This window comes from Miniopterus schreibersii (genome assembly GCF_964146895.1).
Source record: "Miniopterus schreibersii genome assembly, chromosome: 6".
Taxonomy (NCBI): Eukaryota; Metazoa; Chordata; class Mammalia; order Chiroptera; family Miniopteridae; genus Miniopterus; species Miniopterus schreibersii.
Genome location: NC_138107.1, coordinates 21,314,484 through 21,458,662, shown reverse-complemented (window position 1 = coordinate 21,458,662; position 144,179 = coordinate 21,314,484). Strand labels below are relative to the sequence as shown.

At 40.7% G+C, this 144,179-nt stretch overlaps 1 protein-coding gene across 4 annotated transcripts; it reads left to right on the top strand.

Moving 5' to 3' along the window:
- The first annotated feature begins 53,769 nt into the window (after positions 1-53,769).
- GCLC (glutamate-cysteine ligase catalytic subunit) lies at positions 53,770-98,080 on the top strand. Of its 4 annotated transcripts, none has more exons than XM_081140538.1 (16): positions 53,770-54,403; positions 75,929-76,041; positions 76,847-77,029; positions 80,644-80,757; positions 82,479-82,537; positions 82,636-82,769; positions 87,044-87,118; positions 88,057-88,173; positions 89,263-89,401; positions 89,845-89,957; positions 91,177-91,269; positions 91,547-91,651; positions 95,090-95,171; positions 95,250-95,350; positions 95,424-95,544; positions 96,553-98,080. In XM_081140538.1, the coding sequence occupies exons 1-16, from the start codon at positions 54,254-54,256 to the stop codon at positions 96,762-96,764; spliced, it is 1,911 nt and encodes a 636-aa protein (XP_080996664.1). In that variant the 5' UTR covers positions 53,770-54,253; the 3' UTR covers positions 96,765-98,080. The 4 variants fall into 4 exon arrangements, with proteins under 4 accessions (XP_080996664.1, XP_080996663.1, XP_080996666.1 ...); XM_081140537.1 differs by having other exon boundaries at positions 95,247-95,350; positions 96,553-98,074; XM_081140540.1 differs by lacking the exon at positions 87,044-87,118 and having other exon boundaries at positions 96,553-98,074.
- The last annotated feature ends 46,099 nt before the right edge of the window (positions 98,081-144,179 follow it).

Sequence of the window (144,179 nt, the reverse complement as noted above, 5' to 3'; positions counted from 1 at the left end):
AGGTGCATGTGTGTATGCAGGGTGTTCCTCGCCTCACACAAGTTCTATAGAATACTATATATACCGTGTTTCAGACCTTGCATTACACACACACACACACACACACACACACACACACACACACACACACAAGGATATTACGGATATCGTTTCCTATTCAAGACTTTCCCTATTTTTACTCTGTTGCCAAGTATTGCATTACTGAACCAGTCCCCTATTGATAAACATTTAGGTTCTTTTTCTTTGTTATGATAAACCTTTTAGATATGTTATTCCCCACATGGAAGTAGATTTATGAGGGGAAAAAATCTTAAAACTGGTGCCAGGTCGAAGGACATAGACATTTGCAATTTTTATAGATTTACAAAATTATTCCAGTGATGTTTCCACTTAAATTCCAACATAAACTCCGCGGGCATGTTTTCTCACACCTTTGCCAACCCAGGATGTTATTAAACTTTTGGGCCTTTGTCAATCTGATAAGGAAAAATGGTTTCTCCGATTAGATCTAAGTCACATGTCTTTCTCTCTCTTTTTTTTTTTAATCTTTATTGATTTCAGAGAGAGGAAGAGAGAGAGAAACCTCAATGATGACAGAGTCATTGATCAGCTGCGTCCTGCACGCCCCCGACTGGGGATCGAGCCCCCAATCCAGGCCTGTGCCCTGACGGGGAATCGAACCCCAATCTCCTGGGTCCTAGGTCCGAGCTCAACCGCTGAGCCACTCCCGCTGGGCTGCGTGTCTCTTATTGTGAGTGAGGTTGAGCATATTTTCATGGGTCTAAGAGCCATTTGTATTTCCTTTTCTGTGTTCTGTCTTTTCATACGTTTTGTTCATTTTCTTATTTGAGTGTTGGTTTATTACTTTGAAAACGCTTCTTACATATTAGTAAATATAGGCTTTAATTGTGAAATGTCTTGCAAGCATTTTCCCCAGTTTATTGTTTATCTTTTTGTCCTTCCTTATGGTGGCATTTGCCATAAAGATTTTTATTGTGTAGCTTCTGACCTTTCCACTCAAAGATTATAAAAGAAGATTCTCCCATGGATTCTTTTGGTGTCGTATTAGTTTGTTTTTCCCCTTTATGTTTAAATGTCTGATTTATCTGGAATTTATCTGGGTAAAAGGTATATGGTATGAATACAACTATCTTTTACCAGATGACCATTCAAGTTTACAAATGCCATTTAGTAAACAACTGCCTTTTCCCTCTTGACTTGAAATGTCATATTCGTCATATTCTAAATTCTATTTGTGTTGGGTCTGTTTCTAGAGTTTCTGTCTCCCATTATTGATCTAGAGTTTCTATCTTCCAGAAGTTTCCAGTACAAAACTTTTAATTATTAACTTTTAATATCTGATAGAGCTAGCTGCCTTTACTCTGCACCCTTACCCATTGTCTTTTTTTTTTCCAGAACTTTTGTGGTTATTTTTGCTAGTTGACTTTTCCATATAAACTTTGGAATCAGCTTGTCTAGTTGGTATCTTTATTTGGATCTCATTAAATTTGTAGATTAATATAGTATTCATGTTATCTGTTGTTATCTAACAAACTACCACAAAACTCAGTGGCTTACAAATTTATTATTTTTTCTCATAATTGTATTGATTAACCAGGCCCCTCAGGAAAATTCTCACTCGGGATGTCTCAGGGGCCTGAAGTTAGACGAAGACTTCTTCTCTCATATGTCTGGTGTCTGAGCTGAGACAGCTGGAACAGCTGGGAGCTAACCAAACATCTCTCTCCACAGAGCCTCTCTACATGATAGCTTGGGCTTCCTCACAAAATCGCAGGATTATGGTAATCAGATTTCCTACATGGTTGCTAAGACTTCCTCCAAATCAAGCATTTCAAGAAACACAGGCAAAAGCTTCAAGGCTTCTCATGACCTAGCCTCAGAAGTCACACAGTGTCATAACTTCTGCCATAATCCATGTATCAAAATAAGTTATGGGGATCCAAATGGAGGGCACCACACAAAAGTGTGAATAAGGGGCCATTTTTAAAGACGAGCTTCCATATTTAGGAAGAATGACAATGTAAATGTTTTGAAAGGAAGTGTCTGAAGCTTTTATTTGGCTCATGCTCTTAAGTAACTGCTAGGCAAAGAGAATTTTTCACTTTAAACTCAAGACAAACCTTCATTCACAAGTATTAAGAAATAACTTCTGAGCTACATAAAAGAAAATAAGTAAAGTGAAAGTGTTAACACTATGCACAAAATGATACTAACATTTTAATGACACTTGGTAGTTCCCCAAATGCTTTCCTCCCCCATTCATTCTCAGTAGGTTTTCATTTCCACACCAGGCAGTTTTATTGTCCTGGTGTCACAGATGATTACATTGAGGCTCAGGAAGTTTCTAACTTGCCCAGGGCCCCTCAAGTTACTCTGACTCTATAGCCTGCCTTTCCTGCAGCAGAAAAACTCAAGTGTCCATGGGAGCCAGGCTTATAATAAAAATGAGTTAACTGACCCAGTCGTGTTCTCTCTAGAGACACATTTTGTCTGACTGTTATGTGCATAAGATATTCTTTATTTCCTATCATCACATTTTCTATTGTGCCTTGTTAAACATACTATTGTCTTCATCTACCTTTGGTCTCTCATTATGCATAAATACAGGGTTGCAAGAAATAGTTCATTTTCTTCTGAAGTCTACAAAAAAAATAATAACACCCTCGCAAACATGGTGATAAATGACAAAGGAGGGCTTTGGCGCCGGGAGTCAAAAAGAGAGTAGAGAGACTTGCAAACTGGAAGGGGCAGCTGAGTCTATAGGAGCTGCCCCTTCTCTCCAGGTTGTCATAGAGGACTACGGGCTCAGTGTTCAAGGCCTTTTGATTTTCAAAAGCTGTTAGAAGTCCATATCTCAAGTAAAGTAGTCTGAGGTCGAAATATTGCCAATAAATTCTTTTTTTTTTTTTAAAGACTGAGTGGGCTAACACTGGGTTAAACACACAAAATGTATCTGAGAGCTGAATAGCCTGTGGACTGCTAGCTTGCAAACTCTAATTTGGATTTCTTATCCTTTATCATTGCTCAGGTGGGCACTCAAATTCTTCCAATATCTCTCTCTCCACAGTATGAAAGCCTCAAACCAAGAGAAAAGGTAAAAATGTATGCAGAAACAGTGAACACCATGGAACCTAGCTTAGTCTGATCAGGCTGCTACGACAGAATACCATAGGCTGGGTGGCTTTAAAAGAACAGAAATTTATTTCTCACAGTTATGGAGTCTGGGAAGTCCAAGATAAGGTGCCAGCACATTCAATGGCTGGCGAGAGCCCTCTCCCTGGTTCATAGACGGCTCCCTATATACTTTACATGATGGAGTCTTTTTTATAAGGCACTAATCCCTTTAATGAGGACTCCACCCTTATGATCTAATCACCCCAAAGGCACCATCTCCAAATACTATCACATTAGGGATTAAGATTTCAACATGTGAATTTTAGGGGGACACAAACATTCAGTGTGTAGCAGAATTCCAGCTAACGCAGCGAGAAACCAACCTGTGGAGGTTCTTTTAAATAGAGGTCACGATTACCTCTGGAGATATGCTCACAGGAAGTGAAAGGCCGAAGAGAAAGTCAGCAGACACACAGATAGGAGGAATCACACTCAATGAACTCTACATAATAGAACAACCTGAAAGGAACTTTGAAATATTCCAAATGTCAAAGAGATAGAGGAAGAGCATCTGCAAGGCAAGAACAGAACATTTTGAGAAAAGAACAGGCATATTTGAAGGGAAGTCAAATGGAATGGACTGAATTATAATGTACTGACTTGACCTGACTTGAATACTAAACTGACCAATTATTAACTAGTTTTGTTGTTAATATTGTCTAAGAATAGAAAAAAAAATTAAGAAAACAAATATGGATTTGCCAATTTAATTTTTTAGTCCGAAGTTATTTAGAAAAAATTTTTAAATAATTCTAAACTTTTGTCTCAACTTCTAGTTATTTGTTTGACTGTGATTTATATTAGAAGAAAGGGGGCATCATTTTACTTGAGTAAACATATGTTTAAGATCAGAGGGGCACACAAGATGAGAGAAGAAGCATTGTGTGGTAATTCTTCATAGATTAAAGGTAACCTTGAAAACTAACACAAATTAAAGGTGTTTCTAATTGGTAAGGTAAGTAATAATGGTATGGACATAGTACTGAGCTATAATTATCATTCCTAGGAGTGCATGTGGGTAGAGTAAATTTTTTTATATAAGAATAAATGAGAGAAAACAGGCAGTGACATTGTGTAGCTTTTAGGAATGTGTTTAGCTACAAAAACAGAAACTCAAAAACAGTAGGTTAAATAATAAGCTTGCCCTGTGTACTGGAATTCTGGGGCAGTCCAAGGCTGCTAAGGAGGCTCGACAGGCCTTTTCTGTTTTCTACTTCCACCATCCTGAGGGAGGCTTTTGTCTTCACTCTTGTCACCTCTTTGTCGCAAAATTGTTGCCGCACTTCCAGGTATTACACTTGAATCCCAGGCGGGAGAGTAAGGAAAAGGAGGGTGGGAAAGGGCTGAATCTGTGATAGGAAAACAAAGGCTTTCACAGAAAGCCTCTGCTTATATCTCATGGGACACTACGGGGAAGCCTGGTCCCTCAGGCTGCCTGACAGTCTGGTGAAGCAAATATTTTTAGTTTGGCACATTGGCTAAAATTCGGCTCTTTTAGAAAGTGGTGATGAGAACTGGCATCAGCAGATATAGGGTGAGGCTCAGCCTCACATATTATGACTATGTTAATTATTAAATATTGAGAAAGTTATGGACTAACTAGATTGAGAAATCTTAGTTTTGAATAAACACCTACTCACATTAATTTTTGCTAAATCATTCCTGCTTGCAGGGAAAAGGTGCACTAGAGCTTTCCAAAATTTTCTTTTCCTTTTGTTATTATTAACGGGTTTACCTTTTTTAGCCACAATTGCAAAATGTAAAAACATGACAAACAAAAACTATGAAAACAAAAACATTTTTGTAACCAAGGCAAAAAAATAAATTGTAATCAAGGCAAAAACTTGACCTGACTGGAAAAGAGGCTATTTAGAGTCTTTATTTATATGATTTAATGGGAATGTTTATTTTATATGTTACAGAAATATTAATGTTTGGTTAAGGGGTGCTGCCCCAGGCCCTACTCAGAATATTACATAATAAATAGTCTCTTTTAAATGGAAGGCTTCTGAGCTGCTAAAGAAGGCTAGGTCCAGGGGTTTGAATGGGAGATTGTGGAACTATACTTACAAAGGTCACCTCAATGTAAATATACGGTTTGGCAAAAAATGAAGGGTAATCACATAATAACTTTAAATTAAGGATGCAGGAAAAAAAATTAAATTATAAAGTGCTGGAATAAGATCAGTTGAATATGTTGCTTAAATATGAGTAATTTAAGCTATTTATGTAAATCAGTCACTTAGGAAGAAGGCACCAAGAATTATTTTTAAATTTTAAACATTACACACATTTGAATGCTAAACTGGTTCCAAGACTAGTCCCAGAAATATCACTGTCCAGTATGACTTAATATTAATATTTGCCCCCCCATGTCACCTTAGGATGCCACAGGGGTAAGGGTACAACAATTGTGCAAGAATTCTTGGCTATTGTTTGTTACTCTGAGATGATTCTCTACCTAAAAATATTTAAGCACATACTTCTCAGCATTGGAATACAAATGATATCTACTAGTCCCCTTTGAATACTTTATATGCTTATCAAAGTTCTGCCAAAACACATTTATTTACATGGTAAATGTTAGCCAAAATATTCAATGTATTATCAGTAGCCATATTATACTGTACAAACACTGTATTATACAAGTATTGTATAAATAGTACTGTAAGGTACAAAAATATAGCAAATTAACTTAAGCTCCTTACAGGGCTGTGGTGGCAGAGCTGAAGGCCAGGTAAGTGATTAGGTCAGACGGCAATTACAGCAGAGCTTCTCTCAATTTAGTGTGCACTCGATCGGGGGCACGGGGGATGCTAAAATATGCATTCTGACTCAGTAGGCCTGGAGTGGGGCCCAAGATTCTGCATTCCTCCCAGACTCCCAAGCTGACTGATGGGCTGCAGTTTGAATAGCAAAGCCCTAAAGCTTCTTCCAACCCTGAGTTATCATAATCCTCTGTAAAAGGGTTCACATAGTCTATCTGTGAAATGGACTATGAAAACAAACAGTAATAACAGTTTACCACCGTTAGTCACTTAGGAGGAAAACATCTCTGGGAATATATAAAGTCTAAGGAGAACTCCATGTGACTGAGAAACCCAGCCAGCTTGGATAATGAAAAACACAACTGAGATGTGCACAAAAACCTCCAAAGACTAGAAGCCTTTGCTCTGACATGCACCCAGAATATGGCTGTCCCCACTGCCAAGACTTTACGAAAACGTAATTAAGCCCAACCTTGAGTAAACATGTGTTCTAAAGAGTCTCTTGAATGCAGCCTCAGTGGAGTTAGGCAATTCTCGAGGACCCAGTTAACATCTCAGGTCTCTTGCTTGCAAGGAACATTTAGACCTCATAAACAAACAAGATGTTAGCTAGATAACAGCCCATTAAAAAAGCAGAGCAAAGTTGAGAACACAAAAATCAAGGACAAAAAGCAAGTCAGAGTGAACGATTTCTGCCAGGGATATCATACTAGGTTTAAACCAGTGTCCTTGTCTCTAGAATCTTTTTATATAAATTTATGTTTCTTACCATAGTTGTAGAAGTGCCTTTACTACAGTTGATCTTGATGCCCCGTAGAATTCTTAAAACAGGCGTAATAACGTTCCATCTGTTCATTGAACTCACACAAAAAATGTATACATGCTATGTATGAAATGATACTAAAAACTTCATATTTCAATTCACAGAGGCACAGTTTTGCATATTAAATTAAGATTATGAGCTGAGTACTGCAGAAATTTGGCACCATCAATTTGGGGAGGAAATAATGGCTTATACACCCTTGTATACCCAGCCATGTTTGCTCCAATATCATGGAGCTCCTGGCCATGAGCATTTTTATGTTAATATCATCTTTCAATTTATTAATAATTTTACAAGCTAGACCACATCAAGTTTTTTTTTTCATTTCAATAAAGTCAACATAACTTTCCTTTACTGATGACATTACTCTTTTATTTATTTTTATTTTTTAAATTAAATTTATTGGGATAACATTGGTTAATAACATTATATACATTTCAGGTGTACAATTCCATGATACATCATGTGTATATTGCATTGTGAGCTCACCACCCAACGTCTAGTCTCCTGTCACCATATATTTGACTTTCTTTACCTTCTCTATCTGCCCCCACCCCCTTCCCCTCCGATAACCACCACACTATTGTCTGTGTCTGAGTTTGTTTGCTTATTTTGTTTGTTCATTTGTTGCTTGCTGTTGTATGTCCCACATATGAGTGAAATCATATGGTTCTTGTTAGGACATTATTCTTTTTTTAATTTATTTTATTGTTGAAAGTATTATAGATGTCCCCCATTTCCTCCCCTTTACCCCCCTTCCCAGTGCTTCCCCTGTCTATTGTCTGTGTCCATGGGCTGTGCATATATGCTTATAAGTTCTATCTGACTCTCCTGTCCACAATGTCTGTGGGCTTCTACATCTGGTGTAAAATCAAAATAAAGCATTTTGCTTCTTTTATTCTCAATAGTATCCCAGTTTTACTATGATTTCCTAGTAGCATTACTAATTTGTTTTGAATTTCATTATACAAATAAGTCATGGATCCCTTTTTATGATTAGCTCTATGGCCAGCTCTATTGACAATGACTTGTAAGTTCCATTAAGTTTAAAAACAATCTAACATCTGGACTTTCAATAATTTCTTATCATTCTCTAAGAAGTAAATTATTTTTGCACCAAGCATAACAACATCTAAAAGCACTTACATAATATTCCACTGTCTTTGTTTCTCTATTTTTATTTCCTTCTGCAAAGCATCAACTATTTTTGTAAAAATCTGTTTTTATTGATTTCAGACTGAGAAAGGGAGAGGGCAAGAGAGAGAGAACCATCAGTGAGAGAAACACTGACCCGGGTGTGTGCCCTGACCTGGGATTGAAAGGCAGCCTCCTGGTGCGTGGGATCATGCTCAGCCAACTGAGCCACACCAGCCAGGCAGCATCATCTATTAAACTATCAGTTTGAATACTTCCACGTTAGAAAAGCATCATGATGAAACATGAAATTTTTATGGCCAAAAAAAAGTTAAAATTCTTCTAATCTTCAAAACCATTTTGGAGTTGCAAATATTTATTTTTATTTTATTACTACTAAAAAAAACTTTTTGGAGTTGCAAATATTTAATTTTATTGTATTATTACTAAAAAGTATGCATGGAAAACAAAATTAAGACAAAGAATCTTAAGAATAAATGAGCTGGTCACAATGAACCTACTTGCCTTTAGAACATAGATAAACAGCCAGACATTCCTTTGAAACCTTCAGCCATTATTTGAAATAGATTCTCTGCCATCTATGTCTTATCCTTATGCTAAGTTTGATCTATGTTCTATTAAAATCATTTTTTCTTTTATTGGAAATTGGTAGCCACAATGGAACAACATCAAAACGTACTACAAATGGCATTTTCTTAACTTTCTTACACTGTTGTTTACTAGTTACTGAAACATATAACATTTTCTTTTCTTCAGTTTTTTCTTCACAATTCTCAAAACAATTCTTTAGTTAACTCTAAATTTGATTACTGTTCTATTTTAATAATGTGAACTACTAACGTCTCAGTTATTTTCAATGGTTGAAATACTGTGTTTTCTAGCCAACTTTGTAACTGTCCCATATAATTGTGATCCATTTCTGCATGCATTTTTTTTTTACCATTTTAACTATTTTTATTATACAGTTCAGTAGTATTAAATACGTTCACATAAACTCTTTTCATCTAGGAAAACTGAAACTCTGTACCCATCAAATAACAACTCTCCAGTCCCCTCTCCCTCAACCCTTAGTAACCACCATTCTATTCTCTGTCCCTAATGATTTTTTTTTTGAATGGATAAAGTTAGGTTTATTTTTGGATTCTGCATGCATTCTTTCTTTTCCTGTACATTGTATCACTTAGTTTTTAGATGACATATTTCTGAAACTTAATTGTTAGCATAGATTTATAGTATATTTATTTTTAATTAATAGAAGGTTTAATTCAAATAAATATAACAGATGTGAATTAGAATTAATTTATGAGTTAGCTTAATTCATATAAATTATAATGTTTAACAATCAAATAGATGTACTGTTGGTAAAAAATCGTGCAGCTGCTATAGAAAACAGTACGGAAGTTCCTCAAAAAATCAAAAATAGAATGACCACATGATCCAGCAATTCCACTTCTGGGCATATACCCTCCAAAATTGAAAACAGAGTCTCAAAGAGAAATGTGTACAGTCATAGTCGTAGCAGGATTATTCACACTTGCTAGAGGTGGCAACAGCCCAAGTGCCCATCAGTGGATGAATAGATAAACAAAATGTAGTACATACATACAATAGGTATAAGTCAGCCTTAGGAAGGAAGGAAATTCTCACACCTGCTACAACGTGGATAAACCTTGATGACATTATGCTAAATGAAATAAGCTAGTCACAAAAGGATATAGCATAAGATTTCTCTTATTTGTGGTATCTCGAGTAGTAGAATTCATAGGGACAGAGAAGAGAATGGTGGTTGCAGGGCAGGAGGAAGGGGAAATGAGGAATTATTGTTCAATTGTTAGAGAGTTTCAGTTTTGCAAGACAAAAGATTCTGGAGAATGGTTGCACAACAGTGGGAATACCCTTAACATTAATGAACTATACACTTAAAAGTGGTCATGATGGTAAATATGTTATGGGTATTTTACCACAATTTAAATTTTTTTTTAATTTATTAAAACTACAATATATATCAACAATTGCAAATAGCAGAAAATTGCACATCAGGTTTCCAGACAAACTGGTGAAAGAAAAACTAGTGAAAAATACTTTTTATATAAAGATATGCAAAAACAGTGAACTACTTTATTTTAAGTAAATAAAGTGTAAAAATTTCCCTGATAAGTTTATTTTTCTGGTTAAAAAATATTTTTCATAAAATGTCTGATTTTGATCAAGTTTTATTTCTGAAAAGGAAGAAATATTAATATGTAAAATGTATACAACTTACCTAAGTGCTCTTGATATTTTTAGAATCACACAGACATGTATTAGTAATAAAACTTTTCCTTTTACCCTGCAGCACTGTGGACTACAGTTCTAAGGAAAGAACCTGTCAACTTCCATCACATGGGAACAATGACCAGGAGTGCCAGAAGAAAACGAAAACGAGACATTTTTTACTTCCTTGCCCCTGCATCCCCTTGCATAACTCTCAGGGTCATGTAAGTGCAGGGCCAGAGTCTGCTTTAAATTTTTATATTTTGTTCATCATGGATTTTTGTATTGATTTTTTTTTAAAAAATATATTTTTAAGTATTGCATTAGTATTATTTATCTTGATTACCAAATGCTTGTTTCTCCTAAATCCTGCGCCTGACATGACTATCTCACTTGCCTCACCATAGTCCTGGGCCTGTTTCATTGAATGGATGTACCACAGTTGATTTGTTCATCTGAAGGTGAAATTTGTGTTGTTCCAAGTTTGGGGCAATTATGCATACAGCTGCTATAAACATTCAAGTAGAGATTTTTTGTGAGAAGTATGTTTTCATTTCACTTGAGTAAATATCTTGGCATAGAATTTCCTTGTTGAATATAAAGTGTACATGTAATTTTATAAGAGGCTGTCAACTGCTTTCCGGACTGGCTATAACATTTTGCATTCCCACCAACAAATTATGAGAGTTCTAAGTGCTCTAAATCCTTGTCAGCACTTGGTATTGTCAAGTTCTTTTAAATTTATCTGAGTCATTCTGGTAGGTGTACAGTGATAGCACATTGTGCTTTTAATTTGCATTTCTTTAATGATTAGGGTTTAACCATGTAGTATTTTATACCATGGGCCAATTGAGAATATGGTATTTGTACATGTGCTGAAAAAGATGTAAGTTTCAAAAGCAAGTTGGAGAACATCACGTAGTATGATCTTTTTTGTATAAATAAATATATGTACACACAATTGAAAGTTTTTACAAGAGTACATAAGAAATGTTAACTGTGTTTCCTTTAGGGGAAAAAGAGAAGGATTTTACTTAACATCTTTTGGATACTTGGGATTATTTTATAAGCATGTGTTACTTTAATGGCTAAAAAACTGTTAAATAGATTAAGTCCATGCCTCTTACGGGAAAATTATATAAAAACCCATCCAAAAAAAAACAACTCAGCAATTTCCTCATCTCCAGATTTGAAATCAATCACATTCCTAACATGAAATCTTGGGCATGCAGGGGCACCAGCAAGGATACAATGGGATCTAAAGAAATCCTCTTGTTGGCTGAGGGTAGCTTAGCAGTTCCTGAAGCTGCAGCCAGCAGAGAAGCAACTCCTTGCTGATGTGCCAAAGTAACATCGCCTGTGCTGAGATAGGAAAGGGCCCTGACAACTAAACCTGCCCCTTTTTATCTAGAAAAGTCTGTTATTTCACCACATTCATCAAGAGGACTTCTGTATGTAGCTCTTCGCTAACAAAAGCTATGTGGCCACCCCTGCTGTCCAGGGCAACTGAACACTAGGAGGTGTAGCTGGCTATTGGGTCAGCCAACCAACAGCATCTGCACACTGGGAGGTACACATTACACATACTCAAAACACTGGGTTTTTAAATGCTGCTCAAGACTATCTCGAATATGGCTCCTTGAATGTCTATTTACAAATAACTAAAATCAGTAAGAAAAGAAGTGAGTGTGCCTACGAAACAGAGCAAAGGAAACATCTTTTCAGGAAGATCAGTACAATTGTCCTTATCAGAAATGTTTGGAGAAAATAACATTTTTATTCACAGGAGTATTGTAAATTGGTTGCTATCCCACATCTCGCCCTCTTCCTTCCCCTCTACTCTGTGAGAGTGTGAAAACAGTAGTATCTGGCTACCTGAAAATAAGAACGTTGTCATTCCTGGATGTGAGCAAAGCCTGCTGTGTTCACACTGCACTGGGCACTGCGGTCACAGGTGAGTTCTGAGTTTTTCTGATAGAGCCTGTTTCCCCTTCTCTTTCTTTTCCTCATTTATTTCTCGTTAATCATTTGCTATAATTCAGGCCAAAAGAGTGACATTTTAAACATCCTTCTGGCACCAGCTTCCCTACAAGAACAGAAAACCAAGCTGTGTACTCTTCCAGTCACTCTTCCAGGCAGAGGGGGAAAAGCCTTCTGCTGTCTTATCCTTTATTCTTTTGGAATCAGGCCTTCCAAGGAGAATAGTATCTCTTTAAATCAGAGGCTGGCCAAAAAGTTTTGTCTAGGATTTAAAGAACGGGTGTGCACCAATGAATAGTTTTCAAGTAATTTCTCCCAGAGAGGTGTGCCTACTTTGGCCCGGGAGAGTCACTTGAGTGACATTTTTAGGCAAACACAGAACAAGAAAGCAGGCATTGTCCTGGGATTAGGGTGGAACCCAAACTTTTGTGTTTCAGTCAAGTGTGACATGCTTGTTATATAAAACTGAACACTGGGGCCCTGGCCGGTGTGGCTCACTTGGCTGAGCATTGTCCCATGCACCAAAGGGTCGATTCCTGGTCAGGGCACATACCCAGGTGGAACGGGTTATGAACTTCAGGTCAAGGGACCCAGAGTCATAGGGAAGAAATGCATTAAACATACATCCTGCTGATGCTAGAATGCCCCCTGGCCAGCCACTAGGACATGGCGCCTGTGAGCCAAGACTCAGAGCTGAGCATGGGATTGTGAAAGGAACAATGACGCACCTTTATCAAAGCTCAGATGTGAGGGATGGGATCTCCCACCCACGATCAATGAACTGAGGTCCCAGGAGTTGACCAGGAGGCACCATTTCAGAGTGGACCATCATCATCTGTAGGTTGGGGAGGATTTGGTTTTCTGTAACAGTGTGTGCATGGTGGGGCTGGGAGAGGTGAATAATGAGTGGTGACAGCCGCTGTATCACTTAGGAAAGTTAGACAAAGTCCTCGTCAGTAGTACCACGATGTTAAAGGGCTTTATTTCAACAATTCATAGAAAGGAACCTGAAAAGGGACTATTAGACTTCCTGTTAATCTGGCAACTGAGTTCTCCAGCTGTCTTAAACTCAATATGAAAATCTAAAAGAATGTGATTAATTCTACTTAAATTCATAAAGCAGGTAAAGCCAGTTACACATATAGCATAACCCTTATCTGAAACAATATTTGAAGAAGCATCAGCAGCATTATAATTTAGTGGTTAAAGGCATACACTTTGAATACAGACAGGCTGAGACCAAGTTCTAGTTCTGTCACTTATTTGGAGGCAATCCCTGGAAACATCAGAAAGGGAGTAAGAAAATTAAACCGGAAAGGGGAGGAAGCTAATAAAGCTTCAAGTCAGTTATCTCAGGGGGCAACTGGAGCACAGTCCTGCTGAGAACCCAGGGAGACGGGACAGAGCACAGCTTAGAGTCATCCCAACCAAGGGCCAGGAAGCTGGGTAGTTTATTCTCCAACCTCTGTTCACCACTGCTTCGGGGCTCTTCCTGGGGGCATTAACTCTCTGGCACTCTGACTTGTCCCACATGCCATTGAGCACCTAACCAGGACCAGAACAAAGGTCTCAGGTGAACACTCTCAGGTATTCATAGTGAGCTGGCTTGAGCATGTAGATGAGAATGTCAAGGGACATCATAGTGGCACTGACTACATGAACCACACAGGGTGACAAGGCTCACCCTTGAGTAATTCAGAAAGCACTTTCAGAGATGTTACCATGTTTTACTTTCACTACAAACCTGAAAGGTAGGTTTTTGTTATCCCTGTCTTGTAAGGAATGAAACTGAGAATACAAGTCATTAAATGTCTTGCCAAAGTCACCTTTAACTGGCACAACAAGAACCTGAGCTCAGATTTTTATTTCCAAACACCATTAAAAAAAAAAAAAAAAAATCAACTACAGCAAGTCTTTGTACAAGTTGAGCTTAAAAGGATGGAAAACTATTTGCCCATGAGAATAACCAAGCCCCCCCCCCACCCAGGTGGAGGAAACTCTCCTTGGGGGGCTGCTAAAGAAGTAGAGTCCACATTAGAACAAGAATGCAAAGAAACTACTTAGAGTCTCATACTGTAAGCATATTTTCAGATAATGAATTATGAATTCCAGAGGAAATGTAGAAGGGTTTTAGAAGTTGGGGGTGGGGTATACTTTCCTGCCACCTCCCCTCTCTCACTCCACCTCCACCATACTGACCTTCTTGCTGCCTCTTGACCCCTCTAGAGGTGCTTCCTGCCCAGTGCATTTTCAACGGATGTTTGCTTTGCCTGGAATGCTCTTCCTCCACTCAGACACTTGTCTGTTTTGCTCCCTTCCTTCAAGTCCTAGCTCTCATCCCTCCTTCTCAAGGAGGCCAAACTACCCTGGCCACCCTATCCAGGCCTTATCATGTCCTGACCATGCATTAAAAGTCACACTCTTGATTTCCTGTTCTAATTTTTCTTAATTTTCCCTAACACTTATCCCCTTCTACTTCCTATAGAATCACTCATTTACTGTGTGCATCGTGTGTTTCTCCTTGCTAAAATGTAAGCTCCACAAGGGCAGGACTCTTTGTTCTTGTTTTTCTTTTTCTCACCGATGTATCCCAAGCACCTGGAGCAGTACCTAGCCAGTGGTCAGTGATCAATGAACATTTGTCAAAGAAGAATGAAGGAATGAATGAAAGAATGAATGCCAACATTTATAAAAGCCCGCAAAGTGTTGGGGACAGAGATGTTGATCAGGCTCTGTTGACTGTGATTATGAAAGGGGAGGAGGGTGCCTAATAGGAATAGGATCATAGTTTAATGATTATTCACCTTACTAACTATAGATAACAGGATTTCTTACAGACCCTGGGAAACTGGAGTATGTGCTGCAAGAAGAAAAACAGAGCTGTAAAAAGATAAAAGACACCTTGGGGCCTGGATGGGACCATTGCTCAGAAAAGAAAGTGCATTTTGAAAACAGACAAAGGACAAGATGCACTTTGATTTGGTTGCTGTGCCTGGAGCCTGACCCCGCTCCGAGAGTTTGCCTGGGGAATGCTGAACCATTCTCAGGTTCATGGATCTGGGAGAGCTGGATTTTAACACCATTGAAAATTAACTACCTTGTTACAGGACTTCAAGATCCTGGGAGGAGACACACACCACAGATCCTGCAGCCATTCCCTGCCCTGCCCCCCACCCTGCTTCCCCCTTGCATGCAGCCTTTCTTCCTCATCTCCATATAATCAGCCAGCTAGTAAGGGGAAGATAGAGCAGATTTTATGTGGACAAATCCTGCTGCTCTCCCATGCTGTCAGCATTATTGGAATAAACGCTTATATACAATTCAACCTTGTCTCTGATTAACTAGTTCAAGTTGTTACAGGCAGCCCAGGCCCATTGTGTACGGTTTCAAAATGAACAATCAGTGGGACATTCCACACATCCACCATAATTTAAGGCCCCATGCTTCCAAAGAGAAAGATTAGGCTTCATTTTCCCCCTTTCCTGTACTCCACTTCTTACACGTTCCCCACTCTCTCAGCCCCAGTCTCTTTTCCCTGTTTGGTCTAACAACCAGAACCTGGGAGAACAGGTATTTTCTCCTCAGTTGACTTTCAGACGTTAGTGCTTTTGTTTGCCTTGTGAAGCAGATGGTAACAGTTTTATGTAATAACTGGACCATCTCCTTTTTCCTTTTTGGACCCCATGGATGCCATGAAGCTTTTTTTGCTCTGGGTTGTATGTTTCAAAGAGGAGGTAGGATCTGCTGTGTGGTCAGCATTAGGTCCGGACACTGCCCTTACTTGTCAACACTATGTTTACTTTGATATAGTTACAGTGTCTGAAAACATTTGCTCCAGTTCCAACAGTCAAGGTTAAAAGATAAGGATCTGAATGAGAGAACAGGATGGAAAGCTGCCTGTGTGTCAAATGTCAGGGAAAGGACAGAGCTACTGGCTAGAGAGTAACAGAATCTTACTCTAGAATAAAATCACTAATAAAATAAAAAACCAAGGCATTTAAATAGTTCTAATGTGTAAGCTGAAAACTAAAAATTGTATTTAAATTTGTGGAACAGCACTTAAAATTCTGATGCACCCTGCTGTGGGTTGTAGTGTTGAGTTTAGGATTTAATTAACTAAAAAATAACTACCTCCATTTCCTGACACAATTAAGTATGTGAAGAACGTAGACAATACACAATAAAGAAAAATCTTCAATAGCATGCACTTTTAGTCTTTTTTTTAATCATTTACTACATTTTTTTTTTCACATTTTTTTATTGAGGTACAATTGACATAACATTATATTAGTTTCAGGTATACAACAATGATTCAATATTTTTACATATTGCAAAATGATCACCACAATTCTAGTTAACATCTGTCACCATATGTAGTTAAAAAAAATGTTTTGTGGTGAGAACTTTTAAAATCCCTCTTAGCTACTTTAAAATATATAAAACAGTACTATTAACTATAGTCACCATGCTGCACATAACATCCCATGAGTTATTTATTTTATAACTTCAAGTTTGTACCTTTTGACCTCCTTTACCAGCTTCATCCCCCACCCCCGCCTCTGGCATCCACTAATCTGTGCTCTGTATTTATGAGCTTGTGTTTTTTCCTCCTTCACATACAAGTGAGATCATATAATATTTGTCTTTCCCTTCCTGATTTTTTCACTTAGCACAATGCCCTCAAGGTCCATCCATGTTGTTGCACTTTCAGTCTTAAAGATAATAATCTGATGAAGAGAGAACAGAGGCTGAGAGAACTCCACAGGACACCGAAAAGTCACTGGCAGAACTGTGTCCACTGGTTAAAATATGAGCGGATCACACAGCTAACCAAAGAGTTTATCATGTTTTGTCCTTCAGGTCAAATAACACATAAGGATAGAACAGTTCAACATTAAACATTCAGTCCCCCCATCTATTCATTCATCCATCTATCCCAACACTTTGGGTGCTTACTAAAGGACCAGGCAAATGAGCTTAAAGTTATTGAAAAAGAAAAAAGAAAAAAGCAGCCCTGGGCACAAGGAGTTACAGCAGAGGAGAAACAGTTAGAGAGTTTCAGGAAAATGGAGCCAGGGCTGAGAATCTCTGGTCTGTTTGCAGTGCCTGTGTCAAAGTGCATGGGCGAACACTGACACTTGTGCAGCATTCTTGTTTCATCACATCTATTTACTTACAGACATTCATATTTACGTATTTTTTAAATCAGATTACTTATTCTTTGACTAGTTTATAAAGGTGCCATTGGCAGAATAAAAGAGGGTAATTTTTTTGTTGTTCTTTATATTTTCTTTTCTTTAATCCCCTCCAAGGAGCAATTAGGATTTTCAACCTTGGCTCTGAGTTGTAACATTGCTGAAATAGTCAAGAAAAAAATCCATTAATTAAATGCCTGCTTTATAGATGAGAAAAATTACATCCAGAAGTTTACTCAATGTCACCCACTAACAACTATGGAAAGATTTTTTTTTTTTTTTTTTACCTTTTTACTTCTACTTAATCTAGAAAAGGTTATGGGATTAAAGGTTATGGGATAATAATGCTGCATTATTCTAGGAATGAGTGCCATTAAAAATGCCTCAGTCTGACCCTGCTCATAGGGAACATAATCATCTCCAGCAAGAAACTTGTGGGCACATGTGAATGAAATCAAGTGACAAGTGCAGCATTTGATAGAAAAGTCTAGTTATGCAAGAAAGTAGGTAGACAGCATTTGACCTGGTTCATTTCCACTATACACTGTGAAAGCAGGCAAGAAAGGGTTATTACAATGCTTCATCTAAGACTTCCCCCTTATTTGGAGTTAGTCCATCTGCAAAATGGGAACTTAATTATATCACTATTTTGCGATGGATGAATAAGCAAACTCATTGAGGACTTGCAACAAAATCTAAATCCTTATTATGACAGACTCTATGGCCCGCACTGCACAATCAGCTCCTCCTTGGCCCCACCTCACTGACTAGACTCTAGCTCTGCTGCCTTTTTTTCCCCGTTTCTGGGCTGCATTAAATACTAGCCCACCTAACCCCATCCCCACCCCCAACCCCAGCCACTCCCATCTAGCTGTGGCAATCAAAATATCTCTAGACATTGCCAAGTGTTCCTCAGGGGCAAAATCACCCCAGCTGAACATCGTTGTTCTAGCTGTGTCATCAAATTTTTTTTTAATTTTTTAAATATCTTTATTGATTTCAGAGAGAGGAAAGGAGAGGGAAAGAGAGATAGAAACACCAATGATGAAAGAGTTATTGGGGATCAAGCCCTCAACCCGGGCATGTGTTCTTATTGGGAATCAAACCTTGATCTCCAGGATCCTAGGTCGACACTCAACCAGTGAGGCACGCCCAGCCGGGCAAATATTTTTCTTAATAATAATATCAATAGTAACTTAATCTTATCAAATCCTAGTCCTCACCAGCCCAACCACACTCACTATTGCCATTTAGCCTCCAACAGACAAGCTCAGTCCCATCAATTAAGTCAAGGTTATTAGAGACCCTGCAAATGGGGAGGGTCTAAGGTTCATTTTTCTGACCCTATCCTGAGTCTTGAGTTCAACAAATGGCAATCTGTCTCTCTCCACAGCCATCTTTGTCCAGTCTGTGTAATTTGGCTTTTGCACACATTTCCTGGCTTGCATGCTAGCTCCCTTTCCAGGACAAACTTTCCCCTGAGATCCACCCATTTTATTAGGGTTCAAACTCTCTCCTCGTTCTTTCTAGCCCCCTCTCTATGTCAATAATCACAGTCAATTCAACAACACAGACCAACCCAATCCACAGTGACAATTCTAACATCAGCACTCCCTAGAAACTCCTAAGCTGCCCCTTATCCAGTAATCAGACCAAATTCTGATCTGATTGGCCCGATCTGGGCCCGAATTCCCCTCTGGAGAGTGGGATATTGACTGCTGAAGCACACTGTGAGCTGGGGAAAAGACACGTGAATTATTTAGAGAGAGAAGCTGGGATTGGAAATTGCTGAATCACAGCCTCACACGTCCATTCCCAGCTTTCTCCCTCCCTTCGTTGGCTGGCTGCAAAGGTGCCAGGGGATCCCCAAGCCAGTAGGTGATTAAAATATCTGTGGCAAAGTCTTCAACACACACCCATGGCCTTGAAAATAGTTAAACATAGCCATCACTATTCCTATGCTTCTAAAAAATTGAGTTCATGTCAAGATTGAGGTCACAGCCTCTGAGTGTCCTGACAGTGGTGCTGGCGGTGTTTCAGCAAACCCTTCCTTGTATTTAATTTCACTAGGTGCAGCTGACATGAGCTAGTAAAAATTTAAACCCTTTTCTGATTGAGCAACATGTTAATGCCAGGCAAAGAGAACCTGTTGACACATCTGGCTGACTAGGCTAGAGAGCAAAGAGAAGGAGTGATTATCCTTGGCTTCTAGTTAACTTTCCTTCCTCCAGCTCCACGGTCAGTAAACTTTTTCTGCAAGGGCGAGATAGTAAATATTTTAAACTTTACAGTCTACATATAATCTCTGTTCCTTTTCCCTCTTCTTTACTTCTTTTGTTTTGTGTTAAATCCTTTAAAAATATAAAAACCATTCTTCGCTCCTGGCCCACACAGAAATAGGCAGTGCTGTCCCACCACAGGCCATAGTTTGTCGATCCTGCTCTAAACCAGCAACCCGCAGATATCTCGCTAATTGAATGTTACTCAGTAATTGCAGTAATCTGAGCCAAACCCACTTATCATATTTGGGATAGTGTGCTCATTGGTAAAATTTCCATTTTCCCTGAATAAGCTTCTTAACATTTATGAAAGTTCATGTTATAGGTAATTCATTGAGCTTATACTTAAGATTTGTTCATTATACTATATGAAAGTTATATTTTAGAGTTTTAAAATATTACTAGTGTGTATCTATTGGCTTAATCTCTCTCTGTGTCAGTCTTGCTTAGCTTTTTATTTCCAGAGTCATGCCCATCTTAAAGCAGGCACTCACTTGTTGTGTGTTGTGCAGAAAAGGGGAGACCGGAGGGTGGATGGTGGCGGAGGGGAGGCGAGAGGAAGAACATTACTGAACACAGTACGCCAGGGCTGTGAACTAAGATGGCTCATAACTGAATGAGATTTCTTGAAAAACACCTGTTACAGAGGCAAAATGAGGCACCTGGGGATGCCCGGTGCCAACAAACAAATACTACTGTTCTGTGAGAATCACAGAATTGCTGTGTCTGTGGTTACTGGGGCTCTTGCCAGTCAATGTGCAGCAAAAGGCAGGAATCCTGCCGGGTTTGTCATGAATGTGACTTTGGAAGTTGTGACCAACTAGTCTATAAAGCCATGAGAAATCTCCAAAATTCAATTTGATATCATTTTAATACGCACAATAGCTCTAAGAGGCTCCATAAAAATTAAAACTGCTACAGAGTTGTATGTAAAAGACATTTATCAACAAAGCTTAAGAGTCAAGGAGAGAGAGGTGGCAGACTTCCTTGAGGAGAGAGTGATGCATCTGGGGGCTGAGTGACCACCTGGCTCTGGAAATCACAGTCAATGATAAAGCTGCAGGAATCAGGTGTAGTGTGTCCCATGTGTCCCATCAAAGTCCTCAAAAAGAATCCATAGACCTCCTGGCTGAGATTTCCAGTCATGATGTGACTGCAGGCAAGCCGAGGCAGTAATGCCCACCTTGCGTGGGACGATGAAATCGCTTCCATCGTGGAAAAGCACCTTTCCGACTCCAGGAAGATTCTGAATCGAGCACAGAAATGTTTAAGATAATCCACGCCGTATGTTTCTTTATTGAGGCTAGGATATGTGTACAAATTTAGTGTTTTCTGCATTGAGAATATTTAGGAGAATTAAGTCTATCGAGTCTCAACCTTCTAATTAGAATTTAAATGTGCAATTGCATACTCAATACAGACTTGTGATTTTTGGTTAAAATCTTTTAAATTTGGGAAATAGCCCTGGAACATTTAAGAGAACTTTAAGTTTGTTACCTTTATAAGTTTAATGTATTGGATTTATAAAAATTATTTAAGCACTGGGGAAGGTTTATTCATCAAACAAGTTTTTAAAGATAAAGAAATGAAATAAGTTAAATAAAGAAGTGCAGTGTAAAATATTTGAAGATGTTTAATTAACAAGTCCATAAATAGAACTGAATATTAGTCAAAGACCATTGCAAGTGATTGCAGAACCTTGCTTAGTTTATAAATAAAATAAGATTTATAAGCTGATTTTTATTTTATTTTTTTATCTTTATTTTTTTTTTTTTAGTATTATCATCTAAAGCCATTTATTGAAAGGGCATGTTTGACTACATATTACATAGTTTGGATTTCCATGTATGATGTAGTTTGTGCTAAAAATCAGCGTCTCCAAATACTCTATGTATACAACATTCTAAGAGTGTACATAAACTTTGATAGAGGTTTAAACAGTGCAAAACAAAACTAATTTGAACACTAAAAATAGACTTTTCTCAAAAGACTTTGCGCCCCGCCGGGCGTGGCTCAGCGGTTGAGCGTCGACCTAGGGTCCAGGCGATCGGGGTTCGATTCCCGGTCCGGGCACATGCCCGGGTTGCGGGCTCAATCAATGACTCTCTCATCATTGATGTTTCTATCTCTCTCTTTCCCTCTCCTTTCCTCTCTCTGAAATAAACAAAGATATATCTAAAAAAAAAAAAAAAAGAGTTTGCAAGTAGCATGTACAATTGTATTGATTTATAAGATGATTTTTTTTTAAAGCTTAAGGAAAAATGATTATTTTTAATATGCAACTATAAAATTTAGTATTAACTTCTAAAGCTTAGACAAGTCTCTGAATAGTCTGTGCTGCACTTTAAACAGCCCTTAAGTACACTGGAAAATTTACCCTTAACACCTTCATCACTAGCCCAACTCCTCCTGTAGTTCCTCTTATGACGTGATTTAGACATATCTCAGAATTTCAGTTATCTCTTCCTGAGAGTAATTTATCACTGTGCCTATGGGCATTTATTGCAAAAATTCAAATTTGTACTTATCAATTTGACATCCAAGAGGTGCTTAGTAATTTAAAATCAAACATTGACTTAAAATCAAGTCATTTCAAACCAAAATATTCTGGTGCAATAACTTAAGTTTGAAAATTGAGATAAAATGTAAAATAACTAAAATTTTGAGAAAACAGCCCAAATTAATCTGCTAATGTAGAGCTCTCTGAGCCATAGAAATATAGCCATGAAAGTTGGAAATTTGACCAGTGAATATAACACATTGTCTTCCATAAACATGTCCTGCCTCCAATTCCTTGAAGTTTAAATTTAAGGAACCATTAGCAGAAACACTCCACCTAGCATAATCTGACAGGACGAGGCAGCAATAAAATAAAAACTAAATACATATGATATCTACAGACAGTTTTTAGATCATTTTTTCCAATTCTAAAAAATACATTGTTTAGCATAGGAAAATAGTGCTATTAGCGTTGTTATTTTTCTAGTAGTGGTAATTTTAAAAGGATAAAATAAGTGCATAATGTTGTGATGGATGTGAACATTTCCTATGCCTGTAGAAGAGCATGGCAGTCATAAATTTCCTCCCCCCCAAAAAATAGAGTTAAAGTATATGAATGGAAGATGTCTTCAATTTTGAAGTAAAAGAAAAGAGGGTTAACCCATTTAGCAAAAAAAGAAAAGGAGATGTTGGGTAGATTTAATTAAAGTCTTTACACTATTTCATCATGAATATGCTTTTCCTTACTCTAATTCGGGGTTTCTTCGCTATCTAGTCATAATTATGTAAATTAAATTTAAAAATAAAAAAGAAATAAACTTCTTTTAGCCCCCTGACTTCATTTATCAATTCAAGTTGACTTGTTAATACATGTCCTAAGCCAACCATCTCCCTTGTGTATGCTAATTCTATGACTGATAGACAAGACAGAAAGCCTTGACATACATTTCTTCTCACCTGGGTGAAATAAGGTGCCTCCTTTAGCCCCTCATTCAGCAAAGCCCCTCTTGCTTTGTTCTCACTGGATACTCCAGAAGAAATATATTCTTTGACAGTAGAGTTGACAAAAGAAGGGAGGTCATTAAATCAAAATTGTCACTGTTCTCACAGCTCCGATACTAATAAGAAATCAGAACATTTGAATATGTGCTGGAAGACTCTATGTTGAATGGTATTCCATGAGTAGAAATATACAGGTAAAGGCACATGGCATGTTTATAGTGCCTTGACTAAAAAGGCTTTGACAATCCAGGATAATACACCATAGTAAGATTCAGAGCAAAGTATTGGTATGACTTTTTTAAAAACTGAAGAGAACAGTAACAGAGTAATGAGAAGCTAGGAAAATTCCTAAGCAAGTGGAATAGAAAAACTGAGGCAAAAAATTTTTTAATAAGGCCAAACAATTTGGGCAGCTTCTGACTAGTTTATAAATAGCAAGCCCTTATCTTCCCCAACCAAAGACCCTTGAGAACAAACGGTAATGTCTCTCCTCTTTAACCAGAGAGTACATAGCTTAAATCACCCTGGAATTGCTAAGACAGGAGAGGGAAAGGGGGAAAGAAGAAAGAGATTTATCTCACCCACTAAACAAAGAAGTCAGCCTTTTTGTGGAAGAAAGAAGGTGAGTTTTTATCTCAGCCCTTAAACAGAGAAAACAGCAATCTTGGGACTTGCCAAGATAAAATTGCCAGATATTCTCATAAATTCTTGGAAAGCCACAACAAAGTAAAAGGGGGACCTTGAAATCTAGTTTATACCAAGATATCTGGCAGAGGAATTTTAAAACATGTACAGAGAGAAGTATAAAATGCTAAATCTCACCTGGGCAACACTCTTCAGATTAACTGAGAGCCCATCTGTGCATTAAGCCAAATTTATTTATTTGCCTTGCTTCTTTAATAAATTCACTTTACCACCACACTGCTGTCTGTCACTTGTTTAAATTCTTTCTCAGGAGCATGACAAGAACCAAGGAGGAGACAGCCCTCTCCTTTCAACTCAGCACTGTCCTATAACATCTTTTCTGGCGTTTTTGGTGCCTATACGGAACAAATGAGAAAATAAGAAAGGAGGAAACACTAATATTGATTATCTTGATCTTGTTGTATGCTCAGTTGACCCCAATGCAGAGAGGAGAGACTCATAGACTTTTAGAGAAGGTAAGTGGTGTCACATTTTATAGGAGTGGAAGCTGAAGCCAAGAGAAATTAAATGACTATCCAAGGTTACACAGCCAGTGGCAGAAATGGGCATAGACCTGAACACCCAGTCTTCATTTCACAGAACCATACCAAAAGTGTGACAGTGAAGTCAATGATGTAATAATCTTGTGCTATGAAAAGCAGGTAGGATGTGAGGGCGATCTGGCTGTGACATCTGTCACCTCATTGATTGCCAGGGCTGATTCAGCTGATGAGCTGGCTAGGTGGGTGTCTCCTTCTCCCCTCACCAATCCATGTGCATCCCTCCCAAAGCTGCACTCTGAGTCAAAGAGGACGACCTTCCCCCCAGAGGAGGGGACTGGTCTTCCGTCAAGAGTATACAAGTAGTTACTCTCCCCTGCAAGAACCTCCAAACAAGCTCTCAAGGTCCGTTTGAAGGAGAACATAAGGTAGTCAAGCTTCCAAGACCCCAGGCACATCCAAATGAGGTGCTGCACATGGCAGTCTGCCTTTCTTAAGAAACAAAACAGATAATCACAGTTTTCTGTAACACTAACTTGACTCCAGTGATGAAATATTTAACATCAAAGGAAGAAGCAAAGATATTTTAATGAATGAAAATAATCTGTATTGGAATGTAGAAAGAAAAGAGATTCTTTTTAGTGTTTCCTCTCATCAGTGAATGGCAGGCCATTTCCGAAACCAACAATAAAATAAAAGTTTAATATAGCAATTAACTCATTACAGATCCTTTTTGTTGTCACAGAGTAGTACTTATAGAAATGAGAGAGAAGAGGTTCCAGTGAGGGTGGAATACTGAGTGGTGAGCAGATCGAAGCTTCTCTCACCTGATTGGTACTATCAGGCTTTAAAAAATTTCAAAGACTCATTTATAACGAGTGGTGCTTAAAATGGGATGTAGGTAGGCAGACCAAACCACACAGACCAAGGGGATAGAGTTGGCATAAGCTCCTGGAAAGGTGGGGCCATAATGGAGCCCAGATCTGGCAGACTGAGCTTAACAATCCTGCTGCCTGGATAAACATTAAAAGATAAATTAGAAGAGAGTTCTATTAGCAACTCAATCAAAAAACACCCCTTGCTTGTAAACATGAGTCCAGAAATCTGTATACATAATTTTTTTACAAAGGCAAATATTCATTTATATGGCAATGAATGTGAGGTTTGAAAACAGAAATAAAAATGATTTAAGTGTATTTAGTGGTTTACACTTTAAATAAGTATTTTTATTTCCATTTTACAAAGAGGACACTAAAACTCAGAAATGTGAGGTAGTTTGTAAGTTATATAAATGTATAACTGTTATGCTGTATACCTGAAACTAATATAACATTGAATGTCAATGTAATTAAAAATTTTTTTAAGGTTTAAAAAATAAATGTGAAGTGGTTATGTAGCATGTAAAGCTCCCAGGACAAATGAACCTTTTTAAGGGACTCTGAAGCAGGTTGTGGTCAGGAGTTATTGTCAGAACTGCTGCATCTAGGTGTACGAGCATGTTTTATGGTGGGTCCCCCAAAGCAGAGCTTCAGACAATCAGTCCCTCTCTCCTGGGGGACTCTTTGACAATTCTCATGAACTATGTCTCAGAATTGTCCATGGAAGTTTGTGGAGTGAGCAGAGCACTTATCCACTAACCTGTTTTCCCCCATTGGTTAAGGGTTGCCTCATGGAACATTATTAACTCCCCTCTCCTATCCCCTCTCACTCACCCTGCTCCCTTCCCCAGCTCCAAACTTTAATCTTGCATATGTGTCAGTTCCAAGTAGCTTTCTGTGGGCTTTGTCATGAAAGGAATGTCCAAATCCCAAAACAGGGAGTGAGAGGCCTGGGGTGGTAGGTGAGGCACTGTTCAGCGGCACCTGTGCGAAACCAGTTGACACCTGCACACAACTGATCACTGTAGCTGTGGCTGGAATAAGAGATTTGAAGTGGTGCATAAGTGTCCATTATCTAGGAACGTTCAGTCAAGGGGAGAGAGGAACTGAAATTCATCCTGTGCAGGCTGCACCTCTCTGGAGGAAGTGGCTCACTTCTCTCATTTATACAAAGGTGCCATATGGGGTAGCATGATCTCATATGTCATGATCTCATAAGTGGAAAACCCTAAACACTCCACACACACACCCACACACACACCCACACACATTGTTACAACTAATAAAAGATTTTAGCAAAGTTGCAAAATAAAAATATTTACACATAAAAATCAATTGCATTTCTATACTCTAGTAGAGACCAATCTGAAAAGGAAATTAAGAATATATTCCCAATAGCATCAAAAAGGGTAAAATACCTAGGAATAAACTTCACCAAGGAGATAAAAGACTCAGACACTGAAAGCTACAAAACTGCTTGGGGGGAAAAAAAATCAAAGAAGAGTCCTAGCAGGTTTGGCTCAGTGGACAGAGCATCGGCCCGTGGAATGAAGGGTCCAGGGTTTGATTCCCACCAAGTGCATGTACCTTGGTTGCAGTCTCGATCCCCTGCCCTGGTTGGGGCACATGCGGGAGGCAACCAATTGATGTGTCTCTCTCACATCGATGTTTCTCTCTCTCCCCCCTTCCATTCTCTCTCAAAAAGCAATGTACAAATATCCTCAGGGTTGAAGATTAAAAAAAAAAAAGTCAAAAAAGGAAAGGTATCCCTTGCCCATGGATTGGAAGTAATCGAGATGATGTGGTACTGGCATGAAGACAGACATATAGACCAGCAGAAGAGAATCGAAAGCCCAGAAGTAAACCCTTGCATATATGGCCAAATAATTTTCAACACCACTACACGGGGGAAAGAGTAGAGCCTTCAACAAATGATTTTGGGAAAACTGGATATCTACATTCAAAAGAATGAAATTGAACCCATACTTTATACCAAATGCAAAAAAATAAATTAATTAATGTTTTAAAGACATAAATGTAAGACCTAAAACGATAAAACTCCTAGAAGAAAACATAGGGGACTGGCATACCTCAGAATTTCAGGGGAGAGGGTGATGCGTAATTTCCTTTGCCTTCCTTTGGCTGCCGATATATGGGAAAAGCTTCAGGACATTACATTTGGCGATGGTTTCTTGGATATGACACCAAAAGCACAGGCAGCAAAAGCAAACTTAAAAACTGTGCATCAAAGGAAACAATCAAAAGAATGAAAAGGCAATCTACTGAATGGGAGAAAATAATCTTAAATCATATATCTAACATAAAAGTTGGTGTCCAGAAAATATAAGGAACTTCTACAACTCAACAACAAAAAATAACCTGATTTTAAAACTAGGGAAAGAACTTGAATAGATTGTTTTCCAAAAAAGATATACGAATGGCCAAGAAGCATATGAAAAGATGCTCAACGTCAGTAATCATTAGCCAAACACAAATCAAAACCTCAGAAATATCACCTCATACTCACTAGGATGGCTGCTGTTAAAGGAACAGAAAATAAAAAGTGTTGACGACGATGCAGAGAAATCGAAACACATGTGCACTATTGGTAGGAATGTAAAATGGTACAACCATTATGGAAAAGAGTATTGGAATCTCCTCAAAAAAGTTAAAAGTAGAACTACCATATGACCCAGCAATTCTACTCCTGCATATATATCCAGAAGCACTCAAAGCAGGATTTCAAGGAGATATCTGGACACCAGTGTTTATGGCACAATTACTCACAACAAGCCAAGAGGTGGAAAGCAACCCAAAGGTACTTAAAGAGATGAATGGAAAAAGACAATGTGGAACATACATACAATGGAATATTATTCAGCTTTTTAAAAGAGCAAAATCCTGTCACATGCTACACTACGGATGAAACTTGAGGACATTATGCTAAGCAAAATAAGCCAGTCACAAGAGGACAAACACTGTATGTTTCCATTCATATGAAGTATCTAAAGTAGTCAAAATCAGAAACAGAAAGTAGACAGGTGGTTGCTAAGGGCTTGGAGGGAGGAAGATTTAGTGTTTAGTGGGTATAGAATTTCAGTGTTCAAGATGAGAAAGTTTAGAGATCTGTTGCACAACAATGTAAATAAATTTAAAGAGTACTGAACTGTACACTTTAAAATGGTCAAGATGCAACATTTGTTCTTATATGTTCTTTCCACAATAAAAAGGGCCAGAAAAAAAAAATTTAAAAACACCTAAAATTGTTAATTCAGGATACTTAAAGAACTTAAACAATTCATGAGAATCACTAAAATGACACCTTATAATGAGATTTACATACAGTTCACATTCCGCAAACATGTACAACAAATTCTAAAGAACACAGAGCATGTTTGATACGTCTGGCTCCTCTTCTTAAAATTCTTAGTGGAGCAAAGAGACTGGTTAGAGTTCAGTCTGGTTTCTCTACATGACTCACAATATGCTCATGCCATCCAATCGAGTCGATATCTGCTTCTTGCTTTGGCAACCTTAAGAGTGATTTCAGGCACTTAGCACTGCTTCTCAGGTATTTTACAGAAATTCTGTTAAGACTGAGTTTTTATCAGCTGATTACCACGAAGGGCTTTGTCCATCCCTAGCCGCAGAATCCTGGCTTGAGTTGCTGAGCTGTCACTGCATCTGTGGGATCTGAAGTCACAGTGTCCTTTCTGCAGGCCATCATTTTGCATGATGTGACTAAGTGTGTGTGTGGCTTTAGTCGTTAAGAATCACTTCCTACTTAGAGTGAGAGCTGGAGGTAAATTCCCTGTTGACTGTGTTACTATTAAACAGTCTTCTCCCCTTCTTGCTGCTCCCTTCCAGCCAACAGTTGCTTAGGAGTTAAAACAAGCCTATTTCCTTAACCGGTGTTGTGTGAGTCACCACAAATTGTTCAAAGTGATACAGACAGTAATCATTGGGACCAGAATCTAGGTTTTTCTGATTACACATAGGAAACTCTTTCAACTATATTGACATGGCTATAGCTACTGGTTATTGTTAGTAATTCCAATTTTCCAAGAGTTTTAAGTTTAAAAGGTTATTTTCTTTAAATTATTGTAGAAGTCTAATAGTAAAAACGCTAACCAAAGAATAACACTTATTATCATAAGTTTATAACTGTAGGAACAGAAAGCATTTACTATTTGATAGACCTGTACATACTTTATCTCATTTAATCCTCACTGAGCTGGAGGGTAATTATTATTAGGTAGGAATTTTTCTCTATACTTTATGGAGCAGGAGACTGAGGCTGAAGGAAGTAAAGTAATTAAAGTATATTTATTTACATTAAATCCTTGCTCTCATCCCTCATGGGTCAAAGATTGTCCCAGGAAGTGCTATTCTCTTGCACTTTAGGTTTATGTATCTGTCATAGTGTCTCAGTGAGTTCCTGAAGACATCCACACTGCAAGAAGAGAGAAATAACAGGCCAGCAAGACACACAGTACAACTCAGGCAGGGCATTGCTAGGTTACACCTTTGCAACTGGTTGCTAATGTCAGATGGGGCACAAGAAGTGTCCCATACACCCATCAAATACAAACACATCCATATAGTCTACACACTTGATTCTATCCCTCATATAACTGTACCACCATCTTTTATAGCCCTATTGACTGCCACCTAGTACCTCATAAACATTTAAAAACATACGAAAATAAGAAGAATCTTTGGACAAGGTACTCTCATAATCCATCTTTTTTTCTGAGTTCCAAAATATTAGTGATATCTACACATGGAGATTTTCAAAAGTGGTCCTCTTGATTTTAATTACCTTTTTGAGAAGAAAAAAAAAGGAGAAGAAATAGTAAAAACAAGCACTATTCAGAGTAAAAAACAAAACTGTGAGCAACGAGGAGTCAGTCACCATATAGCTGAAAGTATGAGCTTCAATTTTAGAAAGTTATAATTTTGCTGTATACACTAGACAGTTTGGGGGTGAAAATGCCAAGCTAATGTGGGGATGAAAAATTCCAGAAGACTGGAAAAATATCTTTCATGCATATGTGAGAAATTAGAAGACAAACATTTGAGTTTCAACAGTCAATTCAAAGCTCAAATTACTCAGAGGGAAAAAAGCAATCTGTGTTATTTACATGATTGTTATCAGCTATAAATTTAAAATAAATGGAGAAACATTTAAGTTGTAGAAATTACTATAGATGCAGCTCGATAGCCTTTTTAAATAACAGAGGTTCACCTGTATGTGAACTCATAGTTCCATGCCCTCTGGCCTTTTCAGATAAAGTCAGCCAGGGCATTTTTTTTTAGAGCTTCAGGGCAGGTCACATTTGGCAAAATGAAAATAACAATGGAGTCAAGTGTTTGGCATTTCAGTTTCGAGAGGGAGGGCCTTGGCTGGTTTAGAGACAGGTGATTTGGGATGGATGGAGAGAGAGAAAGCTAAGAGTACTGGATGCACTTAAGAACTATTGAGCCTGGCCAGGCGTGGCTCAGCGGTTGAGCATCGACCTAGGATCCCGAGAGTTTGATTCCCGGTCAGGGCACATGCCCGGGTTGTGGGCCCGATCCCCAGTCCAGGACATGCAGGAGGCAGCCGATCAATGACCATCTCATCATTGATGTTTCCACTCTCTCCCTTCCAGTCTCTGAAATCAATAAAGATGTATTTAAAAAAAAAAAAAAAAAAAAAGAACTACTGAGAACTGACAGGATGGGTTAATTAATTGAGGACTGTGAGAGACGAGAGGGGGAAGTCAAGGATGATTGCTGGCATTCTCTCTTGAGTTGCCAGATATATAGCAGCAGCATCCTTAATAGCAGTTGGGACCTTAATAGGAGTTGAGGAATGGAGGGAGAAAAAAGCAGTATGGGTCGCAGGGAAAGGAAGAAGAACTCAGCCTTAGGGCTCTGTGTGGTTTTTTTTTTCAATTGCACTTAACATTCAATATTATTCTGTATTAGTTTCGGGTGTACAGCATAATGGTTAGACAATCATATACTTTACAAAGTGTTCCCCCCGGTATTTCCAGTAGCCACCTGGCCTCACACATAGTTATTGAAATATTTTTGACTATATTCCCTATGCTGTAATTTAATTCCCTGTGACTATTCTGTAACTACCAATTTGTACTTTAACCTTCAGTTTTGAACATGTTGAGATTGGCATGCCTGAGACACATCAAAGAGAAGCTGCTCGGGAGATGGCTTGATTTTTGATGCTCAGGAAAGAGATTTCAACTGTAGGCATTAATCTGAAAGAGATTAATACATAGAAGATAATAATCTATGTAAGTGTTGAGATTGCCCAGGAAGAGAGTATAAAATAAGAACAGAAGGTGACCTAGGGCATAACCTGAAGGAACCCAATATTTAAAGGATGGAGAGATCATAAAAAAAAAGAGAGAGAGAGCCCTCAAAGGAAACTTGCAGTGTGTTTCGAGCAGTAGGAAGAAAACAAGAAGACAGTGGAGTAATAGAAGTCACAAGAGGAACATCCTTCAAAAAGGGATTAGGGGTTGGTCAACAGTGTCATATGCTGCTAAGAGGTTAAAATAGAAATTGAAAATCGTCCATTGGATTTGGCAATACAGAGTTCGTTGTGACCTTGATGCGAAGCATTTTGTTGGCATGGTAGAGGAGGAACCCAATTAAAGTAGACTGAGGAGTAACAGGCGAGAAAGACAGCACAGAGAATAGAGCAACTGCTGCATCCACTGGGCTGCCAGCCCAGCACTGGAATGTATCCCTTGGAGCCGCTGCACAGAGGAAATGAGTAGCTGAGTGATGAGTGGTTGGTGGTAATAACTCACCGTGGTAATTTTTATATTTAAAACATATTGACTTAAAGGCAATAAATATTGATCACTCATTAAGCAAACATTGACTCATAGTGTGTTAGGCATAGCCATAGTAAAAGCTGTTCTACTCATCTATTAACTGGAAATCTTACCCCTAATCAACTTTAATTTCAGATCTTGTGCTAGAAATAATAAAATCATATATACAGCTTTTTTATATGTCAACCATACCTAAATAAAGTGTTTTTTAAAAAGATCTCTACCAATTATTTAATTTAATTCCTTGGATAAAAATTTCAATAGATTTGACAGGCAGTCTTAAGACTTTATTTTTGTAAGACTTTATTTTTACTTTTAGAGCTCATCCCGTAGTTGCATCAGGTTAAATTACATTTTAATAAGTTTTAAAAGATTAAAAATACTGCTGTATCAGTTAGCTTTTAGTGCATAACAGCACCCCAAGATATAATGGCTTAAAACAACAAACATTTATTCCTCAATTTGGTGGGTTGGGAAGGATCTGGGCCTGCTCAGCTATATCTATAGTTAGTTAGCGATTCAGCTGTAGTTACAGGGTCTAGGATAACCTCAGTCTTATCTCTGGTGGTTGGCATATGTTAGCTGGAATGACATGGTCCTGACTATGTGTCTCTCTTTATCAAGCAGATAGCTCAAGCTCATTCATGGTTGTCTCAGGATTCCATGTGCAGCAAGACCACGAGCCCTAATGCACAAGTACTATTCAAGTTTCTATTTGTAATACACTTGTTAATGTCCTCTTGGCCAAGTCGTCTTGGCCAAGCCCAGATTTACTGGGTTTGAGAACTAGAATTTACCTCTTGCTGGAAAGACCATAAATTCACATTTCATACAGGGATGAAATACTTGTGGCTATTTTTGCAATCTACCACAGCTATGTTTTGTTTAATCTACAAATACTTACTCAAGAAACTTCCTCTTAAGTTTAAAGGAATCATAAATATAATGAGTCATGTGTGTTCCATATATTCAAAACAGAAGTATTTTGCCTTTTCTTCTTTTTTTTTAGAGGTGGTACTAAAGCCTAAGGGAGAAAGGGCATTCTAGGAGCTTTAAGCTCCAAAAGGGTTGGGTCTATGTCTGCCTGTTATCTGTATCTGCAACAGTATGGTAATTTTAGTTGAATTAATGGTTTGTTACCAAAATCTACTAACATCAAAGCAGCAAGGAAAAAAGGCATAATAAGGGTGGTTGATTTTCACAGATTTTGAATTTCGTGATATTCTAAGAATAGAAAAGAAAGAATTACATAAAATTAGAATATACAATAATACACCGAGGCATATGTTTCAGTTTAATTTTATTGGTTTCTAGATATTGAACTTCTTCTGTGTTGTTTATAAATATAATAGAAAAAGAGAATTGAAAAAACAAGCTAGTGCATTTTATTTTAAGGTTCTACATATCAAACAGATATTTACTTGCAAAGCACATTCATTATATGCTGATACATGTCAGCCCTTCACTGAAAGAGCTAAAGGAAATGGAAATGGGGAAGGCAGAAACCTGACCTTCACAGAATGCATTCCATTCAGGCTTAATCCGATTCAGGCCCCACTCAGAATCTTCTTTCACTATGGTAGTTCTTCTTTTGTATCACCTGCAGGCTATCAAATAACAGAATGCTTGTAAGTGATCCTTAGTCATCACATATGCAACTTTGGTATCAGTTGGTTTAGTATAATGGCCCAGGAGGGAGGAGACAAAGGAGAAAATAAAATAAATCTAACTTTGTTGAAATATTGATTTTCCTGGTGATCTCTGGCTATTAGGTTTTATCACAAGAAACAGTTTCTAAGAAAAAACATTGGGAATGGACTCCTTCCAAAGAAAAAGAAAACACACCTCCAAAAATGGTGTAGAAGGAAGTATGTTCATGTATTCAGCAATGGGCCATAAAAGCGTTCTCTCTGGTCAAAATCATCCTAGGCCTGAGTAGAAATCAATGGACCAGAGAAACTCAAGCCCATAGGTGATGGCTTTCAGAGGTGAACTCTGATCTGACTCTTCCTTCTGTTCTCTTTTGTGTCAGTTGTCTAAGGTGTGGAAGAAACTTGGGAAGGGAAAGAGAGAATTCTCAGTGAACATACAAAAGAGTTGATGCAGACCACAGTGGCAATTTGATTTACTGTGTTCAGATTGTCCCGTCATTCTTTCTGCATCACACTCCCTTCCAGGTTCCTGTAGCCCCAGATTTACCTCTGACGCTAATAAGAAGTGAGCTCCATCCTTAATCTTCTGACTTCTTTAACCTCCATCTCATAACCACCTGGGTCACATCAGTTCTTTCCCTCTAATCCTGCTCAGCTTTCCCCAACCCAGCAAGGGGCATCCCTTAGCAGTTCTGAGAAGCACAGGCTGGCATTCGAACCCCAGGCACAGCCTTCCAGCTCACACCCACAACTCCTAGACTGTACTGAACTGTCATCCCAGGCCCTCCCGTCCTCTCTTCCTCCTCTGTGGACTGCAGTGGGGATAGCAGAAGAGTGATTACAGCCATCCAAAAGGACACGGAGGGATGAGCTGCAGAGGACAGTGAGAATGTGGTCTCTGGCTGGAACCTGAATGCTGGTGAAGGCTTTAGGCTCACAGAAGGCAGGAAAGGAGGAGAGAGGCCGAACACTGTGCCACTGATGGCCCCACTGCCCACCTCAATGCTTTTCTCCCTCGGAGGGCTTCTGCTGAATTTACTTGATTTTTCTGGCATGTGGACAATGCTAACTTGGATTTTCCCATTCATATACTTATTTGATCCTTTTGATGGGAATTTGGGAGATGGGGAACCAACAATGATGTCTTGCTGGGAGGAACCAACACTCTTGGCAGAAGACAGATGTGCTGTTTCCACTTTTTCAATAGCCCATAATCTTAGCATTTGCCATTACATCTATGTGACTTCATTTAGCCCTTTTTCAAGCTCCCTGCCACGTTGGACACACTGACCATATATGCTTTATTTATTTACTTATTTATTTAGCAAATGTTTATGGAGTGTCTTAGGAGATATGTTCTTTAGGAGGAACATTCATATCCCTTGTCAAAAATGAGATTATGATTGAGAGTTTTTGGCTTGAAGGGCTAAAAGGACCATAAACTTAGCAGATTGTGAGACTCACATCACCAATGAGATATCTAGAGATTGGGATACTCCAGACAATTAACGTTGTCATGTGCGCCATGTTAAAACTTGCTAGCCTTTTTTTTTTTTAAAAAAGTAAAATGTAAAAGATTATTCTTGGTAGGTATAGTAGAATATCTAAACCATTCCTACATCCAACTTTTTAAGATTTTAAAAAGCAGAAAATCATTATTATAAAAGAAAAGGGCTTATAAAAGGGCTCAGTGTTTTTATTTAGATAGTAAAATATTTGATGTTGTTTGTATAGTATATTTTCAAAATCTGAAGTATTTCTTAACTCAGTAAATTTCTGATATTTTTATTCATTTTCACTCAATCATTTTGCATTTCAAAGATTACAATTTACCCCAACCATTTTTAAAATTTGCGATGTATTATTACTAACATATCAACTTTACAGATTTCTTAAGTCGGTTTAGCTTAATAGCCCTGTTGAAGCTCAGGGGAGCACCATACCTCATCCTACAAGAACACCTTGTCTTTGTTCTCTGGCACCTTACTATTGTCAAAGCACTTTCACACACATCAAAAGATTTCATCCTCACAATGACCCTGTGAGGAAAGTAAAACAGACACTCTCATCCCCATTTTACAGGTAAGGAAACTGAGGTTCATACAAATTAAGTAATTGCCCCAAATCACATCTCTAGTCAGTCGAAAAATTCTCACTCTGAGTTTTTTGACTTCTAGTCTTTTGCTCTTTCCACTCTCCCACTGTCTCTCCTACTTTTCTGTGCACCCAGTTTCTGTACAGTGGGCCAGAACATGCCTGTCTCTATAAAAAATAATTATTAGCTGTAGCTTAAACTTACCAGTCATGCTACTTTCATTTCCCATAAATGCCAGCCAAACTGTTCCCAAGCTTTATGAATGCTTAAAAAGTGTGAAAACAAAACGCTATAAGCCAGTGACACAGAGATACTGAAAAAAGAAAAATGGCCCAAAGTGTGTTCCTAGTTAAATTTATCAACCTCTCCTCCCAACATCCTTAGACCTGTTCCCAATGGGAACTCCACTGTGGGGAGAACTGAATTTAGGGTCACTGTGCATTTGTTCTGTGCCTAACGGAAACAAGGGAAGACATTTCCCTTTCCACACATGACTTAATGAAGTTGTAAAAAGATGGAAGGGACTGTCATGGGTCCCTGCCTTCCCATCCTATGTTCCCTCTGCCCATCAAAATGTCAAAGGGTATAAATATTTTTAAGATTCTTGATTTATGTTGCAGAATCATGTTGTCAGTCATGCTTGGATAGGAAGCTGATTTCTCGAGGAAGGCACATAACCTATCCTGAAGGCATCTGAAGCTTGTTCACAGTAAAATGTAAATATCTGGGAGCCGGGTGCTCAAACTTTAGGGAATAAATGAAGAGATGAGGAAGTTGGTGGGCAACGACAATGCAAGGGGAAAGAGGCAGCCTAGCCAGACAGCGCTAACCTCAAAGGTGCAGGGACTTCACGTAAGGGTTGAAGGGTAAGTGCCTGGAAGCTTCAGGGAGATGCGGAGAGGGTTGCAAACTGGCTCCGGATTCCAACACCAGGGGATGTGGGGAACTTGCAGCCTGCATTCAAAAGGGCTGCAGGGAAGCACTGCCCTCAGAGGCGAGCCAGGCTTCACTCAGGTAGGGCAGAGATGAAGGGAGGGAAGGGGGGAAGGCTGAGAGTATAGACGGGATGGTAGTAGCCGCTCCCCAGGGAATTCTAAGGGAAGCAGCTGGGAGACGAGAGAAGGTGACGAATAGGAAAGAAAAGGGAGGAGAGACTGGGTCAGAAGCGAGAAATCGTGGGAACAACTAGAGGAAGGAAGGAATAGTTAATGACACATTTTGGTGGTGACCAAGACCAATGGGCATACCGAAGTAAATAAAAATGTCATGCTCATACCTTCACGTCGAAGGCTCGAATGGAAGTGGAACAGCAACTACCTGAGTCCCTCTGGATGACGCGTAGGGAATGAACACATGGCAGTGGTTTCAACCTTCAGGGCACCGTAGAGTCTCCTGAAGAGTTTTAGGAAATACAGATAGCCAGGCCCCGCTCCTAACCAATTAGAATCACTGGGAGTAGACCTGAACACTGGGAGTTTGGGGCAATGTGTGCTTTTTAAGGTCCCCAGGTACAGCCAGGGTCTAGAACCAGTGGTTCTTAAACTTGGGCCTGGACTCTCAGTGTCACCTGGGAACTTGGTAGAAATGCAAATTCTCAGGCATCACCCACAGACTTACTGGATCGGAAATCTGAGAGTGGGGCCCAGCAATCTGTGTTTTAACAAGCTCCCTGGGTGACTCTGATGGATGCTGAGGTTTAAGAAGCAGAGGTGTAAGGGATGTGCTGGGGGTAGGGCTCACCTGCGACACAGAGGCTGCTATAGCTGTGTCTGTCATGGTCAGCAGAAGTTTCCATCAGCATTTTATGGGATTCTTACTGCCAAAATCTTTTTACATGTAATTTTTGGCAGCTTGATAGGCAAGAAAAAAATTGTTTGTCTTACTTAAGACTGAACATTTTTCATATGTTTATAGTTAACATAAATCTTGCATGTTACAGTTCAAACTGATTTTTAATTTTATTTTAGTCTAAAATAAAAATAGACCCCAGCCAGTCGCTATTGAGTAGAAGGGCAAACACTCTGCAAGGGCGTCAAAAACGCTCCATCTAGCCTGCTCTGTGAAGAATCACAAGATAAAGATAGTGTTTTAGTTACCAACTAAATTATGAACATATAAAAACCATTTGTTCATGGTTCTTATTTTTATAAAAAGGGAAAGGGAACTGCTCTCCAAAGAAAAACTGAGGGAAAGAAAACTAAGAAGAGGAAATTCCTCAAACTAAACAAGTGTAAATATCAGCGGTATATGGGATAAAACACATGTAGAAATGTGGTGTATATTTCCTGAAAATGTTAGTTGTTAAATGGAAGGAATCGTGTTTCTGTATTTCTTAAATAGAGCTTGGAGAATTCAGGGTGGTCCATAAGTTTTAAATAATAACATTTTGCTCTCCAATCTGGCCTCACTTAGCTTCCTTTTTCACATTCACTTTCTGCCAGTGCTTAGTTTGCAATTCATTTAAAAAAAAAAAGCTAAGAGTAAACATATTTAGGGAAAAAATAGAAAATAAAACAGCAGCTTCTTCAAGGTTGGGCTCAACTAACAAATAAATCATTTATACAGAAGTCCAATCTTCTCACTTGAACATACAAACTATTAGTTAAGATCTTCATTACTGGTTCCCTAGACTAGTACCTGTGTGTCCTTCCTCTTTGTATTGCACTGTTGCAAAGTTAATTTTCTCACAGCATAACTCAAAGGCTCCCCCATGAAGTACAGACAAGATGTTTACCAGGCACAAGCCACAGGGAATCAGCTCTGGGGAAACTAGAAGGAAGAATGCATTTATCTTAAAAACTGAGAAATTCCTGAAGAGACTGAAGGTCATTGTAAACTTTGGGTGGAGAGGCATGCAGAGGTGGAATAACAAGTAGACAGTGTTGTTAGGTTCTGCTCTGCGTCTTTCAGATTTCCTTTGGATCATTGCCTGCCCATTACCACCGTGAGTCAGAAGGCAACAACGGCAGCCCTCATGATGTGCTGGAGGTTGACCAGTTGCCCTGAGCACTCACCCTTCCCACCCTCCTCACCAAGCCTACATAAGGGATGGCGAATCACACATGAGATAACTGCCTTCTCTTTTTAAAACTTTACCCTCGTCAGAGGAATGCCTAGTGGAGGGGTAACAGATGAGTGGTTGACTGCAGTTCTGTTGTCTAGGACTCTCTGCCTGGGGACTCACCTTCTAACCTCTTCTTAAAATCACAAGGAAGCCATAAACTAGGTCCTGAGCCTTGGTATCTCATCCTGGTACCTGAGAACTCCAAAGGAACATTAGTTCACAGCCTAAAGCACCTGAGGTCAGAACCACTCTAGTTATCAAGCAGAAATATTGGAACGAACAGATTAAGAATTTAAAATAAACACAATTTATGATGTCAAAAGATATTGGTCATATAAAGCAAGACAAATTTTTTTTTTTAAATATATCTTTATTGATTTCAGAGAGAGGAAAGGAGAGGGAGAGAGAGAGATAGAAACATCAGTGATGAGAGAGTCATTGATCGGCTGCAGCCTGCAACCCGGGCATGTGCCCTGGCCGGGAATCGAACCCTGATTGCCTGGATCCTAGGTCAATGCTTAACCACTGAGCCACGCCCGGCCGGGAAAGACAAAATTTTTGAAAAGAGACAAATGGAAGATTAAGTATAAAAAATATAATAATACTTGGAAGAAAGTAGATGGGATAAATAGCAACCTGAATAAAGCCAAAGAAGAAATTGCAGAATTAAAAGAGCAAACTGAGACAATCTCCTGGAAGGCAGAAAAAAAAGGTTAAAGAGATAAATATAGAAATAAAAAGTTAAGTGGCACGGAAGATGAAAGTGGACATATTAACATATCAAAAATAGGAACCTAAAAGGAGAGAAAAATTTAAAAAGGGGAAAATACTTAAGGAAATAATAAAAATAAATATTCCTGATTAAAAAAAGATGAAATAATTTAGATGGAAAGAATTGTGTGCCAAATAAGAGATTAAGAACTTAGATACAGTATTGGGAAATTTAAGCACATCAAAGAGAGGGAGAAAATTATAAGAGCTTCTTACAAAAGTACAAGAATCAATTGGCATCAAATTTCTTAACAGCAACAATGGATCCAAATATTTGGAGTCTTTCCTGATATCCTGCTATTGATTTCTAATTTAATTCCATGCAGTCTAAAAATATACTTTGTATGACTAAATCCTTTTAAATTTATTGAGCTTTGTGGCCCAAAATATGGTCTTTCTGGAGCAGACGCTTCACCAAATAAGCTATATAGATGGCAAATAAGCACAGGAGGTGATGCTCAACACAATTAGTCGTTAGGGAAATGCAAATTAAACCACAATGAAATACCTCCACACCCCAACCAAACCAAGTGTTCCCAAGGATATAGAGGAACTGGAACTCTCATTACCGCTGATTGGAGTGTGAAGTGGTTCAACAGCTTTGAAGAACAGTTTAGCAGTTTCTTAAAAAGTTAAACACACACTACCATATGACCTATTTATTCCACGCCAAAGTATCATTTAAGGAAAAAGAAAGTATATGTTCATACAAAGACTTACACATGAATATTTATAGCAAATTTGCTGGTAATAACCCCAAATGGAAGCAATCCAAATGTCCATTAACAAGTGAGTGGATAAACAAATTGCAGTCCATTCATATAACGGAATACTCAGAGGTCTCAATCCAGCTCTACAGGGTTCCTCCTCCAAATTTATAGATTTTAATAATTTCAATCTCTTCTAATATCCTGCAGAAATGCTGGGGAAATAGGACCAACACTTATTTTAGAAATAATCAAGGAATTTTCACTATTTTTAAAGTAAGATAATAGCCTTAAAGTTATGTTCCCTTCTAAAAGCTCTTATCTTTAAAAGACTGACACTGAAATATTTACAGAAGAAATAATATGTCTGATTTGCTTCAAAATCATCAGCAGTCCCTCAGGGGAGGGACTGCTAAAGTAGGTTGAGCTATAGATAAAACAAGATTACGCATACATTTACAGTGATTACAGATGGATGGTACATAGTTCATTATAATATTATATTCTACTTTTGACGTTTGAAATTTTCCACAAAGGGTATTTTCAAAAGCATGCACACAGTAGTATTTATATAATAAAAATGCTTACAAAAAAGTATACATATCAAGTGCACTAGAATGGTTGCCATTGGTAGGAGTGGGGATGGGGTCAGAAGTGGCAATAAGAAGAAGTTAAAGTGAATGAGTGACTAAATGAATGAAACAGAGGGATCTAGCACAGACCCCTCTGTGCTATGTCATAACCCCTGCAAAGTATTCACTGACTACTGCAGTTAGGAGAACATGACTGAGAATTGGAAAATGATGGGATGTAACTAGACTGAGAGCTGCCCTCTCCATGTTGATGCCACCACCAAGAGAGGTAAGGAGGAGCACCGACACTCTCTGGAAATGCTATAGGAAATAGGGAAAGGGTGGGGAAAGAAAGGTCCCTGACCTCAACGTCACCAGAGCCAACAGCTAGCTGACTTTGCAGGAGAGCCCTGGGCCCAGTGCCTTTGTTCCCCTATGGAGCTGCGGAAGAGCCGATGGCAGAGGGATGTCTGGAAAAGCAAGGTGGTGAACACCTGCATTTGAATTTGGATTCTGCCATTTACTAGATATAACTTTAAAAGATATGCTTAGCCTGTCCGGCGTGGCTCAGTGGTTGAGCATCGACCTATGATCCAGATTGTGGTTCGATTCCGATCAGGGCACGTGCCGGGTTGTGGGCTTGATCCCCAGTGGGGGCATGCACTGTCGTCATTGATGTTTCTCTCTTTCCCTCTCCCTTCCTCTCTGAAATCAATAAAGATATATTTTAAAAATAAATTTTTAAAAAGATATGCTTAAATTCTCTAAAGGTTGCTTTTTCTCAACTGCTAAATGGAGATATTGCCCACCTCATATGGATGTTTGAGAACTGGAAGAGAGGATGCGTAAGGGTTTGAACACAATGACAGACACACACTATGGCTTCAGCCAATGGAACTCAGTCTTTGTAATTATTTGATCCTGGTCTTGAATTAGGTGAATCAGCCTCCTTGATCTTTTCCTGTCTTGTAGAATGCATCATCTACCCAATTTCTTTCCAAACAATGAGATAGCATATCTTAAGTAAACAAAACTATAGCTTTTTAAAATTTTACCATTAGCACTAATCAGAGTTATTGTTGTGCTCCTACTGTTGTGCTCAACTTGAGTACTGAGACACTCCGCAAGCTTTCTCACTAGATAAGGGATGTTCATCCTTACTCTGTGCTACCGGGCCTGAGCCCCACGTGGAGGCCACTTGAAATACCTCAGATATGGTTTTAGAAATAAGATAGGAAATGGGCCTATGTCTTTGATTGATGGTATCTAGAGAGAATTTTCTTCTGTAGAGAATTTTTTCAAAGCACTCTCATATATGTCATGTTGTTTATCCCTCACAATAACTGTGAGACAGGGCTGGAATTATTATCATTTCCAGGGGTTTTTTTGTTACTTTTTTCTTACTCTCCATGCCCCATTCCCCATCCCAGAACCCAGGCTAAGAGGTTAATTTATTGGCCCAAAGTCATATCACTAGCACAGTATATTTGAAGGAATGAATGAGTGAGTTAAGAGCTAGTAAGGCGAGAATCTAAGACACTAATCCATGCTGTCTCGATTTTCTTGCCTTCCTTTCCCTTTTCTCCATGTCTTCTTTTGTTTTACCCCCCAAAATTCTTTCTTTCTCTCTGCCTCTTTCTGGTAACTTCTCATAATCCACACCAGTTTTTATCTCCTTCCTCTGGGACTCTGGAATGCAATAGTAATGCGATTACTAAACTACAACCCTCAGAGAAAACAAAACCTAATAGCCATTGTTTTGGATTATTTCAACAGTGTTCTTTCTAAGCACAGTTGAAAGCAACCCAGCCTTCATTAATCATGCAACAACTTGTTACCTCAATTGAGCTGTTAACAGACCGTAAACGTTGAAGTAAATATTTTCGGGCTTACGTTAGCATTTCTTCTGCCTGTTAAATAAACTACCATATAATCATCTGACTATAAAACAGCCCTAAAAAGGTATAAACTAGATGTAACTTGAAAACTAAAACTTGGAAACCTCTAAGCATATTACTTTAGTTAAAATGTGATGACCCCGAATTTCCTTTTCCCATCTAGAAAACACAAAAAAAGATAAAGGAGAGAAAACCCTGGTTAGGAGTCCGTCTTCAAGCAGTTTATGTTGTTTTCTTTTGAAGGGAAGAAAACAGGATTTACAAGCAACTTTGGGTGTAATATAATTCCTGTGAGTTAAATTGCTTATTTATTGCAAATTTGACATTAAAAGTACCAAATTTCTGAAAAACAAAACTATTTGTACTTGGTCTCTCTTGTTTTACATTCTAGATGCCTTCCACCACCCTGTGCTAGGACCTTTAGAGCAATATGGTCTGCCTACAGAATATTACGGTGTGACATTAGCAAAGGCATGCCATTAAGCATCGTTTTCATCCCAAGTAACTTGTGGGGAGAAAAAGAAAAGTCTTAACCATGTAACAACATAATTTAATCAACAGACTTAAAATATCATATCAAATTTGACACATTTTGGCTTTCTGAATAAATCCTACCACAAATCTTTTATAAACCCTCCAGGCTTTAGAAATTGTTTAAATATTAGATTTCTAAGGATCTGTAGATTCACAACAGAAACTAGGGACTGTCAAAGGTAACTAAAACATCTGTTTTTCAATAACTTTCACAGTGATTATATCATTTCGAAGGAATTTGGGAAGGAAACTATATTCCCTACCTGAAGGAAAAGGGGGGAAAATTCTCTCACCACTTCAACAGATTTTATTCCCAGCTGGAGCAAAGGAAACTTTTCTAGAGCTGGCAGCTTTTTCAGCCTGCAAAATCAAAGCACTGGTAGCTAAATCCTTAGCAAAACTAACCAAACGAAGACCATCGGGCACTCGTAAGTCATTACAATGACAATACTTTCTTCAAAATGGCATCTAAAACTACTGAGTTTATTTCCTTGTGTATTGTGTCTTCTCCCTCTAGAAGGAAAGCTCCATGAGAACAGAAACCTGCCCTTCCCACTCACCCAGTATCCCAGCACCAAGAACAGGGCCTTCACAGAGTGGGTACCTAGTAAATATTTGTCAAATAACCAAGCACAAATTTAATCTGACTGGCAGAGAATTGCCTTAGTTATATAATTATGGAAATTTATAAATGGTCCAAACTTCCAAAGTTTTTTGTAGCCCAGATCAACATTAATACTAATTTCACAGCTACTTTATGAACATATTTAATCCATGTTATTAAATATTAAAAGACATCTGTAAAAGATTTCTTAGTTATTTGTTTTGCACAATGAAAACAAAAAGATAGTGTCTAAATCTAACTTCAAAAATAATCTTGCCTTCAAGGACACATTCTTATACTCAAGGTTTTGGCTTTTGCATTACTATTGCAATCTAATCATGACTCAGAAAACCTGCTGAATTTCCCCATGACACTTGCCAGCAACTACAGGACTGTGCCCCTGACCTTATTGAAGGGTGTGTGAACATGACTGGTTTCTTGTATGTCAAAATGGTTCATGATCTCTCATAAAAGTTGTATTTGGTTTTCCTGGACAGGAAAAGGGGCTGTGCTGTGTACTTGAGAGACATCTCTGAACAGAGAATTTTCATTTTTTTAGTCAATGATATTACTAAATGATACTAAAAAGGAGTGGCCTGTTTTACATCCATGGATTTACTTAAGGCGCATACTTAATAAGGGTTTTCCTTTAAAAAGAAATCATTTCTTAAGTGTCTTCCACCTGTACTGGGTCTCACAAGTAAGCACTCACCTCTCAAACCTGTTCTTCACGTGATTGGTGATTTAACCTCTGATCTCCCCTTTTTCTTTCTCTATATCTCCCTCTCTCAGCACATGATATAGGTATTATTCTAAACCCCCAAAATTATGGGCAAAGAAATCAAAGGGTATAGAGAGAAAATTAGAAATGTATAAAAAATTTAAAATATCAAGTTTAAGAGTTTCTTTTGTATAGTCATCACCCAGTAAAGATGACTATCTTATTTAGAAAGTTTCTACTGAATGAAATTGCACCATCACTCATGGGCAAGGAGGGTCCTGAATTTGCAGTCACAAGTCCTGGGTTTAAGCGCAGGTTCTATCATTCGACTCTCCTCTAGCTCAGTTTTCTCATCTCTAAAAGGAAACTGTATTAAAATTCTGCAAGATTATATAACCCTGTTGTGAAAATGGGGCATAGATATCAAAGTTGGCTTTTATATATTCTCTTCCATTATATATATTATATTAAAGCAGCCTACATTGTAAGACCTGCAGGCAAGAGGTCAGATGAGGGTACTGTCAGGAGAGACTTCGTGAGGAGACGGGGTGAACCTGAGAGGTCAAGCCATCACCCTGAGAGGAGGGATGCTGACCTCACCCTCTGCCCCAAGCCAGCAGTTCCTCTACCCAGAGAAGAAAGTCATTTCCTGGGCCAGCCTTCTTTTGGTATTGGTTCTTAAAAAACAGTTGACTGAGGATATTTTTTAAAGAGTTCTTTAACTCTTGAAGAACTGAGTTTGTGATGAAATACTCACTAATCAATGTCCATTGCCAAGCGCTGGCATGGTTGGAGCAGTAATGACAGGTTCTATCCCAGCTTGGCTTGGACTAGAGGTACAACTTTTGGGCAAGACAAGTAACCTCTCGGCCTCAGTTTGCTCTCCCGCGAAATTACCCCACAACACAGGTGTTGTAAGAATAAAATGAGATAAAATATTTGAAAGCCACACTGTTGCACACAAATATGAGCCATTAGTGTGCTCATTCTTAGAGTCCAGTTCTTAGAAGGCGTGAGATGCAGAGAGAAAATTATGAAAGGGTGTATTAAATTTGTAAAACATATAAAAAGCTATCTCCTATAAGTTTATACATAAGAAATTGAAACTGTTAAGAAAATTAAATCAAACTCTTGAAATAAAGCACAGGATGTAGTGTAGGTTTATGAGAAATGCTTGTTCCCTCAGCCCTTAATCCCCCCTTTCTTTTATCAAAATGCTCGTAGGCCATAAAGGCCTATTCAAGACTTAGGTATTGTTTATATGGTTTTGTTCCGTGTTTAGCAATGTGAGGGAAGTGGAATGAATTTGGACTTTGAAGGCAGACAGACCTGGAATCAAATCCTAGTTCTGCTATTTACTTTCTGTTTACAAGTGTGGCCTTTGAGTATGCTTCCTAATCTGTGAGCCTCCGCTTCCTCCTCTGTAAATGGGTTAATACTTCATAGTAGTCTTTCTCAGCCTTTTTTATAACATTGCACTCCTTGAAAATGAGAATATTTTTACTGCAAAAGATGTTGCTGCCCACAGTGAGATGTAGCCAGACCAGGGGGCTCTCTGATCACCCAAATCAGGTCCTGTTTTGCCATTGCGAGGGCTGAGGGAATGGGCATCTTGGCACTCCATTACTGCTCAGGGCACCTTGGTATCTCGGTGTACTCTTTGGGAAGCTCTGCTTTATTTGGTTTGTGGAGAGGAATAAATGTGAATCTTCCTGATCATAATAGGTGTTGAATGATTCCTTAGTTCCCCCTTCCTTCCTTAGATCAAGGACAAACAGAGCAACCGGCTGAGCTAGCCCATCACCCTGGCTGAATACTCCTCCGAAGGGTGATGGTTGAGCTGTGCCAGAGCAGAGGTGCCCACACCACGTGATGCCTCGTGGCAACTCTTCTTTGGTGAACTCCCTGGCCTACCCTGCAGTGTGCACACCTTGAAGCATGGTTCTGCAACACCCCTGCCAGAGGCCATGCAGGCGGCTGCTGACTAGCAAGTTGTTCTCTATTTTGTCCAGGTTGCTACTTGGGAAGGAAGAAGAAAAAGGAGCCAGTGAAGGTTTGCCTGAATGACACTTGCAGAAAAAATAGGCAGTAGGCACCAAACCTTAAAAATTAAAGTGCCAGAAAGGGAGATTTTAGTGGCCAGCACAGAGCTTGTAACCCTGGTGCTGGGCTTCTGAGTAACAAGGGAGTATCTTTTCAAGGAAAGTCTAAAACTTCTTACCATTGCAGCAACAGAAGCAGCCATGGCTGGGAGGTGTTTTCTGAGTTTACTGCTGCTTGAGCATAGTAGTGTCGCTCCTCCTGAAAGTCCTACCTTGCCTTGATTGATGCAAAAAAAGTACCATTTAATGAGCCTCCAATATTTGCCCGATGCTCTACATGTTCTCTTCTCTCCTCTTCTTCTCTTCTCTTCTCTTCTCTTCTCTTCTCTTCTCTTCTCTTCTCTTCTCTTCTCTTCTCTTCTCTTCTCTTCTCTTCCCTTCCCTTCCCTTCCCTTCCCCTCCCCTCCCCTCCCCTCCCCTCCCCTCCCCTCCCCTCCCCTCCCCTCCCCTCCCCTCCCCTCCCCTCCCCTCCCCTCCCCTCCCCTCCCCTCCCCTCCCCTCCCCTCCCCTCCCCTCCCCTCCCCTCCTCTTCTCTTCTCTTCTCTTCTCTTCTCTTCTCTTCTCTTCTCTTCTCTTCTCTTCTCTCTTCTCTCTCTTTTCTCTCTCTTTCTTTCTTTCTTTCTTTCTTTCTTTCTTTCTTTCTTTCTTTCTTTCTTTTCTTCTTTCTCCTTCTTTCTCCTCCCTTCCTTCCTTCCTTCCTTCCTTCCTTCCTTCCTTCCTTCCTTCCTTCCTTCCTTCCTTCCTTCCTTCTTTTTCTTTCTTTTCTTTCTTTCTAGTCCTCACCAGAGGATATTTTTTCCATTGCTTTTGAGAGAGAGTGGAAGGGAGATAGAGAGAAAAACATTGATGTGAGAGAGAGACATCAATTGGTTCCCTCCTGCACTGCACGACCCGGTGGGGATCGAGCCTGCAACCAAGGTACATGCTCTTGGCCAGAATCGAACCGAGGACCCTTCAGTCTGTAAGCCAATGGTCTAACCACTGAGCCAAACCAGCTTGGGCATCTCCATGTTATTTTCAATCTTTGCAACCACTCATCATAGTGTCACACTCCCCCATCTCCATTACACAGATGATAAAACTGAAGCACTTTTGCTTGCCCAAGGTTACAGAGCTAGAAGAGGGCAGAGTTGGGATTCCAACTCAGCTCTAACGCTCAAGGCGAGGTTTTTATTTTTATTTTCCAGTACCCATATTCCCCATCCAGTAGTAACAGAGCTTCTAAGAAAGCTAATGAGTTTTCATTCTTTAAAACTGAATTTTTAAGAAATACAGATAGGTGGACTAAGAATTCTGCACTTTAATATTAATATCGGTACAAGTATATAACTGGTCTCACATGTACAGAAAATAAGACACTACGGAGACTAGACCAGGGCTGGACCAGCAAGTGGCCATGAGGATAAAGAAGGGGCCCTAACCCCTCCTATCATGGGCTCCAACAGCTTACTAGAAACTAGTAGTATATTAGATGGCTGTATATACTTCTGCTCATGATAACTGCACATAAAGTGATACTAACCATCGTATATATTCAGTTCTTCTCAACTAATCATTTTGATGACCTTAGAAACTCTTGCAAATATTTAAGGAAAGTACCCATGTAATACTTAGAATTAATCCTGATGCACAGAGACCAAGGTGTCTCAGTGTTGGCACTGTTGACATTTTGAGATGAATGACGCTTTGTGTGGGGCTGTCCTGTGCATGGTAGGACAAGTTGTTTCTAGATGAGCTGATTCCCTCCACCCCCAAAGATACCTACTACATTTTAGTCTAAGTACTAAACTAGGTGGCAGGAGGTATTTTGTGCGGAGAAACACAATTCGTTCAGGAAGTACAATGATGTTATTCCTTTTTTTCTATTTTTTGTTCTGAGGAATTGGTCTTATTGAAGCAAAATTGCTCAATATCCAGTATAATTGTCATTCAGCAAAGATGTAATTATGGTTAGCATTTTTTCACATTTCATCATCCACAAATGATGGGTTGCTGTGTGCCAAACATTAATTATTTACTGTTATCTAACCTAGAATGAAATTTACATATCTGTATGTGAACCAAGGTGAGTGAAATAGGAGGAAAAGGGTGCTAAGATTTGGAATCTTTAAAAGGGTAAATACTACCTTAAAAATCTTGCTCAACTTTTGACAATGGGCTTATTTTGATCATAATAATTATCCGTACCAGCCATTGTGAAATAGTTTATGCTACCTGTGACAAGCATGTTTTTTTAGTTTTGTTTATTAACACAATGTCCCATAACTTAGAACAACAATAATTAGAAAATTTGGAATAAAAACAAGTGAACAACATCAACAGTCTTCAATTTCAGGATGAAGGAAACTGGTTTCCAATAAGGAATTAGCCTATTCCTTAGCTCATTCCTTTCCATCTTCCTGGATCGCCCTCACACAATTGCTCAAACCATGTTTTATGTTCCTCTTTTTCTTTCTTTAGTCCTCATTTCAAGCTAACTCCCTGAAATCATAACCCAATGAGATTTGCTTTAAACTAATGAAAGAAGGTGAATCCTGAAACAGGATTAGCCATACAGTGAATTTGAAGGTGGGTAATAGGTATACATTACACTATGTTCTCTCTGTTTTTCTGCTTGTTTGGAGATGTCCATTATAAAAAGTTGTGTTTCTTTAGCCATTCACCACTGAAAAGATTGATTCTACTGGACTCAGCTATCACGTTTCCCATCCCAACGCATTGTGTAGCCACTACCTGCTGTTTACAATTACAGCAGTCCCCCCTTGTCCAGGGTTTCAATTTTCCCTTTCTGTTTTCATTTACCAGCGCCAGCTACGGCCTGAAAATATTAAACGGAAAATTGCAGAAATAATGTTTAAGTTTTAAATGGTGTATGCCAGTATGATGAAATCTCCCACCGTCCCCTCCAGCAGTGACTCATCCCTTTGTCTGGAGTATTCAGCCTGTACATCCTACCTGCCCTCATCATTCAGGAGTCCCCTCAGGTATCAGTTCAACTCTCTCGACTGCTTACGTTCAAGTAAACTTAACTTTATAAAGGCCCCAAAGCACAAGAGTAGTTTAAACTTTAGTATTTGTATGTATAGGGAAACACACTGGATATATTTGGTATACTATCTGTGCTTTCAGGCATGCACTGGGAGTCTTGCAATGCATGTCGCCTGGATAAGTGGGGACTACTGCACTGGATTTAGTGGCCTCATCTAGAAAACGCAGCAACAGGACTGTTCTTTGGATTCTAGATCAGAGTGCCTGGCTTCAAGCATGTGCTCCATAAAGAGCAAGTTACTGAGACCACCTAGGCGGGGATGCTCAGGCCCAGGAGAGCAGCATGGTCTAGGGCGGGCGACAAGTGGCTTGAACCTACAAGTTCCTTCCTCAGAGACCCCTAGGACAACCCCTCTGCTCCCCTCATTTAATCTCTGCTCAGCCAGCTCCAAGCTCCCCGCGGAAACGCTGACTCAGGGGAAACTGGGAACGGCGTGACTACAGGGAAATTACGTAGTTTTTCCTCCTTGCCCGGAGTCGCTGAAACCGGCGAGTCTGACATGGCTGTTGCCCCCGCAGCAGCAGCAGCTGCAGCAGCAGCCAGGGGGGCAGGACCGGCCGAGCGAGACTTCGCCCGCGAGGCGGCCCTCCAGGGATTGACCTCTAGCCCCGAGCCTGCCCAAAGTGCTGAGTCACGGGGAGGCGGCGCCACGCGCCCGGAGGCGGGCCCGGCAGTCACGTGGCGGAGGCTGTATCATAACAACGTGCGGCGTGCAGCGCCCGGGGCCGGGCCGCTTCCTCCGCGCTCGCGGCTCTGAGCATGCTCAGCTCCGCCGGCGGCTGCGCGGACGTCGGGCCGCGCGGCTCCACCGGCCGGGTTTTGCGGGCGGCCGCCCCGGGGGCTCGGAGCCCTGGAGGCGCTGGGAGAACCGCCGTCGTCTCTGGGCTCGGTTCTGGCCCGGGGAGTCTTGATTTTCCCCCCGGAGACTAAATAACCAGGAATCTCCTTTGGGCAAGGTCTGGGGAAGAGCTGATTCTGCAAGAGCTGAGCTCCTTCTTTTCTCTTTAATGGTCGTTAAAGCCCTAAACGGTCTGGCTCTGTCCGGGGCTGTCTGCTGAAAAACCACGCGCAGAAGTCGAAACCCAGCCCTGGTTGCAATCGAGTAGTAAACCGAAAATTGCAAAATACTGTCAAAGAGAGGGACATGACTGTTGCTGAATATGACTTCCATCGATCTGTGGTGGGTTTCTTTACCCCTTGTAATAGTAATTGGCAGAGGCACTGTGGAGCTCCTGGTTTAAATTTTAGTAACTGCCGGTTGGTGCCACGACGCTGCACCCAAGTAGGGATTGTCCGGAGCCCAGGAGCTCCCTCTTGGGGTGCCGGTTTGGAGCTTGGGGGCAGGGTGGGAAAGGCACCCTCCCGTGAGAGACTGAGGGGCTCCCATCAGAGCAGTAACTCCCACTACGTTCAGGTCCACGGAGAGCACCGGCTAGACCTGGGCTCTGTCTCTTCGTGACCCACCCCCTCCTTCACTGTTTCCTTTTTAAAACAAAACTGACACTTTCCCAAGAGACCAGTTTCACCATGTTGTGAGGAAATGAAGCAGGTGTAGGGGGAAAGTGTGTGCTTTGCAAAGTGTAAATGTCTTCACCTGCACTGTTTTAATTAACTGGAATGCAAGCCACATGTGTAATCGAAAATTTTCCATAGCTACCTTCAAACACTAAAAAGAAACAGGTGAACTGTTTCTGAAGTAATATATTGTATCTTAACATATCCCAAATACTAGTATAACAATCAATATAAAATTATTAATGAGATCTTTACATTCTTTTTTTGTACTAAAGTCTTTGAATTGGGTATGTGTATTATACCCAAGCACATCTCCCAGGCCACTGGATTTTCATTGGAAATACCTCACCTGTGGTTAGATTTCATTAAATTAACAGATGAAAAAGTGGATTCACATTCCCAACCTGTTCCAAATTTACTTAAAAGTTTTCCAGCAATCAAATGGAATATCAATTTTGAAATTTATATTTAAGTGAGTTTAAATGAAACTAAAATTCCATCTCTCAAACACGCTGTGGCCACATGTGGCGGATGTCTATTGTGTTGAACAACGCAGGTCTAGGCAAATATGCGGTGAGATTATGAGAACAACAAAATGATCCTTCGGATACGCCAGCTGTATTCAAAACAGTGACCAGCACTGTCCCCCAGCCAGCCTCCACACCTACCTGCCTTCCAAAGGAAGCAAATATTTATGTAAAGCACTTTTCTAGAATTAAAGATACAAAGGCATAAATCATCTCCATTTCAGAGGAAGACACTATCTAGTGTGCAGATTTTTTATTTTTTTAACATACCTTTATTGGTTTCAGAGAGAAGAAGGGAGAGAGAGAGAGAAACATCAATGATGAGAGAGTCACTGATCGGCTGCCTCCTGCAGGCCCCCGACTGGGGATCGAGCCCGCAACCCGGGCATGTGCCCTGACCGGGAATCGAACCGCAATCTCCTGGGTCCTAGGTGGATGTTCAACCGCTGGGCCACGCCTGGCAGGGCTGGAGATATTTTTTTTAAATAAGTCTATCATAATGTAGAAATAGAGGCATGTACATATGTAACCGAAATACAGGGAAGAGGAACTGCAACTCAAAGGGTGAACAGGAATGTGTCAGGTGGAGAACTCTAAGCAGAAAAACACAACCAGAAAGCTAGGGCCACACCGGCCTGGAGAGATGGGGGGGGGGGAGTGCATGAAAGAGCAGGGGCGGTAGCTGAGGATGTTGTCAGCTGCGGACAAAGTAGAATGAGGCTTTGTTTTCACCCTGGCTGTGCGCTGGGGATGGAAACACCATCCCCTGAGCTTCAAACACTGCCCCCCTCCATCCCCTGTACACATATGGAAATTGCAGCCAGACCTTGGGGATCCATGTCCGCAAGCCCCGAGGTAGGCACATTCAATAGGAAAAGACTCCGATCATATATCCACTCAGCAGTGCCTAAGTGCTTCCTCAGTGTGGCCTTTGTAGAGCGAGGAAAGTGGGCACAGTAAGGACACATTTTCTGGCTTCAGTACACGTGTGATCTAGCTGCTGTCACTTTTCCCCTGACCCGTCATGTCATCGCCCTGTCAACACATTTATTGAACAACTACTTTGTGGGAGGTGCCTCATTTCTTCCCCTTCCTGCCAGGCCAGGGCCCGCGCCAGCTGTTTCTTATCTTCTGCCCCAGGGTAAGCTCACCTGAACCCCCTTTTAATCACTGGACGGATGACTCTGTGGCTTGGACCTGGAATATACTTCTGGAGGTGATTCCTTCAAATGATCCACTTGGAGATACTGCCATAGCCCCTTTTGTTGTAATAAACGGTTTCTGTGTCATCCAAAGAATGTATGTCATTAAATAGCTAATTCAGAGAACACACGCATACTTGTATCTAAAAACTTGACAAATTGATTCCTCTTAATAACCAGGTCATTTGTTGACCATTAACTCTATGCGCCTCTGCACTGTGCACACTTACCACACGCATACGAGATAGAATTAATATAGATTTGTACAGGTGTGGAAATCACTTGCACAGTCGGTCAACGGTGGACACTAGAATTGAACATGGGTTTCATCGGACTCCGAAGTTAATATTTTTCTTGCCATACCCCGCCATTCTCGCTCTGCTTTTAGAAGTGTGAGGCCCCTCTCACCTAAAAAACAATCTGGTGGGTGATTCATTAATTCAAATCATCAACTTTCCTCCCCAAACCAAAGCTGATCTCTCCGGCTACGAGAGGGCTGACGCCTCGCAGCAGTTGCTCTCCGCCGAGCCGCCCACAGCCCCGCCCCCGCGGGCGCCTCCCCCGGCCCCGCCCCAGCCACGCCTGCGCGCGCCTCCTCCGCGGCCCGCTTTGGCCTCTTCCGGCGCTGGGCCACGCCTCCTCGCCTGCGCCGCCCCCTCCCCCCCCGTAGTGTATAAGATCCGGAGCGACGGATCGCGCCCAGGAAGGGCGAGCGGGCGGGCGAGCGGATAGGAGGACTGGGCATGCTCCGCGGCGGCGCAGGTTTTGGCCACAAGTAGGAAGAAGCCCGTGCGCGACACCGGCACCGAGAGGCGGGAGCCCCTGCGGCACCGCGGCTGTGGAGTCCGTCGCCGCCGCCTCGGAGCAGGAGCGGGCGAGGGACCAGGCTGCCAGGCCGAGAGCCGCCCAACCTGCTCTCCTGCCCTTTCCCTCAGAGCCCGGGAGGTGCGCTGCACCCCTGGCTCGGTCACCTGGGCGGTGAGGACCCCGCGCCGGAGAGCCGGACCGGACCGGACCCGACTGGACCCTCCCTCTGCCGACTGCGGCCCTAGAGCGCCCCCCCGGGGCGGAGCTGCCGCCGCCGCCGCTGCCTCCTGCGTGCGGCTGAGTGTCCGGCTCGAGCCCCGCGCCGGGAGCGTGCGGCCGCCGTCAACCCCGAGGAGAAGGAGGAGGGGGCGGCCATGGGGCTGCTGTCCCAAGGCTCGCCGCTGAGCTGGGAGGAGACCAAGCGCCACGCCGACCACGTGCGGCGGCACGGGATCCTCCAGTTCCTGCACATCTACCACGCCGTCAAGGACCGGCACAAGGACGTGCTCAAGTGGGGCGACGAGGTGAGCGCCCGCGACCCCAGCCCCCTCCGGCTCCCCTGTCAGGCCACCCTGCGCCGCCTTTGTTCCGCGAGGCCCTACCTGCGACCCCAGCCCAGGGCCCCGAGACTCTCCGCATCCTGCACTGCGCCCCAGGGTCCCCGGGCGCCTCCCCGCCCCGGCGTGTGGTCCCTGCCCTCTCGTGTCGGGCTTCCAGGAGAGCCTGGGGCTTGGGGCCCTGCGCTGAGCCTTCCGGCCGGACTGCGCTCTCCAATTCATTCACTCATTCATTTGGGTTTTCTCCTTCATTAAGCAAGTGTGGATTGGGCACTGGGAGGGCGCGATCATGAAAAAGTGTGACATTTGGTGCTTCGGGGAGTTTACAGTCTCTTATACTTATCTGCCAACCGCCTTTCGAAATCCACTGTCCCATTACAAAATGCGCTTTTGCTATTAATATGAAAGGAAAGTTGTCCTAGGAAGGCCCGTCGCTGTTAGGAATCAGGTCTAAAGGATGTTAACTTATGCCCCTCACCCCCTCCATTCCAGTTATCTTTTAAATCTCCAATTCCTCATCAGTCCCCCTCCCAAATACACACTTTATAGGGATAAACGGAACTTTTTTTTTTTTTTTTTTTTGCCCCTAAAGGGGAGGAACCTTTCTGGCCCTGTTTCATTCTAACTGGAAACTCCTAGCGCTTCATAATTGGGGTTTGTTAGTACCTTTCCATGGCCTAAGTCCAGCATCTAAACTTTACAAATCAGTCCCTCATCATATGTGATATGTCTCTGGATTCTTAATATGTTGTTGAACCATAGTTTATTTGGAATGATCTGGAAAGCATTGCCTCCTGTTAAACTCTCTTCTTTCAAAGCATTTTATGCCCTTCCTTCCAATTTATTATTATTATTATTATTTTTAAATATATGTTTATTGATTTCAGAGAGGGGAAAGGAGAGGGAGAGAGACAGAAACATCAATGATGAGAGAGTCATTGATCAAGCCCACAACCCGGGCATGTGCCCTGACTGGGAATCGAACCCCAATCGCCTGGATCCTAGGTCGATGCTCCACCACTGAGCCACGCCCGGCCGGGCCCTTCCAATTTTTAAAAACCACAGGTATATGCAGTTCAGATAATTAAATGACTTATTGAAGAGTTTATTCATATATGTATGTATTTATTCCCTAGCCCCTCCTACCCTGCCCTCACCACTCATCCAGAACTTGCTTCAAACCACAATCTCATTTGCCTTTGGTGGCTAGGTCAGGTGTAAATGATTTATCTTCTAGTCATCATTATCACTCTTGACCTAAGTGTCAAGGTGCTGCTTCACCAATACAGAATCTCTCCCTGCAAAAACGTTACTTTTTCTATTTCTAAGATTGGAACATAATTCTATCTCTTGCAATTAAAAGAATTGTGCTGTTTTAAGTTAGAAAAGTATGACCAGTAATTCACATTTCTACTATAAATGGTTTCTTTTCAGACAGAAAAGGGGTACACTGTGTTTGGTGATAATTGTTCAGTTTTAGTCTAAAGTTCATTGTTTCTTTACAGCATCTGAATTTTATATGTTCATTTGTGTATTGTATTTTATGATCTACTCTATCCCCCTAGATTTTTTCCTCTCCAGAACTTTTATAAAAATGGAATGCTATGAAGAATATTGATTTATCATACATAGTAAAGAATATCATGTCACACTTCTGAGTTATTTATTTGAGATGGTGTGTATTGGGTCACATATAAATTATTTGTTACCATGGTTGCAGTTAAAGGAGTTTGAAAGCCAAAGTCTCAGATTTATAGTGGAAGGCTTCCTTGATGAGGTGAGCCTTTGAAATGAGCTCATTAGATGAGCAGTAGAGTAGTTAACTACTCCAGTGTTAGCAGTAAGCCTTACACATACTAGGAATTCACTATCACATCTGCTGAGTAGAAGTCTTCAGGCAGCAGCAGACAGCAAGCAAGCTTGTTTTTATGCAGAAGCCTTGGGCAGGCTGGGCAGATAAGAGCAGAGAAGGGTGTGGTGGGTAGTATGGCCCCTGAGATGAATGGCCTCGGCAGACAGAAAGTGGTGTTTGGGATGTGATATGTTGGACAGTGTTAGTGTGATACCAAAATATTGCTTTTCATATGGGAAGTTTTGGTGGTGTACTTAGGGGGCCATGGACTTGGCTTAAAAAAGAAAAAAAAAAGTGCCTTGAAACTGAAAGGTGAGCCTGCCACTTCAGAAGTGCTCAGCCCTAGTTACTAGGAAAGTGCGTGTCTCTGATAGTATCTAATCCGAGAGAACCATGGATCTGGAGTTCTGCTTGTTTTGTATTCCGTGTGTGATTCTGCCCACTGCCTGTGTGATTCTGAGCCTCAGCTTCCTCATTAAGCAAGTGAGGGGCTGGACACTCCTTCCCTCTCAGCTTTTACAGTTTAAACACGATTTGAGTACATTTTTAAATGTACATCTTTCAAACTGGAATGTTAGTCTTTGAAATTTACCTGGGGATAATCTTTAGACCATTGAGTAAAGAGAAGGCTATCAGCAATTGCCACAGTAAAAATGGTTTGTATAATAAAGGTGTTTGTATGCTGGCTTATTGGAACTCAAAAAAGTAGAACCTTATAAGTAGGTAGATTCCAAGATCAGCTTAGAGCTGAATGTTTTACCTTTAGTGTGACAGGTCCTAACCCTTTGCACCGTTTCTGTGGGAAACAGAAGTTCTAACTCCTAGGTGCCAGGAACTCGTAGGTTCATTTTGCCCCAGGATGGTGGTTCGGGGAGTGAAGGGGAAAAGTAAGATGGATATTCCTGGGTGCTTTATTGCTAAGCATTGTATATATATGCAAAAAAAAGTATGCACTTCTCTCTTCACAGCTCACACACAACTTTTCAGGTACATATTTTGTTTGTAATTCGGAGTCTGCACATAAAAGACAAACCTAGGAAATCTATCCTGCAAATGTGGCAATACATGCAACTCTTGAATTTTTCCTAATAATCACTCTAGCATTAGCTACCTGCCGGGCCTTTGCAGCTATTTAGTGGCAGAGGCATTATCAGAATTGAAATCTCTCTGACTCCAGGTGCATTTCTTAAACACATTATACCAGGCTTTGGATTATTTACAATGTATGAGATTTCATCAAATCTCCCTTTACAGAGTTCAAACTTCACAGGTTGCAGAGGTGCCAGAACACATTTAAAAGCAAACATAATTTTTCTTAAATTTTTTTAACCCAATGTAGTGTGGCTCTCAAAGGCAAGAAGGTAAATTGTCCTCTAGTTAGCAGAAAAGTCTGTGTGAAATTTGAGAGGAAAATATGATATGTCTCTAATATATATGAGTGTGTTCTTAATATGCATATAACTAATAAAACTGAGGTGGGATTTAAAGGTTGGTGTATCATCTATTGATTTTGAACTACAGATTTGCCTGTGTAGGTTAAGAGTGCTTAAGTGACTATTTAGAAAATGCATAGCTTGTCAGTGATTAAGGTTATGATCTTAAAACAAAAATAACAATCTTCAGCTATAAATCTAGAATAGACTAAAGCATAGTCATTTTAGTCTAATGGAAGGTTTTGTGTAGATTTGGACCAATTAATCTCTCTTAACCTCATTTTTGTCATCTATAAAATGGGGACAATAATACCTTCTTATAGGGTTATTAAGATTAAATGAGATAATGTTGATGAAATAGTTCACAAGTGAGAGCCTAACCTTTTAAGACTCATAAATGGTAACTTAAAATGTTTACTTCATTTTTAATATCCAGTATATCTCATTTAAGTTAGAATGGTCATAGGGGAATGAGGCATTCCATGTGTGTGGGTTTTTTAAACTAATTACTTGAAATTTGCCTGCTTAGATATAATTATATTCCATTAGCTTATTAATTTTTGATGGTATTTCCAAATTGTATTTAAAAGTTAATTATTTATTGATAGTCTTTGTGAAGATTTGGGTTTGTGGCACATTAAACAAAGTTGTTGAATCTTTCTCTTTCTCAGCTGTCACTGTGGATATTAAATTTAATAGCATTTATTGATTTGTGCCTAAAGCACAGTGGTGAAATGAAGGAAAAAGAGTAAAACATGATTGGAGCCTTCTGGTGATTCCCCGCCCTCCCCAATTACCTTTTGTACCAAGAGGTTCATTTTTGAAGGTTAGGAAACCAGATAACTGACCCATTGTTTATATTAGGGACTGGGACTGAGAATTTAGGGCTTAAATGTGAGCTTGACTACTACTTCTGGGGTAAATCTCAATTTTTTGCCATTCGCTTGTTACTTTTGCATGGGCTTCCTTTTTAAACCAATTTCATTGAATTATAATTTACATACAGTAATATTCACCCATTTTAAATACGTAGTTCAGTGATTTTTAACAAGTATATATAACCAGATATTTGCCAACACAGTCAAAATTAAAAATATTAGAACACTTGTACATATAAAACATAAAACACTTTCAGTACCCTCCAGAAGCTCCCATGTTTGCAGATGACCGTGTGTGTGTGTGTGTGTGTGTGTGTGTGTGTGTGTGTGTGTGTGTGAGAGAGAGAGAGAGAGAGAGAGAGAGACAGACAGACAGACAGACAGACAGACACACAGCACTTCAGGTGATTCTAATTCTTCAGACACTGCCTTTGGGAAGCTACCCTAAGAATGTGTGGCTGTTAATTAGATGAACAGAAGGGAAGGCATTCTAGGCAAAAGAACAATGTAATGAAGGCAGAAAGGTGAGAAATAGCATTGGTATGTGAGGGTTATGTGCACTTAGGTGTTTTAAGTGCAATGAGTAGATATGATCATTTTGTAGAGGTCTTTGTATGGTTCTGGATAAGTAGAGGTTTTGCTATACTTTTAAAGGCATGAGGAAAATAGAATGGAAGAAAAAGTTTAATACTTCTGTACACTTGGCTTCTCTAGAGAAATGTTTCTGGACTTCTGAACCAGTTATTATATCCCCCCCATATCACTTGAATACCTCTGAATGTTTAGAGTGTCACTTCTAATACCACTTACAGTAATGCCTAGAAGTGGTATTAGCAAATATATTTGCTAATATTGTCTGTGTAGCTTCATTTTGAGGTATAAATTTAGGTAAAGTTCATTAAGACCCCATATCTTGAGAAAAGATGTCAGAATATGAATGGAACCTTTAATATCAGAATTTGTATCTTTGAACATTTTTAGATACTCAGGTCATCTGAATGTATTGTTAAACTCAGAAAACTGTATATGGGGCATTACTGATATTGCTGATAATATTGGATGGACCATATCCTGATGAGCTTACTAATTAATATTCTCTGTTCATGATTTAACCAGGTTGTTTTTTAAACATTGTAACAGCTTTATTTGGATATAACTGACATGCAATAAAATTCACATATATAAAATGTACAGTTTGATAAATTTTGATATATGTATACACCTGTGCAACCATCATCACAATCCAAATAATGAACATACCCATCACCTCCAAAAATGTCCTTGTGCCCCTTTGTAATTTTCCCCTGCCCTCCCCTTCCCCATGGGAATCTTCTTCGTTTCACCGTATCTTAGTTTGAATTTACTAGAGTTTTGTATCTAGGAAATCATACAGCATGTACTGTTTTGGTCTGGCTTTTAAACTCTGCACATATTGCCCAGCTGGGCGTGGCTCAGCGGTTGAGTGTCGACCTAGGATCCAGGCGATCGGGGTTTGATTCCCGGTCAGGGCACATGCCCGGGTTGCGGGCTGCAGCTGATCAATGACTCTCTCATCATTGATGTTTCTATCTCTCTCTCTCCCTCTCCTTTCTTCTCTCTGAAATCAATAAAGAGATATTTAAAAATAAAAAAAATTAAAAAATAAACTCTGCACATATGTTTTGAGATTCATTCATGTTGTTGCATGTGTCAGTAGTTCATTCTTTTTAACTGCTGAGTAGTATTCCATTGTATCAAATACTACAATTTGTTTATGCACTACTTGGATTGTTTCCATTTTTTAGCTATTACAAACAAAGCATTCATGAACATAAATGTACAAGTTTTTGTATGGACTTATGCTTTCAATCCTGATTTTTATCTGGGAGTGATGTGTTTTAACTTTTTAAAGAAGCTACCAAATGTTTCCAAAGTGGTTTTACCATATTTTCCATTTCCACCAGCAGTGTATACTAGTTCCAGTTTGTTTGCATCCTTGCCAATACATGGTGTACTCAGTCTCAGTAATTTTAGCCATTCTAATAGGTGTGTGGTGGTATTTCATTGTATTTTTAATTGTATTTTCCTAATGATCAGTGATGTTGAGTATCTTTTCATGGTATTATTTGCCATTTCTATATCTTTTTTGTGAAGTGTGTTAAAATCATGTTTATTTGAGTTGTTTTCTTACTGAGTTTTGAGAGTTCCTTAAGTATTGTGGATGTAAGTCATATCAGGTATATACTTTTGCACCTATGTTCTCCTAGCCTATTTTCATTCTCTGAACTGTGTCTTTTGAAGAACAGGAATTGCTCATATTGATGTAGTCCAATTTGTTCTTTTATAGATCATGCTTTTTGTGTGGTATCTAAGACATCTTTCTTTAATCCCAGGTCACAAAGGTTTTTACTATTAGGTCTGTGATCCATTTTGAGTTAACTTTTGTATATACTGCAAGGTATGGATTTTTGGTTTCTGTTTTTTGCATGTTACCCCAGCACCATTTGTTGAAGAAACTGTCTTTTCTCCACAGTGGAAGGTGCATGACCTTGCACCTTTGTCTAGTATCAGTATGTATGGTTTTATTTCTGGATATTTTTTTTGTACTGTTCCATTGATCTATTTATCTTTATGGCAGTACCATAGTTCTTATTGCTATAGTTTTATAATAAGTTGTGAAATCGGGTAGTGTTAGCTCCACAATTTTGTTCTTTTTGAACTTGTTTTGACTCTTTTAGGCCCTTTGAATTTCACATGAATTTTAGAACCAGCTTGGCACTTTCTACCACAAACAAACAAAACACACTACTGGGATTTAGACTGGGATTGCATTGAATCTATAAGTCAATTTTGGGAGAATTGATATCCTAACAATGAGACTTCTGACCCACGAACACATACACCTTAATTATTATTGGTTTTCTTTAATTTCTCTTGTCAGTGTTTTGTAGTTTAAGTTTTAGTTTCTGATTGTTCATTGCTAATACAGATTGGGACAAAAGTAGGTTTACAGTTGTGAGTACGCAAAACAGTTTATTCTTATGTTATTTATTCATTATTGTATTTCCATATGGACAACCATAAACCTACTTTTGCCCTCTACTGTATATTGAAATAAAATTGATTTTGTATATTTATTTTGTATCCTGCAACCTTACTAAACTCACTTTTGAACGTGTGGAATACAATCCTAATCATTGTTCTAATGTCTTTGTTAATTCTATCATCTTTGTCATTGAAGGTCAGGTTCAGTGGATCTTTTCCCTCTTCATTTTGAATGTTTTCCTGCTTCTTTACATCTCTGGTAATCTTTGATTGGATGCCAGACATTATGAATTTTACCTTGTTGGGTACTTGATATTTGTATATTCCTAAAAGTATTCTTAGGTAGTCAAAAGTATTCTTTGTTCCTGGAATATAGTTATTTGGAGATAGTTTGATCCTTTCAGGACTTGCTTTTACAATTCATTAGGCAGATCCAGAGAAGTCTCATTTTAGGGCTAATTAGTTCCCTTCTACTGAGGCAAAACCATCATGAGTACTTTATCCAATAGCCCTAAATTAGGAGTTATTCCATTATGGCTTCTGGGGACATACCCTGATTTCAGCTTTAAGTGCTTGCCTCACATGCATGGGTTGATTTACTACTGAATCCTTAAGGGGGACCCTCTGCAGCTCTCGGGGGTTTTATGTGCAGCTCTCTTCTCTTTGGTACTTGGTCCTGTGAACTTTTGATTGACTTGGTTTCCTCAGACCTTCACTTCCATCTCTTCAATTTAGGGAGTGCTTCAGGCTCTGGTTCACCTCCCTGCCCATAATCTACAGCTTCTCTCTTTTTTTTTTTTAAACAATTCTGGAATAGACAGAATTGTTTGGGGGTTTTTTGGTGTTTTTTTTTAAATATATCTTTATTGACTTCAGGGAGAGGAAAGGAGAGGGAGAGAGAGAGAGAAACATCAATGATGAGAGAGTAATTGATCGGCTGCAGCCCGCAACCTGGGCATGTGCCCTGACCAGAAATCGAACCCCGATCGCCTGGATCCTAGGTCGACGCTCAACCGCTGAGCCACGCCAGGCCGGGCTACAGCTTCTCTTCCATCAATAAGTTGGGGCAATTGTAGGGCTCACTTAATACCCCCTCCCCCCCCACCCCCCCGCAATATCTCGGGATTCTGCCCTTGGTTGTCTGATGTCTGGTGTCTTGAAAAAACTATTTTTCAATATTCTTATTCATTCATTCTCCCTCCCTCTCTCTCCCTACCTCCTCTCACTCTCTCTTTCTTGTTCTCGTTGTTTCAGGTGGGAGGGTAAAATTGGTTGCTGTTATACCATCTTGATCAGAAGTGGAAGTCTTTCCCAGTTTTCCTGTTCTTTCAGCTCTGCTTCTTTGACTGTAAACTTTGTCCAAAGGCTTGGTACCCTCATGGTTTTATCTCCAGCAACCAAGATGTAGCCAGATTTTTAAAGTTAGGATTTTTTTTGCCCTATGCTATAATGTTCAACACTTGGTATCACTGTTACCATCCTGTGGCCAGGTATTTGGTGAAAACATAATTATTTGGAAAGTTTGCATACATTTTCTTTCTTTTTTTTTTTTAAAAAGGAGAGGGGGAGAGAGAGAGATAGAAACATCAATGATGAGAAAGTCACTGATCGAGCCCGCAACCCGGGCATGTGCCCTGACCGGGAACCGAACCGTGATCGCCTGGATCCTAGGTCGACACTCAACTCCCAAGCCATGCCCGGCCAGGCCATACATTTTCTGAATGGACTTTAATTTGAAGATATAGGCATCCAAGCCCTGAGTCTTCCCTCAAATGGTTGTGTGATCTGACATATGGAACTTAACATTTTTGGACCACAGTTTCCTCATCTGTAAGACGACAAGTGAAAGAAATCCTATTATTTGGTTTGAAATACATGCTTTTATATATAGATACATATACTTACAGTATCTTTTAACAATTTAACTGTGTCAGAATGCTTTAAACTCCATGAAAATCAGGAAATGTGTACCAGAAATGGTAGAATCCATTTCCTTGCCCTGTCACCTTTTGGGGTTTAGCATTTTCCTAAGGTAACATATTTTACTGGCTGAGAAACTAATCTAATTATAAAGTTATAGATATTAGGTTTCTAGAAATGTTTTCCTTTAACTTGCTCACATAGGTTTACTGAGGCTCACAGCTTTTTTATAAAAAGCAAGGATGGTATTGCAAAATGTTTCCCTCAGAAAAGCTGAGATTTAACCTTTACTTACATGTAGCAAAACATTAAAGCCTTTATTTCCATGGTGGATGACTTTTAAATTAAGAAGTGCTTATTGAGTACCTACTATATATTGAGGACTTCTTATGCTAGGTAATGGGGTTGAAGAGAGAAACCAAGAAAAGAGAGAAGCTCTCTGCCCTTGAAGAACCCCAGTGGTTGGGTGGGTGGGTTTGCTCTATCTGGAGATTCTGGGAGTCTTATAGATGGGGGAACCTTCTGGTAGACTCTCAAAGGGCATGTGTAAATATGAAATTATGAAGGCGCTAAAGTTGAGGGAGTACTGCTATAACATAGGACCAAAGCAGGGAATAGGGAATGGCTGGAGGTTAAGGTTAGAAAAGTGGGTTAGGTTCAGGCTGTTGAAAGTTCTTTAGGGCAGACGTGGTATTGTAAGTCCAGGAATGGTACAAGGTGATTTTTTCCCCCCTAGATAGATCCCTTTGTTGACAGTGTGAAAAATGGGTTTGGAAGGGTCACTGAGGACAAGGAGCCCACCGTCTACAGAACATCTCTACAGAGAGAGGAGAGAGTCTGGCCTGAGGCTCTAGAAGTAGTTACTCATATTAAGGAGCTACTTTGAGGAGGAATCTGAGCACCTGGCACCTGAGTGTTTAAGCCTCTCACTCACGTCCTAGCTTAGATGACCAATTGAGTAAGAATCTCTGTGGAGATAGTTTCTGAGGGAGCTGGTTTGGATATTTGGTTTGGAACCTTGAATTTAAGGAGCCCAGTGCTACCTCTTCTAGGTGGACAGTGAGGAGACAGCAGGAGCAACACCTGAGCTGGCTGTGTGTGCCTGCGCAGCCACCGGCCTGAAGATGGAGAGCAGGGTAACCAGAGGAAGGAAACATTGGTGCACAGAGGCCTGATGAAGACACACATAGGGGTCAGGTTTAGTGTGGGATCCTGAGAAGGGCAGTAGGACCGCCAGGTGTGGGAGAGGGATGGCAGGCTTTCCGGAGGTATGGAAGGATGGGAACTGAAATGAAGCCATTGGATTTGCTGGTTAGGCAGGGACTGAAGGCTATTCCAAACATATTAAGAACTTGGGAAAAGCAAAAATTGGTTTCTGGCCAAAATAAATGGCACAAAGCTCCATGTATATTTTCACAGCTTGCAGAGTCCTTGAAATCGCGATTATAATTTTCAGAAACAGAATTGAACTGAGAAAGCACATGAGTTTGGGTCACTTAAGTAGTATCTCTGTGGCTAAGTCATCTCTGTTGTATATTGTAAATGATTGTAATGGATTGAGTGCTAGAATGATGATCCTGAGTCTCCACTTAAACGTTCGGTTTCTCAGACGTTGTTTTAGAAGATGGGGAAACATGAGTAAGCCTCAGACTTCTAGGCAAAAGAGGTCATTTGGATATACCTTTACAAGTACCTGGAAAACTTCATTTTCTAGATTACTATGTCCTTGGAAGTTCATACGGTGAAGGTTCTACTCTGTTGGATACTCCTTGGAGAGCTTTCTGTATTCTTAGATTTTTGTGTCTGTTATGGTCAGGATTTGGTAGGTAAACGTATTTCTACAGCAAGATTACAAAAGAACCCCCAAACCAGATGTTCTGGATTACATTAGTATTCACACAGACCCACTGTCTTAGTCTCTCTTCCCCCAGCTCCTCTTTTTAGTCCTTTAGTCAGTTAACTTCTTTCATTTTGAACTGGATGCTGACTTAGCAGCCCTAAAACAAAATCCTAAGGTGAGGGACTCCACAACCCATTTCCTGGAAGTTATTAGGAGTTGGCTGCAACTCTGCCACTTTTGGGTCACTAACAGGGGTCATGAGCTGGGATATACGGAGCTTCACATATTTTAATACTCTGGAGAGAGAGTGAAGATCTTGAAGTACTCTGTGAAAGCTGGCTGGCACTTCTCGGAAGCTTTTTAAACAGTTAGGGGTTGTAGCAGTTGACCTTAAACACTGGAAAGTTAAGTTTGTTTTTGTGAGTTTTTTTTAAATCTTGTTTGTAAAGTATATACTCTGAGAACTGTAAGCTTGATATGAACCTAAAAAGGTTATTTGGGGTGCTTCCTTCATTTTCCTCTCCAAATATTTATTTATTTATTTATTTTTTAAACTTTAAAAAAAAAAAAATCTTTATTGATTTCAGAGAGGAAAGGAGATGGAGAGAGAGATATAGAAACATCAATGATGAGAGTCATTGATTGGCTGCAGCCCGCAACCCAGGCATGTGCCCTGACCAGGAATTGAACCCTGATCGCCTGGATCCTAGGCCAACACTCAACCGCTGAGCCACGCCCAGCCGGGCATCCCTCTCTAAATATTTACATTTGACACAATTCAGGTACTTGGAAGGTATGTTGTTATCTAGCACACTTTTCAACAGTCCTGCCCATGCTAAGCACGGGAGTCCTCTCCTCTGGGCCCACAGGGCCACGATCTTCTTACTGTTACTCAAAGAGTAGGAACTAGGAAGTAAACAAAAGCCCTCTTAGTACAGAGTTCATGCACTTTACTCCTGGATGTGTGTCTTGGGTCCTTACCCAGAGATCACTGGCTTTATACACAATTCCTGCAAGCCCTTTCATCTAGGTTCCCAGCTCAGGATGAAATACAAAAAAACCATTTGAGGCAGAGATGATAGACTAATTCAGAAAGAGCAACTGAAAAGCAGATCTAGATGCAGCAGCCTTGGGTCTCCAGGGCCTTGCTCTGTTGGGACTAATTAGAAATGAGGTTGCTAATGAAGCCCGAAGCCTTAATAAAAAGTGAAGGTGTCTTTACTGTCTTCCGGTTGATAGCAGAAGAGGAGGTAATCAGGTTTAGAAAGATTTCCACTGATATATACATGCAGTTTTTAAAGAGATCATATGCTTAAAAGGAAGAGGGAAACGTTAGTAACAAGAAAGTGCATTTGAGTAAAATTACTTTCCTGGCAATGCAAAGTAAGTAATGCATTGTATTTGAGAGTGAATAAAAATTGATAGTTATATACTAAGAGGATTTCTGGAAGAGTTTAATTACAGAAATAGTAGCTTAGAGCTGGAAGGGATATTATGGTGTATTTTTTTCTTATTTTCCAGATGTTGAAACTAAGATCAGAAAGCATTCTAAATGTCTGTAATTGTAATATTTGTGACAACAGAAGGAAAATGAAGATTGCTCTGGGCAGGGTAGCCACCTTGCACAAGTCCAGGAGGCACTAGTGTGCTTGGTGCCTCTTGGGGGTGGCAACAAGAAGGGGGTCACAGTGTTGGGGGGTGTCAGCAAAGGTTTCCCTGAAGAGGTGACATTGGACTTGAGGCCCACATAAGCCAGCTATTTGAAGGCCTGAGAGTCTTTCCAACCAGAGAGAACAAAAGTACCTCAAGGCCCTGAAGTGGTGGATGGAGAAACAGAGAGGTGGCCGCTGTGGCTGGGATGTGGTGATGGGGGAGACGACGTTGATACAGAGGAAGCAGAGGCCGGAAGATCGACTGAACGCTCTTGGTGAGGGGTAGGAGTTTTTGCTGAGTGTGAGCCCTTTGAAATTTCAAGGAGGGGAGTGACTTGATCTGTGTGGTGAAGGAGCACAGCCAGGTCTGCCTCCTTGTAGAGCTGGGCATATTCTACACTAGTAGCTTCACCTTTGACTGAGACCAACAGTACCTGAAACAAATGGTGTTTGAAACAATAATTTGGTGAAACAGTACTCTTTCCCATAAGTGACATATTCTGATATTTTATACTACTTCATTTCAAGTTTTTTGTAGTGTTGATTACAACCCCATGGCCTGCTACGGGGTTGTAACCAACATTCGAAAAACACTTATAAGACACTATTCTGCCTTAATAAGTGTATCACTGCCCTAGAGCTAGAAAATAATAACCACTAGCATTTGAGTGGTACTGTGTGCGTACTGCTGTTGTAGCAGTTTACATGCATTATTTTATGGAATCCTCCCCAGTGGCTCTATGAGGTAGCTATTCTCCCCATTTTACAAAAGAGAAAACAAACTCAGGAGTTAATAAGATTCAAACTGATTGCAAAGCATGCACTCCTAGCTGCTCCCCTAGGGACCACCTCCCAGATAACGGAAGGAAAAGAGTTCTGGGGCTGTAGGCTGCAACCCAAGATGAGATTAAAGGTAGAAAGGAAAAGAAGAAAGAATAGAGGAAGGGGCGGTGTCAACAAAGAAAGTAGGGGTTTTGTTTGTGAACTACATTATAACTGTCTTAGAGTCACAAATGCAGGCTTAAATAATTTTGGTACCAGATGGCCAATGATTCCCTTCTAGTTCTTTCAAAACTATACTATTGAATATGCTTGGTCAGTTTCTCTGTCTGCAGGACAAATGCTGACAGGTTTAGTAATGTGGCCACAGATTCCCAGCTAGTAATCTACTGGCAATGGAGCCCTATGAAAAGGCAGCTGCAGACGAGCCTTTCCCGGGAAGATCAGGCGGACCTCACTTGATCACTATGCAGCCTCGGTCAGCTTCATCCCATGGTGGCAGGTAGTGGGCTAGAATTAGAGCCTGGAGTCAGGAGCTTTGACTTATCTTTTTGAAATTTTACTCCTTTAACATGAATCTCTCAAATACAGCAGTGAAGGAGTTTATGTAACAAGTCTCCACCTTCCAGTGGGCCCCCTTTGAGCACAGCAGTTACTTTGGAGTTAGAATTCCTCTGTGGTAGCATTCGCTCTCGGTCTCTTTAGAAAGCACTCTTCTTTTTTTTTAGCTCCCCCTTTGTTGGGTGAGTTAGTCTACCACCAGTTCCTAAGAACTAAAACCCTGATTTTCTCATAGGCAGTCTCTGAATTTAGGCCAACCTAACTTACATATACCACAAGGAAACATGCTTGCTTTCTTGCTTGCTCAGCTCTAGTAGTATATCAGGCCCTGAGCTGGGCTGCACCGTGGAGGGTGGGTGTTCTCTAGCAACAGTCCTGCCTCTGCTAAAGTCCTGAGCGCTCTGTACCTGGTAGGAGCCACCTCAGAGGTTCTTGATGTGGCCCCGCTCCCCCACACTCCCCCTACCCCTCCAGCTGAGCCCTGCAGAAAAATTGATCCAAAGCAGCCTGTATCTGGGAACCAGGATACCCTCTTTCTTGCCAGCCACATGGTAACTAGGACTCTGGCAGGGGAATATGTTCTTAGGAAAAAGCCAAAGAATTAACTTGTCGTTAGAACCCAGAAGCTATAAGTACTAAAGTACAGATGTTTTGAGGTAAATAAAAACTACTTATATTTACAATATTGTTTCTTTAGGAGGAAGAGTCTTCTGGTTTATGTTCAGGTTTCTCTATTGCAGACTGTCTGCATTAACTTGGTGCCCATAGCAAACACCACCACTGGTAACTTATGTGCTACCTTTTCTGAGGTTCGTTTGTGTGAGAAGACTGGTTGGGTCCTGTTAGATTTGGTTCAGAAATAATAGGTGTGCCTTAACATGGCCTTTATAACCATCAGAAATTAAAACTGACATATGCCTGAAGTGTAGTGCTATGGTATAAAAAAAAAAAAAAAAAAAAAAGTCAGCCAATGTAAATTTTCAAGGCCAGAGATGAAATGCCTCATTCTGTCTGTAGGCCATAAAAGAGCAGATCTACATTCAGGGATTTCCCATATAATGAATTCATTTGTCCAGGTACAGTTCCAGGGTTGTGGCATCTATTGAGTTTACTCCAGTGCTGTTCAGTACAACTATGTGCAGTAATAGAAATATTTGCTTAGTCAGTAGGATAGCCACTAGTGGGACTTGGGGAACTGCATTTTAATTAATTTTAATTGTAAATAGCCACATGTGCCTAGTAATGGACAACATGGTTTTAATCTTTCCCTTTAATGAAAGGTGTCATTGTTCCCTGTAGGAAATTCACCACAATTTTTCCAGCAGCTCCCAGTTTCTCTCTTTTAAAACCCTAAATTTTTTCACTTACTCTTCATGTCACTAATCTTGTCATGTGAAGAATGTGTTTTCTCTGTGTGGGTCAAGATAGTGATTCAAGGAAGTTACTTCACCTGATCATATAGGAAATTCATTGCTGTTCTGCTGCTCTGTAAGCTGGTCTATTTTAGGAAGCCAACTTAGATAAGGTCAGGGTGAGGCCACATTGATTTTGGTTTCTGAAAGTGTAAACTTCCTTAGAGTTCACCTGTGTAATTCTGTGATATGAAATGACATTTCATAGTAGGTGGGAAAAGTAAAAATATATTGTATTATGAGAATTTGATATAACTTTAGAGACTACACTACTAAAACATTTCTTTGGGGGACAGAGCACAGTTTAACTTGACATATCAACAGCTACCAGTTTAAAATATCATACACAGTATACAGAATCGCATGTTACAATTTCTGCTTCATACTTGGTTTCCCAAAATGTTACCACATAAGACAGTGGTTTTGATATTTAGTAATATCCTTATACATCTCTAACCTGGAAGTTTGCCTTAAACCAAATTCTGAGCCATATCAAATTTTATTACATCTATATTAGAATTTCTAACTGAAGTTGGTCCACTATTTTAAGCTTAGCTGCTCTTTTGGTCTTGTCATTCAGGTCTTCCCTATCTAAGTATAGGTGATTTTTTTTTTAAAGAGTGTCACTATGGCTAGCACCTTTTTGGGTCCTCCAAGTTTGGGTATCATGGTGGATATGGAAATGGGTGCCATCCAACTAGATGGTTGAGAGTGCTCAAAAATATTAGTCATTCATATTTTGCCATATGAGGAAATAGTCTTCTGGACAGAAAGCATGGTTACTAGGCTTATAATCTAGAGAAGGACTATTGTGACATGATCTCTGTCGAGTGGGACTGGCTTATCTGCATCTCTGACCAGCCAGACAGGTGATTCTGCTGCAGTCAGAATGGTGGTCAGGGAAATCCTGTGGGAGATTAGATTTATATTTTATCAGCAGACCCTCTCCTTTGGGCAGTCTCCATCCTCCTAGAAGCCTTCTGATCTCCCAGACTGGATCAGATTCTATTACATATGCACATCTCAAGCATTCACGAAGGTCATTTAGCTATGTTGTGTTATTAACTGTGGCTCCAGCCACAATGTAAGCTTTACAGCAGGAACTACGTCTGCCTGGCTCTTCACAGTATTCCCAGCACAGGGCTTTCTTGAGTAGATGAAAGGATGAAGCAAATGGGGATGTAAGGGAGGCAGGCACAGCAGAGGAGGGAGCAAGATGCTGTTTGGGCACTGGTTTGTCATCAACTCTCACTAGAACCATAACCCTCAAAAAGGCCAGTGGGCTTTTTTTCAAGTTAGTGTAAGGAGAAAACTGGGTCTCTGAGAAGCAGCAGGTGGTTCTAGGAGGAGTCAGGACTATAGGCTTGGGCCAGTGGAAGAGAGCCAACAGTGAATACTGGAGCTGGCCCCCAACCCTGAATTTTGAATTTCAGTAGGATGACTAGAGACAAAGGAATTTTCTCAAAGTATAACCTCCCTAAATAGGGAAACCGCCTACAACTGATTCTGAGTCTTAGAGAAGTAGATTGTTTGCCGAATGAAGCACTGTTTTCACCTCCAAAGAGTAGAAATTTAAAAATATGTATTTTATAAAATGTCTAGCCTTTCCTTAAATTCTAAGCTCCCTGAAATGCTTACCTTAATGGTAGAATATCAAAATGTTTTTGTTGTTCTTGTTGTAGTTTTAAAGAGGAAAACTTTGATTTTAAACTTGGTAAATGTCATTTAAAAACAACGTAAATACTAAAAATTTTAATATTAACAGTTAATATTTACTGTTATCTTGAACTCTAATGCCACAAGTATTTCACCCTCTATTATATGTTCAGCATTGTACTGGTTACTTACATCACCCTCAATTAAGATTGTTTATTGGCCTAATTTCAGATGAATAAAGCACCTTGTGCTTGTGCAAACCTGCATTAAATAACTAGAGGGTTACTGTGTCCGGTCGTTCCTAGCAACACTGTATAACAGTAAACTATATAATAGTCTTTGAATGTGCCTTTGTCTTTGATTAAACAGCTCAGGGATATTTGTGACTGTTATTCTAGTGGGATAAAATTTAGCCATTTAGCCTTTTGCAATGAAATTTAAAGGGTTTTAATTTTCATTTGTAGAAAAAGTAAGTGTACATTTTAAAAATATGAGTGTCTCACAAAGAGCGGTAGGTTATTTTTATGGGGCTTATTCTCCCTCCACTAAAAAAGACAACTGATGGGCACCAAGAAGCAGTTTCCCTAAGTTACATCTAGGGCATTGTGACCTGTGTACTGAGAGTAGTGCCGTGGCTATTTGTGCTTTTTCCAAATGATGTGTTAATTATCCAAATTCGAATTGGTCACTCTACAGTCCACTTACAATGCTCTTTGGGCATGCATGCACTTTTAGAGGTGTGTGTGCGTATGTGTATACACATAGATGCTGCTGTAATAAAACTCTGAGTGTGCCGTCTACATGCTATTTGAAGTGAGGAGTCTGTTACAGTTTAATCCTTAGAATCTAAGGAATCTATGTTGTGTACAGAAGGGCCTCTATATCTTGTTTTGTCATTTTCTCTTTGATTTTGTCTTTTCCTCTCATACTTTGGATGCAAAAAGATTTAGGATGGGGAAAAAATCCAGAATTAGTAAAATCACTGTGCCTTAGGTATTTCATATTCGGAGAACATTGTCTTATTGTATCACTTATACACACACACACACACACACACATCTTTATTGATTTCAGAGAGAGGAAGAGAAGGAGAGAGAGAGATAGAAACATCAATGATGAAAGAGTCATTGATCGGCTGCCTCCTGCACACCCCGACCTGGGGATCAAGCCCTCAACCCAGACATGTGCCCTGACCTAGAATTGAACCTCCATCTCCTGGATCCTAGGTTGACACTCAACCGCTGAATCACTTTTTATTATCTCTCAACAGTTAGGTTACTGAACTAAAATCCTGTTCAGTTCTAGTTTGACTCTTAAAGATTGAGTTAATTATTTGAGTGTTTGTGTGAACTAGAATTAGAAATAGACATAAATGTATTGAAGTTGGTGGGGGAAGGATGATTTAAGATAACAGAAAGCCAAGAGGTTAAAGAACCATTTTCAGCACTGGTACAGAAAGATCAAGTTGACTATAGGGAACAATTACCTCAGAATGCCTTAAATTTGAGTTTGAAAAATCTTCAGGGAATCCTGAGGCTTCTAACTGAAAATAGATTTTATCCAAAAGGAAGTTTTTCTTTCTCATCTGAGAAGTATTCTGATAATTTTCTGTTTCATTTGCTTAATGAGATTGTGGATATTCTTTTTTTAATTAAGGAGAGTTTGGTTTGTTAGCATTTTAAATGTCATCCATTTGGCTGATATTTAAAACTCAAACTGAGTTTAAGCTTTTTGTTCTTTTGCCCTCCCTATGCTTTAAGTTGTGGGCTAAGAGTGACTTGAAAACCAAGGGTTTCAATTATTTCAAAACTAGGAAACTAACAAAAGTTATTTCAATTTAGGTTATACAATTGGTACAAAAGTTCTTGCTCATTGTGATAGTAAATGATGGCAACCCAGTAAGCTAGGAAGTTTCTCTTCATCTTTCAGGAAGCATATTATCTGGTTAAGAAGATAACTTAACCCTGATAACAGATGGCTGCCAGGCAGATAATGTTGGAACCAGTGATGGAAGGAGGATTCCTTCTAACTGGGATAGGTAGGAATGCTGCATAGAGCACACAGGAGCTCTGTCCTGGGCCGAAGAAATGAGCTGACCCACCTATTTAAATCTGTAACCAAAACTGGTACATCTCTACTACTATGATACAATGTCAGGCCCACCTCATAAAACTGAGGCATAATCAATTTGAGAGATTTTCAGCCAGTTTTATAACCTTTCCCTGCCTCATATAGCTTACAATAATTTTTAAAAAGCTATCACTAATAAGACTAGCATCCTCTATAGTCCTAGCAACAAGGTGTGTTGGGCCTTGAGGCCAGACAGAGCTGGGTTCATATTCCTATGACACCATGGTCTTGGGCAATTTACTCAGCATCTCTGAACCTCTGCCCATCTGTAAAAAGGGTGATCGTGCCAACTTTGCACGATGGGTTTGAAGATTAGGATCCATAAGTGAAAAGTTCATGGTATACCTTTTCTCATAATGCTCACTTAGAGATAAACTTCTTTCTCATACCTATGATATTTCATATATTCATCCCGATACTAAACAAAGTTTCCTGTCCCATCATGTTTTAGCTCTTAGGGAGTCATGGATCTGTAGATGCTATCTGAAAACCTGTACTTAAAATTGGGAGCAGTTCCAGATTCTGTAGCCCATAGATTTCAGGAATTTGACATTGAGTGATTGATTATATAGGTGCAAATCTCACATTTCTGGTTCTTGTACTTATATCAAGTATAGTCTTACCTGTTTTTTGAACTAAAATATTCTAATGGAGAAGCATGAGTGGGAACTTAAACTCATTGATAAGGTAACTGTCTTGTCAGTTCAGTCTGCTGTAACAGATACTATAGACTGGGTGTCTTAAACAGACATTTCTCACAGTTCAGGAGGTTGGGAAGTCCAAGATCAAAGGTGTGGGCAGATTCAGTTCCAGGTAAGGGCACTCATTCTGGCTTACAAATGGCTGCCTTCTTGCTGTGTCCTCACATGGTGAAGAGAGATCATTTTTCATGTCTTCTACTCAGGGCACTAATCCCATCATGAGGACTCCTGACCTAATTACCCCCTACAGGCCTCGCCTCAAATACCATTACATTGGAGATTAAGGGCTTCAACCTACGAATTTAGGGGGACAAAAACATACAGTCCACAGCAATAAAAGTTAATTGAAAGTTTATTTTTTTGTTGTTGAAGCCATTTCTCATGGTTACTAACATTTCCCCCCCTTTTATAATTATATTTCTTAGTTGAAGGGCAAAACAGTTTCTTGAATGTTACCATTTCTGTGATAGGGATGGCTGGCTCACATGCCTTCCAGGACTGGGCAGGCACACATACCTAAGGGAATAGGCCACTGCAGACCACAGTGCGCCGCCTCAGAGGAGAGCAGCCCGGCCCCTGGCCTGCAGGACTCCAGCATACTGCTGGGCTTCTGGGCGTGTGTTTCTAAGGCTGGGATTCCGGATTTACGTGTAACTGTCAGGTAGTAGATGTATTGTTGTTTGCCCCTTTTTAAAAAATTTTAATACTGTGATAAGCCAAATAAAATAAATACATCTGTGTACTGGTCTGCTTTGTGGGACATCAGTTTGCCTCCTGTTCTCTGTCTTTTGCAAAAGGTACTCTTGGGTGTTTGCCTGAATGATCCAGCTCCATACCTTTCACTTACAGGTAATGTGTGTGTTTCAGTCGTGGTGATTCATAATCTTCACTGTTTATATCAAAGTCATGATTTAAAGCACGTGATTTGAGGGAAAACAAAAGCAGGTTCACCGTGTCCTCTGTCCAGAAGAGTGTTACTTTGGTACTGAACTCTTGATTGTTATCAGAATCCCCCCAGGCATTGTTATAAATGCACTAGAGCACCTTGCATTGCCAGTTTGATCTGGCTTCAGAGTCAGGAAGTTGTCTTATGTTATTATTGAAAAACCCAAACTAAGTGGTTGAAACCCCTAAAATAACTGCTCCATATTGGTGAGTTGATCATTGAACTCTCCAATAGTGAGACGTACAGTGAATTAGTTAATAACCTGCCAGTAAGGAAGGATCATCTACCTTGATCGGAATATCTAAATAATCACTTTCATAAACTTATAGTAAGCCAATTGAGGAAATAAATTTTAAAATGCAACTTCTTGCAGCTGTAATTTATAGAACCTTAGCTTTGAAATAGTTCTCTCTTGCAGTATAAATTGTCAAAATAGGCATCTTGACCTTTCTGTAGGATAAGAAGTAGATCAGAGGAAGGAAGGAATTGAGATATAAGAGTTCTTGTCTTCAATGCCACTGTTGTCTATTTTCTCCAGGTTTTCATATTATGCAAACATGCTTATGTGCTGTAGTGTATGAAAATGTGACAGCGTCCAGTTATTGTCTTCCTTTCCAACCTCCATGTTTCCCCGCCTTCTTCTCTTAAAAGTCGCTCTGAGCACCAGACTGGAATAATGCTCATCTTTCTCTCCTTGGTTTCAACAGGTGGAATACATGTTGGTGTCTTTCGATCATGAAAATAAAAAAGTCCAGTTGGTCCTGTCTGGAGAAGAAGTTCTTGAAACTCTACAAGAAAAAGGGGAAAGGACAAACCCAAAGTAAGCTGAAGGCTTGTTTAGGTGTTTTTGAAACTGTCAGAACTACTAGCATAGACTCTTTCCTCAGATGTAAAGGAGACAGGATAGCATAGCAGGTTAGAGCCTGGGCTGTGATAACGGTTGCCTGAGTTGAAATCCTGGTTCCTGTCTTTAATAGCTGGGTGACCTTACGCAAATCACTTAACTTCTCTGTGCCTGAGTCCTCACCTTTAAGGTAGGGATAATATGTGCCTTGTAGGGTACTGACATTTTGAATCCATTAATATAATAAAGCACTTAGAATAGTAAAGTCAATATAAAGCCTGTTTACTATTATTTAAAAAAAAATTGCTATAGTGTTACTGAGATCATAAACTATGACACCGGATAAAACTTGAAGATGGGTTTTGTTTGGCTGTCTATTTATTTAAATAGACAAAGAGGTGAAGGAGGCTTGTACTCTGCAGTTCGTTTTCTTCCTCACTAGATCTTGGTAGGTTGCACATGAGTAGGCACCTCAGCACAGAACTGAAAGAGCCCTGAAGGCCTCATCTCCTTTTCTGCACAGGGGACTTGCTGGTCTTGAACAGAGAGTGCCCTGTGTGCATTTTCAGTTATTTATATATATTTTGGACCCAGTACTTTTAACCCTAACATGGTTGAATAGCTTTGAAAAATTAATGGCCTTTGGGAATTGTAAAGGAGTTTTTAGGTTTATTTATACATAATAGTTTCTAAGATATTTGAGGCAACTTTTTAAAAGATCTAAAAGCTGAGTAGACTGCATGCAGCAAAATAAGGTGGAGCGGATTGTTTCCTTCTGTAGCCACCCTACGCTTTGGAGACCGGAGTATGGGAGTTACATGATTGAAGGGACTCCTGGACAGCCATATGGAGGAACCATGTCCGAGTTCAACACCGTTGAAGACAACATGAGGAAACGCCGGAAGGAGGCGACTTCTTTATTAAAGGAAAATCAGGCTCTTTGCACAATAACTTCATTTCCCAGGTTAGTTCCTATGTGAACATGCCCCAGCACACAGCTCAGAGCCCGAGGTTATAGAGAGCAAATCCTGACCAAGCTTTGACTCTGCAGTCATTAGACTTTATGGACAGGTCGCTCTTCACAGTACTGCCTCTGATAGACTCTGTAATGTTAGAGCTGCCCGCAAACATTGCATGCCTGGCCCAGTGGGTGGCGGCGGCCCGGAGCACTGTGGTAAGAGTCATCATCTGGGCTTGGTGGGGAAGACCATGAGGACCACCATGACTGTTAGCAGTGTGGCAGCGTCCCCCCAGGCGTAGAGGGAGCAGCACTTCCTGGGCCATGCAGCTCTTGACCCTGAGAGGAGTTGTGAGTTCCCTGATGATCAAGTGCTTTTCTCACTCGCTGTTCACACCCTCACATGTGTTTGCCTACCAGCAAATGGTGATATTGGTGGCTGATCAGAGGGTCACCCGTTGGAGGGCTGGTATCAGTGCCCCTAGGGCACTATTGGCACATATTGTCAACAAGGGGCAGAGGTGATTAGGTCATAATTGGATATTATGTAGAAAAGAAAATTTAGATTTGTATCAAATATAGTAATGGCTAAAAGCTCATAAATATAAATATAGATAATGAGATTAGCTTACAAAGAGGTATGTGCTACAATTATATGTAGGGCCTGTTTTTAAGAATACAGTTCTACCAGATCGTCAGTCTGATTGATTTGTCAGTGTGACCAAGTACGCTTACCTCCTCAAAGTTCACAAGAGCTTTGGGGATTGGTATCTATGTCCTGGGATAGTGTGAACTATTTTCATACTTTTTTCCCTTGATAAATGTCCGTAATGTACACGGGCATTCAGTCGTACCATTGGTCTTAAAAGGAAACTTGAATGAGAATTTCCTTTTTTAACATTTCCATTGTCACATCTAAATAGTTGAAACCTTATTTAGCAACTCATCAAACATTTAGAAAAATGTCTTTTATTTTCTGTGATTTCCTTTGTTCCATTTGTGCAAGCCACTCCCCTCTCCCTGCCAGAATAAAAACCCCAGCTGTGTGAGGGTGGACAGGTTTGCTTGGAAGAGAAGTGGCATGCTCCTTTGCCTCAGTGTTTGAAGGAGGAGGTAAAGAAATCATGCTGCCATTCACTCAGATACCTGAGTGCCTGCTCCACACCAGACCAATGCAGTGAGGGGATGTGATCATGAGGGGAAGTAGTAAAGGGATGTGGGGCAAAGAGAGTGTGACATGGTTGTCTAATGGCCTCTGCAAAGTGGAGGAAGGCTCTTCCTAGGGAGGATGATTAGAATGACATTCAAAGTTCTAGTAGGAGTTTAGTAGGAGTGGAGAGGGAAGGGATGTCCTAGGGAGAGGGAGCAGCTTGGGTACAAGTTCTAGGATGAGTTGGAGGAGCACAGAGCCTTCTGAGAGCTAGAGGAAAGCCTGCTGGTGTGACAAGGATGCTGAGAGTGAAGTGGAAGTGTGTGGGGTAAGGTGATGCCAGGCAGGTAGTTGGTGGGCCAGATTGTGCTAACTAGGAATTTAGGTTGCTATCCTAAAAGCAGTCGGCAGCCTTGGGAAGGTTGGGTTGGGCAGATAGCATCACGTTTTAGTTCTGCAGCCCCTCGCTTGGACTGTAGTAGTGCCAATGTGGTTGTAGAATGGGTGCAGGGTTCATTCGGGGGGAGACGATGGCCACCTGCATGACGGTGGGTGGTGGAGATGGAAAAAGTGGATAGACCAAGAGATGGCAAAATCAGCAAACCTGGAGGCTGTTGGTTAAGTAGTTATTATGAAATTTAGAATAATAAAGGCCAAGAAGTATGTTTACAGATGTTATTTGACAAGTTTCAGTGAACTGGGAAATTTAATATTTAAAAATTTCCTTTTTTCCCCATTATTTAAAAAAAAAAATTTTGTAATACAAACCAGAATTGTTTTCTCTTACTTTAAATACAGGAACATATAGTAGTATGACAGTGGGCCCCAAAGGGACATTTTTTATTAAACTTGATGTGTCTTTTTCCTTGTGAGAATGGCTCCATATGGAACTTTTGCCCCTCCCCACCCTTTTTAATATTTAGCTTAAGTTATGATGAGGGAGAGTTGAGACAGGAAATAAGTTTTATTCTAAAAATCTTAAGGAAAAAAGAAGCCTAGCCATATGTTTTATGATGGGAGGGTATTTTTGGAATTGAAAACTAAACAATAATATTTAGTTGTAGAAGCATCTCCTTACATCCATAGTAAATGATACGGAAAGTTTTAGTTTGGGATCAAGAGTGAAAATAGTACTTGGTTTCTTAACTGTAAACTGATTTTTCTCTGTAAAGAGGCAAAACCCTAGTGTGGAATTGTCCAAAACAATGGTCATATGACGAGTTAAGTTTAATCAAACATATAGAATATGGAGTACTCAGTTCCTCAGCCACACTGGCTGCAGTTCAGAGCTCAGAGGCCACCTATGGCTGGTGATCTCATACTGGGAGTGACAGTGCAGGTGTCAACATGGCCATCTCGGCAGGAGGTTCTGTGGGCAATACTAGGCTAGAAGAAAAGAAAAGCTTCAGGAGTCTAAGGATCCGAGCTCTGACTCACCAGATCAACACACTGGCTAAGAATCCCTGTGGTAAACAATGCACATGGCTGCAGGAGTCCCCATCAACCCTGAGAACGGTTTCTAGATAAGATCAACAGATTCAGTTGTTATTCACAGGCGGAAGTGGTCAGTCAACAGGTATTTCATTTTATGAAAGGTCGGGGTTGAAAATAAGTCACAGGCTAGTCTTGGCTCACAAGTTTCCTGTCCCTGATCTGAAGCCTGACAAGAGGCTCCCTGGTTTTGCTTTCACTCACTTGTTCATCTTGGTCCTGCCTCACAGCACACTTAACAATGACTTTAAAATTCTTAACTCCAAGAACTGGTGGTGTCACTGTAATTGATACGGAATTAGAGCTTCTGCTTAGGGATGCCTACAGAGCTTTCGTTTTCTGTTTTGGAACTAAAACTCTTCTTTAGGTCAAGTAGATAATAGGGTTGAGTTTTAGACTTCAGAGCAAGATTTCAGGGGTGGATGGGGACACCTGTAGAGACACTAACTAACCTAATCTTGAGGGATTTTTGAGGTGACCTGCAGAGGTAAAAAAAAAAACCACAGGAGACCTCTTTCAGATTCAGACAAAGCTTATGAGGAGGTTGGGCAGTGGCAGTGTGCAGGGGTCAAAAGGTAAGCTAAGAATTTAGAGCTAGTAAAAGGAAGCCTCAGAAGCTGTGTAGGGAGGAACCTACAACCCCTGACAATGGACATGACCAAGGGAAGGGGCTTGTGTGCTGTGGGTCGTTGCTATTAAATGAAGAGATGGGTAGGACAAAAGTGGATGTTTTGTAGATGAGTGAGTGGAAGCTCTCTGATGAGGTCAGTAAAGGGCTGAAGTCACAAAAGATCTTGGTGAATAATGTAAAGGCAAAGGGGTGGTTGTCATGGGGCACAGTGTTTACAGAACATTTGTGTGCCTGAGCCTCTGAAGAGGGGACTAATAGACACAAGCTATTTTAACAGGTGCAATGATGGCGAGACATAATTAACTCTTGAAAAAAATCCTATCTATTTAGTTCTTGAATTTTTTGTAGATTAGGCTGTCCTGGGTTCACACTGCCTGAGTTCAAACCCAACCCAGTCGAAGGAGGAGCTTCCAAGTCCCTCTTCTTTCCTGATGAAGCAATAAACAGGCACCCCCGCTTCAGGTGAGTATGGCTCTGTGTTTAAACACAGGTGCCTCTCGAGCAGATCCCTGCCTTCTGAGAGGACAAGATTCCTGCCCGGGAATCCTTTTTGAGCATGTGTGGAATTCTGATTCCTTTTGTAATTAAGCAGAGAAGACAGCAGGCATATGTACACACACCACCACCACTACCACTACTACTCTATTATGTGTCAGGAGCCCCAAGGCTGCTTGATTGTGCCTTCTAGTGCCAGGCTGGACTTGCCCATTTTCAACTCACCTTAAAGTCATTAACTTAGCCACTGTCTTCTCCTTTAGTGAGCAGATTCTTTTCCATCCTAGTCTGTAAACACCTATTTTGGGAAGCTTTCCCTTAGTTATTTCTACCTTTTCCCCCTCTCTGTAAGTTATCACCAGTATCTGTGATCCACTCATTCCATTCTTTATATACCCTGATAAGGTAAAATACGTACAATTTGCATATAATAGGCACTCTACCTTCTGTTCTATTATCTGTTAGTTTATAATTTAATTCTTGGGTTTAAGTTGCTTCAGGGCGCACACCAGACTGAACTTGGCTTTGTACCTTGAGTCTCACCCATCACCCTGAACCCAGGAGCCTGACCTAGAGTTAGGAGTGTTGGGACTTCTCAGTATTCATTTTAAAAAAAGGCCTGCACAGCCTGGCTGGCATGGCTCAGTGGTTGAGCGTAGACTTAAGAAACAGGTCGTCACACTTCCATTCCCAGTCAGGGCACATGCCTGGGTTGTGGGCTCGATCCCCAGTAGGGGGCATGCGGGAGGCAGCCAATTGATGATTCTCCCATATCACTGATGTGTCTACCTCTCTCTCCCTCTCTCTAAAATCAAAAACTTTTTTTTTAAGAGGCCTGCACACCTGCTATATGCAGAGTCTTTTGGGGGAGACAATGATTTATAGACTTAGTTCCCAACCTCAGTTGTTAGTGTGTGTTGAAGGGGAAGAGAGATTGTCAGCTGTAAGAAAAGATAATGACAGTGTCAAAAAAATGGTGGCACCAGGGAGACTCCTTGAAGAAAGGAGGGTGCTTTTGACTAAGGGGATCCAAGCAGGCTTCATGAAGAAGTGGCACTGAAGCTGGGTCTACAGCAGTACTGTCCAGCAGAGTCATAATGCAAGCCCCAGATGTTGTTCTAAGTTTTCTAGTAGCCACATTAAGAAAGTAAAAAATGTAGACTTGATTTTATATTTTATTTAACCCTAAAGTATTATTTGAACTTGTAATTTCAATATTTGAAAAGTATTAGTACATTATGCTCTAGACATTGCAGGTCTAGAGGATAAATATTAAAGTGCAGGGTGGGGCCGGGAGTAATGAGGTGTTGGGGCTCCAGAGACACCTGGGGAGAGCAAGCACTGAGGTTCGGTTAAAATCTTGGTTAATGTGGGACGTGTTAGAAATGCAGGGTGAGACCAGACCATGGTGGACTCCAAACACTTGATCCGATGAGTTACAAGGAGCTGGGGAGGCAGGGATTAAGCAGGTGAGAGAAAGACAGTCTCAGTAAGCACCAGGGAAGTAGCATTAATGCAAAGCCTTCATTCAGAGGGTCTCTCAGAGTATCTTGATCCACGGAAATTATCTGCAGAATGGCCTCAGAAGTAGTTTGAAGGCATAGTATTTCATTCATTTACTTGTATATGATCAAATTCTTCTTTTACATAATGGGTCTTTGGTGACCGATTTTTGATGATTGTTTCAGCACCCTAACAAGAAATATCCGGCATAGGAGAGGAGAAAAGGTTGTCATCAATGTACCAAGTAAGTAATAAGTCCACGGAGGTGGTAGGTGGGAGAGGTCCCTGTTGAATTGTTATTTAATCCTTGATGCTCACCAATTCTTTTTTTTCCAAATACAGTATTTAAGGATAAGAACACACCATCTCCATTTATAGAAACATTTCCTGAGGATGATGAGGCTGGGAAGGCTTCGAAGCCAGATCACATCTACATGGATGCCATGGGATTTGGGATGGGCAATTGCTGTCTTCAGGTATCATTTCAAATCCGCAGAGACAGAGGGCCCTCACCCACTTCTGTTTATAACTGCTCCTTTATGTATTTGTTTCCGTTTTAAAAATTGCATTTAATCGGGTTGAAATGGTAACTATTATGCCTTTCTGAAAACAGGTGAAGTTATTTTAGCAAATTCATGGGGAACTATCTCTTGACAGAATTTACAGAATCTATTTTTCACTACAAAAATATGTAGTTGTTAATTAACCTAAAATATGAACTATTCCCAGGTCATTGTCTCTGTTCTTTATATATGCCTAATTTTTGCTGCCATCTAGTGATGGTGTATCTTTGAGATTTTAAACATTGCTCAAATCTCATTTCTGAAAATGAACTCTGATGGATGCATTCCAGTGATTTTGTAATCAAGGGAAGGACTGTTTGGACTTAAAATTTTTATATTCATGGAAGGCCGTCTAGCAGTATAAAAAGAATAAATAGCCAGGAGCAGGGCAAACATGGGCTGCTATGTTACACAGGAGGTAGAACAGCCTTTTTGGATCTAATCAGATCTCTGGTACCCCTGGCAGTGACTGTGCCCAGGCTCATTTAGGACCTGGGCAGGAGAGCCCAGAACTCATCAGGCAGCACAAGGCCTGTGTGCAGGGTTTGGCTTCTCTGGTATTTGGGTAAATTCCTTCACTTGTTTTGGCCTCACTTTTCTCAGCAGTTTAAAGAAGGGTTTATATTAAGGCCCCTTCTCAGTCTGACTCGAAGCTAATATTTCATTGTTTTTATTAACAGAAGTACGTTTCAACCTTTAATTTGTTTAAAATCCTCTTACAACAGGAGTTAAAAATTTGAAAATATAAGTTTCAAATTGAAAAACTTCAGATAAAAGAAAGAGAAGCCTCTTGTTATTTTTAAAGGAGATTTGATCTAGTTCTAACTATTTCAGCTGATTAGAAAGTGTCCTTGGAGCAATGGAAGGCCTGGCCCCGACATAAGGCCCCTCTTGGGCCTTCAGCCTGAGCACTCTCCACAAGGGAGCTGAGAAGCCAGCATCCCCATCATCTCAAACAGCTGCAGCATAGACACACACCTTCCTGCACATATCTCTAGTGTATTTATTTTTACAGCTACATGTAATCAAAATTGAATGCCAAAGTTTCAGTAACCATTGCCAGTGATAGTTTTTTCCCCTGCTTTTCCTGACTTCCATAGGTAGTATAAAATATGTGCCATTCAAACAAACAGGCCACAAAGTTCCCTTACAAATTGTCACACTTTGTAAAAAAGAGACCTTTTGACTGTTAACTGCCTGTCTGCTTTCCTATCTCAATTACAGATATTTCCAAAGAGAACCATTAAGCTATAGAACTTCCAGTGACCTGCTTTAAACTTCTATCGGTGGATTGGAGCACTACTGGCCTTTTCTTGGTTTAATATTAAACCAAGGTGTTTTGCCAGGGACATCACAGTTGTTCTGTTCCAAAGGGCTATTCTTTCCCTTGAAATACTGTATTTATACAAATGAATGCAGTCTCCTGGTGGGGCGTTAACATTTTTATTGCTGGTAGATACAGTTTTCCATCTGGTTTAAGCTTTGTCATGGGATTAAATTTCTTTTTCTCAGTGGCATGTCTAGCATCCCAGTTTCAATACTCAGAAAATTGGCACAGATATGAAGTGTGTGGCAGATGAGACAACTTCCATCAATCAACACAAATCCCTGCTTCGAATCTCTTTAGTGGAACGCTAGAAACTGCTGATTACTGTAAAGTAGAGAGAATGGTTAAGAAGTAATTGAAGATTAATGGAAAACTTACTTTATAAAAGAAAAAGTCATTTTAACCACAATCAGATTCTGACTCTTAGGGAGCTTTTCAGGAATCCTTTAATGAGTTCATGTCAGCGAGTTCCTGCATGTTGTAAGCGGTCTCCCCACCCCCCAGAAAGTCATGTGGCTTCAAACTGGGGTCTAGATAAATTTTAGATTAGACACTTGGGTTTCTAACATCTATTTTTCATACTTCCTCTTTTCCCCCCTCTCATCAGTGGCCTGGTGACATTGCTTCTATATAACTTAAAAGGATACCAGGAGCCAACTGTTTGTATATTTACACCTTCTTAAGATGTTAGAACTTTTTTCCCTCCCCCACTAAAGCCATTATCTGCAGTGATGTTGGATTGGTTTGGTAATGACCATAGCAGCTCTAGAGTAAGGAAGTCAGTTAGCAAATAGATTTAGAATAAGTTTCTTCACTGTTGTAACTCAGCTATTGAATTCCAGGTGCTGATTTTCTTAAGCATACTAGTCTAGATCGACTTTTCCAGGATTTGCCTGTGGATTGTGTAGTAAACACTAGGCCATCTAAGAGAAGCCAGTCAAAAAACAAAAGAAAAAATGTTTACCTAGTATCGTTTTAGAAACAAAAGTAACCCACACACACTGAAATACCCCAAAGTGACAAAATAGGACCTAAATAAACTAGAGATGTCTGTTCAAAAGAATTCAGTCAACACACTTTGGGAACACTTAGGTACTTGTAACCTCAACCCACGTGAATTTGGCCTGTGGGGGTCACAGGTTTTCAAGTATCTCACCATTTTATAAAAATAAAACTTGCCTTTGCCCCTGTGTTCTCCTCTTCAACAGCCTCATTCCTTCAAGGTACTGTATTCATTTAATAACTATATTAAATACTAATATAGTGTCAGACATTCTTCCTCACACTTGGGATAGAGAACTCAAGGCAGATAGATCCCTAGTGTCCTGGAGGTTTCCCTGGTGGGATCCAGCGGATAAGTGGGTCAGTACTTATCATATCCCATCTCCTCACTTCTCATTTAACCCTTACCCACAGAGACTAATCTGAGTTCCTGCCTCTTTCCAGAAACTACCTTCTTCTGTTATCAGTGACCTAATTGCCAACCCTTCTCGGTCTTTATCTGCTTTAACCTTTGATACTCTGTATTTGTTCATGTCTGTGACACAGCTCTTCTCCATGTTGAATTAATCTGTAATGGCTGTTATTACATTTTAATGAAAACATAGCCTTAGCATAGGAATTGTGGGACGATCAGGAACAAGAACCTGTCTGAACGATGGTTTTTTGTAATTGTCACACTGACCTGAAATGCCACTGTGATCAGCAGGTGCACTTGTGACTCTCCACCAGCAGTTCTCAGCTTTTAAGAAATGCAAAGTTGACCTGACTAAAACTATTGGAACTAACAGGTTGAGACTGTAACAATAAACATACTCAGCTGTTATTTCAGGTATTAAGCACTTAAATCATTTCCTATGCCTACACTAAAGTCAAGCTATTGTTATTAAATAACAATGACAGGAAATTAGAACTGTTTCCAATTTGCAGTTAATATAGATGTGCTAACACAACTACTATTTATTTACCGTTCTCTGCTCTACCCCAAAGAAGGTAGAACTTTTTTTTAGTTTCTTTTCAATAATTGTTTATGGAGGATTTGTACTAATCATTATGATCTTTTTCTCTGCCTAACTCTAAATGTCCTGCTTACCCATCCCATACAGACTCTGGGTGATCTGCCCATCTTCAGGACATCATCTGAGCCTACTCTCCAAATTTTTCTCCAGCTCAGATTTTTCTCCTGGACATCAACTCTGGGACCCGGCCACTTAAAGGGCTTGTCTGTTTTCCTTGGCTCCATAAGCCCGTTATGTCATGGTTCCTCTTCTTTCTTTCTGTCCTGGGAACATCCAAGCCAAATCCTAAGTCACACCCTCACTCTCTGTACCCCTTTGGTAACTAGAGCCTGCTATTTTGATTGCGCTGTGCTCAACTTTTTCTTAGATTGTTGCAGCGTTTGAACTGTCCTGCCTTCCTCCAGTCTTGCCTCTTCCAAGCTTTCCTCATGCTGCCACCAGTGACCTTTGAAACCCATCCTTAGCATCTCCAAATCCCCTTTGTACCAAATGTATATAACCCCTCAGCCAACTGAAGTGAATGAGAAGCTCTTGAAGTGAATGAGAAGCCAGTAGAAGAAATGCCATACTGAACTTTATCATTGATCCTAGTGTCTTAGTTTACTTTCTTGACTTTTTAAATCTTATTTAACTTAGGCACATGGCTATCTATATTAGTTGTGAACATGATTAAATACCATTTTCTAGCAAAATTCATCTAGGACAGTTTTTAAACAAAACTCCTGTATTAAATGTGTCATCAATTTCCCAGGCCCTCTTCCTTCTCCAGCCTTCTTCTCAGACTCCACTCCTTGGGGAGAATGTTAATGATTCTTTGTTAATAACTTGCAATTCTTAAACAGGTAACGTTCCAAGCCTGCAGCATATCTGAGGCTAGATACCTGTATGATCAGTTGGCCACTATCTGCCCAATTGTTGTAAGTAGAAATCACTCATTTTAAACGTTTTGTATAAAATAAAGACCGCATGTGCAAAATTTGCTGAGTGTGCTATTTAAGTCCATTTAAGACTTCATTCAGAAATGAACTAACACAGATAATATGTAGATTAAGAGCCAACGAAGAGTCTAAGCTGTAGACATTTACTGTTGTTAAGACATTTATGTGCAAAAGTGTCAAGTTTGAGTGTAGCCATCTTCTCTCTCCCATCCTTCATGTCCTCACATTGGAGAGGATGATATATATATATATTTTTTTCAGTTTAAATTCAAGTCTCCTTTTTTTCTTTAATATGTCTTTATTGATTTCAGAGAGAGGAAGGGAGGAGGGAGAGAGAGAGAGAGAGAAACATCGTTGATGAGTCATTCATTGGCTGCCTCCTGCACGCCCCCTGCTGGGGATCGAGCCCGAAACCTGGGCATGTGCCCTGACCAGGAGTTGAACCTTGATCTCCTGGATCCTTGGTTGATGCTCAACTGCTGAGCCATGCTGGCCAGGCAGAGAGGATGATTTATTTTATTTTATTTATTTTTTAAATATATCTTTATTGATTTCAGAGAGAGGAAAGGAGAGGGAGAGAGAGACAGAAACATCAATGATGAGAGAGTCATTGATCAAGCCCACAACCCGGGCATGTGCCCTGACCAGGAATCGAACCCTGATCTCCTGGATCCTAAGTAGACGCTCAACCGCTGAGCCATGCCTGGCCGGGCCAGAAAGGATGATTTAAATGTATCGGCTCCAAGGATTTGAGTCACTTCCGGTTTTGTTTAACTATGACAAGCAGGCACAGATAGTAGAGCTGTTGTATGGGTTGCATAACTCAAGATTCTTGACCACAGATAACTGCATGGAGCTTTCTTCAGCATGTAAGTGACACTTTGAACCTGCAGGTGCTGACTTCTGTTTGTTTTTAGATGGCTTTGAGTGCTGCGTCTCCTTTTTACCGAGGCTATGTGTCAGACATTGATTGTCGCTGGGGAGTGATTTCTGCATCTGTAGATGATAGAACACGGGAGGAGAGAGGACTGGAGGTGGGAATGATCTTTCCTTAATAGCCTTTTTATATCAAGCAAGTCAAATGGAGTTATTGTAACTACTTGCAGTTTTGAAAGTTCCCTTAAATTTTGATTTAAGTTAGTCACATATGGGAAGAAATTTAAACCTGTCTTTGTGATCTTTGGCTTTATAGTGTTTGTTTTGGGGTGAATATGTGGGAAGCGTGATTTGGTTTGGGTGGGGAATTTTCATCATTTGTTTAAATCTGTATTTGTTTTATCTTCTAAAATGAATAGTGCAGGGTGTGGGGGTTTTTTTGGTTTTTTAATATTTTGAAAGTCATTGCTGATGGCTGCTTTTACCAAAAAGCTTTTTGGCGCTACACGAGTGCTTTGTATATGATGCTTTCTGCTGTGGAAAGAGGACTCTGTTGTCAAAGATTTTTTTACCTCATATAAAGGGTTAGATTTTGCCCAATAAGGGTTTGGTTAGTGCCTCTTGTTTACATGTTAAACTGTGACCTTACATTTCTCCAACCAAGAGTGTCCATTAGAACCACCTCTGGCGAGCTTTAAAAAATAGACACCCAGGTCCTTCTTAGACCTAACAAGTATCTCCAGGACTGGAACCTTGAGATAGGAGCCCTTATAAGTAATTCTGATGTTTTCAACCAGGATGCAATATTGCTGCTCTGGTCTTGATGCAATTACTCATAAACTGTTGAACATGCTTTCTAAAAATAAATGAACTTTAAAGGAGAAACCAAATGAACTTTAAAGGAGAAACCATTTTGATAGCTTTCTTCCACATTACAGACATTATTTTATTTACTTACTGTTTTTTGCTGTCAACCTTGGCGTTTATTTTCCAAGCTTAATAAAAATGAACATGATCCACTTCGAAAAAGTGTATTTAAATCACATACGGAATTTGTCTTTAGGCTTTTTAAATATAATTTTCCCTAATAATACTTTTCAGTGTTAACTTTTTTTCACGGTCTTATGTTAAGTTTGGACATTTTTATATAATTATATATAAAAACATGGCATTTTCATATAAATATTTGGGGCATTAGTTTATTTCCAGATTTTATATGGCATTCATTCACATTTTTTTAATTTTAGCCACTGAAGAACAATAATTATAGGATTAGTAAATCCCGATATGATTCAATAGACAGTTATCTATCTGAGTGTGGTGAGAAATATAATGACATCGACTTGACAATAGATAAAGAAATCTACGAACAACTGTTGAAGGAAGGTGAGCATCCATTCCTTTTTTTCTCGATTTGATTGTACGCCTTTAGTTCTTCAAAACTTTTGCTGACTCCTGGTCTGGTTTCTGTTTTTAGTGTGAAGTCTCTAACTTTTCTTAGGAGGCTGCTTGTTCCCAAAGTTTCAAGTTCCAAATACTTGTGAGATCTTCTTGACTTTTAGCAAAAGGAACTTATTTGGAGGTCTGTGTCTAGGTCCACACCAGTGCCCCAGCAGGCATTGTGTAAGTAGCAACTAAAACTCTGCACCTCCCCAGGGCCCATAGGATAAGATCCTGGGCAACATGAGAATACTGAAAAAACCAGCCATTGCCTGAGCTTCTAGATAGCCGCTCTCCAAACCTCCTGAGCTGTCCTATCTTCTTGCAGGACTTAGAGAGCAGTGGAGTCTCGAGCTCTGCAGTGAGTCCAATGTGACCTCTCTTTGCAGGCATCGACCACCTCTTGGCACAGCATGTTGCTCATCTCTTTATCAGAGACCCGCTGACTCTGTTTGAAGAGAAAATACACCTGGATGATGCCAATGAGTCTGACCATTTTGAGGTATTTCCTTTTTTAAATGCATTTTATCTCACCAAGACATAGGCAGTTTCCCATACCTGTGAGAAATTAGCAACAGTAGAAATCTCATGTCTTTCATTACCCAGTGCAGTAAAGAACTAAGACAAAATTTTTTTGTTTTTTTAAATTTTTATTTTTGTTTAAAATATTACAGATATCCTTTTCTCCCCAATGACCCGTTCCATCCCATCCCACCCCCCTCCCCAGTCCCTCTCCAAATCATTGTCCGTGTCCTTGGGTTGTGCATATATGCGTATATGAATTCTTTGGTAACTCTCCCCCTCCACCCACCCGCCCTCCTCCATCCCTCTGACCTTCGTCAGTCTCACCTATGCTTCCATGTCATTGAATCTATTCTGTTCATCAAGTTCTTTAGATTCCACTTATAAGTGAGATCGTGTGATGTTTGTCCTTCTCTGTCTGGCTTATTTCAGTTAGCATAATTTTGTCCAGGTCCATCCATACTGTCCCAAAAGGTACAAGATTCTTCTTCTTTATAGCTGCATAGTATTTCATGGTGTAAATGTCCCACAGCTTTTTTATTTCCTCATCTACTGATGGGCACTGGGGCTGTTTCCTGATCTTAGCTATTGTAAATTGCACTGCTATGAACATAGGGGTGCATATACTCTTTCTGATTAGTGTTTCAGGATTCTTAGGATAAATCCCTAGAAGTGGGATCATTGGGTAAAAGGCAGCTCCATTTTTAATGTTTTGAGGAACCTCCATATTGTTTTCCATAGTGGCTCCACCAGCAGTGTGCTAGGGTTCCCCTGTTTGTTGATTTACTGATGGCAGCCATTCTGACAGGTGTGAAGTGATACCTCAGTGTGGTTTTAATTTGCATCTCTCTGACGATTAGCAACATTAAGCATTTTTTCATATGTATCTTGGCCATCTGTGTGCCCTCTTTGGAGAAGTGACTAAGACAAATTTTAACTGGGTTTAAAGTACTTTTATTTGATACTTACTGGTTATGTCTCTGATTCTAAATTTCTTGTTGAGTATTTTCTCTTGTTTGCGTAATGTTGAAATTTCCTAGCAGGTCACACTCCAAGAAAATCTTAAATTGTACTTTTGTAATTATAAATTGAAGAGTATTAGGTATGGACAGTGAAGAGTCTTCCACCATTATCAGGTCGTCTTACTATTTTCTTGGACCTTTAGAAAGCTGGTTTTCTTCTCGGCCTCTTTATTACAGAACATTCAGTCCACAAACTGGCAGACGATGAGATTTAAGCCTCCGCCTCCAAACTCGGACATTGGGTGGAGAGTGGAATTCCGGCCCATGGAGGTGAGGCACACACCAGCATCAGCAGGCGACTGCCCATCGACCTCCTGACGCTCTTAGCAGAGGCTCACAGATTACCTGGGAGGCAGTACAGATTGAGTGTGTGCATGCTCTAAGCATGTCCAAAAGCTAGGAGGGTTGATTTCTGAGAATAGATTGCGGGCAGAGGGCTTCCAGACCCAGATGGGAGATTAGGGAATGATGTGCTCCGAGGAGGGCCTTGTTGGGGAGCATGTTTGTGTGGTGGGTCTCTAAATCCTCTGGGCTCCTGCTTGTCTAGGTTCAGTTAACGGACTTCGAGAACTCTGCATATGTGGTGTTTGTGGTGCTGCTCACGAGGGTGATCCTTTCTTACAAACTGGATTTTCTCATTCCACTGTCAAAGGTAAGAACATATTCCAGTATAGCGATGGGTCTAGATACTTGTACACTGTTCCGTTCATTTATATATCGTATTTATTTGAAATCTCACCTTATTTAGGATTGTTCACCCTTTAGAATAAAATGCTTCTTCCTCCACCCTATTTTTTTCCTTTTGATACTACACTGGTGGAGCGCCCCCCCCCCCCAAAGAAGTGCTAATAGTAGTTCCTTACTCAGCCCCTTTGAAAGATGATGGTTGGAGTGATTTTATTTTCCCCAAAATCTCATTTCTGTTATACTTTTCCCTCCCATCCTAATTTTAGGACCATAACTGCTGGAGTTCAGGAAACAGTCACCTCAGTGGGACCGAACTGGGGATGTTTCTGGAGAGTATAGATGCCATTGGATTATCGGCCCCAGCCCAATAAAAAACAGAAAGGGAAACTTCTAGAAGCAGTCGTGGCACAAGAGGCTGGGAAGGCTGCGAGGCAGAGCAGGGGGTCTGATGAGGTTTAGGGCAGAGAAAGGAGAAGTAGAGCAGCCCTTTCGCAGCAAGCATGGAAGAAGGAAGAAACTGCCTAGCCCAGCATCTCTCTCTCCCTGCAGAGGGGTACTCCAGCTGCACCTGTCCCACCCTCACACCCTGAGGGAAGTCTGGCTGTCAGCTTGTCCCTGCCTGCTCTCTCACCAGGGCCAAAGGGGACCCATAGAATTCTGTAGGCTGATGTTGCCCACTGGGTATACCTGTTGGGGAGAGCAACCCACCTGAGGCACAGCCCATGTAAGCTACCAGTCTAAGCCTTTGTTTACAAATAGGAATAGATGGCTGAAAGTCAATAGAAAAGAAAGAACTTAAAATGGCCTTAAAGAGAAGGGCCCAGCTGGGCCTACAGAGTATGTTATTCTCAGTGAAGCAGTTAATTCAAGAAATTGGAAAGAACTCTTAAAGAAATTCTAAGTAGTGTCCTGGAATAAATTCTAGAGAATGGTCACATCCATGAAATAAGCATTGTGGACCAAAGATGTTTGGAGAATAGTTGTTAGAAACAAAGAACATGGTAGCCACAGTTTTAAAAAGATCAAAGACAGTGATTTAGGGAAACAAACTGAGATCCATCCCAGCAGATGGCAAAGAAATGGAAATTACGGATAATCAGTCTGGAAAGTTCGGTGTTCATATAATAATTTAGAAGAAAAGAATGGTCTATATAAAAGAGATGTGAAATATAATAAAGAAATAAAACAGAATTTTCCCTGTAAGAGTCCATTAAGGTTGAGACAGAAATACTTAAAGAAGAACCCAAATCTAGGACTTTCTTAATATCAAAGAAAAACATCAGCTGTCCGGATAGGAGAGAAAATTAGGATAGCTTCCAAGACAGGAAAAAAAACCCAGTTGATATCACTTCTCATCTACAACATTAAATATTAAAAAAGATTTAGAAAAGTCTTCAGAATCCTGAGGGGTTAAGAATTAAAACCATCAAATTCTCTTCCAGCCAAACTTTTCTTTAAATTCCAGCTAATTCTAACAAAACTTGATAGATTATTGGGGCTAAAAGTATGTCAGAAGTCTTTACTAGTGAAGGGATAGTGGAGGAGAGGGATGGTAGATAGTCCTTAATGCCACAGAAGTGGGTGTGGGATCAGGGGAGTGGTAAGACAGGATAGCCCAGAGAACATAAAATGATAAAAAAAAATTCTCCTGTTAAAAAGCTAAAACCGGTGACATAAAATAGCAAAATAATGACAGATGTTGTTTGCATAGGATATACCTAAAATAAGGGCAGATGTGGAAAATAGAGAGCTACATGATGACCTTTTAAAAAGATAACCAGAATGACAAATTAAATGTGAGACAAAGTATTAAATGAGATACAGAAAGCAGTTTTCTATGCTTTTCTAAGATGTTAGCTTCGTGATTTCTTTGTACACCATAAAGTGTAGCCAACATTTCTCAGAAGCATAAAAAGCATTTAAAGGCACTGTAGTGTGGTAAGTTAAGATGCAGCTTTGGTGTGAGCACTAAACTCATAAATCTTTTGAACTACTTACTAGCTTTTAACCTGGGGAAGTTACTTATTCTGTCAGTGCCTCAGTTTGCACATGTAGAATGGGGATAGGTGGCTGTTTTAAGGCCATGTGGGAGTCGAGGTAAATCCCTAAACAGAGTACCTCCAGTGTTACTCAGTAACTGACAGGTCACATAATCAAGGAATGAGAAAGGCTGCAGGGAAGTTAAATGACCTGGTTAATAAGCTTGGTTGTGTAGCATCCGTCACAAATCTCATACCAGGGCACATCTGTTTACCATACATAGTACATTCCCACCAACATTAAACATAAAGATGTTGAAGATAAATTTAACCATTGGAAATTTTAAATGGTTTTCCTAATAGGCTTTAGATTAAGTCAAAACTAGAATTACAGATTGTTTAGGCAAGTGAATGGCAAAGCTGGTTTCTGAGGGAAAATCACACCATTATATGCTTTAAAAGAAAGATTGAAAAGAAACAAACCTGAGCAGTCAAATCGAGGGTCTAAAGATCAATAGTAAAATGTACTTTTAAAAAGGAATTCATAAAAGAAGATGTTAAAACAGTGATCTTAACTTTTAATTAATAGAAATGAAAACATTCATAACCATGGTGGAATTTTAGACTATTCTTTGAATATACTCCTAGAAGTATCTAGATTATTTGGGTCATATGTGTCTTTAAAAAACAATAGGAATTAATATGGTGAAGAGGCTAAGTAATGGAACACTGTACAGCCCATGCTAGTTCAATGTGACTCTGTGTCTTTATATATTGAGATTCCCCTAAGATTTCATCATAGGAAGGGACTACTAAGAAGTTTTAAAAGCTCTGCTTTGTGCACCTTAAGAAAGTCATTGGAGAAATGGAGAATTCACAAATGAGTTCTTGGTCTCATGAATAAGTTGACATGGCTAGGGCCACCAGCTGGGCAAGCAGCATTAGTTACCCCCCTCCCGAGGGCTCACCTCAGTCCGGATCTGACAACAAAGTGAGGCAGCAAAACCCCTGGGGTGGCGGGAGAGCAGAGCACCTAACTGGAAGTGAGGATTGGGTTCCCTGCCTTTCCCTACCTGGGGTCTTAGATGAGTCCTGTGCTGTATAAAGGGAGCCAATCACCTGACCTCAAGACGGGTTTCTTGCAAGGTTCACTCACAAAGGTGCTTTGGCATGATTATAAGTTTGTTTTTTGTTTAAGGTAAGCTTCTCTTAGCATTTCCCCATTGTTGTTAAAAAGCACATACCAATTTGTGGTTGAGTGACACAGGCCCTACGTAAAAGTGGGAAGTCTGCTCTCCCAACCAAAAGCACGGAGGACGATAGATTTTTTAAGGGGGGCGAGTCCTGATTGCAGCAGCGAGGAAGGCCCTGCTTCTGTTTGTCAGGCACGTCCTGACTTAGGCTTCGCTATTTTTCTCCCCTAGGTTGATGAGAACATGAAAGTAGCACAGAAACGAGATGCTGTCCTGCAGGGAATGTTCTACTTCAGAAAAGATATTTGCAAAGGTATTGCATCGTCTTGGCTTTCTCGGGTCACTTAGGCTACAATAGGCCACTAACACTGCTCTCCCTGTCACCCAGCAGGTGGCAATGCTGTGGTGGACGGCTGTGGCAGGACCCAGCACGGTGCGGAGCCGGCCGCGGAGTACACACTGATGAGCATAGACACCATCATCAACGGGAAGGTGGGAGCCTGCGGGCGCACTGCACTGCCCACTCGGGCCAGCAGCGAGCTCACGGCTGTCTTGTTTCTTGCAGGAAGGCGTGTTTCCTGGGCTGATCCCCATTCTGAACTCCTACCTGGAAAACATGGAAGTGGATGTGGACACCAGATGCAGTATCCTCAACTACCTAAAGCTGATTAAGAAGAGAGCATCTGGTATGGTATCCTTTGCTTCCTCAAAAAAAAACTTATGAGGCAGGACCTCACAATCTTACAATACTCAGTTTCTTAAAGTTGTTTTTTAAAGGATGCATTTACAATGCACACCTTTTCACATTTTGACATCTCTGCAGTCAGATCCACCTTCTAATATTTGATAGTTTAATTAGCAGTGCTTTTTTAAAATACTGATTCATAAATAGTGGTGCATCTTTAAATCAATGGCATCGTAGACGATGCTGTACAGTATCTAGATTACCTAGTTGTCACTAAGTCCAGCTGTGTTCATTGTGCACCATCATGGGCTCTTTTTATAGGGCTAAGGAACTCTGTAAGTTAAGCAACACAGCTAGGGTGTCCGGGTCTTCAGCCTGCCTGCATGCAGTGAGCACGCCCAGAACCCCCTACTCTGTTAGCTTTGAGGAGATCACATTGGCCATGCCCAGGGGAGCTGTCAGCTCTGAACAAAAGCAACAATGATGGTAGTAATGGCATCTGAATTTCACTTGAGGTGTCTGTAAACTTTCTGGAGTCACAAAGGATATACCCCCAGTGGTATATCTGCCAGTTTCTCTCTTCATTCACTCCACGTACTATTCTTCATTCTCTTTGACCAAAGGTCATTCTGACAAACTTGCAGCCTACCATCCTCTGAGATAGTCTCATGACACGGCCAGCAATGTGGTCTTCGCCTTCTAGCCAAATAGGAGGATACATGCCCTAGAGCACGTGCGGGCTCCCGTTTCTTACGAGTTGGCAGTGTCAGTCACTGTGGGCAGCATCTAGCGGGATGTGTGTTCTAGTTGCCCGCCTGCAACCTGACATTCTGTCCCAGGAGGAATTCTTCAGACACTTGGAAAACATGTTTTCCCAACCCCTGCCATCTGGCTGCACCGAAAGGTCAAACTGATTTTTCTTCAGGATTCAGTTTATCCTGGCTCAGTGTCAACTTATTTTTTAAAAAGCACTACTATTAACTTAAAGTGTCTTAAATTTTTTTTCCAGGAGAATTAATGACAGTCGCCAGATGGATGAGGGAGTTTATCGCAAACCATCCTGATTACAAGCAAGACAGTGTAATAACTGATCAAATGAACTACAGCCTTATTTCAAAGTGCAACGAAATTGCAAATGAATTATGTGAATGCCCTGAGTTACTTGGACCAGCATTTAGGAAAGTAAAATATAGTGGAAGTAAAACTGACTCTCCCAACTAGACCTTGTGCTGAGGGAGATGCTAAACTGGCTGTAGCACTCCCAGCCTGTGCGTGGTATGAAAACCTGGTACTGGAACCGTACTCTTTCCTGGGCCACTGGGCTGGAAATGGACTTAAAAGTTTCCTTCAGCAGGAATCTAGAGTTTATACAGTGAACATGTACATAGTAAAGTATTTTTATGATTAACAATGTATTTTAATAACACATCTAAAGTCATTGTGGAATGGCCTGTACATTTTCCAGTTCTTACTCTGGAACAGCTAAGCAGTTTTGTAAATGTAATGTACTAGTAATTGTACTATCCCTGCATTCCAGAGTTAAAAATGTTTACTGTAAATTTCTTTAAAAAAAAAAAAAAGAAAAAAAGACTACCTGGGACCTGGTTCACTGAAATTTATCACTTTAAAAACAGTTTGTCTTGCTAATTTTGAGTCATCTCCTTTGTTTTGTACATAAAATCACTGTTGAATCCATTGAAGGGCTTTAGGGTAACCTTGGATTTCTGGCACCTTACCTGTTTCTTTTGTAATCGGAATGGCTAACTGCCAAGTAAAACCCTTTGGCTGTTATGAAAAGTCCTTTCCTTCTTTGTTTAAATTTGATGATTCATGCATTAGCTTTAAAGAGAACTCAGTAGAAAGGCAGAAGACTATTACCCTAAGTTCACAGGTAGTGATTATTGGGTGTGGTTTTTGTTTAAAAAAGGGGTGTGTGTATGGAGAATTGTTTTGCTCCTATGCGTAATATTTTGTTAAATGGCACCTGTTCTTCTGTGGCCCCTGTCTATTCTGGTTGCTGCTGTGTATTTAAATTTCCAAATCAGGTGCAGTTGCTACAGCTTCTGCATTGTTACTTTTTCTGGTTTTCAGTAAGCATATTACAGACGTTCTTCTACAAGCCATTTGCTCTAGATTTTACCTGGCGGATATTCTACATGCTACTTATGACCTTCTCTGTGAAACTCTTCAATAAATCATGACATGCACTAAGTTTTGTGAATCAGGACCCTAAATGTTTAATTGTAAATAATTGTTGTTAGAGCATTTTGTTGAAGTTTTTTTCCAATTAGTTAAGTCTTACCTGCTTCAGAAATAACTATGTACAGTAGATCCCGCAAACCTTAACAGGCATCAGTATTTAAATGTAAAGCAAACCTTTAAGAGATTGTGATAAAGCTGCTTCCGCTAAGCCTGTTTATAGGAATGCCTGTTTTTTCATTTGCAATTTGCTTGTAAATCAGGTTATAAAAAAGCAGATAAACGAAAATGTTTGTGGTATGAGGAAATAAAAGAATGGAATTGGCATTGTGAAAACTTGAATGTGTGAGTTCTGCAACTAAAGGGATGGTGTGGGTTTTTTTTAATTAACTTAGGTATTTTGTGAAACTATTTTTTCATTGTGGTCCTCAGATGTTTTTAGAAAGAAGCTTAGTGACAAAAACATGCCTCATCTGCCCTGTAGCTGTCAATCCCTGTGGGGAGGGGAGGGACTTGATGTTTGGCTGAAATGGCCACTGGGCCACTGGAAGCAAATTTACTTTTACTCAGCTGCACCAGTGGTCACAGGGGGATGCTGAGTAACCTGGATGCTGTTGCACACTCCCCCCTAAGCTGGAGCCACAGACTGAGAATCAGCAAGTCCTGCAGAGCTCTTTTCAACCCGTGGCTGTGGATCAGCATGTAATAATGTTCCTAATGGGGCTAGTCTGCAACTTTACCTGAATGACCCTAAGAACTAGGGCTGTGCTTGGGATTCGTATTAAAGTGCACACCCTGGCTCTGTGGGCAGAGGTAGGCCCACGTTTCCCCATTTCTAACAAGCTCCCAGCAGTGCTCCTGCTGCTGGTCTGTGGGCCATACTGAGTAATAGGGACTTCGATCACTTCCTGTACCCAAGTTATAGACACATCAGTTGTACATCTCCAGTGACACTTGCTTTTCATTTAGTGGGTTATATCTAGATTTTCCTCTTACTGAAAACCAGGTAACGGTACTGTCTCCAAGACAGGAAAGTGAGTGCCACCTTTCAGGAGCTTTATTTACCCCTGAACAGAGCTGAGGACTGTTTTAGGAACAGAATTATAAACACTGAGATAAGAAGGGCTTTCTCCTTGGTGGCTGAGCCCAGACACCCGTACCCCACTTAGAATACAACTCAACCCTCCTAGCCCAGAGTCTAGTTTCCTGCCCCTTAACTTCTCCTGGGTTAATAAGAGGGTTCTTTCTGCTCTCAGGATGCCTCTGCCCCTACCACTCGGCTCATCCCTGAAGCTGTTCCCGAGCCTTCCATTCAGAAATGGAGCAAACTGGCCTTGGCCGCCTCTGCCTAAATTGGCACCTGACACACAAATTAACCAAGTGACATCCAGGATGTGGTATGGGTTAGGCCACATCTCTGAGCAGCTGAAGGAAGATTTCTGGGGACCTGAAACCTTGCAAAGAGAAAAGGTGGATGTATTCTTCATGTTCCTGGTACTGCTGGCCGTGGGGGAGGGTCCATGGGAATGGCCTGTGGTTCCAGGCCTTTCAAAGTCCTCGGTCAGATAAGGGGCCCTTTTCAGAACTGTAAATGGGCTACTTCATTGCAGGGTTTTTAGAAGTGCTGCTAACAAGCTTTTCATTTATGTTCCCCCCCACTTTCCCCAAAGATAAGCCACTGAGTTCTACCAGTGGCTCTCCTCTCCATTGTGCTTGTGTGTAAATATTTAACATTCCCTGAACATACATGCCAGGTGGTATGTAGGAAGGTGTAGATGAGAAGGGAACTGATGAGGAGTGAAGAGACCTTGGTGGGAGGCCTTGGCTGGCAAATGTACACTCTTCAGCATGTTCACAGTTCCTCAGTACGTGGAGCTGAAGGAGGCAGGAAAATCCCCAAAGCCCCTTCCACTCTCAATGTTCTGTGACATGAAACATCACAAAGCTAAGTGTGGGAGATGCATTTCAAACCAACTGCAAAACTATAATAATCTAAATAGTATGGCATTGGCATAAAAATAGGCACAGATCAAAGGAACAAGAGAGCCCAGAAATAAACCTATGCACTCATGGTCAATTAACATGACAAAGGAGCCTAGAATATACAGTCTCCAATAAATGGTGAGAAAACTAGACCACTCTCTTCCACCATACACAAAAATGAACTCAATATGAATTAAAAACTTGAAAATCAAGACCTGAAACCATAAACATTCTAGAGGAAAACATAGGTGGGTAAGCTCTTTGATACTGGTCTGGTGGTGATATTTTTAAAACCTGACACTAAAAGTAAAAAACAGGTGGGACCACGCTAAACTAAAAAGTTTCTGCACAGCAAAGGAAACCATCAAGATGAAAAGGCAACCTACTGGATGGGAGAACACATTTGCAAATCACATATCTGATAAGGGATTAATATCCAAAATAATAGAAATAAGTCATACAACTCAACAGCTAAAACCCCCAAGCAATCCCATTTAAAAATGGGCAGATCTGAATAGACAGTTTTCCAAAGAAGACATATAGATGGCCACCAGGTATCCAGAAAGGTGCTCAACATCACCAAACATCAGGGAAACACAAAACCACAATGAGACGTCACCTCACTTCACCTGTTAAAATAAGTATTTGGTAAGAAATAGAAGTGTTGGCCAGGATGTGGAGAAAGGGAGCCCTCGTGCACTGTTGGTGGGAATGTAAATTGGTGCAGCCACCATGGAAAACAGTATGGAGGCTCCTAAAAAACTTAAAAACAGAACTGCCGTGCGACCCAGCAATTCTACTTTCAGGTATTTATCTGAAGGAAATGAAAACAGTAACTGGAAAATAGATCTGCATGTCCAACAACAAAACCAGCTCACAGATGCAGAGAGTAAATTGGTGGTTGCCAGAGGTGCTGACGGGGGTCAAAAGGTACGAAATAAACACGGGCTTGCAGTGCTCGGCGTGGCCGAGCCTATAATACTGTGTTGCATATTTGAAAGTGGCTGCGAGATCTTAAAAGTTTTCACAAGACAAGAAAAATCCTTTTGTGACTGGTGCTGGATGTTAACTAGACTTGTGATCATTTCACAATGTGTGCAAATACAAAATTTGCACAGCCGAAACCCATAATGTTACACATCGATTATACCTCAATCAAAAAGAGCAGTCGGCTAGAGCACAATGATAGAAAGACCTGTTAACATCCATGGGTGAGTCTCACATACTTCACACTAAGTAAAGAAGCCAGAGAAAAAAATGAATATTGCATTTCTAAGTTCAAGAACAGACAACACACAATTTCCTCAGTCCCACTAGGCTACCTGTGGGTGACAGTGAGCGGGGACCCAGTAGGCCTGAAAGAAAGCTTCCCGAGTGCTAGACATGTTCTGTCTTCATCTGGAGGTTGACTTGTGGATACCAATATGTTTAAAAGTCACTGAGCTATGCACTAAAGATGAGTGCATTTTACACATTTTAGGGATGTTATACCTCAAACAGAAAAAGAAATGTGGGTAAAAGTGATTCAGAAGCGAGGAGGAAATAAAAGGAACTTGTCTGAGCAAAAACTAGCGCCCTTCCTGTGTATGTGCTGAATAACTGCATTTTTATGCCTTTTGAATACATTGCGCTTTCATCACGCATCTTAATGAAAGCAGTTTAACAGCTAACCTGTCAATCAAAAGTATTGTGTCCTGAGGTTCCTAGGAAGTTTGTCAGGCTGGGTTCAGAGGGGACACAAGTACTCCTAGCATTAAAGCAAGAGCATGCAGACTTGAGTTCAAATTCTAACGTTTATACATACCAGCTGGGTGACTTCTTTATTACTGTTTCATCTGTAAAAGACATGAGCATGCTTTATAGAGTTGCTGTGGGGCAAAGTACATGAACTGTTCAGGCCAGCTATTTTTACTCCCTACTCTTGATCCCTAGATCAATATATTTTACCAATATATTTTCTTAAAGGTCTTTGAAATAACTTACCCTTCCAAGAATGTGATGGAGAAGTCAGCAGAGGGGAAAAAAACATTATATAGGTAACTTAGGAACTAAAATTCTGAGGTGGGGGTGGGAAATGAAACAGAATGTTCTCATATATTTTCCAATCCTTAGTTATCACCCCCCCACAAACACAGTCTTGATGACTTTCCTAGAACCTTTATTTTTTTCATATCCCGAATGGCTTATTCCTAATGCCAAAAAGTGGAAATAACCCAAAATGTTCATCGACTGATGGATGAACAAAGGGTGGTAGAGCCATACGATGCAATATCACTTGGCCACAAAAAGAATGAAATACTAATACAGCTACGGCATGATCCTTTAAAACACATGCTAGGGGGAAAAGGCCAGGCACAGAAGACCTGGCCTTACATGATTCCACTTATATGAAATGTCCAGAACAGGCGAATGCATAGAGAAAAGATGAGTGGTTTCCTAGGGCTGGGGGAGACGTGGATCGGGGGTGACTGCTAATGGGTATGGCGTTTCGTGTTGGGCGATGAAAATGATCTTGAATTAGTGGTGATGGCTGCCCAGTTGAATTAGTATACTAAACACCACTGTATTGTACACTTCAAAAGGGCAATTTACAGTATGTGAATTATAGGTCAATAAAGCTTTAAAAAAATTAAAAAGCCCTGATATATCCAAGAAATAAAAGCCAGTGTGACTAGAGAACAGTGAGAGGTGGCATGCATTGATTCACTCACTCAAAAAGATATATTGTGTGCTTACCATATGTTCTAGACATTATGGATACGGTATTAAATATGTTAACATAAACATTCAAACCTGTGAAGAATTTTTGTGAGTTTATTTGAGCCAAACTGTCGACACGTGATGTGAAGCAGAATCTCAATGGGTTGAGATAATGCTCCTGAGAATGGCAGTTACATGAAATCCACTGGTGAGGAGGCGGCGGGAGAAACAAAGCGGGAAACCTCTGGGATTGGATAAAAAGTGAAACGATGGACACACACTTCTTTTACTTAGGTGAGTGCGGGACAGTTAACAGTCTACAATCAGCTCAGTCACAATGAGGGATCTGTGGTCTCCCCAGAGCAGTGACTGTGCTTTGAGGGGTCCAGGAAAAGGAAAATTACTTTGACATTCCAATGACTTATCATAGATGCAAAAAGACAGCAGACAGGCTCAGTTAAGGTAAAGATTGACCTCTGTCAGGGAAGATAATGGCCTAGGGCATGATTACCCACCATAAACTGCTTTTTAGTTAAAAATAGATTTCATTTCAGACCATCCTTTGTGGTTACTTTAGGTCTCTCAGTTTGCAAGGCCGCCACGCAGGCCTCCCCTGAGCATGTGGCCCCCTTTTCATCCACAAATATAACAAAATTCTGTTGTTATGTGCTTAAATAGTTAGTACTTATTAAATGTGAGACATTGCACTTACTGCTGTATGTAAGTCAACCCTATATTCATAACAATTCTATACCAGTATCATCCCCATTTCACGGGGAGCACAAAGAGGTCAAACAACCCACTCGAGGCTCTGCAGTCGCAGAGCCAGGACCCCACCCTGCGGTGCAGCTTCATGAGCTGGGTCTTTAGCCTCCAGATTGTCCTGTCAAATGCCACTCCCACTGAACCCACAGAGAGGCACCTGGGCAGAGCCTGACATGCCCGTGGGGCGTTCAGAATTTCTCCTGGTGCAAAGGAGTGCTACTCAAGGGCCCCCAGCAGGGAAAACTTAGAAGGATTCCTCCGGCTGGTTGGGGAGAAAGGGTCACTGGGAGTCGAGAATTCAAACAGGAGACCAGGTAGGGACTCATGGCAGTCCAGGTGAGAAGGTGACATTCTTTCATTGAATCTTTTCAATTCTGGGAGGTGGGTATCGGGGGTCACATTTTACAGATGAAGAGAAAAGTTAGGCACCTAGAAGCTTTAAAGACCTTAGAGCCAGTGCCATTTCTGTCCAACATCCAATTCAGCGGAATTCCTGAATCCAGGTCTTGTATTTGGTTATTTAATGGTACCTCAAATTCATGTATTCTCTCACCATGAGGAAGACAATACACTATTTTACAGGCGAAGTAACCAAGCCTTAGAGGGCCACAACCTGGTCTGTCCGACCCCACGCTTCCCCGAGTTTCTGCAGCTATCCACTTGCCCCATGGTCCCGCTGAGGCCTTTCCTTTTTAAAAAGTATTTTTATTGATTTTTAGAGAGATAGGGAGAGAGAGAGGAACATGATGTGAAAGTGTAACATCCATCCCTCCTGCATGACCCCTACAGGGGTCCAAGCCCACACCTGGGTATGTGCCCTGACCAGGATTTGAACCGGCAACCTTCAGGGGAAAGGGGACGATGCCCGACCAACTGAGCCACACCAGCCAGGGCCTGAGGCCTTTCTAAAACATTTGACTGTGTGGCTCCAAGACCAAGCACTTTTTAGTGGCACATTACCATTTAGATACTTCATGCTCCATGACACTGACCCTGGAGTCCTCCAGTCTCTAAACTGTCTGTATCCCACGTTTGGTCCCTCAGTCTAACTGGGAAACTTCTACTAATTTTTCAGGACCAAACCTGCATATTCAAGACTCGTGGTTGCAAGTGATAGAAAACCCTGTAGCAACTGGCTTTCAGTATGAAGGTTTATGCCAGCTTGCATAACTGCAACACCCAAGAAGTCATACTAGTCTCAAGCAGAACTTCCTGGGGGCTCAAATGCCACAGGTCCTGGTTGCTCCATCCCTGGCCTGTGCTTGCAGCTCTGCTGGTCTCACTGTCAGGCAGGCTTTCCTCACAGCGTACATGGTCCCTCCTTACCCACCTCTCCCCACAGCAAACGTACCAACTCCAGCCAGACATCTCAGTAGTGGGGTAATCCCAGTGGAAAAGAGCTCATTACCATAAGCCTGTAGAAACCAGGAGACTGGGTTCTAGTTCTAACACTAGTCCTAGTATCTGTGTGCCAATGGGCCAGTCATTTGCTCCCTCTGGACCTCAACTGTCTTATTCTCAAAATAAAGGGATAAAAGCTCAATGCTATCTCAGGTCTGTTCCAATTTTCCACAGTGAAAGCTTTTCCCTCTGGTGTTAGATAACAGTGCCCTCTCGTGGTCTATTCTGTAGTTGCCTCCTTATTTAGTTTCATTGGTTTACAATTCAGAAACACGTCCTGAACAAAGATAGTATAAAATGAATTTCCATATTGAAATCTATTTTATTTCTATTCTCATTTTAAAATGGAAATAGGCTTGTGTTCTAGCATGATCAATTAAAACTATGGTTTTCAGTTTTATTACTGTTTTAGCTGTAACCACACATTTTATGTTGTATTTTCATTGTTGTTCAGTTACAAATATCTTCTAATCCCTTCTGATTTTTTCCTTTGATTCATGGGTAATTTAGTAGTGTGCTACTTCATTTAAAAATCATGTGTTTATATCCAAAAAACCCCACTAATTCAAAAAGATATATATACCCCTATGTTCATTGCAGCATTACTAGTAATAAGCAAGATATGGAAGCAACCTAGATGTCCATCAACAGACAAATAGATAAAGAAGAGGTGGCACATGGGATATTATTCAGCCATAAAAGGAATGAAACCTTGCCATTTGCAACAACATGGGTGGACCTATAGGGCATTATGCTAAGTGACATAAGTCGGACAGAGAAAGACAAATACCATATAATCTGACTTTCATGTGGAACCTAAAACACAAAACAAATGAATGAACAAAGCCAAACTAAAACCAGCCCATAGATATAGCAAACAAGCCAATGGTTGCCAAAGTGGAGGGGTGGAGGGGGGTGGGAAAAAACAAAAACAAAAATGTAATTACTATTCGACCCAGCAGTTGCACTCTTGGGCATTCATCCCAGGGACATAGAAACTTATATTTACATGAAAACCTGTACACAAATTTTCATAGCACCTTTATTCCTAGTAGCCAAACACGGGAAACAACCCGATGTCATTCAAGGGCTATATGGTTAAACAAACAGTGGTACGTCTATGTCATCAAATACTGCTCAGCAGTAACAAGGAACAAACTATTGACACGAACAACAATCTGGACGAATCTCTAGTGCGTTATGCCGAGTGAAAAAGGCCCAGAGTTAGTGGTAACCAGAGTTTAGGGTCGGGGGAGAGGAGGGTGCAGGGGAGAAATGGGTATGGTTATAAAAGAACAGCACAGGGACCTTTGTGAATGATGAACTTGTTCGTATCTAGACTCTGATGATGACTGCATGAACCTACATGTGTAACAAAATTCTATAGACACACACGAGTACAATTAAAAGTGGGAAAATATGAAAAAGATCGTGGATTACATCAAGTCATCTTGGTTGTGATGCTGTACTGTAATTCTGCAAACTTTTCCACTGGAGAAAATTGGGTAAAGGGACATGCGATCTTTCTGTATTATTTCTCACAACTGCATATGAATCTATATTTATCTCATAATAAAGAAGTTTCATTTAAAAAAGGTAATTGTGCCGGTGCCAGGAGGTATAAAGAGGTAACACATGTTCTTGCCTTTAAAGAATTTATCATGGAGACTCAGGGTTAGGAAGCCAATGGTTTTAAAGTGGCGAAGGCCGACTGGTCACAGGCAGGAGACAGTTCGGTTGTAAGACTTGAAGTCTGTTGTCAGGTAATCCTTCCAGTGAGCATTAATTGCACAGTTCTAAATGCTTTATCACATTTGACTTGTACTACAACCCTCTGAAGCAGAGTATCATTGCCATTTTGCAGGTAAAGAAACCACAACAGAATCAGGTTAAATAACTCGGCAAAGTAATTTTTAAAAAATCTAAGGCAGTCCTAGTTTGGCCAGTCTTGAGCAGTATTTCAGCATTATAGAAAGGGCACTGGATGATTTGTCTAAAGTCCTGGGTTCTAATCTCAGCCTAGATCTACATTTTTCACTTGAGAAGCGATTCAACCACTCCGTTGCTCCATTTGGAAAAAAAGAAATTGGAGTACATTTCTAGAATCCTTACCACACAAGCATGCTATATTTATATAATTCCTGGACTGTAAAATGAATAGTAAAAAAGAATGTTTTTCAGCCCCATTTGGACAATTTGAGCCATCCCCAGTGACATCATTCCTCCCTTCCTCCCCCCAACCCTTCATGTGTTTATTGCACATATGCTCTGGGGCATATGCTGAGTTTTTGGTTTTATTGGGGCTACGGATGTGTCCCACTCTGGCACCTTTCTCTATCTTCCTGCAGGAAGATTTCTCTAATCTTTCAGGTATGGCCAATTTCAGATAACAATAGCAACCATGTACTGGGTGCTTTCCAAGTGCTAAAGATTGACACAGCCAGGCCATTTAGTAAATATAAAACTGGTGAAATGGGCACTATACTATCATTGCTTTTTGACACTTGAGGCTTAGAAAACCCAAATGGCTGGTCTAAGGACACTAATAGTGATAGGTTGAGGCAGGTCTCAAACCCTCACCTACCTAACTTGGCCACACCTGGCAATATTGTTTATCCCTTTAAGCCTTGCAGAAGGTCATTTTTTGGAGGTGGATTGTTCCATTATGATTTTTTTTTTTTTTACTCATTTTTCTTTCTGAAGCTTTACATCGGGTAACAAATCATTTTAACCAAAAGGACCTTGGCATTCCAGAAGCCACCTCGTGGTGGCAGTGTAAGACTGATCCATGTGCTCGCAGCCTTCGGCGGCAAGGAGCTAACCTGCAGGCCATGGCATTTCAATGCTTTGGGGCAGCTCTGGCGTTATGCAAAATACAAAATCAGGGCACTAGAAGGGGGAAAAGAGTTTCAAGCATTCGGGATATTTGCCCCGGACACAATAGAAATTCAACAAACTTGCAAAACAGAAAATAACTTCCTATGGGGAAAAACAAAGCCCCTACTTGTTGCCGCCCACCCGTTTAATAACTGGCCTTGGTGGCCTTCCAGCAGCAAACACAATAGCCCCAGCCACAGATATTTTCCCATTTCCTCTGTCCCCTCAACACCAAGCATTTTAAAATAAATAGGCCATTTCTCCTTCCTTGGTTTGCCTTAATGGTTGTAAACAAGGGGACAACTGGCATATAGAAATACCACTGCTTTTTCCTGACCACATCTGAACTCTGCCCAGGGACTAAATGAAAAACAGCAGGATAATTCAGCCAAGGTTCTCCAAGTGGTTGGTCAGGACCAAAAAAAAAAGCAGTAAACATTAAACAATAAGCTTCAGCCACTGGAGAAAATTGGGTAAAAGACACATGAGATCTCTCTGCATTATCTCTAATAACTGCATATGAATCCATAATTATGGGTTTTTTGTTTCTTTTTTAGAATTGTTTCATCTTTCCACAGAATTAGTGCCCAGAAACCATGTTTTTACTCCCTGACTCTCTGTCATAGCTGATTGGACTAGAGGTGAACACCCGACCCTGAAGGAGACAGGCCGTTGGCTGGCCAGGAGCCAAGCAGACTCCCCCTTGAGAGCTCCCCCTAAGAAACAGGAGCAGGTCCTGAGCCCCTCCTGGTGGGGCATCTGGGAGAAAGCCCAAGGGGCCTGTTGCTGATGACCTGGCTGTCAACCCTCCTCAGATCCTGGGTGGTACCAAATACCCCTTCCAATAAATCCACATTTTCATTTAAGCTTATTTTGAGTGGTTTTCTGTGATATGCATTCCCTATGAGAGACACCAAGGTCCTGTACAAAGTCCAGTAGGGGTTTAAAAAGGAGTTTATGACTGTTCCCTGCTCCCGTGGGAATAGTTAGACAACAGAGTATCTAGAATTCAGCACAACTTCCTGGCTGCAAATGTCCTTTGTTTCTCTGAGAACCTCAGCTTGGTTTTCAGTCAACATGGAAACGATAACATCTGCCAGGTGCCTAGCACAGAGCAGGTGCTCAGTAAATGTCAGCCTGCACTCTGCCTCGCAAGCAGGTCCTCTGGCTGGTCTCAAAGGCAAGTCGTACAAACACTGAGGGAACTGTTAAAAAAAATACATCTGTCATCCCTGTGAAGAAAAAGAAATACAGCCACAATTATGGTGGCCGCGTAGTCAGGAATCGGTTTTTCTTTGTTGGAGCCTGGAGGTGCCACTGCTCCTAAGAAATAGGCTTACAGAAAGAAGGGGTGTGAGTAGCTCCTGTATTTTAAGCCAATGTGGACATTTGAGTACGAAAGTCTGGAGCCCACCCTCTTGGGAATATCGGAGCAGGTGAGTCCAGTCCTCCCAGTGGGCAGCTGCCCCTTCCTGCTAGAGGCCTCTCTTGTGAAGAAAACTCTGACATGATCAACTCAGTCTCATGTAGAGCTCATGGGCCCAATGTGGATACCCCCTCGTTAGGCAGTTTCAAATAAATTTAGGGTAACAGAAAAAATTCTATTTATGGCATTTCAGGCACCACTGGGGAAGCCTTTTTCTTAGGGTGGCTATCCAAGTATTTTTAAACCACCCCATGTGAGATGGGACATTAGGTCACCTTCTCTGCCTCGAGACAGATCCCGGTCCCCGGAGCTGCTGGGGGCTTACTTAGTTAGGTCCTTGGTGCCCTGAGGCTGAGAGAGCACTGACAGTGTGGTGGTCAGCTGCATCTGGCAGCCAACACCGTCCACTGAGTGTCTGTTCAATGCCAGGGACTGTTGAACAGGAAATGCAGGGTCACCAAGACCGACAGGCCTGCCCTCAAGAACCCTGTGTTCCCGTGAGTACACACCAACTGTCACGCAGGGCTTAGGACTCAGATTTTTCTCTCTGCCCAGCCCCTCTGGATTTATGTCTAAGATCTATGGAGCTCATTAAAGACCTGTTTCCTCAAAGCTTTTCATAATAGTGGGACACCAATCTCTCTCTTTATTATTCCTTAAAAAAAACCATACACACGCAGAGGGCATGGGATGGTCTTGCCCATTTTGCAGCTGAAGGTTGAATAGCGTTGCCACCTCAAGGGTTCCAACACAACAGGCATCGTTGTCACTTCCCAGGTATTACATCCCTCGCTGGGCCCCACAGTCTGGTGGCTCAGGTCAGACAAGTGTGGGAGGTGGCAGACATGCCTGTGAGCATGGGCCCGACGGCCACTAGGAACCCACCCACACATACTATGAAGCAAAGGCCCACAAGCATCATCCCCACAACTGAACAGACAGGAGCAATTTTTTCAAGGTCTTTGTGTAAATAAGATTCTCCCTGAAAAAGAAACAAGATGTTCTCAACTCAGCACCGTGTGTGCTAAACCCATCCTGACTAAGGATCAAGGTTTACTTTGGCACCGGGATGGTCCAGAATGATATTCAAAATCTTCTGTTTTCTCCACCTTTTGAATATATGCCCCGAATATAGCATGTCTGAGTTTGGTCCAGAGAGCCTAGGGTGCATTCTTTAATAGACAGAGAAAGGAGGGGTGTAGCACAGTGCTAAAGAGGAAAGGGAGGGGAGGGGAGGGGAGGGGAGGGGAGGGGAGGGGAGGGGAGGGGAGGGGAGGGGAGGGGAGGGGAGGGGAGGGGAGGGGAGGGGAGGGGAGGGGAGGGGAGGGGAGGGGAGGGGAGGGGAATGAAATGAAATAAATAAAATAAAGTAAAATAAAATAAAATAAAATAATAAAATAAAATAAAAATAGGGAAGAGCCTTCCTCTTCTTTTCTGTCTCAAAAAAGCCCGTGGTCAGAGGAAGTCACCGATAGTAAAGGGAACGTCAGGTATTGTTGGCGTCACCCACAGTGAATCGATGCTCATGAAGAGCACACCCAGCTTCAGAAGCCATTTACCTGGCAGTCACCGACACAGTGCCACGTAACATTTTAAATGAATTGCTTAATGCTCATGTCCCCCACAGCTTGTTGTTCATGCCTCTCTGTCACCAAGCGAAAACAGGCTATTGCTCTAGGGGCAGGCATGGTCCTACCTACCCTGCTGGGAACCCATCCCTGCCCTTCCTCCACTCTGCCGGGCCCAGGGCCTGCAGCTGATCTTGTCGCACTGCCGCGGGACACCACGTCTCCTGGTTGGCAAAGATTCTACCTGGAGTTTGCAAAGTTTTCCTGCTCCTAATTCACTTTCTCTGACGAATCTGAAAGAAGTCTGAATGATCGTGAGTGGAAAGAAGAGCACACGTAAGGGAGGGAGGCAATAGAGCATGGAGATCGAGGGATGAGGTCTCCGACCCCTGGCTGCTTGGCTTTAACTGTGTGACCTCGGACAAGTGCCTAACTTTCTTGTGCCTCAGTTTTCTCATATGTGAAATGGGGATGATGATAACAGCACCAGCCTCATAGAGCTGTGAGGATAAACGAGCTAGTGTATGTCAAGCACTTTGGACGTGCCTATAGAAGGGTAAGCAAGCGCTCAGTAAATGCCAGCTGTTATTCTAGGTAAGCACAGCTTTTAAAAATTATCCTAAGTGCATGATGCTGAACACCCAAAACTCATATAATGTTACATGTCAATTTTATCACAATAACTCTATGTGAAAAAAATGATATTAAAAAACTGTTGCAAATATTAACTTGATGTAAAACTTAGATCAAAACATCATCAAAGGGTAGGGGGTAGAGGTCTGAATTTGCAAAGGGGAATGGAGATAAGATGTACTCAGAAGAAAAAGGACTCTGTATATATGAAACTTCCTTTTGCATAAACCTAATGGTGACCACACATACAAAAATCTAGAACTGAGACACATAACATTAAAAAAAAAGGGAAACAGGAATACATTATAGAATACCACAAAACTAAAATAACAGGCAGAAACACCGGGGGCGGAGGGGGGACACAATGGAGGCACAGAGCTACCAGAAAACAAAAGATACAATGGCTGTAGGAAATCCTCATACATTAATAATCACCCTAACTGTAAATGGACTGAACTCACTACTAAAATGGCACAGAGTAGTGAACTGAATCGAAAAACAAAATTCAACCATATGTTGCCTCAGGAGATACATCTCAGCCGCAAAGACAAATATAGACTCAAAGTGAAAGTGGAAAATGATACTCCAAGCAAATGGCATCCAGAGAAAAGAGGGTGTAGCCGTACTTATATCTGACAAAATAGATTTCAAGATAAAAAAGATAATAAAAAAGACAAAGATGGACATTTTATAATGATAAAGGAGACGCTATACCAAGAAAATAACACATCAATATATATGCACCCAATAGGGGATATATAAATATATAAAGCAACTATTAACAGAACTAAAGGGAGAAACTAAGAAAAACACAATAGTAGTAGGGGACCTAAATTCCCCATTGACAGATATGGATAGACCATCAAAACAGAAAATCAATAAGAAATATCAGCCTTAAATGACACATTAGATCAAATGGACATAATTGACATTTACAGAGTCTTGCATCCCAGGACATCAGATTATACATTCTTCTCCAGGGCACATGGAACATTCTCAAGGGCAGACCATATGTTAGGACACAAAACCAGCTTCAACAAATTCAAGAAGATTGAAATCATACTAAGTGTATTCTTTGACCATAATGCTTTGAAATTGCATATCAATTGCAAAAAGAATGCAGGGAAAACCACAAATATGTGAAGATTATACAACATGCTACTAAAAAATGACTGGGTCAAAGAAGAAATAAAAGGAGGGATCAAAAGATACATAGACCTGCATGAGAATGGCACTACGACATATCAAAACTTTTGGATTCAGTAAGGGGGAAGTTTTTATCATTACAGGCCTTTGTCAAGAAACAAGAGAAATCCCAAGTAAACAACCTAACGTTGCCTTATAGAACTAGAAAAAAATGAATGAAGTCCAAAGTCACCTACTCTTACCACTATTAGTAAACATAGCACTGGAAGTCCTAGCTAGAGCAATCAGGCAAGAGAAAGAAAAGTTATCCAAATTGGAAATAAAAAGGTAAAATTGTCACTTTTTGCAGATGACATGGTTCTTTATATAGAAAACCCTAAAGAGTCACAAAAAAACTATTGGAAACAATACACAAATACAGTAAAGTTGCGGGATACAAAATCAATATACAAAAATCCATTGTGTTCCTATGTACTAACAACAGAATTTCAGAAAAATAAAAATAATTTATTTTGCAATTGTGACAAAAAAATAAAATATCTAGGAATAAACTTAAAGGCTATGAAGGACCTATACAGTGAAAACTACAAGACATTTTTAAAAGAAATTGAAGAAGACATAAAGAAATGGAAAGATATCCCATGTTCATTGATTAGAAAAGTCAACATAGTTAAAATGGCCATATTATCCAAAGTAATATGCAGATTTAATGCGATCTCCATCTAAATCTCAATGGCATTTTAAAAAAGAAATAAAGCAAAAAATTATCAGATTTATATGGAACCACAAAAGACCCCAAATAGCCAAAGCAATCCTGAGGGAAAAATGAACAAAGCTGGAGGTATCACACTGCCTGACTTCAAATTATGCTACAGAGCTACAATAATCAAAACGGCATAGCACTGGCAAAAAGCAAAGCAAAACAAAACAACAACAAAAAACCAGACACACAGACCAGTGGAACAGATTTGAGAGCCCAGAAAGAAACCCACATTTATATGGGCAAATAATTTTTGACAAAGGAGCCAAAAACATACAATGGAGAAAAGAAATCTTCTTCAATAAGTGGTGCTGGGGAAATCGGAAAGCCACATGCCAAAGAGTGAAACTAGACTGTTATTTGTCACCATATATAAAAGTTAACCCAAATGGATCAACAACTTAAATATAAAACCTGAAACAATAAAATACATAGAAGAAAACATAGGTGTCAAACTTATGGACCTTGATCTTAGAGAGGATTTTATGAATTTGACCCCAAAAGCAAGGGAAGTAAAAGCAAAAACAAGTGAATGGAACTATCAAACTAAAAAGCTTCTACACTGCAAATGATACTATCAAAACTCTGCAAAACATGAAGGCAACCAACCAAATGGGAAAAGATATATTTACAAACAATACCTTTGATAAGGGGTTAATATCCAAAATATATAAAGAACTGAAGAAAAAAAAAGACACTACTTTCTCCAGATTATCACCTGTCTAAGCAGATGAATCTAAATAAAAGTCCTGCTGCAAAAAAACAAAACAAACAAAAACCTCATACAACTCAACAACAAAAACCCAAACAATTCAATTTAAAAATGGGCAGAACATACACTTCTCCCAAGAAGACATGCCAACAGATATATGAAAAGGTGCTCAACTTTATTAGTTATTAGGGAAATACAAAGCAAAATCACCATAAGATACCATCTCACACTTGTTAGAATGGCTGTTATCAACAAGACAAGTAATAACAAGTGTTGGAGAGGCTGTGGAGAAAGAGGAACCCTCATTCACTGCTGCTGGGAATGTAGACTGGTATAACTATTACAGAAAACAGTATGGCGTTTCCTCAAAAAAATTAAAAATAAAGTTACCATATGACACATCAATCCCTCTTCTGGGTATCTCTCTGAAAATTTTGAGAATATTTATTCATAAATATATATGTATCCCTGTGTTCATTTCAGCATTATTCATGGTGGCAAAGACATATAAACAACCGAAGTGTCCTTCACTAGATGATTAGCTAAAGAAGCTGTGGAATGCTACTCGGCCATAAGAGACGATGAAATACTGCCATCTATGACAGCATGGATGGCCCTTGAGAGTATCATCCTAAGAGAAATAAGATGGAAAAAGTCAAGAAACCATAGAATTTCACTCCTATGTGGGATATAAAACTGAAAGCAGCAAACAAACAAATGAGACAAACACTCATAGACACAAGCAACAGTGTGGCGGTTACCGGGGGAAAGGAGGGTGGGAGGGAGGCAGAAAAGTGTAAGGGGGTCAAATATATGGTGAGAAAAGGAGACTTGACACTGGGTAGTAAACGCACAATGCAATATACAGATACAGTGGCACCTCGGTTTTCGAATATTTCCATTGATGAACATTTCGGTTTACAAACGCCGTAAACCCGGGAGGAAATGCTTCGGTTTTCGAACACGCCTCGGAAGTCGAACATGCCAGGCGGCTTCCGCTGGTCCTGAGGCCCAGCTGTCAGCTGGGGATCCCTCGGTTTTGAAATGTTTCAGAGCTTGAACGCTCTTCCAGAACAGAGCACATTCGAAAACCGAGGGACCCCTGTAATGTATAATAGAATTGTACATTTGAAACCTATATAATTTCATTAAGCAATATCACCCCCAAAAATAGAATAAAATTTTTTAAAAACCATCAAGAAAATGGAAAGGCGAATAACTAGCTGGGGAAAACAATATCACAAAAGGTTAAGACTGCCCAGAAAAGCCAATGCATATGAAAATGCTATTTATAAAAGAAATAAAGCTTGAAAGACATGTGTTCATGAACTAGAAGACTTAATATCATGAACATATCAATACTACCCAAAGTGATCTACGAATTTAGAGCAATTCTTATCAAAATCTCAACGGTCTATTTTACAGAAATAGAAAATCCATCCTAAAATTCACATGAAATCTCAAGGGACCCTGAGTAGCCAAAACAATCTTGAAAAGAAGGGACAACATTGGAGGTTTCATATTTCATTATTTCCTCCGGAATTTATTACAAAGCCACAGTAATCAAAGCAGTGTGGTACTTGCTGGCATAAAGGCAGATATATAGACCAATGGAACAGAATAAAAAGCCCAGAAATAAACCCTCACAATTATGGTCAAAGGATTTCTGACAATGGTGCCAAAACCATTAAAAGGAGAAAGAACTGTCCTTTCAGCAAATGGTGCTGGGAAAACTGAAGATCACATGCAGAAGAATGAAATTGGACCCTTACCTTACACCATATACAAAAATCAACTCAAAAATGGATTAAAGACCTAGATCCAAGACCTAAAACTACAAAACTCCTAAAAGAAAACTTAAGGGAAAACTTTCATGACATTGGATTTGGCAAGGATTTCTTGGATATGCCAGCGAAAGCACAGCCAGCGAAAGCAAAAATAGATAAGTGGGACTATACCAAACTTTAAAATTTCTGTGTATCAAAGAACACAACCTAGAGTAAACAGGCAACTTATGGAATGGGAGACAATATTTTCAAATCATATATCTGAATATACACACCCAGAATATATAAGGATCTTCTATAACTCTACAACAACAACAACAACAAAATAACTTATCTTTAAAAATGGCACAACAGTGTGAATGTACTTAATTAACACCACTAAACTGTACACTGGAAAATGGTTAAGATGATAAACTTTGTGTTATAGGTATTTTGCCACAATTAAAAAATTTTTTTTAATTGTTTTAAAAATAAAAAGGGAAAGTTAATGAGTATAAGAAAAATAGACAAACTCATTTGTAATTAAGAAAATAAAAATTTAAATGATATCAAATTTTGCTGATCAAATTAGCAGAGTTGTTTTTTTGGTGTTTTTTTTAAGAGTATCACATTTGGTACTGGCATAGATATAGCAAAATGGGCACTTTCCCATACTTCAATAGCTCTAAGCCTGAAAGCCTTAAAATATTTATATTTCATATCCAGGTGTTTTATTTCTAGGAATCTATTCTACAAAATTTATCAGAAATACCAAGTGTAAGCATTTTCAAAATTGAGCTATCAGCTGTTAAAGTGTATGTCTGTCAATTTTGAAAATGAAATGTATTTTAATAAACACTTTAAATTATTCAAAGTGTGTGTATGCACTTTTTGGGACACCCTATATATATGTGTATATATGTATATTGTTATAAAGATGTCTCCTTATGGTGTTATTTACAATAAAGACAATTAGACAACTGAAAGTTACCAACAAGGAAATGATTTCTAATGCTATTGTATGAAATTAGTGGTATGTAGCATTGTTTGAAATGATATTTATGAACAATTTCTAATGACATGAGAAATAACTATGATGTAATTTTTAAGTACTAAAACATGACATAGAATTTAACATACAACATAATTATCATTACACAATAAATACAGGTGAGCAGAGTAAAAACAAAAAAGAAAGCAAAGTGACACATGCACAATGATTTCCTCTAGTGACTTGAACTTAAGGTGACTTTCTTTTACTCTTTATACTTTTCAGTCATTTTTATTATTTTAGTGGATCTGTGGTCACTCCAGGTCCTCAGTGAAACAGGGCATCTTTGCCTTCAGTCTCAAACCAGATGAGACGTAGCTACTATTAGCCGGGGGTTCTCATTTGCTGACCTTAGAGCTACTTCAACTCTCAAGTTCATATCTGTGTCCAAGACTCAAGTCATAAAATGTAGTCTAAACATTATAAGTCTTTATCTTTTGTTGTCTGCAGTAAAATGCATATGTAAGAGTATTATGACAATTTCAATAAGCGGCATTATTTCTTAAAGGTAAGCAATTAAATATATTCCTAAAAATACCATTGCAATTTTCATGTTGCCATAAATCAGCTTTTATTTCTTCTACTTTGTTCCATAGAGCACTTTTCTCAAAGGCGTTTACAGGGAAGCCAATAAGAAAGGGGTTCCGTGATAAAATAAGTTTGGAGAACCCTGCTGTTTTGGTTTCCAAACTTATTGAACTATGAACCTCTTTTATCAAGTGATGGCTATGAAACTGTATTTCCTAGGAGCCCATTAGTGAAATGCTGCAGTAATAACCGTGTTGACAGAACACTGGTAAATATAAGAATGAGTTTCCTGGAAAAGTAGGACTTTTTTTTTTTTTTTACCATAATACAACCTAAAATACTAAATAGATGGAATTAGGGGTGTTAGGGGCTGAATTGTGCCCCTCTCTAATTCATATATTGAGGTCCTAAGCCCCCACCCAGTATCTCAGTACGGGACTATATTAGGAGACAGGATCTTAAAAGGGGTAATTAAATGAAAACGAGGTCATTAGGGTGGGGCCTGATCCAATGGGACTGGTATCCTTATAAGAGGAGGAAATTTGAACAGACAGACATATAAGGAAGATCATGTGCAGACACAGGGAGAGGATGGTCATTTATAAGCCAGGGTCAGAGGCCTCTGAAAAAACCACCACCAACACCATTTTGACCTTGGACTTCTTGCCTCCAGAACTGGGAGAAAATTAATTTCTGTGGTTTAAACCCCCCCCCCGTCTGTGGTACTTTGTATTCAGGAAATGAACACAAGAGGTGCACCAACCTTTACACACTGCACACGCTGGGGTAGGTGGACTGTGGTGGGAGTGGTCCCCTGGTAGAAAGGGCTGACTCACCACTGATGCTGCTTAGAATCCGGGAGAAAGGCGATGATAAAAAAAAAAAGACTGGCTTTTAGTTGATATTATTATTGCTTTGCTCTCTGTGGACAATGCATCTCTTACTGCCTGTGAGTGGATTGTGCCCTTCGCCAGCCCTCTTGGCACACCATGGGTGTAAATCAGTGCTGTGGGTTGAACCGTATCTCCCAAAAAGATATGCTGAACTCCTAACCTCCACTACCTGTGAATGTGATCTTATCTGGAAATTAAGTTAAGATAATGTCATGCTGGATTAAGGAAGGTCCTAAATGTAATAACTGGTATCCTTAGAAGAGAGAGATTTGGAGGCACAGGGAAGAAGTCCATGTAAGGATGGAGGCAGAGGTTGGAGTTACTGTCCCCGAGCCAAGAAATGCCAAGGACTGAAGACAACCAGGAGAGACAAGGAATGTTTTGCCCCTAGAGCCTTCAGAGGGAGCGTGGACCTGCAGACACCCTGAAGTCTAGCCTGTGATCACCTCCTGTCCCGGAGACCATTTGTGGCTGCACTGCAGGGAGAGCAGGCCTGTGTATCTTGCACACAGTAGGTGCGCTGTGGCCTGTCTCCTCCCTCTCCCACAGACTCATCCACCCTTAACCTGGACTCAACTCTCGGAAACTCTCCCCGCACACCAGGCAGCCCTGCTCTGTGCTACTGCAGGTGCTGTTTCCTCTGCCTGGAATTCTTCTTCCTCTTTTTCTGTTGGATGATTCTTCTCATTTTTCAAAACTGAGGTCAATGTCTCTTAAATTTCAAAATCCTTACTTTGGCCTGCAAAAATCACAGTGACCTAGCTGGGCTGCCTCTCTGCTCTCCTTTCATAACACTGTCTTATCTCATTGTGCTCTGAACACACCAGGCTCCAGCCTGCCCCTCAGCTTCTAAGGGTGCCCTGCCCCAGGGCCTTTGAACTTGCTGTTCCCTCTGCCTGGCTTGCTCTTCTCCTACTGTTCACAGGACTCACCCCTCATTCCCATCCTCTCCCCATATAAAGGTAGCCCTCTCAGGAGGCCTGCACCGACTCCTGCATACACCATCTCTCTCTACCCCTGCCTCCTGGGCCTGTCTTCATGGCACATATCACGATCTGATTTTATAATACATATTTATGTGTCATGCTCATTGTCTGCCTCGCCCAGTAGAACGTAAGTCTGTAGCTGCAGGGGCTTTTGTGTTCACCAGCATATCGTAAGCCCTTAGGACAGCGCCTGGCACGCAGGGCGCCCAGTAAACAGTGGCCAACTATAGAGTGTTCCCAGTTGATTTCTATCAGGATATTCTGGTGCCTCTGGCCATGCCGTGCATTTTTCTCTCCTTAAGGATCCTGGGGTCATGTCCAAGGGGGGACCATGAAGAAATCTGAGTCGGTCCCTTGGGCTGCTTTGCAAAGGTTCACTTCCTAAACTCTCTCTCAGTCCATGAGGGCACCAGCCAGGTCATTGCTTAGGAAAGCCTGGGTACTGCTCCATCTTGGCTGCTAAATTTTTTGGAGAACAGGACTTCTGAAGTCAGGAAGCCTCTTCTTGGAACCTGAAAGCTAAAAATTCTCTTACAAAAACCTGAAATTTTATAAACTGTTTTCCTACCCTTTGCTGTTTGCAAACTCCAGCCCACTTGCAATATATCACAGTGCCTGGCACATAGTAGGTCCTCAATAAGCAGCCATTGAAAGAATATGGGAGATGTCTCTGAAAGGAAGACGAAGCAGTAGTCAGGCAGCTTTTCCTGCTCTGAGTTGACGAAGCTTTATTTTCTTTTGTGTTTTCCTTCTGCATTGAGCCAAGTTAACTGCTGAATCTTTAGCAGGAGGATATTTCTGGGAAGCTCGGTTTGGCTAAAAAGGATTTTCCAAGTCACTTACATTCTGCCCTTAATTTTATATAAAGATACATATTTGTGTTTTGTCTCCTCTGTAACTGTAAGCTCTTTTGGGTCACTGAGACAGGGTCTGACTCACTGCTGTGGGTACCACAGTAACTAGTTCAGTGTCTTGCATATAATAGTTTCTTTCAAACAACTGCTGAATCCATAGATAGAGAGGCATAGCCGCATCTCATTGAGTCTTCAATACTCCTGCCAATTTCCACCCAATATTCATGATGAAGTCTCACAGTTCTGAACATTTTGCTCCTATGCACATTCTCTCTGTCTCCAGCCTTGGCCAAGAGATGTGACTGTCAGCTCCTAGATGAGATCCCTCAGCTGAGGTCCTGCCCAGCCCATCACACCTTCTCCAGGACAACTTTTCAAGGCTCCTCTCCCTGTAATCACAGACCCAGAAAATACCTTTGCTTCACCCAGACTCTTTCTCTTTCTCTCTTTTTTATGCTATTCCCTCTTTCTTTTTACTGCCTTTGGAAAGAATGGACTACCCTTCACTATGTTTTTTCACTCATTTAACATGAGGGCTCGAATCATGGGCATGTGACCAGTTGTGGTCTCAAAGGGCTCTATGCTTGGGGCTTAATAGTCTGCTGTTGCCTTAGGGTTCTTAATAATTTTAAATTTGAATTCATCCGGTGGGACAATTTCTCACATCCCACCTCTCTCATGGCCCTGGGCGTGGAGCTCCATCAGCCTCCACTGCTCAGTACCAGCTGTGCCCATGCCCCTGCAGAGGTCACGGTGCAGTGCGGGATGCCAGAAGGACTGGGGCCCTGCCTGCTGGGTCTCAGGGCAGATCTGGTGCCTGTGGGCATCTGCATTCATCCCTTGAGAATCCCCAGACCTATGGTGCATGATTTAAATGAAAAATTCTTAAACAACAAGAAAGTCACATCGATATAGATCAAAAGAGTTGTAGTGTCAAAGAGAGCAGTGGAAACAACAGTTTCAGAAAAAGGGGTGGTGACCACATCAGATGCCGTGGGAGGTCCAGAGAAATGCTGGGGGGGGAAGTTTGGATTTATCAGATGGGAGGCTCCTGACGGGGACAGTCATGTTCATACCTGTGGTCCTAATTACTATAATTATTAATAGCATCTCTTCTTACTCTCAAAGTGTCCCTGTTTGGCCACTCTCGTTACTGGTGGCCTTTCAAAGAAGCAGTTTCAGCTGAGAGATTAGAAGCAAAAGCCTGACTTCACTGAGTTAAGGGGACAGGGGAAAACACAGGCAGAGCAGGAATCGCTGGAGAGTGAGTAGAATAGAGGGCCTGGAACTAACAGAAAATAACACTGAATGTAAGGTGTGACAAAAAAATAAAATTTAAAAAAATGGGATTTACATTTAAAAAGATTGTGTGATATGAAAATAAAGACAATTTTACATCTTCAAAAAAATAGAATAGAGGAGTAGGGCTAGGTGTTCACCCTTCGGTTTGCTTCTTTTCAATAAAGGTAAAGATAAAAAACAAAGACACCATCCGTCTGGTACTGAGGATAAGCGCAGTACATTCTCCTGCTCCCTGCTTGGTGCCCTGTTGGATTCCCTGCTGGGTGCTCCGTTGGACTCCCAGCTGGCTGTGGAAAAGGCTGCCTGCCTTCCTCCTGCTGCAAGACTGCTTTTCAGAAAGCTGAGCACCCCCACCCCCCCACCCCACCCCCCCCCCCACCCCCCCCCCCCCCGCAAGAAGGCACTGACTTGTTTGTGCTGTTGGGGAGGGTGGAGTCCAGAGCAATCAGAGGGAACTGCAATGACTTTTAATTTGTGTGTGTGTGTTCATTTTATTTTTGGAGTGTGAAATGATGAGAACATCTTAAAAACCATGGGTTATTTACTGAAGTGAACCTTTTTAATTTCTTTCTCGGAAATGCATGAGTGTGAAACAGCAGAGAAAATACACTTAAAGAGGGGTTTAGGGTTGAGGAACTGAGACAAGGAAATTATGTTAGGAAAAACACTTTAGTGAGAGGGAGTGGCTTCATTTGTTTGAAATATACACATAGATGGGAAAGGTATATAAGAGATTATTCAAATAAAGAGGGAGGAGGGCACTGGTGGCTTCATATATATCATTTGTGTTAGCCTAGTGCTTTTCTCTGGAAAAATTACCTCCCTGATCCATCCCTTCCGTGGGATCTGATGAACTGGCTCATTAAAGATGTGAGGGGGGAATAAGTGAGTGTCAGGATTTGGGAGCACCTACAGACATCACAGGGGACTTCAGGGAGCAGCAACCTGTGTGCCTACTGATCTCCCAGGCGAGTGATAAGGCTACTGTAGAAAAGGTGACATAAAAGTCATGGCAGTTCTCTCAGAAAAGGGTCAAAAATTGCATTTCCTTCTAGTCTATCCCTCCAATGTACTTCAAACGAATGTGCTCTCCTTCCCCATTGCTGCCTTTCACAGAATGTTTCCGAGTTACAGCTGCCAGTTGAGCAAACATAAATACAGGATATCCAGTAAACCTCGAGTTTTACATAAACAGCAAACACATTTTTAGTATAAGTATAGCCCATGTAACATTTGAGACATGCTATGCTAAAAATTACTCTCTGTCTGAAATTCCAATTTAACAGACATCCTGTGTTTTATCTGACAACCCTATGAACTCCACTTCTTTAAGCTTTCTCTAGAATGAGAGGACAGGAGTTCAACCAAATTTAATAACTATTTTAGGCCCCACTGGGAAAGGTCAATGAGGCAGTGGAGGGATGTTCAAAGATGAGGGGGATATAATCTCTGCCCTCGGGGAACTTACAACCTAGAATCTAGACAGAACCACCGAAGTAACTGAAGTGCAAAGTCCTGCTCTGATTACTTTCTGGGAGAAGTCAGGGCAGAAATAGAGTATGTGCTGCGTAACAGATATGAACACACAACTTAGGCTCAAGGGAAATGAAGTCACATCAGTGTATTTGCTGGGCCGGTCGTGGTGGGGTTGGTAAAGGGGCCTTTTAGAGAGTTGTGGGCTTTTAAAGGAGAAGTGAGGAAAGAGCTCTGCGTAGAGACAGCCACAAGGGCGAAAGCATAGGGCAGGGGAGAGAGAAGGCAGGGTGGGGTGGAAGCATCTGTTTCTGGATCAGAAAAACGGCCGAGTAGGGTGAAAGCCTATGGTGGAATGGCGGCAGGCAAGTTCAAAGCTTAGGCTGAGGCCGCCTTAGCGGGGACCTTAAGTAAGCGACTGACACCTGATCTCTGGGAGACCAACTGCAGCGGCCTGGTGAGCGCTCACCTCTCTGCCCTCGCCCAGTTCGCTCTGTGGGTGACTAGGGAAGCAGGCTGCACTGGGTGCAGGGGGCGTGCAGACGGCCGCCTCTGTCTCCCTGTGCACCGATCTCTACGGAAGGATCACCTAACTGATACCTGAACGTAGAAACGGGAACAGGTTGAGCCAGAGGGGAAATGAAAGGAACATTTATGAAACTCCTCCTATGTGCAAAACCCTGAACTTCTGGTTTATGCATTTCCTCATTGAACCTTCACAATAACTTTAGAAAGAAGGTACAGTCCGGGTGTTTCAGCTGATGACACAGATTCACAGAGGCCGCATGGCTGGTTAAGAGTCAGGATTTGAATCCCATCTACCTCCACGTGTGGCTGAAGGATGAGATAAAGAATTAGGTTTCTGAAAGAGGGGGGACAGAAAGGCAACGATTCAATCACACTATAGCACCAGAGGATGGCTTTGTTCCGAGAGCTTTAGAGCTCCGTGAAGACAATGCGTGAAGAGTCCATCATGTAACAAAAGGTTGACCTGATAGAAAGCTACACAATGGAGTGTCCAAAGAGTGTGCTTTAATTAAGGTGTCAAATGGATCTTTCATATCCTCCTGCCCACCTCTCATGCTCTAACAATGGACTCTTGTTACAACAGCTCTTCAGACTTTCTTGGTGCACTTTTAATTTCTCATGAAAATCCATCCTTTATTGAGGTTTTGTGGGCATGCTCATTTGTCCTCTGTCTGTAACACACACACACAGCTCACTATTGTTGGTTAAGAATAGCTATGGGCGGGCACATGCTGACACACATTCTGTCACTGGTTCAGGTGCAAGCGTTGGCTGTGCTACCCCTGGGCCCTATGAAGATAAAATGCAACGCTGTTTGTGAACTAGAAAGGACTAAAACTCTGCGTTTTACTCCCTCAAACCTTTGGCCTGGGAGACTTTATTGCAGCATTCAAAAGGTCATTCCATCCCAGTTCCTTCTCATATAATTGAGAAATAATACAAGCTTGATCTGGTTTGGGGTCAGCTTTGATTACAGTTACTCAGAACAGTGACAAAAGGCAGCTCATCTTATATTGATCATAAGGCCCATTTCCATCCTGAACACAGCTATTGAAATTACTTCCTGCACTTGATAAATGATGCCAAATGAAATACCATCTCTTTTGATTCCTGCTTCTCAGATTGCCTTTGTGAAAGGCAGATTTGTCACAGGTACGATCGAGCAAATTGCTCACTGAGCACAGTATGGCAGGCTGTTCCCAATGGAGACCTAGTTACTTCCCAGTGGTAACGAGAAGACACGCAACATGAGAGCTGGCTGGCTTTACATTTTCAACCTTTCAAATAAGAAGTTGGTTGGATGTATCTGAGGAGCCCCTTATCCCTTCCCCAATCATGTTTTTCCAAGTGATTCATCCTAAATTGAGAGGTCAGAAGGCAATGCAACTTGGAGTTCAAGAGAGAGGCCCACACTTGGAAAGGATGCACGAGGACTGAGATGGAATGCGGGCTTGGGGACATGCCCAGTTGTGGGGACGGGAATGAAGCTGCAATCAAGCAAGCAGCCAGAAAACAGTTGGCAGGGAAGGAAAATTACAGGACCGAGCAGAGGGGCCAGCCTAGACAGATTCAGCAAGAGGAAAGGGGCAGGGGGCATACAATAATACAATCTCTCCCATCAAATGTAGCCTTCCATGTGCCGGGAACTGTGCTAGGTTCTTTGCATGTCTCATTTAAGTCCTATAACAATGAGTGGTCGAAATCAGGATCCCCATTTTATATGAACAGGGATAGTGGATATAGAAATAACTTCAGATAACTGTAGCTCGAAGAAGTAAGCATGGTGCCAATAAGAAGTGTGGCGAATGAGACTCTAGGGATATGCTGACATTAGGTCTCAAGGGTGTGGCCACCCAAAGAACTTGTACTGGGGAGCAGACCTTACTGCCCTATAAGACCTTAATAACTTTATAAGAGAAGGACCCACTCCTATTTTAACATAGTGGGACATGAGGCAGAGAACCCATCATGCTAGAGAAGTAACTCCAGCAGTGGGAAAAGACGGATTAAAGGACAGAAAACCTAGCATGTCACCACAAAGAGCTGACATTATCTAGGCTATGAACAAATCATTTATGTTATGATTTTTTTTAAAAAAAATTTAAATCTTTATTGACTTCAGAGATAGGAAGGGAAAGGGAGAGGGAGAGAGATAGAAACATCAATGATGAGAGTCATTGATCGCTGCCTCCTGCACGCCCCGACTGGGGATGGAGCCCGCAACCCGGGCATGTGCCCTGACCGGGAATCGAACCCCGATCACCTGGATCCTAGGTCGATGTTCAACTGCTGAGCCACGCCGGGCCGGGTTCAAACAAATCATTTATGATTATGAAAATTCTTCAAGTCAGGATTCCTAGAACTGGTGACAATGTAGGACTCATCTCTTGAGCATTTCTTGGCCCTCTCCAGAGTCAATACCAAATGTACTGGGCAGGACTTACTAAGCATACATATAATAACGAACGTACTGCGATGTACCAAAAGGCCATGTGACCGTGTTTTCGTTCCCACTCGGTGGTGAGTCAAGCTAGAGTTTGGGGTAAGAATGAAATTGAAGATATTAAGCAGCAGAAGAGCTGAGAAGGAAGCCAGGTGAAATTCCTTCCATTCCAATCTTTTGAGGGGGTTTAAAGAAGAGAAGAGCAAAAGGTACTTGCCACAAGCATGAATGTTCAATGCAGTTCTATTTACAACAGCCAAAAGGTTGAAACAACCCAAATGCCTGTCAATGGATGAGCAGATAAACAAAACATGGTATAGTCATAGATGGAATATTATTCAGCCACAGGAAGGAAAGAAGTACTGATACCTGCTACACCATGGATGAATCTTGAAAACATTACGCCAAATGCAAGAAGTCAACACAAAATGGCATATATTGGTTTATATTGTCTGATTCCATTTACTTAATATCAAGAATAGGTAAACAGAAAGCAGATCAGTAGTTTCCAGGGGCTGTGAAGAGGAGGCAACAGGCAGTGAAACCACAGCAGTAATAAGTACAGGGTCTCACTCTGGAGTGAGGAAAATGCTTTCCAACTAGGTGGAGGTAGTGGTTGTACCACATTGTAAATAGACTACAGTACTGCCAGTGAGTTATTCATCTTAAAATGGTTAATTTTATTTTATGTGAGCTTCATCTTGATTTAAAAAAAAAAAAAAAATGTTGTCATGAAAACTGCAGTAGATGCCAAATAATTTTACTTCCTCCAATTTTTTTAAACTTATGATGGTGGGGCCAACGCACCATTAAACTGCATCCATTAGCCCTGGATGGCGTGGCTCAGTTGGTTGAGCATCCTGTGCACTGAGAGGTCACCAGTTCAATTCCCAGTTGGGCACATGCCCAGGTTGCAGGTTCAATTCCCAATAGAGGTGTGTGTGGGAGGCAGCCGATCAACGTTTCTCTCTCACATAGATGTTCCTCTCTCTCTCTTCCTCTCCCTTCCTCTCTCTCTTTTCCTCTCCCTTCCTCTCTCTCTGAAATCAATAAAAACACCTAAAAAAATTGCATCCATTGGCCATACAGACTGAGTGACCACTTATGCTGAAGCAGAAATCAAGGGACATGGCCCAATCAAGGACATTTTTTTCCTGATTTGTAAATGTATTCCTATAAAATATAAAACTATGTTTACTTATACTTTAAAGGTTGTTTTTGTTTTTTTAAAATATATCTTTATTGATTTCAGAGAGAGGAAAGGAGAGGGAAGGAGAGAGAGAAAAACATCATTGATGAGAGAGTCATTGATTGGCTGCCTCCTGCACGCCTCTGACTGGGGATCGAGCCCGCAGCCCAGGCATGTGCCCTGACCGGGAATCGAACTGCTATGTCCTGGATCTTAGGTTGATGCTCAACCGCTGAACCACGCCCGGCTGAGCAAAAGGTTGGTTTTTATTAAACATGAAAAAGCACATGAAATCAGAGTCATTCTGGAAATTGTGGGACCTACATATGCATAGTGTCCTTAATAAGATGTTCATAATCCTCATGCTTCGTTCATTATCCCAAAGGTCTGTGGTTGGCTTCCGATGATAGCCTCATTCCTAAAATTCTATTGTGCTTTCCCCACTCTCTCTAGAAAGGTGCAAACACCTTCTAGTTGACTCCTCAGTGACTCCTGAGTCAGTCCTGTCCCAGACAGCATAGGAGGAATCTATCCACCCTGCAGGACACCTGGACTCAGTATTGTTTTTCAGTGGCTGGATCTGTTGTTTTCTGGATCTCAACTGCACTCTCCAGGTATACACCTGCATTTTCACTGAACTGTCTAGGTTTCCTTATTTCCTGTTAATTTATGACCTAAGCACCCTCTAACTCTACAAAGATTTGAAATTATATAGAAAATATGGTGAGCATATCTACATTTTTCTGATGAAAGTGCTCATTTCATTAAATCAGTGGTCCTTAAATTTGGATTGCATTAAAATCAGCTGGGAGACTTACTAAAACAGATTGCTGGGCCTCGCCCCCAGAGTTCCTGATTCAGTAGATCTATGGTGGGGCCAATATTTTGTATTTCTGACAAATTCCTGGGTGATGCTGACACTACCTGGTTAGGACCGTGCTTTGTAAACCACACCATTAAACTCTCAAAGGGGTCTGTGACCTAGGAGCCTGAGGACCCACCAAACTATCAGTCTGGGCTCTGATTTGCACTACAATTCCCTGCCCATCACAGCACATTCAGAATCCACCTAGCCCTTGAGAGCTCCTTTATCTTTACAAGATATATTTAAAATCATATAATTACATGAACTCTAACCGCTGTGGAAAAATCTTAATCCTACCCAGGTCCCCTAAGCAGGTAGCTAGGGTACTATTCCAAAACAGGTGCATGTTCCCACAGGTTGGACAAAACCGACACACCTTGACCCATCCATCTACACATACCGCCAGCCTGACTCACCTGAATAGTTTGTCCTGGCTTTTCAGACAAATTATGGTTGTAGCCAACCTTAGATGACCCGCCCTGATGCCAAGGCAGTGTCTTAATCCCCCACACCTTCTTTATTACTAGATTCCAAATCTCAAATTATGAACCATTAGTCGAGCAATTCAGTGTACTGCAAATATATTTTCTTTTTAATGCAATAGAGCTGAGAAGAAGAGAAAATATCTTCGTACATAACTTCTAAAGAGCTCTGCTTCTAAAAGTTTTGTTTCCATTGTGCCTGTGTGCATGAGCATACGTGTGGGGGTCAGGGGTACATAAACCGGCCATGGTGTAAAATGTACTCCTCGGTGTGCACCAGTCAAAAATGTTTGAAAGCCTGTACTCTGTCTGCTGGCTTGCCTTGGAGGGCAAGCAAAGCCACACGTCATTTTCCATTAGATAAAAGTATCTGCCTAAAGAATCTAGAACGTCTGCCCGAAGCCTACAAAGTCAGCAGCTTTCCTTGTCCCTCAACCAGCATATGGGGGATCTCGGCACGTCAGTGCTCCTTGGACAATAGTCATCTCGCTTTTCATTCCAAATTACCGCCAGTGATTAGATCACTGACTTCTCATTTCCCCAGAAGCCAATGGATTCTCGATCCTTCCTGGTAACAGGAGACATGGCTACACATAAAAGTGGAAACCCTTGGTGACCCAAACACTTCCTTTCAGGTGATTCTTATATCCTTCTCAAGAGGTAAGACTGGACAGACACAGAAACTGGTCACAGTCCCTGTCCTTATCACCTCCCCTTGCACCACCACTCCCCTCACAGGGACCCCATATAGGGAGAGCAGTACAGTTTTCACCAGTTCAGACCTGTGAACACCCAAAACGCCAAGCAGTGGGGTGCTGTTCTGTTAACTCCGCCTCACCTCAGACCCTATTTCTCCTTCAGTAAGTCATTCTTTTATTAAGTCCAGGGCTGAACTTGGCCCGCAAGCGTTCTGGGTGTGGTCCAATGGCCTGGGGAGGGAAGAGGAAGGGGTTGCTAACCCTACAGTCTCCATGTTGGCCTCTGACTATGTAGTTTCATGTAGGAAAACCTGGACTCTAGGGTTAGGCTCCAAACCATCGCAAGGCCTTAGCCCAAGGTCAAGTATGTCCCAACATCATTGAACGCTGACTGCTTAGGAAGACGTGTGGCGAGCAAGGAGGCCTAACCAAGGTACTCAACTTATCCAAGAAATCCCTGAGAATGGAAAGTTCATGGAAACATCCCACCCACATCACCTCAGAATCTGAAGCTCCCATCACACAGGCCAGACTTGGCTCTCCTGAATGAAGTACGAACTACGCACAGGAAGGGGTGCGCGCGCGTGCGTGTGTGTGTGTGTGTGTGTGTGTGTGTGTGTGTGTGTGTGTAGTTTTATAATTAAGAAATCTATGAAAATGAGAACTGTCAACTGGTATTTTGTCTTACATTATAAGATCTTTCACCGATAGAAATAATATTCATTTTTGTATGTGGCTCACAGCAAATTATTTACAAAAATTTTAACCTTCTTACTTGAATATCTGTTGACCTCTATGCTCACAGTTCCACTTCTTTCCATATCCAAAGAGTAATAAGATCCCATCCGAATCTGAGCTGCTAGAAATCATTAGCATGTTCTTTGAGGTCACCCTTCTAACTGCCCATAGATGGGGTGGGCAAAAGAAGGGTTACAGCTGTTTGAATGTAAAATAATACAGCCCTGGCCAGTTTGGCTCAGTGGTTAGAGCGTTGGCCTGCAGACCAAAGGGTTGCAGGTCCGATTCCCAGTCAAGAGCATGTGCCTCTGTTGCAGGTTCGATCACCGACCCTGGTTGGGGCACGTGTAGGAGGCAACCACTCGAAGTGTCTCTCTCACGTCGATGTTGCTCTCTCTCCCCCCCCCCTTCCATTCTCTCTAAAAGTCAATGGAAAGAATATTCTCAAGTGAGGATAAAAAAAATACAATAATTAATAAATAATAATACAAGAATAAACTGTTTTGTGTACTCACAACTTTTGCCCACCCCTGCGTTTAAAGAAAACCCCAGCTAAGGGGTTACTTAAGTCTATGAAGCAAAGGAGGCAGCTGCCCGCCTTATCTAGCAAGCTGTCCTGTCCTGGCTTGGACTACAAAGACTTATTAGAAGTAATAGGAGAGCTAATTAACAATTCACAATTTTTTATTAGCTTCTTTATGTGCTTCAAAAAAGGATGGGGGTGGGGCCAAAACACTTGAATTAATTCTCCGCTTGTAGGCATTCCTAACAGCTATTGCTAGAGCTGATACTCATCTCCCGCCAAAGAGGCTCGAACGAGGCTTACATTTTCAGTACTATTAAGACAGATGCTGACTTTTTATTTATCAAAAAGAGAGAACTGTGTCTGAGTTCTAAGCACCCTGACAGCCGTTTTCATCATCAACTATATCAGGAAGCTGGGGCTTTGGGGTCAGAGCTAAGTGGCCTCACATCGCCGTGGTCCCACGGCACTGCTCCGTGCAAAGCTGGCCATTGGGCATTCAAATTTAGGACCTGCTGGAGTACTTCTGACTTCTACTAGCTGGCCAAATAGTTCTCCAAACACAGGTAACCCACCACCCTTTTAAAATATATTCCTAGGGAAAAAAAACCTCGACAAGATTCCATTACATATATCACATTGGTACTAAACAAAAATGACTGTATTATAATGACGTTGTAGTGGCCAACTTAAGTTTAAGGCCCCAGCTCTAACAGGTTAGAGAATCCATAACCACTGTGGTGTTTGCTTGGTGAGGCTCAGGCTCCAAAAGGGACATGTCCCAGAGATACCTTCCAAGCCAGACCAAAAATAGATGTCCCTGGTTTGTGAATTTATTTAAATTTTTTGAAAGGTGTAAGTTACATCATGTTTATTTAAAATTGAGATTGTCACCAAAAAATGATACTATTTGGTCACTGTCCCAATAAAATCTGAGCACTTTATTCTTGTGTATCTCTCTCCATGAAAAAAGAAATTGGGGCTAATACAAATATTTCTCTACTTTTGAACAGAAAAACGTATTCTATATTCTTCCCCTGATTAAGGAGATTGCTTTTATTTCTAAATTCATAGGCACATAAATAGAAAAAAAAGAGTATCTGACACAGGAAACTGTGAGTCACATTGTATTGATGGAAGAATGGCCGCATAACCCTTAAACTTTTGACTTTCCAACCCCACCTTGACCCTTTGCCAAAGAACATTCTTTTGTAGGATGCCACTGGAAGTAAACCCAGTGCCAACAAAAATAAAACTCTCATCTATTCTTAGTCTTTCAACAAGACAGCGTTGTTGACACTCAGAGACCTCCTGCACATCCGTGCTAGTCCTTGGAGGTCCATGCAAGTCCTTTTTCATGATCACAAGAGCTTGTAAGCAGAGGTTCACGCACCATGCGCTGCATCTGTTTTTCAAGCCAGTAAGCCCTGAGCAGCCATCATCCTTTTAGGAATGGTTCGGTTGCTGAGCAAGATAAAGGTCACTGTCTCATTTATTTATTTAGGAGGCCTACTGAGTACTAAGAGTATCAGGATGAGTAAGATATGATCTATAAACTCAAGAAAAATTCACAGATACAATAAGGCAGGAGACAGGAACGACAAAAAATAGTGATATAACTCAAAAGGATCATAGGCCTTAATGTAAAATGCAAAATTAGAAAACTTTTAAAATACAGATAGTAAATCTAGATAAATTTATTTTTATCTAGATAAATATTTATGTGTTTATCTAGATAGAGCTAAATGATCTTAGGTTTAGCAGCAATGGCTTTTTAAATACAGCACCAGAGCATGCTCCGTGAGAGAAAATATCTAAAGCTTGAACTTCATTAAAATTAAAAACAACTGCACTGCAAAAGACACTGTCCAGAGAGTGAAAAGACAAAGCACAGACAGGGAGATTTTATTAGATATGTTGCAAAACACATATCTGATAAAGGACTTGTATTTAAATATCCAAAGAACTATTAAACTCAGCAATAAGAAAACAACCCCATTGTGACAGGAGCAAAAGATCTGAATAGACATCTCACCAAAGAAAAGATGCAGATGCAAATAAGCACATGAGAGATGCTGTATATTTTTTGTCCCTAGGGAATTGCAAGTTAAAACAATGGGATATCATTGCACACCCATCGGAATGGCTAAAATACAGAGCACTGGAAACACCAAATGCTGACAAGAACGTGAAGCAATAGGAACGGTCACTCGTGGCTGGTGGGAATGCAGAATGGTACGAGTACTTTGGAAGATATTCTGGCAGCTTCTCACAAAACGAAACATACTCTTACCGCACAACACAGCAATGACACTCCTTGGTATTTACCCAAAGGAGTTGAAAACGTCTGTTCACATAAAACCCGCACACAGATGTTCAGAACAACCCTATTCAAAATTGCCAATACTTGGAAGCAACCAAGTTGTCTTTTAATAGGCAAAGGCATAAATAAACTGTGGTATATCCAAACAATGAAATTTTATTCAGCAACAATAAAATGAACTTGCAAGCCACAAAAAGATATGGAGGACACTTAAGTACATATGACTAAGTGAAAAAAGTACGAAAAGGCTACAGGCTGTATGAATCCGACTATATGACATTCTGGAAGAGGTGAAACTATGGAGGCAATGAAAAGATTAGTGGTTGTCAAAAACTCGGGGCTGAAGAGAGGAGTGAATAGGGGGCGTGCAGGACACTTGTGGGACAGCGGAGCTGCTCTGCATGGTACAGTGAAGGTGGAGAGAGGACACTGTGCATTTGTCAAAACCCATGGAGCTGTGCAACAGAAAGAGTAAATCCTAACGTAAATTATGGACTTTCACTAATAATAATGACTTAATATTGGTTCATCAGTTATTATAACAAATGTACCATACTAATGAAAGGTAGTAACAATAGGGGAAATTAAAGAGGGAGTGGAAAGAGGGAGTGCATGGAAATGCTCTGTATTTTTGATGCAATATTTCTATAAACTTACAACTGCTCTAAAAAAAATAAAGTATATTAAGAAAATGACAGTGATGGGGTATGTTTAGGACATTATGGGAGCACCGAGGAGCTGAACTAAGTCTGGCCCTGGGAAGGTGAGGGAAGGCTTCCTGTAGGAGGCAAACCCTGCGCTGAGTCTTACAGAGGAGGAGACGGAGACAAAAGGGTGCTACATGTAGGCGGGATGACAAGTGGAGTGCACTGAATGTGGCCTCCCGAGATGTCACACCCTAATACCCGGAACCTGCAAATGTTATCTTCTAAGGAAAAGGGGTTTTTGCAGATGTGATTAAGAGTCTTGACCTGGGGAGATTATCCTGGGTTATCTGGGTGGGCTCTAAATCCAATCACAACTAATCTTAGGAGAGAGGTTGAGGGAGATCACACACACAGAAAGGAGACGGTACTGTAAAAATGGAGGCAGAGACTGCTGGGACGTGACCACAAACCAAGGAGTTCGGGCTGCTACTAGAGACTGAGAGAGATAACGAATGCATTCTCCCCTAGAGCCTCTGGAGGGGGTACTGCCCGGCTGACACCTGCCCAGTGAAACTGACCTTGAACTTCTGGTTTCCAGAACTGTTGAAAGATAATTGTTTATAAGGCATCAACTTTGTAGTAATTTGGTACAGGCACAGGAAACTAATGCAACAAACAAATGCAATAATATATTTGCTGGGTAACTGCTGTGTACCAGACACTATTTTTTTTTTTAAATATGTCTTTACTGATTTCAGAGAGAAGAAAGGAGAGGGAGAGAGATAGAGACATCAATGATGAGAGAGTCATTGATCAGCTGCCTCCTGCATGCCTCTGACTGGAGATCAAGCCCGCAACCTGGGCATGTGTCCTAATCAGGAATCGAACCCCAATCACCTGAATCCTAGGTCGATGCTCAACCGCTGAGCCACGCCCAGCCGGGCATAAGTGGTCCACATACAGTGATTCATTTAATCCTCACAACAAGAAATGAACTAGATACTATGATTCCCTTCATTCCATTTGATATATGGGGAAGCTAAGACTCAGATAGGTTGGGTAACTTGACTGAGGTTATCCTCCAGTACCTGGCATAGGTGGCATTCAAGGCTAGGCAGTCTGACTGAAGAATCCTTGTGCTTAAGCACCAGGTGACACTGTCCTTGGTCAGGAAGTGGCTGTGGTCCCTCTAGGGAATGCACATGCAGTTTGGTGAGTGAAGCAGTGAGCAGCAAGATAAGGCTATGGAAGTAAGCCTTATCACACAGGGGTCTCGAATGTCATCTAAAGATCAAGTTTGAGCATCAGAATCATGCAGAGGGCTCGTTTAAACCCAGATTTCTGAGCCACACCCTCACTTTCTGACTTATTAGGCCCGAGATGGGGCCTGAAAATTTGCATTGTTAGCAATTCCCAAGTGATGGTGATGCTGCTGGTCTGGGGACCACCCTTTGAGAACCACTGCTTTAGATGACAAGACGCTATTCAAGGGTTTCAAGCAGAGAAGTAGCACTGTTGCATTTTAATAAGTTACCTAAAAGTTATGTGGAAGGCATTCAACAATATCAAAAGCAAAAACTCACTAAGATAGATAAAAATGCAGCTGCTCTGTTTAAAGGAGGAAGTGGAAACATACTCTCTGGTTCTTCAACTTGTAGGCTGAGCATCTGTGAGATCTTGGGTAGGTTACTGAGCCTCTTCAAGCCTCGGCTATCTTATCCATAAAGTGAGTAGAATGTTGAGGGTGAAGTAAACTAAATTATAACATCGGCAGTAGCAGCACTTGGACAGAGGAGATACTTGAATGTTTAGTATTGTTGTTGGGAGGAAGTGGGAGGAGCTCCACCCTCCAGGACAGATTCGAGGTGAGCTGAGGGGTTTTTTTTTTGGTTTTTAATATAGTTTATTTTAACCTAACTATGTTTACAGGAACACACTCATACTGGTTAAAGAGTTTAGTTTAAGTTGGGCCAAAGTTGTACATGGTTTAAATTCTAAAAAAACAAAACAAAGCACAAACCAGGACATGCAATCTGGATTATTTTTCATCTATTACAAATGTACAAAAGGTCCTCCTCTCTCAAATGTTGCTCAAGAAGGTAGCAAGGACCCTGAGAAATTTGATTTTAGTTTACTTTAGGAAAATAATGCGTTACACTGTAAAAGCTTAACAACTGGAGAGACAAAGCATTTTTGTAATGTTTCTATGCTAGTTCACACAAATTTAGTAACTATAGTGTAGCCTTAGGGTGGGAAAAGGGTATGTTCACATGTGAGACAAGTAAAATAGCTGTGTGGATTTAGTTAACATTGTGTGTGGCTTCCAAGTCCATACACTCTAATATTTAATCAATTCCCTAAGCCTGAATTAACACGATCAGTCTGAAGGACATTTTGAAAACCACTGAATTTGATAATTTTTTAACACCCACTTCTAAAATTGTATGGCTTTAGGTGAGTATTTTCCCCCCAAATTAAGTGAATTAGATTGATTGTTTTACCAGATTTATTGATTCAGACATTGAGTAATGTGCCTGCTCTTTCAAGGTGCTGGAGGCATTTTCTATGTTAGGCCATTAATCTTGATCACATTTCAGTGATACATGGGAAAAGTAGGTCTCGTCCTACTTCAGTTTTAGATGGAGAATAAGGCACTGAAAGTCTACACCTAAGGTCACTGAAGAAATCTGTTTCAGAGCTGCCATTAGGTCCTGGGCCTCCCAGGATCTCTTCCGGAAGTCTTGCTGTAAGACTCCACCAATGACCTTAAATAGGAGAATTCATGCGAATTTTCAACCAGGAGGCATCTGGTCAACCCAAGTATGAAAAACTTTGGAAACATTTATGTTAGAAAACCTCCCAGAAAATTGTAAGTTTTTTCTTGTTTAAAATATACTGAGCAAAATATTTGTCATTATTGTTTTTACTTTATATTTCCTTAGGAGACAGTGAGCATTGTTTCATATCGCTGTGGGCCACTGTACTGTATTATCTTTTGTGAATTGCCTATGTTTAGTTCTTTAAGCCATGTGAATTTTTGTATATTGTATGAATTTTAGGGATATGATTTCATATTCTTTTACATGGATAGCTACTTGACACAATATCATTTACTGAATTCAGTCTCGATCTGTTTTATCACAAATTAAAAGTCCTATTAATACAGGGTGTCCCCCCAAAATGTATACACACTTTAACAGCTGGTAGCTGTTAAATGAAATGTATTTTGATAAACACTGCCTTTATCATTGTTCATAGTGTTTGTATACATTTTGGGGGACACCCTATACATTGATGTTTCTAGACTTACCCCCCTAGGCCTGCAGTCTCTTGGTAAGCAGTAGGTAGGAGTGTTCTGAGTAATTTTTTCTTCTAAGTTGAATTTTTTGTTCTTTGTCTTCTCTATCCCTTCTCTCTCTATATATGTATATATAAATATGTATTCATACATATATATGACTGTATTTATATGTACATAGAGATATATGCCCATACAGGGTCTGGCAAAAGTAGGTTTACAGTTTGAGTACACAAAACCCAGAGTTTATTCTCGTTTTATTATTAATTATTGTATTATTTTTGCATACAAACAACTGTAAACCTACTTTTGCCCCACCCTGTATGTCTACAACAGCTTTTTTAAAATTAATTAAAAAATTTTTTAAATTATAGTTCACATGCAATATTATATTAGTTTCAGGTGTACAGCATAGTGATTAGAGATTTCTGTAACTTACAAAGTGATCCCCCTGATAAGTCTAGTACCCATCTGACACCATACATAGTTATTACAATATTATTGACTCTATTCCCTATGCTGTACTTTATATCCCCATGACCGGTTTTATAACCGGCAATTTGAACACCTTAATCAATTCCCCTTTTTCACCAAACCCCCAATCCCTCTCCCATCTGGCAACCATCAAATTATTCTTTGTATCTATGAGTTTGTTTCTGTTTTGTTTTTTAGATTCCACAAATAAATGAAATCATCTGGCATTTGTCTTTCCCTGTCTGACTTATTTCGCTTAGCATAATACCCTCTAGGTCCATTCATGTTGTTACAAATGGCAAGATTTCATTCTTTTCTTACAGCTGAGTAATAACACTACATTGCATAAATGTGCCACATCTTCATACATTCATCTATTGCCTCCATCAGTCTTGCAAATTTTCTATACATTTTCTTCCACCTTGCTAGTGCTTGGAAATTCTGCCCAGAGGTTCCATTTGTTCTCACCTAGTATGTGTGATTTCTTTAATTTTTTTCACTGTCTTTGATAGTGTTTTGCTTCCCTGAATCTGTATGGTGACACTGGCTACCTCATTTTGTTTTATCATCTAAGAAATGATGGTTGGGGTGGGGAAGGACAATTGCTCAGTTGAGGCTTTGTATATACGCTAGACTATCTGGGCTCCACCTTCTCTTCTGTGGTGTGGATGACTGTCCTGACCCAGGGCCCTTTGGTCTAGGGAGTGGGGAGAAGCAAATGTGCCTACCCCCCTTGGCTTCACTTTAGAGTAAGTGGGGTCCCCTGAGTGTCAGAATGAGAAGGGCTTTAATCAAGGACACCAGATCCACACTAGCCCCCTTGTTCATCCCTGTCAATTTGTTTTATTTCTTGAAGAAAAAAACCTTCAGTCAAAATTTTGGCTGTGAAATGAATGCCCAGCTGCCTTTTCAGTTGAAGAGGGAAAAGAGGTAGGCATGTGAAGCCATACATTTGTATCTGTATCTTTCGTCAGTCTCATTGATTTACACCCTGCCTGTCACTCCTGACTTTTGAACCTGGAAGTTCTGTGTGGCCTGCTACCTTCTGTACTTACTTTAGTGTTTGATTTTCTTGACTTAGCTTTATTACCAAATATTTGCTTTGTTGATGCCCCCTAAATGGTTGCAGGTTTATACTTTAAAAAAGTTTTCTTTATCATCATTTAAATGGGGTCTCAGGAGAAAGAGTAGATAAATGTTTGTACTCAGTCCACCACCTGAATTAAAATAAATTCCACCTGGTTTACATATCTGGTATTTCTTTCGAAGTGTGGATCAGTTGATGGTGTCTTCGGTTTCTGACTATCTGTGTATGTATCTATGCATCTATATCTATCTATCTATCATCTATCTATCTATCTATCTATCTATCTATCTATCTATCTATCTATCTATCTATCTATCTATCATCTATCTAATTTCCTGTGATTTCACGGGATAAGCCTGAGGGGAGAATGGCGTATGCTCAACCTGCCAATCTACATCTTAATCCAGTCTCTCCTAAAGCCTTCTTTCAACAAGAAGCAAACTCTCAGGACCTGTTATTTTAATAAATATGTCTTAGGAAATACCACTCTGCAAAACACATTCTCTCTTAACTTGAAACTGCATTTTAATCCCAGCATTTTCCAGAACTGACTATTGGAAAAAGACTCTCTGGCACCCTGGATATGATTTAGCTCACAGTTAGTCACTACAAACTCCTGGCAGAGTTGAGAGCACACGGTCTGAATTCCAACACCCACTGGAGGTGGCACATATTCCCAAAGCTAACTTGCCCCTCAAACTTTCCTTTACCACCAGCAACATCAATGAAGCACCCAGAACCCTATTTTCTAGATGCTGTCACAACATAAAAGCCTGGAGAAGCCACTGGTAGCAGTTTCTTCCTTCCCCTTCTTCAACCACCCACTTATCCCAAATCAGGCCTTCATGCTGAACCCACTGAATCAGGCCTCTTCTAAGCTGACAGTAACTCTGCCACATTCATCTAATTGTAATAGAATCGATCCTATTTTTAAGCTAGGGTAAAATTCATATGGAACCACAAAAGTTCCCAAATAGTAAAAATAATTTTGAGAAAGAAAAACAAAGCTGGAAGCATCACACATCCTGATTTCAAACTATAATACAAAGCTATAGGAATCAAAACAATATGATATTGGCATAAAAAAAATATAAATCACAGAAAGTCCAGAAACAAACCCAAAGATATGTGGTCAGTTAATTTATGACAAAGGTGCCAAGAATATACAATGAGGAAAGGATAGTCTCTTAAATAAAGGGGTTTCCAGTTTTCAAATGGAAAGGTAAAAAATAAATTAACGAAAGTGATTACTCTATAGTGCAGAGAGGGTGGTGGTGATGGCAGCTGTGAGAGTGATGACGGCCGGTGGTGATGGTGGTGTGATGGATGGATGGGCCAAGGTGGAGTAAGACTTCTTAATGTACACAAAATTTTGTTTTAAGTTCTTTCCTCTTAAGGGAATATGGAAAATTTCCTGGGGTTTAGAAGCCTTCAACTCAGTAATATAGTATATATATGTCTGAGAATGCATCTTAAGATAACATATAGATAAGTACACAAGATGTAGTAAAACGACTTTCATTGCAGCGTTAGTTATTATAATGAAAACTGGGAAATAACCTAAATTATATTTCTTTAGTATATGTCTTATTTGTCTCCATAGGTTCTCTCAGACGCACCTGTCTCTTAGACTCACCTGGTTGGCTTTGCTTTGCCTTAGCTATTGCTATGGCTGACCAATAAAATCCTACCTCCTCAGGCCAATCAGCCACACACTCATAGTCTCTGGCTCCTCCTGTCCCCTCCAAATTCAGATGGAGAACTCAATTGCAGAACATGAGATCTAGCCTAGCAAGTGGCTGCTAAAGATGCGGAGCCATGAGAGGGAGTGTGGGAGTAAATTTCCTTGTATGGAAAACTTTGGCAAGTGGAAGAGAGAAGACAGGGAGCTAGCAGAGAAATTCCTCTCCCTTCTCCCTCCAAAAGACTGTTCGGAGGCATAACTTCTCCATAGTCTCTCTGGGTACATGCTGCATGACCAAGCAAGTGTACCTGCTAAGGAACAGGTTTTGTCTCTTAGGATCTCAACATGAAGCAAAACACATCCTGTGCCATGGCTTCCCATCTTTCACTACTTTTTGTAGCTTTTCCTTTACTCTTGCTGCCCTGGGACTGCACCTCCCAAATGAAACACAAGCACTTATTTCTTGTCTTGGATTCTGTTTCATAGGGAACCTGAGCTAAGACAAGTTGGTTTTGAAAGCTGCTTTTAAAAATTGATGTTGCCACCCATCCAGTGTGGCTCAGTGGTTGAGCATCTACCCAGGAACTAAGAGGTCACCAGTTCGATTCCCAGTCAGGGTAGATTCCCAGTCAGGGCATATGCCCTGGTTGTGAGCTCGATCCCCAGTAGGGGGTGTGCAGGAGGCAGCCAATTGGTGATGTTTCTCTCTCATCGATGTTTCTATCTCTATCCCTCTCCCTTCCTCTCTAAAAATCAATAAAAACATTTTTTTTAAATTTGATGTTAATAGTAGCAATTAAGAACGGTGATGTCTACCTATATTTGATAACTTGAGTTATATTCTTAAGGGATGTTAGTCATGGATGTTTCTAAATAACAACATTTTGGACATTTCTTTCTTTTTTTTAATAACCATTATGGAGTTATTGTTGCACTTTCTACAACAAATATGTATTAAACTAATTAGCAGAATAGATTGAAAGCACAATCAGTTTTTACACTAACATGTTGCCAAATTTTAACATTATATAATTTGTTCTAATGGGTAAATTTAAATAGAAATACCTTATCAATACCATGTCCAGATAGAAGTAATGCTTACATGTATAAACAGATACATACATAGTGTATGGAGTACCTGAGCCATTTTTGAACGAAACTTATATCAAATCAATTTTTTATTAGACTGTCTACTGAGAAACTACTTAGCTTCCAGTTTCAGAAATGTCATCTAATAATCGCCTATTCACAAAGAACAATGGTCTCTTTATGACACAAGATTTTTGGCTTGTAGCCTTGTAGACAGAGCTCGCTACACCATTTATAACTGTCCACACAAATTAGTCAAAAAAGAATGGAATTGGAGGTTAGTTCAATCAGTTCCCTGCAAATTCAATAATGAATCTGTAGTTCAACTTAGAAATACTGTTTTATTATTTACATGTGAAACAGGGATTTTTTCCACTTAAGGTATATCAGCTGATTTAAATAAGCAACTTAAATTGAGGAAAGCTTTTTATCCAAGTGTGCAAACTAAATGGAAAAATGCAAAACCAAATAAAAATATATTAAAAAATAAAGATGCTGCCAGATTCTGGATCCAAATGAATTAGGAAATAAATCAGTCAATGGTTGATGATTCTAATCTCAGATATGGTGCCAATGTTCAGAGAAAGTATGAAAAGGGTCAGTTACAGAAGGGGCCACAGTCAACTCTGAAATACCACTTTTGGTGAAGGAGAGAGGAGGACATCGTCCTCTAGCACATGTGTCCCACACCTGGTGAGACAGGAAATTAAAATGGGTGTGTGGCCCAGCCGGGTGTGGCTCAGAGGTTGAGCATTGGCCTAGGGTCCAGGCGATCGGGGTTCAATTCCCGGTCAGGGCACATGCCCGGGTTGCGGGCTCGATCCCCAGTCGGGGGCATGCAGGAGGCAGCCGATCAATGACTCTCTCATCATTGATGTTTCTCTCTCTCTCTCTCTCCCTCCCTCCCTCTTCCACTTTCTGAAATCAATAAAATATATTTTAAAAATAATAAAATAAAATAAAATAAAATAAAATAATAAAATAAAATAAAATAAAATGGATGTGTGGATAACAATATAACACACTGGATTCTGAAGTTTCTTACACATTTTTCTTGCAGCACCTGAGTTCTCTGAAGCCCCGGGCATGTGAGCACATGGTGTACTCTCTCCTGCTCTGTCTTCCAGGCTCCACCTGTGGCCCAACAGCGACAAGACTAAGAAAACTTCCTGTGTTCTTCATGGCTCTTCCCAGGTCCTCACTGCTCATGCTGGGAGTTGAACTTCCTGTTAACTTTGTGATATATTCCTCCTCCTGATATTACCAACATCAGTCTAGAAACTTCTAAGGATATTCTACTGCCCTCCTGAGGGGAAAAAAAACTTTTTCCACAAGCATGTCAACATTTTGTAAGGCTCCAGGTAAAAACATGTTCCCATTTTGCTTGTATACACCTGGAACCACTAGACAGCACTGCCCCATTTTTCCTCCCAATCTATCATCTTGACCATTTTATATGAAGCTCAGTCACACAGCCATCCACTCATCCAACAAGCATTTTTCAGCGCACACTGGAGTCGATCACTGTGCTCATTTCTGGAAATCTCATAGTGAGCGAAGCCAGAAGCAACCCCAGTCCTCGTGGGGCTTCCTTCCTAGTGAGAGAGGGGACATAGACCAAGTCATCAGCAAACGCCTAATTATAAACTCTGGTAAGTGCTGTGCCGCAAAGTTCCAGAAAGCCAGCAGAGCATATAATGAGGATCCTGATCTACACTGGCAGGACCGATGGGCCCATTCCAGGGAAGGTTTCCCCAAGCAAGTAACACTCACACTGATATCCAAAGGGGTTTTCTAAGCAAAAACAAATGTGCCAGCAGCAGGAAGAGCATGTGTCAATTCATGGCACATTCAACGAATAAAAGAATTTTGGGGTACTGAAGCTAAATAAGTTTGGTAGGTTGCGAGGGGCAAAAATTCTACAAATTCTGGCCGGGACATTAAGGGACAAATCTGTTCACCACCCTCCCCAGTTTCTTAAGTATCTCAGTCCTGGAGCTGCCCACTGCAGCATGGTCCCGATTTCTACCCTCCCAAGAAACCCAACTAGGATGCTTTGTGTAAGCAGAACCTCCAGTGTCCAAGTCAGAGAGCACTGTGACCACGAAACAAACCTCCTTCTAGTATAGATTATTGCATGCACCTTTATAGATTACGAAGTGTCAGTAAGAATCCTACCAGCAAGGATGGTACATATACCAGGCTGGAGTGAAGAGCTGTTACCATTCCTAGGCCAGAAGGGAGCCGGGAAAAGAGTAGTTTCCAGAACCCAACTAGATGAGCTGTATGGAGAGGACACTTGACAAGAGAGATCCTCTTCAATAAAAGGATGCAGCCAACCTGTGGTTATCCCTCAGGCAGGAAACTGGAGGAAGAATGAATCCAACCTCTTTTTTCTCCCACCTTCTGATCTCTTATCATTGCTGCAACTCAACCAGAGCCGGAGGGCAAGGACACCTGCATGGGTCAACCTCCCAGGACATACAACAGAACAGAGGACAGCAGATGGGTGAACCAGGTGAGCTGGCCAGGAGAGTTAAAGGATCGTGTCCAGTTTCAGTCTTAGGGGTGCCACTTATAAAGAGTGTGTTCTTAGGAAAGTTAACGCATCTCTAAATGTCTCAGTTCCCTCATTTTAAAAAATGGAAATGAAAATATAATACATTGGTTTGCTTTAAAGATTCATAAAGTATTTAGACTAGTGTATGACACATGGTCAGCTCTTATAAATGTTCTTAATATTTTCCTTTTATAAAGAAACTGAATTTCAGGCCAGGTAAGTGACGTACTCAAGCTCCCATTGTCAAAGGGGCCACACTCACGCCCAGAATCCAAGGCTTATTCTTGTTTTAACCTTCCTGTCTCTTCCTTAAGCTGCCTCTCCCATTCTCTTCCCCAGAATCAACAAAATAATTACCAGTTGACTAATATTTAATCCGGTGAGCACATTCTGAATGTTATCTCCGTCAGTTTTGGGGGTCTTCACGCTTCCCCCCAACTTGATTGAGATATACATATTTGACATATAATGTTGTGTAACCTTAAGGTGTACAATATATTGATTTGATACACTTATTATTCCAATACAATTACCACCATAGTGTTAACTAACACCTCCATCATGTCGCATAATTACCATTTCATTTTTGTGGTGCCAACATTTAAGATCTACTCTGTTAGCAACTTTCAAACACACTTTTAAAAAAATGTATTCACAAAGAACAAGAAAATGTTTCTCCTATTCTCTGTAACTTAATGCAAATAGGAGCCCATACCTTCCAGATAGCTTATAATTATAGATCTTATCAGGGTAACCTTGAGGTCGCCAACGATAGAGCCTCTTTTGGATTTCTCAATGGAGAGCTCCCAGATATGCAGTCAATTTGGGAGCCTCCCCAGTATTCTTACTTACTCAAAGAAGAACTGAGGTAATTATATGTCAGATTCAACTAAATGAAATGCCTCAGAAGAATTAAAACCTCAAATAACTGGAATGGGCGAAACCAACCACCTTACCAGCCTAATGAAAGGCCCTCCAAGAAGTT

What these genes read in the sequence shown, in the direction of transcription:
- GCLC (XM_081140537.1), top strand. Translation starts at nt 54,254, where the DNA reads ATGGGGCTGCTGTCCCAAGGCTCGCCGCTGAGCTGGGAGGAGACCAAG. An exon ending in CCACTATCTGCCCAATTGTT is followed by an intron (nt 87,119 to 88,056) that starts GTAAGTAGAAAT and finishes GTTTGTTTTTAG; the next exon opens with ATGGCTTTGAGTGCTGCGTC. An exon ending in TGGAATTCCGGCCCATGGAG is followed by an intron (nt 91,270 to 91,546) that starts GTGAGGCACACA and finishes CTGCTTGTCTAG; the next exon opens with GTTCAGTTAACGGACTTCGA.